Source organism: Amia ocellicauda, chromosome 14, assembly GCF_036373705.1.
Source record: "Amia ocellicauda isolate fAmiCal2 chromosome 14, fAmiCal2.hap1, whole genome shotgun sequence".
Lineage (NCBI taxonomy): Eukaryota > Metazoa > Chordata > Actinopteri > Amiiformes > Amiidae > Amia > Amia ocellicauda.
This window is the reverse complement of record NC_089863.1, coordinates 6,148,325-6,290,577: the sequence shown is the minus strand read 5'-3', so window position 1 is coordinate 6,290,577 and position 142,253 is coordinate 6,148,325. Positions and strand designations below refer to the sequence as shown.

Genomic DNA, 142,253 nt, shown 5'->3' with positions numbered 1-142,253 from the left:
ATCGCTCACCAGAGGCAGAAACAGTGTATTTCTCGCTTCCATCTCTACTTCTTATCACCTTTCTTGGTATTTGCTTATTTTTTTGTTAGAATCCGTCCCCTTTCTGGTCTATAGAAAGTAGCCTACTGTATAAGCATGCATCCCCAGTTCTCCTCGTCATTTCCAGATTTTAATACATTCCTCGTTTAATTGCAACTCATAGGCCTCACGCAGGACAGACGTGACGGGCAATTTAAGAGTTTGTATTTATTTATTTGCATATTCACCGCGTTAAAACGATGCAGTAAATTGTTCTTTTTTTGGTATACTTATTTTATTTATTTATTTTCTGAGAGCTCGAGGCGACGCTGAGTCACCGGCGTGACGAAAGTGGAGAAGTGGACAAGATTGGATTGAAGGTTGCAAATACAATTTATTGTTGTTGTTGTTGTTGTTATTATTATTATTATTATTATTATTATTATTATTATTATGGATGGGTTACCTTGTTGGAGTTTCATAGTAGGATTCGGTGCGGGATCTTTATTAATGTCCATCAATTAGGGCAATTGCCTGTATATTCCGACAATTACGCCTATACCGTGATTAATTCCAATCAGCATGTCAGTGGAACATATGGCGCGCCATTTATACATGACGGGTTTATACGTGTAATGAAACAAAACTGGAAGGTGTGTTTTAATTATATTAAAACGAAGGACAATCGTAGGAGATTGTCACGCTATAACGAGTCTACGTCACTATACACTATGCATACTTTAACGGGTCTACTTCTGTGTCAAATATACAAATGGCCCAACGGGTGTCTGTAGGATTGACTAACCTATTGTATTTAATAGGGTGCATTTATGAGTTTACTGTAACAGCCCTACTGAGAGAAAGAGAGAGAGAGAGAGAGAGAGAGAGAGAGAGAGAGAGAGAGAGAGAGAGAGAGAGAGAGAGAGAGAGAGAGAGAGAGACAGTTCTTTATAGGTCCAGCTTTCCTGTACATACTATTTAAACATGTAATATAGATAGGATTCATTTATATGGATAGACTACTGTTTCCGAGTGCGAGTGCGTTTGTTTGTGTATATGTGTGTGTGTTTGAGAGACAAAAAGACAGACGGACAGAGAAAGAGATTGGATACAGGTGTGTGTGTGTGTGTGTGTATGTGTGTGTGTCAGTCTATGTCTGTGAGAGCGCGTCCAATCTCAGACTGCCGCCTATGGGGGGAAATGACACGCAGGGAAGGTGGCTTATGTTATGTGGAGATACAGTGTCGTGGCGAGCGCCGTATCACACCGCAGTCTCATGACTCATCGTACAGCAGAGCACTTCAGAGCCGGGCCCAATAGGCATGACACACGCCGGGAGGCAATGGAAAACTAATGCGTTATTGTCCGTTTATTCAGGCCTACAATAATAATATACACATTTATCGTAGGACAAAGCTATGTCTACGTCAGTGCTATTATGAAAAGGAACTGAGTCTTGAAACATCAACGCTGAACAAATAGTATTGAAAAGTTTAATTGTTATTATTATTATCACTATCCAGAAACGTACATTTTACGCTCCATGCATCTAAGCATCTGTTTCATAGAATCGTGCATATTAATGCTATAATTGTAAGGCCTGGTGGTATGGTTCGTGTTTCTGCAACAATAAGACCTCGTCGCAGTTTCCTAGTAAGTTTTCGCGTGGGGGGCTGTCAGTCATATTTTGGTGCTGGGTGGTTGGCATGACAACGCGTGTTTGTGGTGGGGGGAGTCGGAAAGGAGCGATTAAAGTTGCAAATTAATCCTTGGCAACCAACCCGCATTGACTCATACACTGTTTTGCGCCGCGCTCTTCCGCCCTCCGCGTTCCCGAATGAGGTTAACGCTTAATTGAATGTGCCTTTAATTCCCCGCTAATGGGCCCGCACGCACCCGAGGCTCAGGGTGACTTCCTGCAATCAGCGGACCGGCCGCGCTCGGTGCAGCACCATTGCGCCGATCCCACGCTGAAACAGTTAAAGCTTTCATTTTTATTGTCTCCTCGTTAATTACAGGAGGAGCAGCGGAGAGGATGAGCCGGGGTGGGGGTCTTTACGTCTCAACTGCTAGCTCACTGGGGACATCTAGTGGCCGCCAGAGATGGAGAACTATATTCCCCACAATTGAGTTCACTTCGCGTTTTGCCGTGTGACAGAAAAGTTCCACAACTTGCGCATCGTCTGAGTGTCGATTCCAGACCGTCAGTCCTACGATGCGTCACAAACTCCTGCTACAGTCCCTACTCCCGTCGTTTTACTGACGTCACAGAGTGCTCACTGCAGCCAATGAGAGGTTAGGGTACAGGACGCAGCGGAAAGCGCTCAGTGGGACGCCGTACAACGGCCACTCCCGCGTTTGTGTACGCACTGGTCAGTGTACGCAGATAAGCTTTCGAGTTTATACCCATTGTCCCTGTTTTTCGGAAGAAACAATACATTTGAAATGTTTTGCTCACTATTATTATTATTATTATTATTATTATTATTATTATTATTATTATTATTATTTTCATTTATTAGCAGACGCCCTTATGCAGGGCGACTTACAAAAAATAAGCGCAAAACAAAGTGCAATATTATGTAATGAATTAATTAATTGAAAGTTATTTTTCTACCGTTTTATCCAGCATACACACATACTCACACATACACACAAACTTATACAAACTCACACATGCACACACATACTCACACTCTCTCATAAACGCCTATAAACACTCTTTCTCACATACATACTCACACACTCCCTCAAACACACAGCATACACATACACACACTCTCTCACATACACACAAACACATACACACTCACATTCACACGTGCTCTCTCTCTCTCTCTCTCTCTCACACACACACACACACACACACACACACACACACAATACTCGGAGAGACTGATGGAAATTAACCTTTAACCACATCAAACCAGAGGAGCTTTTCCAGATCAGCAGGGACACACGCACCCGGGGACACAAATGGAAATTGGGTTTCAAGGCATTCAAGACAGAAAACAGGAGACACTTCTTCACACAGAGAGGCGTCACAATCTGAACAAACTCCCCAGCGATGTGGCTGAAGCTGAAAATTTGGGAACATTTACAAACAGACTGGATAGGATCCTTGGATCACTTGGTTATTAATGGACCCCCAATGAGCACAATGGGTTGAATGGCCTCCTCTCGTTTGTAAACGTTTTGTTCTTATATTCACACCCATACATACATAATCATACACCCTCTTTCACACACAAATGTACCAATCTTGTTCCACAGTCCTACACAACAGATTATCTTTAAGATTTCCTTCAGTGTCAGTCCTAATCATACATTGATAACCAAGGATGTGTATTGTCGCACTCTCCTTAGCTTTAATAAACACTGGAAACCCGTTGAACAGACCAGGCTAGTGGACTCATCTCATCCATCTTCTGGCTTGTAGCTTCTTTCCCACAGTGAGAGAGCAGTTCAGCGCTTTATTTGCACTTCAGCTTCTGTTGCTGATGTCTTTGTATCCAAAACCCGATTTCAACACAAATATTTATCCTTTCTTGCTCGTATATGGAAACAATGCACTAGATCTTATCCAATCGTGGTTACTAAAATATTTGACCCTGTATTTGACCCCAGTTTGGAAAACAGATTTGCCAGAATCAGGAGCAATATTTTTAAAGCCTTTTCTACCATCTAAAGACTGATAAAATCACATTTGCAGGGTTACGTGATTTGGACAAGGGAGAGGAGAGGAGAGAGGAAATGAGGGAGAGGAGGAGAGAAGAAAGGATACAAGACAAGGCAGAGGAGAGGATACAAGGGAGAGGAGACAGGAGAGGAAACGAGAAGATACGAGACGAGGGAGAGGATACTAGATGAGGAAGGAGGAGAGGAGAGCAGATACTAGATGAGGGAGAGGAGAGAGGAATGGAGAGGAGTGGATACTAGGAGAGGAGAGGAAAGCAGATTCTAGATGAGGTGAGGAGAGAGGACCCTAGATGAGGGAGAGGAGGATAGAAGAAGACAAGGAATGGAAAGCCAAGGAGAGGAGAGAAAAGTAGAGGGTGAAACAGTAGAGGTGGGGAGGGGGTAGGAATGGGTAGATGAGAGGGAGGGTGGGAGGGAGGAGGGGGGTTGGACTGTTATCACCCCTCCAAAAAAGCCTGCCTCCATTCAGTCCCCGCCGTGCGTCATCGTGTGCGGACGCGGTGCCAGGACGCGGCTGGCAGTGCATGTCAATGGGCTCTGATTCATCGCTGCTGCAATTGTAGTTCTCTTTAACTGCGCTGCGGTCGCCTATTAAACCACTTTGCGCGACGAGCCTGCTGAGTTAGTGGCTTATCTCACTTTGCCGAGCCTCTCGAGCCTCTTTTTCTGTGTGTGTGTGTATATATATATATGTTTGTGAATATATATATATATATATATATATGAAATCCAGAAACTATTATTCTTATGACTCACAGCAGCTATGCTCTAACCCAACTGTGCCTGCCTATCTGCTGCCATCAGGGGGTGAATTGGTGCCTTGCAGCGGCCAGCACAGGGGGACCAACTGTCACAGAACACTTTTGTGTTCAAGTTTAAAATAATAATATAAGAAAAAACAATAATAAAGTAACAAGTACGTAGGTACATCAATACATCAATAAAACATTTAGTGGGAAGTGCAATTGAGACCACAATCTCACCTTCCTCTGTGGAGCCGCCTTCTGTTGATGTGATGCCCACATACACGCTTGCTCAGCCTGTTGTGTGCTTTACTGCGGTCTATGTGGGTGTGTGCAGAGAGAGAGAGAGAGAGACACACACACGGATAGACAGGTTTTACAATCCCTTTTATTTCAGTCATTCGCAAGTGTAAACCGTATACATTCCACGCATAGCATATGACATTGCATGTGTACCACTCAATCCCAGCAACACTGAACTCCCGCATACCTTTGGTACAAAACAATCGGGTCAGCAGGTCAACAGGAAGTCACCTACATCCCTGATCTGAAGTACACACCACAGACAATCACACTCAGTAAAGCTGTCTAACTACACCACTTCTCTGCTGCAATACCAGCCCTAACCACATGGTGTTCCCAGTTCCTTACACAACTCCTCCTCAGGCATTGAGCATGTTCGCAAATGCGTAGATCGATGTCAACTGATTATAACTTTGTTACCGCCTGGTCTCAGTTGTTCAGCTTGTTGTTAAATTGTTTAGGTTGGTGGAAATACGAAATGGATTCCCACTTCCCAATCAATGTGATAATTGGTTACCAAGTTTAATTGATTAAATTAGAGCTGACACTGCAGGTTATAAAAGTGTGGGGGATCTATCTAAGTTTTTTCCCACTCTTTTGTCTTCCTGCTGTAACTCTAAAGGACAAACACACGGACACTTTAAGTTTAAAACTGAATGTATTGTCTTCATTGAAACAGTGGCTAAAGTTGTAGCTTTAAGAGTCAGTATGTAACCTTCAGAATTTGTTTTTTGGAATATGTATTTGTGCTTTTCCTATGTTTCTCAATCCATTTTGGTTTGAAACAGGATTTTTTTGTTTTGGTGAAATACAAGTGTGATTTGAATGGCCTTTTCCCTTTTATTGGATCATATTTCCATGGATTTTAGATTCATGAGGAACAATACTGTCCACTTCCACCTCACCACTCACAAACTGTAGTAAAAATGAGCAGAAGAGTGATGGATCGATAGATGAGATGTAGAGATAGATGGAGCCTTCAAAGTTTCCCTGTAGCTGTGCCCTAGTGTGACAGTGGTGTCTTACTGCCCTGACCCATAACCTGATACCCCAGGATCTGTGTGTCTGGGGCCTGTTGACTGTGGCAGCCCAGGGTTTATTTATGGCACACTGGAGCTCGGCACAGGGAAGGTGCTAAAATTCATAGGGTAGGGAGTCCTGTATTTTCGAGGGTTCAAACAGAAACTCCTGCTGGCTCTGCACTCTCTCCCCTTCTCTGTAAATCTCTGAAGTGTTGCTTCCTCTCTGCCCCATGCCCCAGCCCTCATGACCCAGGTAAATAGCTAGGTGGTGTATCGTGGTTCAGCTTGGTCTGTCTGGCTGTCGAGGGAAAGCACATGTGACAGTCTCCCGCATGTAAAACAATGTGAACACAATGATCTCTGCACCTGGGTAGATTAAGCATGAACTTGTCTTGGTCTGCACGGCAACCGCTGATGAACTGTTAACGAGCGAAACCTAGGTCACGGAGTTTTCTCACGCCGTGTTTCATTTGCATTTTTGATTTCTCTCTTCCTTTCCCTTCTCTGACGCACATACGCGCAAGGAGACGTGTGCAACTGTAACGGGGGGTATATTTTAACTCTGATTGTCAAATCTGCTGTTGGTTTGCTTCTTTGCACACAATTCAATGTTTTTATATATATCTATCTATCTATATATATATAAAATCTTCTTGGAAAATAATTAGGAATATATCAGTTTATTATTAATACAAATATTTAATCATAATATGGCAACACACTTCTTTACTATATATATATATATATTAAAATCCTGTCTGCAACTCCATCACTTATAAACCAATAATGTCAAACGCCAGTCCTGGGGGGCCGCAGTATCTGATTATTTTTATTCCAACAAGAGATCCCAATTAAGTAATGTAATTATTTATTCAAGTAGGCGTATCTAAAACGTTAATATTTAATTTATATAGCCGATCTCTCACAATTGGTGGACTCAAAACACTGAACCCACAGAACATGTCAGTCTGACAAGAAATTCATCCAGTTCATTGTTTAATTATAGCAATTCAGGAGCCAGGAGTTGGGCTGGAACAAAACCCAACAGACACTGGTGTTAAAGACAAAGTACATATACATTCCTTTAAATGAACCCATTTCCATATTTGTCGGTTCAGTCCCAAGATTACGAGTTCTATTAACAGAAGAAAAATAAGAATATAATTGGACATGTATTCAGCTCACACCCATGAGCGCACGATCCCATTGACTTACTTCAATACATTATCACCTGACATTTCAGTGATCTTTACCCAGCTATGTGTGGCGTCGTGGCCGATCCGTTTTGTAACGCAAATGAAATCTGCAGGTTATGCGGTGACATTTCGCTGCAAGTAATAAGAAATACAAAACTAATCAGTGTAATAATAATAAAAAGTAAAAGAAACAAATGCATATGTCTGAGAACTCTGCGCCTTTTAAATCCGACTCGCTCCGTTCCCGCAGACAGTGACGTCAGCAGCAACACAGCGACACAAGATAATATCTTGTCTGATTTTAAACGCCAGGTGAAATCACCGACGGAGATGGAGTTCGTTACCAAAATGATTGAGACGGGAGTAGATTAAATTAGCAGGGGTGCTGTGCTTGTGTATAAAGTGACGTCTTTGTTTTGTTGAGAGGTTAACTCATTCAGATATCTATTTTTAAATACACCGTTGCATTTTGTGATTTCTCATCTGCCAAATTCCCCTCTTTTTATGGGATGGGGTTATATGGATTTAAAGGCATTTTAAAATATGTTAGTCTGTAACCTATATATTTACTGTATATCTTCAACCCTTATTGTAGAATGTAGCCTCATCTTATTTCCACTTTAAAAATAAATATGTAAACAATCACATATTTTAAATAGACAAAAGGGTTTTGACACCATCCCCCAGAATCCACAAACAAACCAACACAAAACAAAACAAACACTTCACTGAGACAGTTTTCTGTTTTTGTTTCCTGAAGGGTTTCCATGACACCTTTTAACATCCTGCCCTAAAATAGCCCAGTTCTGGGAAGACAGTTTGCGAGAGACAGAAGCAAGTGTTGAGTGGGAGGACGCCGAGAGCCAGGAAGGATGCTGGTTGCGGTTCAGAGTACCAACCGACATGTGATGTCACCATCTCTGAGGTGGGCACTCGATGTAGGCAGAGCGAGGGGCTTCGAATTTTTTTCATCTGAGAAGTTTTTCCGTCAGTCTGTCACACAGGTAGACTCTCGGGCTATGGCCACAGTGCAGTGCAATGTATGGTGCTATACTGCGAGCTGTAGCCAGAGTATACTGTACTGGACTGAGATCTAAAGTATACTAAACCATACTGAGAGTGATTCCACAGTGGATTGTACTGGGACATATTGCCACAGTAAGCTGTACTGTTCTGGAAGCTATGGGCAGAGTATACTGTACACAATACTATATGGTATACTTTATACCACAGTATTCTAGTGTACTGTACTGGAATGTACTGGGAGCTGCCGTGGCTGATTTGAGACGTCAAATATTTTCGTCTCAGATTGCCACTGGGTGTAGGCCCCAGGGTCATCTACTAGGGGGCAGCTGCGCAGGAAGTCGGTCTTCTGCTGCTCGGTTAGTCCTTCTCCCAGCAGGTAGTAGACTTTCCGGCAGGGCTTGGGCATGGTGGGCTGGGTTGTGTGTGAGAGAGGCGAGGGGGCTGAGAGCAAGAGTTCCTGCTCCTTCTCACAATTTCCCTTCTCCGACTGCCCGTGTTGATAGTCTGCATTGACCATGATGTAATATATGGAGTTGGTACTGTCCTGGGACAGCTGGGCTTCGAGGGGCTGGTGTGGCATCTCCTCTGGGTCCTGTGGAGAGAGACGGAAAAGAAGAACTTGAAATGGCCGGGCCCTGTACTGCAGTCCACACATCTCCGGCTCCAGTCCGGGCCCTGTACTATAGTCAACACAGCACCGGCTCCAGTCCGGGCCCTGTACTATAGTCCACACAGCGCCGGCTCCAGTCCGGGCCCTGTGTGCCAGTGTTTCCTTGTTTATTTGTTTTACACAATAGCACCCCCCTGTGGCAAACCAGGTGACTGTAAACTCTGCACTGCACACAATGTAAACTTGACACTCGTTGCATTAAGAATTAATGGTGATGGCTTTTTGTGTCCTTGCAAAACTTCAGGTAAAATTCTCACTCATCCTAGTCGCAAAATAGATCTAAGATGACTACTACTACTAATAATAATAATTATTATTGGTAGTAGTGGCCTTTTGCTTAATGGAGAAAGTATAAGAAAATAAAGTGTGTGCTGCAGAGAGTAGTAGTGCGTCAGTGCCAGTAAGCCAAGTTCATTTTTTTTCTCAGCCAAGCGCTGTGGTTTACACCCTCCCTCTCCCTGTCCTTTGATCTTTATTAAACATGCTGATCATGTCTGACAAACAAGACAAAGAGATGTATGCACTTTCTCAGATGGTGACTGCTGGGTTTGCTGCTCTCGGCAGTTTTAGCTGACAGCGCTGACCCCCGCGCAGCTTCATCTACAGCCGCAGAACAATAACAGGAAGACCAACGAGTTTCCATACACTTGAGCAACTTATCTCAATATCTGTGGCTGTAATAGCATTTTTTGTTCACAGATTCATGAACTCAAGATCTGATCAGATGTCCGCTGGTGTTTTAAAGCCACCGGAACGCAATCTACAGAAGTGTTGGGCAGATCTCGCAGATTGTGCCAGGGAGGGCCGCGAGGTTTGAACAGACAGAAGCTGCCCTAAACAGACCGCGGCACTGCAGCCTCGCACACACAGCAGAGCACAAGTGTGGGCCCACATTCCACAACAAAAGAGCAGGTGTTGCTTGTTCTGTGCTGGGTTGTATTGCTTTGCTTTCCATTGCATTGTCTTGGGCTGCTCTGTGTTTATATGGATCAGGGGTTATGTCAGTGCTCTCTTACCTCGGTCTCTGTGAGATACGTCTGCTGGACATCAAAGACTCGTCTCCTGCAAAATAACAATAACTTCACAGTATGAATGGCTGTAATTCTGCATTCATTGTATACGGTACTGCCCTGCAGCGTATTATAATGAAATCTACGGCTACAGTATATTGTACTGTACTGGGATGTATGGCCACAGTATTCTGAATTGTACTGGGAGTTAAGGTCACAATTTACTGTACTGGACTATACTTTATTGGTAACTATGGTCACATTATACTGTACTGCTCTGGGAGCTTTGGCCAGAGTATTCTGGATTGTACTGCACTGAGATATGGTCACTGTACTGGGAGCCTTGGCCAGAATGTAGTGTAGTGTACTTTACTGTACTGGGAGCTCTGGGTAGAGTATACTAGACTGTAGTTTACTGGTATATAGCCACAATACACTGCACGGTATTGTATTGGGAGCTGTGGGCAGTGTGCTGTACTGTACTGGGCAGTGCCGTGGCATTATACCTGGAGAGTCTCCGGCAGATGTTGACTGAGACCAGTAGCAGGGCCACCAGAGGAATTGAAGCCACACCTCCGATTATTAGCCACCGGTCTATCTTGCTCTCACCCTCCTGAGCCTCTACTGGGAACACAAAGCACAGACGCCATCAATCATTTAATTGATCTTTTAAAAATCATTACCGGAGACACTGCTGGACTGGACTGGACTGTGTCTCTGAAGGACCAGGGCTGAGACCTTGCTGGGCTGTGTCTCACCTGAGGGGTTGTCTCTGTCCAGGCAGCGCTGCAGACTCCCCGAGGGGAAGGTGATGAAAGTGCAGCAGTAGGTGTCGTTGTAGTCCAGCTGTGGTACCCCCTTCAGCACGAGCTTGGCGCTGTGCGGGGAGGAGACGGTCACCTGCAGGCTGTCACTGTGCTCGGGGGGGATGTGGATGCCGTGCTGCGGGTGGTACACCGCCAGCTGGCTGCGGTTGCCACCCACCACCCGATCCCAATTGATCTGGGACACCTGGTCGTCGCCTGAGAAGTTGCAGGTCAGCAGCAGCTCCTTCACGGGCCTCCGCTGCAGCCACACCGTGATCCGGGCGTTGGAGGTGCCTGTCGGGGAGGAGAGGAGGAACGTGGCAGGATGTCAAGACGCAGCCATTTGTGCGGACGGCAGCTTGAGCGCCTCAGTCCCGCCCCCTCCCAATCAAGAACCCAGGGAGATGCATTGCTTCTCCATGGCTTGAGAGGGGGCATGTCAGGGGTGAGGGGAGGTGTGGTAGAGCAGTGGTTCCCAACCCTGACCTTGGAGGACCCCTGACCCAACTGGTTTGTGTTCCAACCAAGCTCTCTAATACATAATTGAACATAATAATTTCCTAAATTGGAGCCTTTTCATTATTTAAAACTGTAGAGGCTTTAAGTTAAGTATAGAATTGTATAAAGAACATATTAAAAAAACAACTCTTTTATTACACAGTTTAAAAATAAAAATCTAAGCAGTTTGTTCAATTAAGGTTCAGTCAAGAAATTGAGAGCTTGGTTGGAACAAAAACCAGCAGGGTAGGGGCTCCACCAGGGCCAGGATTGGGAACCACTGTGGTAGTGTCTGTAACCCCTCTTGCACTAGAATCCTCCACCCAGGTTGACCCTCACCGTTTGGGACACTGTGTCGGGGATGCACTCTCACACTTCTGTACGGGCCAGAGAGTTGGGTAAATAATTCACTCATTTTGGGAATACTCTCGTTTGGAATACCGCAGATCGTATTCTGGACAATCATCTGCTTTGGCTTGAACTGTCCCTGAACAGAATCCTACGCTGTGTTTTGTACTTCATCCAAGTTAATTTTCCTTCAGCCTGAGACTAAAGGAGATGTGATCTTCTTGCTTTTAGTAATATATGAGCAGACTCCTCCATCAGGGTGGGGCACTGGATCCTGCACTCTCACTCACTCTCTCTGTGTCCAAAAGAATCCCCACCCACCCACACACACACACCTTTGCTTCTTACAGGTATTTATTTTTAACTTTTTTCCATCCCCAAATTTTGCTCTTTCCATTCTCCCCTTCACTGGCCTCTCTGACACACTTGGCCCTCCCCACCATCCTTCTTCCTCCACCTCTCTGCCTACATCAGTGAACATGTGTTGCTCTGGCCCCGTGGTGTGAGGTTGTAGTGAAGTCGTGTGTCGGTTCTGACAGATCCTTTTCTGCGGTGTTCTTCTCCCATCGTATGACCCCTGAGCAGCAGTCATAATAATAATGCTGATGATAACGTGAGGATTGGGGCTGGTACATGATGCAGCTCAACTGACCACGCGCATTTCAGTTTTTGCTACATAAGGGAACTTGGAAAGGGGAACAGTGTGTACTGTCTTCTGCAGGTTGGGAAATGAGTTGTGATGGATGGGGGGGCAGGGAGGGTTTGTAAGCCTTAAGTCTTAAATGTGGTTTTAAAATGTACTTTTCAAATTAGACAGATCAGTACATTGGCGGGGGAATGTGTGTGTGCGTGTGTGTGTGTGTGTGTGTGTGTGTGTGTGTGTGTGTGTGTGTGTTTTCATTCTCTAGGACAGAATCAGTGTTAGACAAACCCCCCAGAAAGATCTCGCTAAAGTGTTAGATTTCAATGATCAACAGGAGTCAAACTCAGCGAATCAAACAAATGACAGTATAAAATAAAGTGGAAGGATTATTTTGACTACAACTGTATTCATATATTAAATATATATATATATATATATATATATATATATATATATATATATATATATATATATATATATATATGTATACACAAATAGATACATTTCCACCACTGCGAAAAAAAAAATATGAGATGGTTCTGCAATTTGCATTTGCATTTTCTGCGGACTGATTTCACAACAAGAGGATCTGTCTCACACAGAGAGCAAACATTACACTTTTTTAAGCATTTGAAGTTCAGTGTTAAACAGCTTTTGACCACATGTTCACACACACACACACACACACACACACACACACACACACACACACACACACACACACACACACATACACACACATACCCCACTCCTGAGGGATGTTACTGTATCACGCTGCCTAAATTTCAAGTTTGTGATCATTTAATTTGTGTCAGGCAGAACAATAGTGGGCCCCTTCAGGACTGTGGGTAAGATACAGAACAAAATGTCACCCAAGTAATATGCCCTGGTGCCAGTTCATGTAAATACCATGGTACCAGGATGAACTGGCACAAGTGATGTTTGTATTGTACCTATTGATGGGGGGTGTTCAAGGCATCTATAAGGGATTAGAAATATTAAAAAACATAGTGCAGTAAATAGCACCTCACAAAATGCAATCGATACAGTAGTTATGGGAAAATTAAACTATTTAACACATAATTGGATCTATTAGGAGTTTAATACAGTTGGTCATTGAGCTATTATTATTATTATTATTATTATTATTATTATTATTATTATTATCCCATGCAAATGAGTGGGACTTTAACCCCAAACACATCCTCTCAAACAAACAACAGCCATCATGGTGAAACTTTTATTCTTATTTATTTTTTACTTGCAAAACACAAAGCATGCATAGGGAACAAAACTGCTCTCCGGAGATGGGAAGATGCTTGGCTGCAGCAGATGTCACCTGCAACCTGAAAAGATTGTCCAATTCCTGCCCTGCCATGCAGCTGGTGGCCAGGTGTGCAAGACTCCTTATGGATGGACTGACTTATAAACCTCAGATTCCCCCTGAACTCATCGCGTTAAACTTTGTCGAGCTTCTCTTGGCTGCACCCTTACAACCCAAAATTTAAACCTGTAACGTCTCGCACACCCCCCGGCGGAAGGTAATCAGTTCTTACCCGTGTGCAGGAAGGCCAGGACCAGCAGCAGCCCGGTGAACTGAGTCCTCATCTCTCCCCACATTGCGTTTCTGAGGTGGCAACGATAGTCCTGACTCTGCAGACAATGTGCAGCTTATTTCCCGGTGTTTCTTCTGGCCCCGCTCATCTTCTGTCTCTGCCTCTTCCTCTCCTTCTCTCTCACATGCGCTCTCTCTCTCTCTCTCTCTCTCTCTCTCTCTCTCTAGCATGCTTTCATGTTTTCATGTTCGTTTTCACTTTCCCTCCCTCTCTCTATTTTTAATTCTCCCTCACTCTCTCTAAAGCTGTTTTCTGCAGCGCTGGCCCCTGTGTTTGTCTGTCTGTCTACCTTCAATGTGCGTGTCTCTGTGGTGGTCTCTGTCTTGCTTTCATTGGCTGTCAGTGTGTGTGTGTGTGTGTGTGTGTGTGTGTGTGTGTGTGTGTGTGTGCGTGTGACCTGTATATATGTATGCATGTGTAATTTGCATATAGATATGAACATAGATACAGAGACCTATAAGATGTATGAACATAAAGAACAAAACCCCACTGTAAGTGCATAACATACAATTACATTAAATAAGTTGATCTGCCATATAAATCTTTGCATCGGTTTATAGTCGCTTTTTGAGATCATGAAAGAACACATTTTAACTGTGTCAGACACGGACAGAATCCAGCTCAGGACTGTGCAGGAGCTCAACAAAAATATGATGCACCATGCATGTTGCCCTGATGCCAGAGCACCCTGGTCCACTTCCCATAGGATTTGAGGTCCTTTATTGCTGTTTCTCTGTGGCCGTGCCCTAGTGTGACAGTGGAGTCCTCTGGGCGCAGCATGACCCATGACCTGATACTCTTGGATCTGATTCTTATTGCCTTCAAAACTCCTGTAGAATTACAAGCCAGCATTGTGACTTTTAAAAGTCAAATGTCTCTCTCTCTCTATGTCAGTTGTGACACAGGAAGGAAGTGAACCAAGCCTTAGATGTAAGGTTACAGTTGCGGTCGACTCAAGCGAGAATGTTAGTTTCCACTGTGATCACAGCCTACCCAGCAAAATGAGTACTCTGCATGGCTCTGATCCCGTTGTGGTAGGTTGAAAAATGACATTGAAGCAGAAGAACTCAAATTAGATCCTAGTAACGAAACAGAATCTTTGTGGGTCAAACTTTTGAACAAGAGATCCGGAGGATTAGTGGTAGGAGTGTGTTACAGGCCACCCAACTCAGATATTCAGAAAGATGCTGCATTGTACAGCGTAATCAGGAATGCATGTAGCAAGGATGTGGCTGTTATAATGGGGGATTTCAATTTCCCAAACTTAGACTGGGAAAGCCCGGTTGGGACTACAGAAGCAAAATAGAAATGGTTGAGATGGTAAATGACTGCTTTCTAACTCAATGTGTCAGGGAACCAACCAGAGAGAGAACATGTATTGACTTGATATTTTCAAATGACTTATATACAGTCAGAGGGACACTAGTTATAGAACCATTGGCAAACTGTGATCACAATATGGTTAGCTTTGAGGCATTATTTCAAAAAACAAGAAGCAAGTCTAAAACAATGATCTACAATTTTAGAAAAGCAAGCCTTGAAGGTATGAGGCACTTGGAAGAGTTAGACTGGAGCACACTGGATACAGAGTCAGTCGAAAATGGATGGTTATATTTTAAGAATATACTACTTGAGGCTCAGGAGCAATTTGTACCAAAACTTAGCAAATTGAGGACCAACAAACATCGGCCAAAATGGTTTAATAGAAGTATGCAAAAAATATCAATAGAAAGAAAATGTTGTATAGTGCATACAAAAGGCATGGAGACAAAACAGAATACATAGAATATGTTGAGCTACAAAGAGATCTTAAGAAAGGGATCAGGAAAGCAAAGAGGGAAATAGAAAGAAACATAGCTCTTGGAGCTAAAACTAATGCAAAGAGCTTTTTCAATATTACAACAGCAAGAGGACAATATGGGAGGAAGTGAAACAGATAAAGGGCAAAAACTGAAGTATCTTGGAAAATTAACAAGATGTGCCAATTGTTCTAAATGAGTATTTCATGGAGGATTTTACAAAAGAAAAAATGGATAACATGCCAGAGGTTAACAACCAGTCCAGTCAAATCCTAAGAGAGATCAGGATAAATGAGGAGGAGGTACTAAAGGGACTAGCAGAATTAAAAACAAACTAATCACCTGGGCCAGATGGGATATTTCCAACAGTATATTTATAGGTTGCTAAGTCAAATATTCCAAATGACACTTAGAACAGGGGATGAGCCAACTGACTGGAAGACAGCAAATGTCATACCAATCCACAAGAAAGAGGACAAAACTGAGCCAGGAAATTACAGACCAATCAGTCTCACCTGCATCACTTGTAAAATGTTGGGAAAAATTATTAGACAGAAAATAGAGGAGCATCTTAATGAAAACCATATTCTTGGAGATAGTCAACATGGGTTTAGACGAGGCAGATCATGTCTTACTAATTTATTAGAATTTTTTGAACATGCAACTGCAGCTGTAGATCACGTGAAAGCATATGATATGATATACTTAGATTTTCAAAAAGCTTTTGATAAGGTTCCACACCAAAGACTGATCCTCAAATTGGAAGCTGTAGGCATTCAGGGTAATGTAAGTAGATGGATTATGAACTGGTTGATGTCTAGGAAACAGAGGGTGTCGATTAGAGGAGTCGCTTCTAACTGGAGTGAGGTTGTCAGTGGAGTTCCACAGGGATCAGTACTAGGGCCTTTGCTTTTTCTAATCTATATTTATCTATTTATCTATACCATTTTCCTGAGCAACATACGCCAGATCTGTCCCTTCCTCACCGACTACTCGACTCAGCTGCTCGTCCAGTCACTGGTCCTCTCCTGCCTGGACTACTGCAACTCCCTCCTGGCCGGCCTGTCTGCATCCACTACCCGCCGCTCCAGCTCATTCAGAACTCTGCGGCTCGTCTGGTTTTCTCTCTGCCACGATTCACACGCTACTCCACTGCTCCGCTCCCTCCACTGGCTCCCGATACCGGCACGCATTCAGTTCAGGACTTTGACGCTCACCTACCGCTGTCTGGACCACACTGCACCAAGATACCTTTAGACCCTCGTCTCTCCATACATCCCCTCCAGACCACTGCGCTCCTCCAGTGCCAGAAGACTAACTCTGCCTCCTCTCCACTCTCCTTCCTCCAGAGCCGCTCCTTCTCATCCCTGAACCCTAAGTGGTGGAACGACCTGCCCACCAAAGTCAAAACAGCAGAGTCCTTGACCTCATTCCGGCACTTACTCAAGACGCATCTCTTCCGACAGCACTTGTAATATTAGTCCTCTATCCCTGCTAGATAGCACTTCAGCTTATTATGCTCCTCGCGTTCTTGATTGTTTTCCTCCTTGCTCCCTTTCCCGTAGCCCTTGTCTGTAACCCTACATCTTGACAGCACTTAGCTTTCACTGTCCAGGATGTAGGACCTCACTTACTGTACTTGTGTAAATTGGAATTTGTAAAATGTATTATTTTGAATTGCTAGGTTTTAGCTATGTTGAATTTGTAATAATTGATGCCTTGTGCAGGAAGGCCAGGACCAGCAGCAGCCCGGTGAACTGAGTCCTCATCTCTCCCCACATTGCGTTTCTGAGGTGGCAACGATAGTCCTGACTCTGCAGACAATGTGCAGCTTATTTCCCGGTGTTTCTTCTGGCCCCGCTCATCTTCTGTCTCTGCCTCTTCCTCTCCTTCTCTCTCACATGCGCGCTCTCTCACTCTCTCTCTCTCTCTCTAGCATGCTTTCATGTGCTCTGACCCTCTGTTTCGTTTTCACTTTCCCTCCCTCTCTCTGTTTTTAATTCTCCCTCACTCTCTCTAAAGCTGTTTTCTGCAGCGCTGGCCCCTGTGTTTGTCTGTCTGTCTACCTTCAATGTGCGTGTCTCTGTGGTGGTCTCTGTCTTGCTTTCATTGGCATGATTACACTATGGGAGGAATAGAACTAGATGAAGTAACGCATGAGAAAGACCTAGGAGTCTATGTGGACTCCTCACTTTCTCCATCCACACAATGTGGGGAAGCAATAAAAAAGGCAAAAAGAGTGTTAGGGTATATTGTCAAAATATAAGTGAATTGAGAACAAGGGCAGTGATGTTCAGACTGTACAATGCACTAGTTAGAGCTCATCTGGATACTGTGGACAGTTCTGGGCTCCACACTTCAAGAAAGATATCGCTGCTCTAGAGGCAGTTCAGAGGAGAGCAACCAGACTTATTCCAGGTCTGAAGGGAATGTCCTACTGAGAGACTGAGGAACTGAACCTTTTCACCCTGGAACAGAGGAGACTACGTGGGGACTTGATCTAAGTCTTCAAAGTCATGAAAGGCATCGACCACATCAAACCAGAGGAGCTTTTCCAGATCAGCAGGCACACACGCACCCAGGGACACAAATTGGGCTTCAAGGCATTCAAGATGGAAAACAGGAGACACTTCTTCACACAGAGAGGCATCACAATCTGGAACAAACTCCCCAGCAATGTGGTTGAAGCTGATAATTTGGGAACATTTAAAATAGGATCCTTGGTTCAGTTATTAATGGACACCAAACGAGCACGATGGGGCGAATGGCCTCCTCTCATTTGTAAACTTTCTTATGTTTCTTATGAGTGAATTGCCACCGAAACCTGTGAACACTGAGCATGCGCTGTCAGTAACATTCTCTGACTGTGTGCAGTGACACTGTTTGCGCATCTACACGCCTCTGTGGAGCTTCGATACATATCAAATGCAATTGTATAATCTTGCAGGACATTTTGTACCTTTTATTTTATTTTTTTGACTGAAATGTCTTGCTTACTTCTATATTTTGTTATATTTCTCAGGAATGTAGTTCTATTCATGTAATTTGATAACGTTATTGTACAGTGCTTGGACAACACCCACTGCAGTCTACAAAAAGATGTTGCCACAGCTTTGCATTGTCCTAAGTTTCCTTTATTGCAACATTACAGTTTGGTTAGTTGTGAATGATGGCCATTAATTAACACGTCTATAGGCCCTCTCACACCAGCATCCTCCCGCCCCAGTGTCCAGCGGGCCAGGGGGGCGCTCTCGCACTACAACAGTGGGTCAGATCGCTGGTCAGTGCAGGACGGACACAGCTTGTGGGGGGGTGGGGCTCTTGTCTCAATCGGGCCGGGTCAGCACTGGCTGGCTGGCAAAGTTGTCCACCCTTTTGAGGCGGGTTGCTCTTGATCACTCTCCTTTCCCTCGTGTGTGTGTGTGTGTGTGTGTGTGTGTGTCTTTCTTACTGACACCAATCAGAACCCGGGAAATTAAAAAGTGGGTCAGAACCCGGGTTGGCGCCAGTGTGGAAGGGACAGATGCGCATTCACACCCGATTCCTGTATGGGGCACTCATGTCTCTGACCCAGGTGGTTAAATCGGTCACCCTGATTTCTCAAGACCAGGCACACATTTTGGGTGTTGATCCATTCTGCCAGTCCAGTCTAGTCTATTAAATGAGAGGGGATCTCAGGTCCAGGATTGGCTGAACGGGAATCGGATGTTTGTTCTCAATTAACTCTGATTGGCCGACTGTAGCAAAACTCTCCCTGCTGAATTGAGGTGACCGAATGGCTTCCCAGTCTCCAGACAGTGATGAATGAGCCTGTATTACCTCATCTGCTCCCTCAGTGCGTTACACAGGATGATATGGACAGATTACTGGCAATTTATTGTCGCTGTAGCTTCTAATTAGGTGATTTACAATCTCTCTTCTGCCCCATCCCTCCCTCTCTCTCGCTCTCACACACACACATTAGGGAAAGGACTTTATTATAATGGAGTCTTTTATTTATGTATTTTTATGTATGCATGTATTTATTTTGCTTTTATGACATTAAAAACATGCACATTTGAATGCATTACCAGATAATGCCACAAGAGGGCACTGAAGCACAACTTCAATTGTAATGAGTGCATCGATTTATTTATTTATTTATTTATTTATTTTTATTTTTAACATGCTGTCAAGTTATTTTGCTTCCCGCTCTTTCCCGTGAGCTCTGTGCTCCTTTAACGCGGTTTCCCTGTGGCTGTGCCATAGTGTGACAGTGGTGCCCTCTGAGCTCAGCATGCCTTCACTGTGAGTTACTGCCCTGACCCATAGTCCCAGTGTGACAGGGTTGGCATCCTTAAGGGTCATACCGTATCTCCAAAGATAAGGGCATATTATGCATTAATACAGACCCTATACATTATCTCGCTCTCCCCTTCCCTCCCCTCCTCTCCTCTGTCACACTCTCACCCTCTCTCTCTCTCTCTCTCTCTCCCTCCTCTCCATCATGCTCTCACCCTCCCTCTCTCTCCCTCTCTCTCTCCCCCTCCCTCCTCCCTCCTCCCTCCTCCCCTCTGTCACGCTCTCACCCCCCTCTGTCTCTCAGCCCACCCCCCCTATTTCCTCACTCTTTTTTTATCCCCCCCCCCCTCTTCCTCTCACCTCTCCTGGCCCTTTCTCCCTCACACTCCTCCCTCTCTCTCTCTCACACACACACACATAACCCCCCCTGTCTCCCTTCCTCCCCTCCCCACCCTTTTCTCTTCCTCTCCATCTGTCTGTCTTTCTATCTAGAGCTACACCCCTCGCACCCCCCCCTCCTCTCAGCTGATCAATTCTGTCAATAATCTGTCCAGTGTCCAGTGGGACTGGGGAGGGGGACTGGGACTCTGGAGACCCATTCTGTCCCAGAATATCGAACGGTCGGCGCCGACAGGGAGAGATGCTCACATTAGCAAGCCTGCTAAAGTGATATGGCCAAAGTGATACGGTTCATTTCTACTTAGTACTAGAAAACTTTAAGACTGTGCGTTTGTGTCTCTGTCTTCTCCATCTCTCTCGTGAGTAGGAATGTGTATGACTGAGTGTTATGGTGTACAGTAAGTGTGTGTGTCTGTGAGTGAGTCAGTGTCTGTGAAGGTGTTCAAGTGTATGTGTGTGTATGTGTGTTTGTGGGAGTGCTGCAGTGTGTGTGTGTGTGTCTGTGAAGGGGTGTGTGTGTGTATGTGTGTCTGTGAAGGCGTTCAATGTGTGTTTGTATGTGTGTGCGCGAGTGCTGCAGTGTGTGTGTGTGTAGGCATTCGTGTGTGTGCATGTGTGTGTGTGTGTGTGTGTGTGTGTCTGTGATGGTGTTTGTGTGTTTATATGCGTGTGAGTGGGTGTCTGTGAAGGCATTCATGTGTGTTTATATATATGTGTGTGTGTGTGTGCACGAGTGCTGCAGTGTGTGTGTGTCTGTGTGTGTGCCAGGGCATGTCTCGGGCATGTGAGAGAGTGTGAAGGGAGCTGCTCAGAGCAGAAGTTATGTAACCCGCCTGCTGTCAGATGCCCCTGTTCCTCCTCCGAGGGCTGCTGATGCGCTGGCATGGTGTTGGCTGCGATTCTCCGAACGGATGCCAGCTGTTTGCCCGGTGCCAGCCGCTCAGCCTGCCAAGCACTCGAGATTACTGGTGGATGACCCACAGACAGGCCGCTGCAGACTCTAGATTTAGTGCTCTGTATGTAAACACTAGACAGTTAGTTTACAATAGTCACGCTTTATTGCATTTAGGATCTAATCTGTCAGCCAGTGCCAGTGCCTGTGTGTACATGTTTTCATCAATGCATCTCTAGCAGGGTCTCCAGCCCTGGTCCTGCAGAGACACAGTCCAGTCGAGCAATGCATATAGCGATTGCGTTGTGTGTGGCACCTTGATAGAAAAGTGTCGTTGTGTGTGTGTGTGTGTGTGTGTGTGTGTGTGTGTGTGTGAGTGTATGTATGTGTGTGTACCTTCATCCCTGCGCAGGTGCACGTCTGTGTGTGTGACTGAGGTTGCTGTGTGATTTTCCCAGCCTCCCTCATCAGCAGGTCAGTTGTTCTGGCTGCAGGTCCCCTTTTTAAGCTGTTTTAGAGATTTGGCAGGAAGATTAATAACTTGCCATTGAGAATTAACCTCACAGAGCCTCCGTTTCAGAAGAGAGGCCACGCAATGGATTTTTCAAGCCCCCCCCATCCGCCCACCCTGCCTTATTATGCTGTTACACAACTGAGCCGCACAATCGTGTATGGACTCAAATTCAAATGCATGGGCTGGAAATAGTGTGTGGTAGGGAGAGGGGGGGCTGGGACTAATTACCCAGCCAGGCTATTAGAGCAGATGCTGTGAGATCCTATGAGGAAAAGCCAAGAGAGATATGAAGCCCCTGGACTGTCAAATTTCCACCTGTCCTCACCAGGGGGCCAGTTCCACGTGGAGTGTGTGGCACATTTAACGTGGAAGTACTGTATTGATCCAATTCTGTCCGTAAATCATAGATGGCCCCTAAGTATCTTGTAATTGTCAGACGGTCCCCAACACGGTGAACAGGAAGCTAACTGACAATTATAAAGCACAGTGTGGGTATGTGGAGAAAAAAACATCTAGGGCACGACCACAGTAAAACCTTGTTCAAAGTGCCCTGATCTGATGGTGAACTGGCATGAGGATGATGCACTCTGGTTCGGTCTCCTGGTGTCTGGACATACATCTGAGCATCTTCTACGTACAGGACTGACCCCCACCTCCCTCTACATGGTAAATCCAGAGCCCTGTGGCAACACACTCCACTCGCTCTGAGTGAGACCTTCCCACATTGAGTCTTAAGTGTACCATACTGTAGTCCAGTGTGGTGTAGTGTGCTGTACCATGTTGTTTATGTGCTGCAGTATAGTGCAATGCAGTCTCATCTGAATGCTGTCATACCATCTTGGTCTTCCCATGCAGTGCACCCCGCCATTCCCCTGTCCTTCAATGCGCTACAGTGCGGATGAGTGTCTCTCAGCATTTATCTGCATTTACCGGACGGCTTTCTCTGGCTGCTCTGTTCAACTGACGCGATTTACAGAACAACTTCCTACAGGCAAGAGTCTCTATACCTCAAGCCAATATGAGAACAAAATGACGCCCAGTCCCCTCCCCTTAAAATGGACTGCAACATCTCTATTGTCTACTACACTATAAGGGCTATCCCTTCTGGATCTTTACAGATTTTCCTTGTGCTTTTTGTACCTTGTGTTGGCTCGCCAGGTAACCCTCATGTTAGTTCACCCTGGCCCATGGGAACACCCTGATACCCCAGGATCTGTGTGTCTAAGGCCTGTTGACTGTGGCAGCCCAGGGTTTATTCATGGCAGAGGGGAATCCAGCACAGGGAAGGGTTTAAACCTGAGGAGAGCACTGGTACATTGGGGTACAGCCATAGCATTGCCATCTTCAATATCCCATTAGTCCCATGGGAAATTGACTTGCATAAGGGATGTACTCAAAGTCCTTGCGTATTGATTGAAACCTGCACTTTGAAAGATCTCCCTTGTTCCCTTAACTACTGTATCAGATGTCCTTCAGTGTCTGGAAATCCCATTGAGACACAAGGGGACAGTAGAGGCTGCTGTGTCCTGCTTTTGCCCTCCCTAGACCTTGGATCTTGACTGTTTTACTGATCTTTACTGGACTCTTGTGGTAGGGGACAGTAAGCTTTTCAGAGGCAAGCTAGTCAGATAAAGAAGACTGGTCTCCTCCAGTCACCCCTGAGCTGATTTCTCCCTCCAGTGTTCTAGGTGGGCAACCCAAGCCTCTGTATAGTGCCTTTCACACTGGCATCCTCTACCCATCTTCTGGGATGGGTGTTTCTAACCCTTTCTACCCATGTCTGTTGGTTTTGCCCCCGAATGCCCATTGGAACCCCAGGTGGCTAGAAAGCAGGTCAGCACCCTGGTCAGGTTGCCAGTGTGAAAGGGGCATCCATGTTCATGTGGACTCTGTGGACACCTGGCAAGTGATCCCATGGCATGCCACTGAACACATCGAGACGGCTTCGTGAAATGCACACACCAACCTATTCTGCCTGTCTGACTGGTTTATGGTCTACCCCTTAACCTTTCAACTCTCCCATTATCCTTCCCTGTTGCCTTAGCTGCTGGATAGTTTATCAGAAGAACAGAGGAGATAGATAGATAGCATGATCTAAAGACATATATAAAGAGAGAGAGAGAGAGAGCAACAGATACATGGAAGAAAGAGAGAGAGAGAGAGAGAGAGAGAGATAATGGATATACAGACAGATACTATAAATCCCTCTACCAAACCATATTCACTATTCTTTTGCGTATCCAATCAAAACGAAGACACAGGTATAGATTAACAGATAGACAGAGAGATACATAGGTAGGTAGATAGATAGGGAAGTAGCTAGGAGTAAAGGCACGATACACACACGCACACACACACACAGAGATAGTTATACGGTGTGAAGGGAAACTCATACTTCAAAAAGGCATACTTCAGATGGACAGACAGTCAGACACCGGGGGAGGACTGGATAGACAGACCGGACTCAGAGCTCCTGTATCTTTCCTGAGCAGCCCTGTGTGTCAGTAACAGACCCCAGAAACAGCCGGGATCTCTCCCAGCACTGGACACCAAAGGAATTATTATTTTCTGTTTTCTTTTTTTTTTGTCTATTTTTTTCAGGTGGTATTTTGTCTTTTTTTTCTTTTCTTTTTTTTTCGCCGTTTATTTTGGAGGTGTGGTACAAGACAAATCGTACACAGAATCACTATTATACTTAATTGAATCTACAACACAAGAACAACCCCCTTTGCTGGGCAGTTTGTCTCTCTTTCTCTCTATATATTTATATAAATTAATGTATATTTAGACCTATGTATATATATATATATACACAAACACACACACACACACACACACACACTACTCGCCCTGGCACCACTATACAGCTGACTCCTGACTGAGAGCAATCAGAGCAGAACTACTCTCTTGCAGTACACCCTGGGTGGAAACAGTCTCCATAGCGTGTGTGGCTCGATAAATAATTTGCCGGGCGGAGCGGTGATGTTACTATTTTAAAGCTAGGGGGCGCACTATACACATCTACTTTTGAGCTACAGCAACATTGGGTTTTTAAATGGCACCAAAATCAGGACTGTCCACAAATGCTTGGCTTCCATCCCCCTCCTCCCCATGCGACTCATGTTATCGTAATGGGATTAGTCAGTCGATCCCAACCTTGCAGCTTTTCAAAACATTGGTCAATCGGAACTGTGCTCATTCCCTGCGAGTCTGGTTGGTCAATACCAACTCTGTTGGACTTTATGCAACCAATCCCCACTGTGATGTGAGCCACTTCGCTTTGAGTCTTATCAGCCAATCAGCATCCAGTTCGACGATTGTGCTTGTCACCAGTTCAGCCTATCAGCACTCAGCTTATTCATATTAATGATCCTCTTTAACCAATCAGCACTGTGGCATGAATTACTGGCTCCTTTCAGACCAGCACAAGCTTCAACAGTAAGCAGGTCTAACTGCGTGACAGGGAAATATAAGCAGTCTTATACCATCACATATTGACTGTATTTTATTGGGGCTACAATACTAAATCTGACACTAACATTGTGGTTTGGCTCTGGGCATATTTAATGCAATTACCTTGGCCCATCCATAAGAACAATGGAGAGTTTGTCAGGACAGGTAAACTGGGGGGTGGCGAGTGATAAGAGAGCCACAGAAGGTGAAATACATCCCTCTATAGCAACACTGTTCTCCAGCTTGTCTACAAGAACTGGATTCTACCGCAGACACAATGCGGTCCATTCAGTGACTGGCTATGGCAGTGGGGTCATCTTACATAGGCTCCGGTCAACTGGTGTGAGTCTGTGGTTTGGCTTTGAAAGCCCCGGGCAGTGGCAGGCCCTCTTAAGATTCAAATCAGTTGCTCCATCCCCCGCCCCACTGCCTGCGTGACTATGAAAGTAAAGCACCTGAAATTTCCTCCCCGGGAGCTATTCTCCCCCTGCTCAGACTCTCACAAAACACACCTCTTAGCCCCAGCTCAATATAAACTAGCAACCCGACCCCTATGGAGCACATCAAAGTGCAATCAAAGCACCCAGAATCCATGGTTTAGCCACGCATGGATCGGTGGCATCCAGAGAGAGACTGGTTGCCACAATCGTTCAGCCCTGGTGCGATTTGTATGCTTCCTAACCCTAACCCCACAAAGACAGTGTACATGTGGGGCACTGCCACACTGGATCTCTCCAGTTTGGAGGATCTTTTCACCATCATACATTTAAATCCTTTTATTTGTGTGGGGGAAGGGGGGAATTCTGTGATTACTTGGTTGTGTTTTTTTAAGGACCCATAGGCTGCGCGGTCACTGTTTTCAGAGACTTGAAGTGCAAGCACTTTCCTATTCGGCTGTGGTTTGCTGCTCCAGGTCATCAAAGCCCAGACGCGACAGCCAAGAACAATAAGGGCAACCAAATCAGTTTTCTATGCCTCAGTTACTCATACTGCTGCCTACTAGCAGCCTAGTATCTAACTACTTCAAGCTTTAGATTGGTAAGGACTGAGGTCTGGTCAGATGTCTAATAAGAAGGGTTCAGGCCAGGATGAAGGTGGGGTATGGGGTATTGGCGTTAGTGTAGGGGTAAGGTTTGAATAGGGGTTGCCATAAAGGTAGGGATAGGCTTATAATGGGGAGGTGGTGGAGGGTTAAGGCCAATCAGGTTGTGCTTTCAAGTCATGTTTTAAAGTTTAATTTTGGAGACTGTTAAAGGGCAGGGCAGGGATATGACCTTGTGTCTCCCAGGCTTCAAGTTTGGAGATCAGTAGTTTCCACCCCTGGTCTGGGGGGGATCCCACTGTCCTGCTGGATTTTGTTTCAGCTAAGCTCTTAATAACTTAATGACTTAATTGAACCCTTAACTGTACTCATTAACTGCTCCTTAATGGAGCTACAAGTTCCTTGTAGCATTTGATATGTCCCCTGAATGGTTCAAAACACTTTAAGGCTCCCATTGGCCTAACTATGACTTAAGGGTTTGACTAAGTCATGAAGAACTGAGCTGAAACAAGAGGAAGCAGGGACGTGGGGGCCCCCAGGGACCAGGGTTGAGCACTGTAACTGGAGACGCAGCCCTCCCAATGTTATCCTAATGGATAACAGTTAGGATTTTGTCTTAATTTAATTTATTTTAATTTAGGGCTGGAGTTAGGGTGAGGGTTAGGGTGGAATGGAGATATAGATATAGGTCTGGGGTTAGGGTGGGATTACGGTGAACCATTCGTTGTAGAGTTAAGGATCATGACTGCGGTTACAGATGCTCTGACAGACTTCATATTCATTATACTTGGGGGTTGGTGGTATATCAAAACGTGCCGATTCTCTAAAAGAGGTACGTCCCTCTACCTTTCACACTTCCACTCCGAGTAACTCAGGATTTTCCCAGCGGTGCCATTGAAAAACCAACACTGGCCTAGCTGACTGCCTGCTTAAAAAAAAAAAAACTCTGCAGGAATATCAGAAACTCTTTGGATCTCCAGTCAGATTTCCACCAAATCTTTAGATTCTCATGGTTCAAGGTTTGCCAAATAGGGAGTGAAGGGGAGGGTGGTGTGCAGGGGAACACTACCTTGTCCTGCAGGTTTCAAGAGTCACGCGACAGAGAGAGACATACTCCTGGAGAGTTTCATAAGCAGGCAACTGAAAACGAATGACATTACCCCCTGGTGTTGCTGTAGCGCTTGTCCTAAGACACAAAGACTGCCACCCCACGTTTATTTCTTTTTTTTCTTTTTCTTTTTTCTCGTTTTACGGCGCTAACACAGGCAATCTCTACTTTGGATCCATCTAACAAACTGCATGCATTTTAAGACAACTACAAAGGTTTTTAAAAAAACAAAAAACAAACAAAACTAAACCAAACAAAACAAAAACACAAAGAAAATCGTCAAATCAAAATTCTTATCTTGAAAAATAAAGAGACCCTGAAACAAGATGGTGTGAGTCCGTAGTTCTGTGTGGCTGACAGGAAACCAATTCATTTTTTTTTTTGTTCGTAGTTTTGTTTGTTTTTTAGTTTTTCTCCTAGCTCTGTCACTACAGAAGACACACTACCACTTTTGATTCAGGGTTGACCTTCAAACACTATAACAACAATTACACTATTGTTCACAAGTTCTACTTTACACACTGTTGCGGGTGCTTTTTTTTTTGTCTGCTTTCACAATGTAACAGCGTCCACTTTTGCAAAACAATCCGACTGCTATCTACCTCTAGACGTGTATATATATAGAGAGATTCACACTAGGCTACTGTCTGTTTGCTATATAAAGAGAGGCTCTCCTTTAAAAGGATACAAGTACATGTTATTACAATGTTTTTAGAACGCAAGCAAAAATAAAAAATAAAAAGGGGAAACGAAGCATACTTATTACTAACACGACTATCTGCATTTGCACAACCATCAAGTTATTATATTATACAGAGTTTTAAAAAAATCTTCATTTTATGGCTAGGTTTACAACGAAATTCTTTATTATTGTTATTACTCGTGTTAACCTTTTCTCCCTCATCTCACCCTACATTTAATTTAATCTCTAGTCCCCAGTTTAAGTGTAGTATCCCTCTCTCCTTTCCTCCGATACAGCGCCTGACAATACAAGTCAACTAGCAAACTATCTTGTGTTCTATTTATTTTTTAATATATAATCTATTTATGTATTTATTTGTCACAAGGCTCGTTGTAAACCTAGCCACACGTTTCCCGCCATCCCATGACCCCCGACGTTCACACACACTTATTGCGTCACAATGAAAAAAGAAAGCATCCCATAGACCTCTCGTGTTTTGTTGTTTTTTAAAAAATTCTTTGTATTTAAAATAGTTCTGCATCTTTAACATTAGAAATAAAATAAGCAAATAAAAAAAATGGGGGCACTGACGGCGCTTGAAAATAAGCGCTATCAGTTTGGGGTTTCTTTGCCCCATGATTGTAAACAAACATGAAAAACTAAAAACACACAGAGAAAAGATTTGAACACACACACAAGATCGTTTTTTTTTCTTCCTGTATGCAATAACTTTCCACCGACCTCAGTCCCACAACTGTCTCGGTTATTCAATGAAAACGTCTCCCAAAACACTATTTGTGTTTAAACAAGAGATCAGCTAAACTAAAGCTTTCCCGGTATCCGATTCACCCATACAAAATGGCGGCGACCTGTGCAGACCTCATGCAGGACGTTCAGGAGAAAGTGGTGTATATCCCCTATGAGGAATTCGTGTCACTCGAGTATTCTACTGTAGCAGGAAATGACGGTGCTGGGAAGTAGCCTATACAGGTGAATTAACTACATTTTATTACAGTAATACATTTTTAAATTATAAATACAGCACTTCTGACAAAATATATAATACGGTCAATTGTAAAGATGCGTTTTATAAAAAAAAGGACGCCTATTTCTCATGACGATAGTAGTTTCTACAATATATATAGCGACAGAAACGTTATTTGCGTTAAAAATATTAATAAATAACTGATTAATCACTATTTTTTTGGGGGAAAGTAATAAAATCCCGGTCTTTAGATGTGTTCGTTAATTAACGCTGGTGGTATTTTTCAATAATAAGTCGTTCGTGCTTTTGAATGCCTGAGACAGTGCGAGACTGAGGGCGCTGACAGCAACAGGAATGGCTTCAGGGGGGAAATGGCGGTGTGCACAATGAGAGCCATTTCCCACGGGCGAGTAAGTCCTTTCACTGCTACTTTATTCAAGGCGAGAGTTAAAGATTACAGGGGCTCCTCCTCGTGTTTCATTAACTTACTGGGGTGAGGAACCATCGAATGCAACAGGAGCAAATGACCCAATATTGATTTTCAATTTCACTGGGCTTTTTAAGTAACACATTCTTTGTGTACATCAGCAGAAGATACTTTTAAATGTGTTGTTGTTGTTAATAAATCATATTATGTGTGTGGGTTGTACTGGGGTACTTACTGGTTTCCCAGGGGTTCACCCGAAGTGGGGAGCAGGTGTCTTTTGAGAGTTGGGCGGTTATTCATAAATAGACACTCTTTCAAACTCCCTGTTTCATGAAGCCATTCCTATGATATTCCAACAACAGCTGGGTCTTATATATTAAAAAAAAAAAAAAAAAGTAAAAAAATACAATTTACCAGTCCTAGTCCAAGAGAGAGACAAACCAGCTCAGGACAGTTTTACCCCCCCAGGATACAAATAAAATAAGATCTGATTTATGACATACTATAATAATCCCCACATTTAATCCAATCCAAGATGATGAGAATTTGTTCTCTCTCTATTAGTTTGTGTCTCATGCAATGCTGAGATTATAGTATCGCTGGGCCAGACTGTTTGTGGGTCCCAGGACTGGACTGGAGATCAGAGACATTTCCACCTGTCTAGGCTCGGGGTTCTGGGCTCTGCTGGGCAGTCTGTACGGGGCAATGGGGAGATCCTAGAATTCTGTTCTGTGGTCGGCAGATCGGGCTGCAACTCCTGAATGCTAGAATGCATTCAGTTGAAAGCCATAGTTCTTTATATACAGATGCTCCTTGTGTGTATTGTAATATCTGTGGCATTGTTATAAATGAGTATATTTATGCCACTGAAGCCTGGGGATGTGAAACAAATATATTTTTATTGCATTAGGATCCTATGTTTATGTTTTGTCTGGGGATCACATTGATATCAGTATTCAGAGTTTGGTGACTACTTAGAAAACTCTCTTACACAAGAGAAGGCCCTCTTTATAGACTGCCCAGCCATCAACCCACCCCTTTTTCTCTGTGTTCAAACAAACTAACAAAAGTGCTTAAAACAGAAACAAACAAACAAACAAACAAACAAACAAACAGACAGACCAACCAACCAACCAAAAAGAATAATCTTCACAGTTCGTGGTTTACATTGGCTTTGCACGGGTTGTGTGATTTTCTACCTTGGAAAGGACAGGAATGAGATGAGGAAAGGACAAGACGCTGTGAGTGCGCTTGCTCGGTTATTACAGTAATACTGCAATCCTTCACCCCCCCTCCTCACCCCACCATTGTGCTCTGAGATACAGATACTTCGCCTGCACAGTCATACACAAGTGAGGCCGCTAGACTCTGTGCAGGATGAGGTCTGCGGATGCACAGCTACACAGGCGGGCATGTGCGCAGGGGGAGGTGATGCCTAGAGCAGACAGGGGGCGGCTGAAGGGGGGTGAAGATGAAGCACAGGCATCAGAGGGCAGAAAGAGAAGGAGTAGGGTTGGACTTAATGGCTTTTCCTTTGTCAGGGTGTTCTGGAGCTCTCATGGAAGGGAGGAGAGGAGAGGGCAGTGCTTGTAGAATGGATTGTCTAGCCATGATTTGAGAGAGGGAGAGGCAGAGGCAGAGGGAGAGGCAGAGGAAGATTCAGGGCAAGGGAGGAGCATGTGCATCCCCACTGTGATCCAGTACAGTCTTCAGTGTGAGAGGGCAGTGTTGGATCTAAACTACAGCCATTCATGTTGTAATATGAAATTTCCCCAGCCACCTGCAGTGAAGTTATTGAGTGGGGGGGAAGTGCATTTATTGTCATGGATTATGGATGTTGTTATAATGAACTGAAGACCATTCATAAACTAGAGCAGGGCCTGTATTTGTTATACTCAAAAAGGAACAATTTTCTATCTATCTGTTATTTCTGTCCCCTACCCCATTCTTCTCTTCTTTTGTTTCGGAGAAATTGTGAACAGAATCCTTAGAAAAATATATATAAACCACATCTATATATCTATATATAGACGAAAAAACATCCCACCCTGAGTATCAAATAAGAGGGAGGGGTAAAAAGTGAAAGTGATTCAGATTCTATTTTTTTTTAAATTCTTGTCTTGTTAAGTTAAAAACAAATCTCCCTGAATTGGGGAGTTTTGAGTCTCTGTGCAGAGACTAATCAATACATTGAGGCTTAATAGATTAAGCTGTATCTCTTTTGTAAAAAAGAGATACAAAATTATACAAAAATAGGACTCTTCTATTTATAATGGCGTTGGCTTATTACAAAACTGCTACATTGCCTTAGCAATCCTGGGCAGTCTAATTCTAGGGGGCGCTACAGTATGCCCCTGGCCCCCCAAAACAAATACCCTGTCACTGATGGGTCCAGTCTAATCGGGTAATTGTCTGGGTCGTTGAGTTCGTTTGCTGAATTCCTGGGATGGTTCTTGCTAAATGAAGGGGTAATGGGGAACCCTGACATCTCTCACTATCCAAGCGGCTCGATTTCAGTTATGGATGCATAGTCATCAATCTTTCCATTACTGTACCCTTCCCCTCCGAACATAATACGATGTGCACGGGACACAAAATGCTTGATTGCCTTCTTGGTGGCAACTCATCTGCCCTCGAAGCGCTGCCAGCAGATCGATACGGGTCAGGCTGTGTTGCAAACCCATTGACCCCCAGGCTCATCGACTCTCTCTGACTCGAGGAGCTCACAGCTGGTTTCAGGGGACACTGTTTCAGCAACCTGATACTTGGCACCATGCTGACAGGCAGTCACTGAGCTGTGGTAGGAGATGGGTTTCGAAACTTACACTCCACCAGAGCCTGTTGCTGGGAATCTTAAGCTAGTTTAGCATCTCTAGTGTGTGTGTGTGTGTGTGTGTGTGTGTGTGTCCAAATGTCCAAATCTGTGCAATATTCTAATCTAAACAGTGAGGGTTGGAGACCCCTCCACCTTCTATGTTATAAATCGCTGCACGTCGCAACTCCCCATAGGGGATCAGACAGTTTAATTTAAAGGACCCGCAGGCCACCAAACTATTGGGCCAAATCATGCCAAAACTCTGGAACAAACAATGCCCTTTCTCCGAGTAGGAGGTCAAGCTTTGTGCCTACTGTGGAAAGCACCTAAAGGAACCTAGAGTTACATCGTAGAGTTGTCAGATGTTGGATGTTTGGAAAGCGCACTCCGAACTGATGGAGGAGGTCACCTCAACACCTTGGGCATGGAGGTCACTGTCACTGCTGAAAGCACTTGGTGGGTGGGGGGCGCAATCTGTAGAGAGACTGTAGCCCCACTACCCTAGCTAAGAACATGCCACCCTTTCAACCACAGGATCCCCACGTGTCGATGAACCTGCCGCTGTCGTTCACTGCGGATTCTGCTGGGATTCTTTTAATTAAAGAACAACATGTTTGCTGGTCAGCGGGCGCCCCCGTGACAGGGCTTGTCGCCTTATTAGTGCTGGAATTAGTGCGGTTCTGCCTGGGCTTATGCCAGTCTAATTCAGGAGTGGGGGGTGGCGGTCCTCGTGGGAGGACTGAAATTGCAGGTGTTGGATGTTGATTGTGTGTTTTGCTGATGCATGCGGATTGCGGGGCTTGATTTTTAATCAGGATATTTTTTGGGGGGGTTTCTATGAAGAATTCAGCTGAACAAGGAGCTCTCTGACACCGGCGAAAGCAGGCCATTCCCCTTGTTTCCTCCCCTACTCCTGCCCCCACCACCCAGAAACCGTCTCCGTAATGAACCCCGTAACCTGAGCAGCAAGAGCTACACCGACGATCGGGTTTCGGATCTTTGTTTCCTTTCCTCGAAAGGATAGTGGAAATCCACCACCCACTCACACCAAAGGCTCGCTTTACATACACTGAGCACTTGATGCCCCCACTGTCCAACGCACCTGTTTTGTTAGCCTTTTAACCTTCCTGTCAGCAGCTTTACTCAAGACTGGACAGCCCCTATCAAGCTGGACAGCTGGGCTTCCCCAGGCTGCGATTTCCAGCCCTGGACAGACCAGGCTGCGCCACTTTAACCTCAGCTACTTTTGTTTGTTTATTTGTGTGCGTGACACATTTTTAAGCAACTGTGGGGGTGAGGGCGCTGTCCGGCTTATGAAATGAGAGGCAGCCAGATCAGCCAGGCCTCCCTGTCCGGACCCATCTGCGACACAATCACGACCTCAACCGTAAAAGAAACCCACTTGTGTCGAAGAAGAGCGTTTCAGAGAAGAGCATAGCCTAGCTTTGCCTTTCCTATTTGGGTGGGGACTTCAGATGACCTTTGAACTGTGAAAGGACATGATCTTGCATGACTAACCAGCCTCTATAACTGGATCCCCCCTTTCTTTAATTAATTTTTTTAAATGTCAGCAGTCGGCGGTAAAAGAGATTCAACCAAATGTTATCCAGCACATTTAACTCAGAAATGAGGGATAGCATGAGTGTGATGGTGGGGGGGGGAGGGGGGGTAGATGTTTATATAGGGGTGTGTCAGAAAAGAAACAAAGCATCCATAGAAGGTATCATGTAGGGATGAAACCCACAGAGAAGGTGGTAAAAACTCAGCATTGATCTTATTAACAATAACCCCCCTGGGTAGTCTGTTCTCCTGGTTCTTATGTTGTGCAGATGCAACTGAGTCACTGTGGAGATGCAGCTGCATCTGCACGGGTGCTCTGCCAGTGACCGTTTAACTTTTTTTTTAATTTTAACTGTTTTCAACGCTCCCCCCCAAAAAAACTAAGGGTGAATTAGTCTGCCGCCTTAGGGGTGTAACAATACAAAGGTTTCCACTCAAAACATTAGTCCCCATTCTGTTAATAATAGATGGGCAGGGGGGTGAATCTGGTATTGAGTAGGTAGTATAAAAATCCTAAAAACTTAAAGGAATTCACAATCCTGTAGGGATCAGCCGGAATTATCAGGACGAGAACGGCCAGAATTACGGAATCAATCCTTCTTTGCACAAAGGATTCGATTCTGGGCCCGTTTTAGGCTTTTAAGACGGCTGCCGAAAATGTTGGGCATCATAGTTGATACTGGGGGGGAGTTTGGTTAACCCTTTGTCCATCAGTAGCAGAAGTGGACTCCTCGACAGATCAGGAGTGCTCAACTGACATACATCACATCTGAGTACACTGTGACTGGTATTTCAGAATTACCACCTTCTGATATCTATCAATAAATCTTCTCAAAGTATCCCATTCAATCCGAAGATCCTCTCCCACCCCCCGAAAGAAAGTGCCTTGGTAGTCCGGCTGCTGACGTGAGACAAAGGGTTAGAATAAACCAGTGGGCTGCCAAATCCTTCATGGTGCCTGACAGACCATGCTCTGGTATAGGTGGATAAAGTTTGAGCACATCTACAACATTTTAAATATATCTACATTTCCTCTCTACATTTTGCACCCTGTGCCCTCGCTGTCATTGCGCACTCTCTCTCTCTATAGCTCCTGTAACTGTGCTGGACTTAAAAAATGCTGTGATTTGCTAGGCATCAACTGTAGTCAATTATAGCACTGACGTAATCTTATGCAGAAAAGCAGTGCAATTAAACCTAGTAAAAATATATATACAGAAAGAACACAGTGACAGCAAGGTGCATGAGTCTAAAACATAGAGCAAACGTAGGGCTCAAGTGGAAAAACTCACAGTGACCATTTACCATGGTACAATTTCCAGAACGTCACACCCCAAAGCCAATTATAATTATGAGCATTGGCTTTTTTTTTTTTTGGAATGATCTGGGCAAGAAGCTACAATGCCTCCCTGTTTCCATATGGGTCTCTCACCCAACTGTCTGGAACCAAGTTTGCAGAAAATATATGTAAATTGAACTGATCGCCGTGGGGAAGGTGAATGAATATTCATAAGATGGACACACACACTCTCTTTCACACACACACACACACACACACAGCGCGCATGGAAAAGTACAGATATCCTTTTACAGTGCTTCAGTTTTTTCCGAGCGCAGTGTGTGAATGTGTGGTTGGGAGAAGCGCAATTTGAAAACCATCAAAGCCACTTACAGAGAACTTGAAAAGAGTTACAGTGAGGGAAAAAAGTATTTGATCCCCTGCTGATTTTGTACGTTTGCCCACTGACAAAGAAATGATCTATAATTTTAATGGTAGGTGTATTTTAACAGTGAGAGACAGAATAACAACAGAAAAATCCAGAAAAACACATTTCAAAAAAGTTATAAATTGATTTGCATGTTAATGAGGGAAATAAGTATTTGATCCCCTATCAATCAGCAAGATTTCTGGCTCCCAGGTGTCTTTTATACAGGTAACGAGCTGAGATTAGGAGCACTCTCTTAAAGGGAGTGCTCCTAATCTCAGCTCTTTACCTGTATAAAAGACACCTGTCCACAGAAGCAATCAATCAATCAGATTCCAAACTCTCCACCATGGCCAAGACCAAAGAGCTGTCCAAGGATGTCAGAGACAAGATTGTAGACCTACACAAGGCTGGAATGGGCTACAAGACCATCGCCAAGCAGCTTGGTGAGAAGGTGACAACAGTTGGAAGAAACACAAAATAACTGTCAGTCTCCCTCGGTCTGGGGCTCCATGCAAGATCTCACCTCGTGGAGTTTCAATGATCATGAGAACGGTGAGGAATCAGCCCAGAACTACACGGGAGGATCTTGTTAATGATCTGAAGGCAGCTGGGACCATAGTCACCAAGAAAACAATTGGTAACACACTACGCCGTGAAGGACTGAAATCCTGCAGCGCCCGCAAGGTCCCCCTGCTCAAGAAAGCACATGTACAGGCCCGTCTGAAGTTTGCCAATGAACATCTGAATGATTCGGAGGAGAACTGGGTGAAAGTGTTGTGGTCAGATGAGACCATAATTGAGCTCTTTGTCATCAACTCAACTCGCCATGTTTGGAGGAGGAGGAATGACCCCAAGAACACCATCCCCACCGTCAAACATGGAGGTGGAAACATTATGCTTTGGGGGTGTTTTTCTGCTAAGGGGACAGGACAACTGCACCGCATCAAAGGGACGATGGACGGGGCCATGTACCATCAAATCTTGGGTGAGAACCTCCTTCCCTCAGCCAGGGCATTGAAAATGGGTCATTGATGGGTATTCCAGCATGACAATGACCCAAAACACACAGCCAAGGCAACAAAGGAGTGGCTCAAGAAGAAGCATATTAAGGTCCTGGAGTGGCCTAGCCAGTCTCCAGACCTTAATCCCATATAAAATCTGCGGAGGGAGCCGAAGGTTCGAGTTGCCAAACGTCAGCCTCGAAACCTTAATGACTTGGAGAGGATCTGCAAAGAGGAGTGGGACAAAATCCTTCCTGAGATGTGTGCAAACCTGGTGGCCAACTACAAGAAACGTCTGATCTCTGTGATTGTCAAAGGGGTCAAATACTTATTTCCCTCATTAACATGCAAATCAATTCATAACGTTTTTGAAATGCGTTTTTCATTATTTTTTTGTTGTTATTCTGTCTCTCACTGTTAAAATAGAAGCTGAGGGCAGGGGGGGAGAATACTTCTATAAAACAAATTACTGCGTACAATCACCAGTATATTTATTTTAAGAGGAATGCATTTCTGCACTGGACACTTTTATATCTAGCTTATCTATGTGATTTCCTCACAGAGTAGGGCTCAGTAGAGAAGGTATGAGCTCTGTCTGTAAGATTTGGCACTGGTGGTGGCATCCGACACCAAGACGAGACATGACCTGACCTTGGCTTTGATAGTTTTTGTCCCCTTGGACTTTCTCCCAAAAGTGTGGTGACCCCAATTCAAAACCTTGGAGAGGCAAAAAAGCAGGATGCCAAATCAAACCCCTGAACCCACCCCCTCACAGATAAACAAACCCGGGAACTCCAAACACAGATGTTCAGATATGTATATCAGATGCCAGACTCTCAAAGAAAACCCAACGAACAAACCAGTCCACTGAAGAGCGGCGATTCAATGCCCCTCCCCTCCTGTTGATTGCGCCGTTGTGTGTGGGGGGGTAGAAGGGGGGAGGTCCTGTTTCCAGGGACCAGAGAGTGTCAGTCTGTGGTCCTCAGCTCAACACAGTATAGTGTCCCGAAAAGATTTGCAAGATCAGGGATGAGGTGGGAGGGGATGTGTTTTTGGTGGGGGGGAGTGAGAGAGGGGCTCCCTTATAATATGGGAACTCATACTCACATTCTGTTTGACTCCTATTACCAGATTTTTCCTATACCTGAACTACAAGGTTGTATCAGTGGGGCAGCAGTGGGGACCAGACTGAAATGACATACTATGTGTTTGTCGGAATCTGTTTTTGATTAGAACATTGGGGGGGGGCAACTTGACACCCCCTTGCACAGTTGATCGTGGTCGGCCAAGGTCCCCGTGTCCTGATAGGTTCCACCGTCAAAATCAACCCCCCACTTGGATCTTGGCTGAAATAGGATCCCCCTAGAGTGGGTGGAGTTGGCCACAGTACAGTGGGGCTGATGCTGCCAGAAGAGGGGGTGGTTTTTGTATCCCATATTAGGTCTCAATTGCTGGGATGGGGGTAGATTTTTGCAAGGAAGCATTCTTAGACAATCTAGGTAACACACAGCAATCGGGGCAAGGTCGTGGGTTGACTGCTTGTCAGGGACAGTTGACTAAGAGGAATGGGATCGGCTCTGAGCCAGTGGGCTTGGGGAAAGTACCACCTTGGGTTACCGTGGTCAATTGGGGTGATTGTTTCAAAAGGTATATCTGGTTCAAGCAAGATCCACTTGTTTGTGCTGGGAGAAGCTGAGCCCATTTTGATTTGTCTGACCCACTGGAGGGGAAGGGATTTTGACGTGGAACCTACTGCTGGAACCTCATAGCCTGGCCACAGGGACTGCTCATCAGCATGCTGCCCACATAACAGGATTGGTGTTGAAGAGGGAGGGCTACTGCACACAGGGATCCAGTGAGCATTGGAGTAGCTGGTGTGCACTGGGTGCAGTGTTGCACGCACACCTCTACAGACCCACAGGCTGCGAATGTGATTGTGCACTATAAAAGCTGGTGGTGAGGTGTCTAACTGGGTCCCAGTTGCCAGGGGGAGGGTGATGAAACTGCTCAGAAACTGTACTGCTTCAGAGTGGATAAAATGATCCCTGTACAACCCTGATTTTTAAATCATATGGGTTCTTACTTGGTGCTGAGAGAAATGCCTACTCTCCTACAGAGGAGGGCAGAGCATAGGTGCTACCTAAAGAGACCCTAGCAGAGATTAACAGAGTCTTTTATACAAAAGACACTGGAAACTGGTCGGCAAAGGGCAGCCGGGCACTTGGAAGCTTTGAGGCTCAACTGCCTTGATCTCTTAACTTGAGAGAGGATCTTAGGCATCCACACCTTTTATTGAACTGATGGGGAAGAATTAACGGGGGGGGCTTGCTGTAAGAATCTAGCAACGAGCATCCGCTAAGCTCATGGCGACAATGAAGCTCCATCTCTCTCCCCCTGGCGCGTAGGAATGGGATGCAAGAGACTGCAGTCTCAGTGACCAGGCCAGAACCCTCTGTATCACAGCACGCCCATGGCAATCAATTCTCGTGGACATGTGCACACGCAGGACTGTGATGGAGAGACTGCATTGGGGCCTGGTGGTGGTTGGGGTCAAAATAGAGACTTGGGGGAGAATAGGGGGTTTAGTAGTAGTTTTGATTAATCGAGATATACTGGGATTGGCAGTCATTGGGAGCCCAGGAGGGTCCATGCTGTCAGATTCACCTATTGGGTGTAGTTCAGCCCACCCAGTGCCAGTCCCAAACTACAGTGCAAGGGCAGATGGGGCTCATTACAGTAATGACAGAAATAGACACTTCCTCCATGTGGAGGCTACAGCCATGGAGCCAGAGCCCAGGCAGCTCCAGCATCACAGTGAAACTTGGGGCCCCTAGTGACAATTTGTGAGACCATTTCACCTTTACACACATACTGATTATTTGACTTAAGTAGTTATGGATTGGATTTTGTTTTGTGGACTCTACAGTCGCATTCCAGGGCAGTGATGTGTGGGGAGATGGCTCCCCATGCTTTGGATTTGTAGTGGGGTGGGATTGGGTTTTTTGGAAGGGGGGGTGGGGGGGCAATGATTGAGGGTAAATGGGCATGGTTAAAAATGCCCCCAGATATCCAGATAGCCAGGGTGTTTCCTTGCATCACTCTTTTACAACAGCTGGTGGCTCTCTTGGCAGCAGTGAACCGGTCACTGCCTGCCGCCTTCTCTCAAAGTTGTAAATGGAGCCATCTATGTCAGTCGGAGCCCCCATCCACCTCTCGCCCCGTGAGAATGAGTGGGCGGAGACTGGTTAAGGATAGAGGGGTGGAGGGGCATGTCTCCATCTTCAGCCAGTGGGGCTGTGGGGGTGGGGCTGTTTCCTCTGAAGAGGGTGTGGCTTTATAAATACCTTTCTCCCGGGAGAAAGCGTGGAGCACAGTCGTTCAGCAGGGTCATCTCACTTAGACTGAAGTGCAGCTCTGGGTCCACGGATGCTATGAAAGGTGCTGCACAAACACCAGCCGTTCACTCAGCAGAAGTCTGCCGAGTTGGTGGAGTTGGAACAGAAAGTAAAATAAAATCATTGTTGCCTTCTCTTTAAGGTTGAAAGGAGTGGTCTGTAGGGTCCTGTAGTTTCCAGAATGTATGCATCACCAGTCTTCAGAGGGAGAGGAGAAGGCAGCTGTTTTGTTTCTCACTTCCTGTAGCCTCGTCAGAAAATGGAATGCATTCAGTCCAGACAGACGCTCAAACAAAAGGTGACAACTAGCAGATATACTGGGTCTCTGCATTTTATTTATCACTGTAAAAGAATTTAAGATAGAAATGCTGAATTTTCTCCTCTGTACTCTCTCTCCTTTTTTTCCCTTGGTTTTGCTCCATTCTACATTGTCCTCTGTAGTCAGTGTGCACAGTCTTCCTCTGATGACTGGGAACTTGAAGGACAGGATGTTCATTGGGTCCTGCTATAGGCTGCAGACAGATACTATAGTCTGTTATTTCTTGGCATAGTAAAAACACTAGAAACGGCTTGTTTTTTGTTAAAATCGATGATGATCGAGGTCGATGCTAAAAATAAAAGATATCAGGGTGGGGGAGGATAATGTGCTTATTCCGATTCGGTCCATCACTACAACGCCCCTCCCCCCACCACCCCATCACTTGCCCTAGGTGTGACATTTTAAACGTTCCCTTCCTGTGAGGAAACAAAAGTCCAAAGTGCTGGGTTACACTGATACCCGGTGTAGTAACACTTGTTAGACGAATGAGAAAGTCAAGAGATTTTGGTTTCTTAACTGGTAGGGCAGTGCTAACTTCTGGAAAAGAGAGAGAACTCCTTGGGAGAGTCTAATCTATTTTAGATTCAAGGCTGGCTCATTTTCAGAAAGTGTCCCCTTTGTGAATATAAAATTAAGGTTCAAAGAATATACAACCATCGTACCTTTTTCTTCCATCTTCATCTGAGCAGCATCTGTATGTTCAATATCAAAACGAAGAATTTTTTCTCTCTGTCCGTGTCAGCATAATTATTACATTATGACAGCTTTGTACACACGCGCTCACACAAAAAAGGGCAAATCTGTACGACATCACATATAAAGATGTACAGTTACTATAATACATATTGCACATTCGCAAATGCCTTTTCCCGACGCTGGTGTGTGTTCGCTCATCTCTGCGTGACGTGCACGCTTCCCTAGCCACGCTGCTTCGGGCGTCATGTGCTTTTCTAGGAGGTCTTTGCGAAAACTGGCTTCTGCCTTTTTCAGCCCACTTGCCATGCCTGCCCGAATCTCCCTTGCTGACAAAGAAAATGAGAGGATTCGGCGGTCAGGAAACGATACGTGATAAGGGCTGAAATGGTTTTGTCATAATACCGCTGTCTAACGCCTGACCGTTTTGCTCCACGTGCGTCCCGCTTTCTGTCAGTGCATCGGTTTCCCTCGGCCAGGCAGTCAAAGCCCCGCGTAGGTGCAAAAATCACTTTTCTCCTTCCGGTATACCGTACCAATTCTAAATGCAGAGAGAAGAAGCCTCTAAGCAGGATCGCGGGGAGTTCAGAGTCTAGTAATGACAGGATGTCCACCATTAATAATATCTGTGTATATATATATATATTTATTTATTTATCTACCTATTTACATGCTATAGTGTCACATAATGACTAGTGGTTAGACCGTCTGGGTTTATTTGAAATGGTGTTGGCTGACCCTTCTCCTTCTCTCCTTTCCCCTACCGAATCCAATCTCTGTGGTCCCTAACCATGGTAAAAATGCAAGATGCATTAAAACAAAGAAAAGAGCCGTGCACTAGGGCTATTAAATGGGAATCGCACTGTAAATAAATAAGAAAATAGATAGGAAAAAAAAAAGTATAAAAACATATTAAACAAATTAAATAAATATAGCTAGACTCCAGTGTGGATGACAAGGAGATGGGACAAGTCATATTGTAAAAATCACACATCCGTACATATTCAACATATCTCAATAAATAAATATACTCTTGTGAAACCAGTTGATAAATTAAACTGATTGTTATAGAGCTCCAGGAAAAGTGTCGAGGTCACAACTGAGGGACAAAGAGACAGACGGCTCGTTTTGAGAAAATAAAAAGGGGGGAGGTGACAGAGGAAAAAGATTTTGCGGTTAGAAGCTGGACTGTTCAGGAACTATCCCGTGTCTAACTCGCACTACGATCTGGAGGACTACATACAGACACAGCCCACCTCCACACACGTCACTGTGCATGTCCGGCTTCCCACAAGGACAATATTGCCACACCATTTCCCATCCCTGGTTAAAACTGGCGCAAACACCATTTCAAATAAAGAATTATATGGGTACTTCTGTGGGTACTTATTATGATTATTATTATGATCTCAATTCCTCTGGTACGTGACCCTATATCCAAATAAAGTGTGTGTGTGTGTGTGTTGGGGGGGGGGGCAGGGGGGCGTTACAACTTGTGCTGCAAAGACGCTTTTTGCCCATAGGAAAGGTTGGTGTCTTTTCTAAGGTTGTCAAGAGAATAGTCTGACCACTGCTTGTTTCACAGGAAACTGGTATTAATCCAATTCAGGAGATGTTAGTAGTTTTGCCGCAGACTTTCTTAGTTTCAGCATAAGACAGAATCCAACTTGTTATGACAGGTGAGACTGTTTTTTTTCTCTTGTCTATGCCCAAACTCTGAGGATCTCTTGGGATGAATATCTCCTGCAAAATCACTGGATTGCTACCTTCCATTTCTCAATAGTCACAATCCATGAAAGGCAAATTAGCACGCTTTGGTCTACATCAAATTGCAAGCTTTGGCCTATCTGCGAATTCCAAACCACAAAATGTATATTGTATGTTTATTGTAAATTCAAAGCCAGCTTTCTGCTTCTTGTAAATCAAAGCGCAACTGGGTCCAACTTTGTAATTTGGGATGCAGAGGTAGGGCAAAGTTTACATATGGTCAAGGCCCTTCTCTGAATGCTTTCCTTGAAACTTATTTTTTTTATCGTTTTTTGTTGGGTCACGTACACAGAAACTTAACTGCACCCCCCCCCCCCACCCAATTTTAAAATTGGTTCATGTATTTATTTATTTTTAATTCCTCCGAATTCCCCCTTATAAAGAATCGCTGTAGGATCACTGTATTTTTTTTTAACTGCAGTGTGGTACAGTGTTTTAAATAACTGCTAATGCAGTCACACTCGATAAACATCCCGGGCAAGGTCCGAAATATTGGGTTGCTGTCCTGTGATTTTGAATAAACACAAGTGACTTATTCAAGAGATTAACATAGTGGAGTGTGTTTAAGAGTATACATTGCCCCCAGACACCCTCGAACTGGGAAATATTTCAAGCTTTGCTTTTAATTTGCTTTCTTTACTGTCTCTTGAATTATAATATTTTATTTTGGATATCCCAGTTTTGGGTGTCGGTAGTGTATGTGGTGGTGTGGAGGTTCCTAAGACAAAGCCAAACTCCACATTTGCATAACTCAAGAACTTCCCAACCTTTGATTGGATTGGATCAGATTGGATTATAAAGCGTTTCATAACTGTATTTCCAACATCCCCTTTTGTTATGGTTGATGGATATCTTTTGTTTATTTTCTTGATCCGTCTCGTTTCCGGGGGGATTTGCGCCTTTCTCTTCTTGTGTAGAAAAGAAAAATGCAGGTTGGGGGTTCGAGAGGAGCGGGAGAATTCGTTAGTCATTCAAATAGTTTTTGGTTTCCTTTCTTCTAATACTGAATAAAGACTTTTATTCTTATTTTTCTATTTATTTTTGTCTTGCTTGTTTTTTTTGTTTTTTTGTTTTTTAAATCTGCATCTCCGTTTTCGGTTTCAGAGCTGGAGGAATTTCAGTCTTGCTGTATTTCTTGTTTTATCGTTTTGGGGGCTTTTAGATTTATTTTTTGGGGTGTGGGGGCGGGGGGAGTGTGAAGCCTTGCTGGCTCTCTAGGCCAGGTCGGACTCCACCACGCACTGCTCAGTGTATTCCTTCACCAGCTCCACTCCCAGAGTGCCCCGGCAGAAGTCGGCCAGCGGCTGCCACAGTGGTGGGTCAAGGAACATCTGGCACATCACGTGACCACGCAGGGTGTCTGTGTGGCGGTGCAGGTGGGCGATAAACTGGCGTCGGGCCTTCGTCAGGTCCTTGCCGAACATGTCGATGTTGAGGTAGTACCAGTTGTCTCCAATGGGCACGCGGAAGGGGAAGGTGCACAGGCTGGCCACGCTGGGGGACTGGGCGTCGTCCACCATCCAGTCGATGTCCTTCTTCATTAGGATGGCCATGTTACTGGGCAGAGGCTTGAAGGGCTGCCAGTCCTGGACGATGGTGGCATTGGGCAGGACGTCGCGAGCCAGTCCCGCGCTCAGGAAGAGGTGGTGGGCCACCCCCGGGTCCAGCCGCACGGGATCCTGGGACACGCTGTCCTGGCAGCCTCCCTGCAGCCCCAGCTCCTGTAGGCGCAGCTTCATGTCCTCCGAGCGGAAACGCACCAGGAGGATCGCCTGGAGGGAGGGAGAGAGAGAAAGAAACGAAAGTGGGGGAGGGGGTAAGGTTTGAGCGACACAGGGTGAGGGCAGAATACAGTAGTATCAGTATGTCACCTGCTTGGTGATGAGCCGGTACTTCTGGAAGTCTTTGGGCCCCAGCCGGTCATCTCGGGTCAGCCGGGTGACCTTGACATCGGGGTGTTTGGCCTTCACCAGCTGGGAGCAGAACTTGAGCAGCACCCCGGCCACGCCCTTGCCCCGCTCAGAGGGGGCGACGCGCAGCCCCTCCACCAGCACGGTCTCCCCATCGTCGATCACACACACGGACTCCAGCGCGATCTGGGCAGAGGAGAGCAAAACCGAGTCAAAACTTGAGTCAAACAGCCTCATGACAGAGATTGAGATTGAGATTGCACTGAGAGAGAGAGAGACTAGACACAGTAATAAGACTGAGCCATCTTCGCCCATCATCCATCACTCGCACTGACTACAGGGATGACCGAGAAGGACAAGAGGGAGTGAGAGAGATGGAGAGAGAGAATCCAAAGGAGCTTTTAATATGCATACATTGGACACGGCAGTATATTCAAGCTGCCCTTCCCCTTGACACAAGGCCCACTGCAATGATCCATCACTCAGCACAGTCTGAGGTGCAACAATGGCGCTGTGGCGCTCTCCGGAGCCACTTATTCTGCCCAGTGAGCACAGACAATGCCCAGTTTTATGGTCGGTGCCCTAGTGTGGCACCAACTTGGCATCCTCCAGTGCCCATGCATGCCAGGGAGTTTTGGCATAGGTTATGTGTTGGGGGGAGATAAACCCTAGTACATGGAAGCAGAGAAACAGCACTATTTCTCCCCGCTGTCACCAGGATACAGGTACGGGCCCCAATGAGGGTCACTGTGTATCCATTTGCAGTGTGTCCGTGCACTGCTCACATGCTCGTTGCATAACCACTACCGGTTCCGAGGGGGAGGTGAGCTCTGTGCACGAGTGTTGGGGGGAGAGGGATCAGAAAAGAACCGACACACTTGTCAGCTGATCTCCCATCATCAATTCTCAGAAAGTGTGTGATTATTCTGTCTCCCAGCTCCTGGTTTAATTCCAATCCAGGGTGTCTCCCTGTGGCTGTGCGGGTTTTCTCCAGGTGCTCTGATTTTCTATTTGGGATAAAAATTCCAGACATGGGCAGCAGAATTGTGAGGATAATATTGCCGTGCAGTGTGGTGGAAGAACACACCCGAGTAAATCATTCTGGGGCAGCATAATGACTCGGCACCATTCTGTGATTGGTATGCAATGTTTCTGTGCTGAATTTTTGACTGTCAAACTCACCAGAAAAACAAAAAACATAGGCTGGATATAATTTGTCAGCGGAGTAACTTAAACGGTTGTCCTGACAGGTATGTGTAACAATTTCTCCAATCCCACTTCCCATTTGCCACTGACCATTGCCTAGTATCTTGTACCCAATGGCCAGTCCCCAATAGCCAGAAACCTCTACACAGTCCCTAATATCCATCCCCAAGTAGCCATTTCCCACTATACAGTCTCCAGTAACCCTTACCCACTAAGCAATCCTTTGTTTCTAGTCCCCTCAACATAGTCTGCTTGTCACCTACTGAGCAGTACCCACCACCCACTGTAGTCTCCAGTCCCCTAGCCCCCCCATTCCCTACTACCTACTCCCCACCATCGACTACATAGTCCAGTCTCTAGCCCCTGTGTCCAGCCACCAATCCCCAGTCTACAGTGCCCAGTTGTCTAGCCCCCAGTCCCTCAGTTCCCCACTGCCCCCCACCAACTACACAACTTCCCGCCCCCTGGCCCCCCGATCTCCACCCCCCCCCCCGATGCCGTACCACTTTGCCCTGCTTGCGTGCCAGGACAACAATGCGGTTCGGCTCCTGCAGCCAGGCCTGGTAGCGCGTGGGCAGGTAGTCCAGGCCGCCATAGATGTCCTGACTCATGGCCATGATTTCCTCAAAGTCATCCTCTATGGCCACCGAGAACTGCAGGCCGGCCTGGGACTCCATCTCGGGGTTGGGGGGGCATTGCAGGCCTGTCTCGATCTTCATCCTGGAACTGAGGGACAGTGACACAGAGTCCGATAAGACCGGAGAGTACCTCTACAGCCCCCCACACCTCCCAACCCCCATTTACAATACATCCTCTTCAAGCCAACAGATCATGGTGGAAGAAAACGCAAACCAAAACATGTCTAAACCATTTCAATGAAAGTCAGGCCAGATTTAAGTGGGCATCTTCTCCATGGATTGTATGAAGATATATACACTGTATTAAGATGTTTAGGTAATGCATAGATCGATGGATATATAGATGAGATCAGAGTTCCTTTACACTTAACATCCCATCATCCCACTTTTTCCATTGCCCAACAGTGTACATATTTTCCATCCAGTTGAATAAGACACCCTGCCTACAGATTATTTTACAGCATAAGCATAAAGTGTCAGACTCATAGAAAATAAATCAGATTTGGGCTCCTAGCTTCTACTGAAAGGCAGATCTAAAACTTTATATGGAATATTACATTCCCTTGCTAAGGTTTGTAAAATGTTGCATTCTGCAGGCTACTGGACAAAAATGGTAACACATACACTTTCACTCTCTCACACTCCCTCACACACAGATCCTCTCATACCAATATAGTCACATGGGCACTCACACACTCTCTTACCCTCCTTCTTTCACACACACACACACACCCCACCCACCAGACTCTCTCCGGGATTATGCGATTATGAGTTTGCATTAAAAAAAAATGCATCGTTTTGATCCCTGAGCATAAACCACACAAAAAAGAAAACAAAATCCATTTTAAATCGCTCTGTTGTGTGGCTGCAGTTTCCTCCATTGACATTTCATTCAAGTCACATTTCCCTCCAGGACAGAAACAGGAACTGAATGAATGAGGAGATATGATATAGCCATCGATTCTAAGACAATTAGAAGATGCTTTTATGTCAACCAACTTGAGGACAACAGGCGTAGGCTTGTGCCTCTGATAACTATTGTTGCAGAGTTATAGGATGAATAGGGTCTGGCTTTTATATCTCTGCTGAAGGACAAAAAAGGGTTCAGTAAGCTGCTTGGGGGGTCCAGCATCGAGTGAGCGAGCGAGTGAGTGAGTGGCACAGCCAGGGTTTGAATCAGGAACTTCCTGAAACATGATACCTTCATCATAAATTGGTAGAGCAATCAGGTATGCCTAAAGGGAACCAATTGTCACGTTTAATTTTCCCGATTAAATACACAGATGGAGAGAGGAAATGCAGACATCAATAGGGATACATTAATGGAAGGAGGAGAGGTAGATGGATAAATAGAGGGAGATAAACCCAGATGGAGGAAAAGGGCAGAGAGAGAGATGGATAGGTAGATAAAGAGATTAAGTCCATGTTTAATGCAACAAATTCATTTTGATGAGCTGTTTGTCCATGCTGAACCTATTCATTCTTTGTTCTGTTTGGCATCACTATAAGGAAGATAAACACTTATTTATTTTATTAATATTCAGCCCTGTCAACCCCTGCATGTAGTGAGGGAGCCGCCACTGTGGTCCGAAAGGGAATAAGCACTGCTCTGTCTGTATGGGTGTCTGTGTTCATATGTGTCTACCTGGTTGCCACATACAGAACCAGGGTCAGCTTTCGGGTGCCCGTTGATGATGTCACCATGCCACTGGGATTAACCTGGCATTATTGCCCCACCTGTTTTGTAGACCGTTTTGGATCCTGTTCAACAGATGTGTACAGAGTTTGGTCTTCATTACAGGAGACCCCAGTCAAACATGCGGCATCATGCTTTCTGGTACTGTGGCCCCCATACTGGATTAAGCAGGTACTCAAAAGGGACCAGAAGTCAACCTGGGGAGTTTTGTATGCTGGGAACTATCGTGTCCTATGCTGGCTTGGCACAGCCCAGTGCCTGGCAGACCCCCAGGTCCGGCCACTACCAGCCAGACCTAATCCCCAGGAATTCTGCCCCAGGGCTCCCAGGTCTGCTCCCACGCATAAACTGCATTCCTGGGGTGGGAAAGTGAGGGCAAAGGGTGGGGGAGGGAGAGGGGGTCTGGAGAGAGATGCACAGAGAGTAACAGGCAAAGGACACTTTGTCCAGTTTCAGATAATCTCAGAATCTCAGAGAGCCTCTGTGCACATGCCGTACCATAGCTCTGCAGGACCAGGGCTGGAGACCCTGCTGTACTGGACTAGACCGTGTCTCTGCAGGACCAGGGCTGTAGACCCTTCTGTACTGGACTGTGTCTCTCCAGGACCAAGGCACTCAGTAGCCCAGGTTAATGTGTGTCTGATTATTGTTTACCATTGTGTTGACAGTTTGCATTGCCTCTGTGGTTGATGACTGTGGCAGGCAACAAAAAACAGCACCCTGCTTTTAGACCACTCACCTGAATGCGCTGAGCTGCACTAAAGGCAATGATTAATAGACTAAAGGGTACAGAGGCTGGAAAATTGCAATTTTCACATCTAGGAGGGATGCCAATATTGATCTTTCTTTCCTTTTTTCTTTTTTTTTCTCCCCTTCTTCTAGAATGACTTGGCAGCTGAATCACAGATCACATGAATACATAGAACTCATGACTTAGAAACGGACCCAAATCAACAGACTAACAGGCAGGCACACGCATGTAGAAATACATACTTTGGGGTATACAGTCTCTCTCTCACACACACACAGACATTTAATTTTAATTTATTTTTGTTTTGTTTAAACTGATTTTGACTTTGGTTTATTGGTAACAGTGAGGAATTGATAGGGAGGGGAGGCATATATATTAACAGAAAGGGTCATTTTCTGTTCCATAGCAGCACAGAGGCTTGTCAGTAATGAAAATACAATTTGGCTGATGAGCCCAGGCCTACAATCCCTGTGGTGGTCCATAATTGACCTCATCCCAAATACATTTCTTGTTATTTTTAGTTAAAACATGTAGAATTCCCATATTGTTCTCACTTCTTCCCCCTTAATTGAATGGCTCTACAGAACAACTCCAATCGCGCCGAGCCACTGCCTAATCTCCTGGAGCTAAAAATAGGCAGCGTTGTGTCAGATGGGGGCATCCAGACAACTTAATGACTGTGGATTGCAGCTTTGAAAAGCAGGGGAGATGAGGGAAGATGCATACAGAGCAAAGAAGGGATTTCCCACATACACCAATACACACTGACACACACACGCATGTGCACTCTCGGGCAGACTGTCCATTCCAATAAATCGAGAGCTGTAAGTCAACCTCCCGCTTAAATTTACTATCTGTCTCTCCGGCTGTTTGCATGTCATCAATCAGCCCATCGGAGGTTTGATTAAACCGGCGCAAATTAAACATCAGCAGTATGCACGGGAGAGAGGGGAGGGAAGGGGTGGACGGGGAAGGAACCGAAGCATCTCATTAGAAATCAACTACAGTCGGCTAGTCGTCTCAATGATGGAAAAAGACACTAGAGAATCGCATGTTTCTAGCCGCTATGTATCTGTTTGTGTATATACACTCACCTAAAGGATTATTAGGAACACCTGTTCAATTTGTCATTAATGCAATTATCTAACCAACCAATCACATGGCAGTTGCTTCAATGCATTTAGGGGTGTGGTCCTGGTCAAGACAATCTCCTGAACTCCAAACTGAATGTCTGAATGGGAAAGAAAGGTGATTTAAGCAATTTTGAGCATGGCATGGTTGTTGGTGCCAGACGGGTCGGTCTGAGTATTTCACAATCTGCTCAGTTACTGGGATTTTCACGCACAACCATTTCTAGGGTTTACAAAGAATGGTGTGAAAAGGGAAAAACATCCAGTATGCGGCAGTCCTGTGGGCGAAAATGCCTTGTTGAGGAGAATGAGCCGACTGATTCAAGCTGATAGAAGAGCAACTTTGACTGAAATAACCACTCGTTACAACCGAGGTATGCAGCAAAGCATTTGTGAAGCCACAACACGTACAACCTTGAGGCGGATGGGCTACAACAGCAGAAGACCCCACCGGGTACCACTCATCTCCACTACAAATAGGAAAAAGAGGCTACAATTTGCATAAGCTCACCAAAATTGGACAGTTGAAGACTGGAAAAATGTTGCCTGGTCTGATGAGTCTCGATTTCTGTTGAGACATTCAGATGGTAGAGTCAGAATTTGGCCTAAACAGAATGAGAACATGGATCCATCATGCCTTGTTACCACTGTGCAGGCTGGTGGTGGTGGTGTAATGGTGTGGGGGATGTTTTCTTGGCACACTTTAAGCCCCTTAGTGCCAATTGGGCATCGTTTAAATGCCACGGCCTACCTGAGCATTGTTTCTGACCATGTCCATCCCTTTATGACCACCATGTACCCATCCTCTGATGGCTACTTCCAGCAGGATAATGCACCATGTCACAAAGGTTGAATCATTTCAAATTGGTTTCTTGAACATGAAAATGAGTTCACTGTACTAAACTGGCCCCCACAGTCACCAGATCTCAACCCAATAGAGCATCTTTGGGATGTGGTGGAACGGGAGCTTCGTGCCCTGGATGTGCATCCCACAAATCTCCATCAACTGCAAGATGCTATCCTATCAATATGGGCCAACATTTCTAAAGAATGCTTTCAGCACCTTGTTGAATCAATGCCACGTAGAATTAAGGCAGTTCTGAAGGCGAAAGGGGGTCAAACACAGTATTAGTATGGTGTTCCTAATAATCCTTTAGGTGAGTGTATTATATTATATATATTATATTATATTATATATATATAAGGCAGCCAAGTTTATAATTTGATTTATACAACACAGTACCGGAGACTGTAACATAAGAACATGAGAAAGTTTACAAATGAGAGGAGGCAATTTGACCCATTGTGCTTATGTCCATTAATAACAAAGTTATCCAAGGATCCTATCCAGTCTGTTTTTGAATGTTATCAAATGTTCAGCTTCAACTACATGAGTGGGAGTGCGAGCATGGTGGGTTCTGGGGCAATGGCACTGAAAATATTCTGTGACAGAACACACCTGGGATGAACTTTGTTTAATGTAAATTTGACTCTTTGTATATTGTAAATTTGAATTTGTAATGTTTGATGCCTGTATTTTTGCACTTTGTATTGCACTTATGTTGTAAGTCGCCCTGGCTAAGGGTGTCTGCCAAGAAATAAATAAATACTACAACAACTACTACTACTACTAATAATAATAATATTAATAATAATAAATAACTTGAAGAAGAGATCAGAAAGAATCCCCATAGACAGGCTTCTCTTGTGCAAACACATGTGGCCCTGGCCCTGTTGTGTGACACCGAGTCTCCACTGTCCTTGCTTAGGTGCACTTCAGCATGTCCGTGCCATGCCTGTGTGGCACTCATTCCAACCAGATGTTAATAACTGCTTTCGCATCGATAGTGGCCGCCAGTATTGTGGTTACAATTTCAAACTTCAGTGACTATGCATTTGGCTACGTAAGGGAACGTAATACTACATCCACCAGACCATTTTGGGACTGAGCAGGTGTGATGTACAGAACAGTGTCTTCTGAAACTAGTTTGGACACAGGCGGAGGTGCACTTGAGCCACAGTGGAAATGCCTAGACTCAAACGGACCGGCCGCGGTGGACCTAAACGTGACCGGTGGAAATGAAGCATTATGTTGTAGTTGGGTCATGCGACGAGTTCTGACTAAATACCCCAGGAGAGAAACACTGCAGAAACGCATGACCCCCGATCCGACTGCATATCTCACAGCCCCCTCTCTGGGCATCATTCTAGTATTTTGCACGCAATACACACTTAACTCATAGTTCAATTTTCTGTCTCTTGTTACGCCTCGATATAGGTTCTGCAGAGAGCTGTTATGTAACTTTCATTGTATAAGGTTGTTGTGCAATGTTTTTGAAAGCATCCCCCAGAGTCTGCAAAAGACGTCATATTGTTCCGTTCTCACTTTTATGCAACGTTACCACGACATTACCCGATCAGCTGATGACTCTGCGTAATGACACAGGATCCCCCTAGCAGTCTATCAAAAGCACGGAAGCAGCCTTTATGGCCACAACTGCTGTGGTACAACTCCCGGTTAATTATATGGGAAAAGCTCACGTGTCTTTTGTGTTTGTTCAGTGCAATACAGGGCAGTAATATAGACAGGTCTGGGTGCAGACACGGAGTACAAACAATGGCATGTACACACACATTGATACTCAAATGGACACAAACAGATACTTTCACACACACACACTACATACACACATACCCACATAGTACTAGCTCTTCCATGAAGGGATTATTCAATGCAGGTTGTGGTTTTCATGCACAAAACCACACAGCAGCACAAACCCAGATTAATTGAAGATTAATTCAGGTATACAACTATTGATGATGATGATCTTTATTATTATCATCATCATCAGGTTTTGACTGTAGCTGGCCAGAGGTGACCGGTTACATGACTTTCAGGGAAATGGAGGCGAGAACAGGGAAATCTGCTTACATAATGGAAGGGCGTGGCGGCGTGCCAGATGTGGAAGTGCTTTGTACTGCTTTAAGGTATGATTTATGATTTGTCTCACTGATACAGTTCTGTTTCTAATGAAATATGCAGGTCTTGATTAGTTTTGAAATACACACTGCGGTCACTGGTGATTCGTTGATGTGAGAGTGTGTGGTTGGGGGTGTGTTTGTGTGATCAAACCTTTTACTCTCCTCCCTCAATTCAACATTCAACCCTCCTCATATCTTCATCTCTCCCTTTTGTACCCCCCCCTCTCTCTCTCTTAGTTTTCCACCCTTCCCTCTACTCAAATCCTTCTCTCTGACTCCATTCCCCCTCCCCCTCCCCCTCTCTTTCTGCTCCCTCCCTCCACTCTCTCTCTTTAATGTACACACAGCACGTGTGGGTAATGTGCACATCTGTGGAAGACCAAAAACAGCACAGTAATTATTATACCCCCTCCCTCTCTATCCTTACTGATTACTGTTCTTGCATAAGCAGCTCTTGCCCTCCCCCCCTCAATGGACCAGATTGGTACCTGAAGTTCTGGAAGTGTGTGTGTGTGTGTGTGTGTGTGTGGGAGAGAGAGAGAGAGAGAGAGAGAGAGAGAGCGTGAAGGGTGGTGGAGTTCTCAGTGTATGACATCCATTTTTTGACTACTTGGATTGTCTTTCTCTCTCCCTCTGTCTTTCCATCTCTTTCTTGCTGTTTATCTCTCTGTCTCCCACTCTATATCTCTGTCTTGCTGTTTGTCTTCCTCTTTCTCCATTCACCCCCCTCCAAGTCATCCCATCCTGCTGTTCACCCCCTCCAAGTCATCACCCCCCCACCACAGAGAAAGGGCCACTGCTTTTCTATTTACTCTTTCTCTGCCTCGTGGCGTGCGGGCCATCTGCCACACAGTTACTGTGGGAGGCGATCGGAGGTGACACGGGCCAGGTTAATAAATATCCCTGATCATTTACAACGCCTCTCTCTCTGCCTCGCTCTCTCCGTATCTCTCTATCTGGAAATGCATAATTCTACATAATTCCCTTTAAGTTTTTTTGATGTTTAATTCTATTCAGTTTATCTGTATTCAGTTATATGCAGCCTTTTCTGATCCTACATTGCACCTAATTGCACCTAAATGCAATTCTCTCTTTTTCGCTCCCCCAGCATTCCTTCTCATTCTTCCCTTCACTTTTCATATTATCTCTCTCTCTCTCTCCCCCAGCATGTTTCTGCTATACTATCTCTCTCTTGCTCTTTCTTCCTCTCCCTCCCCTTCCCCTATTAAAGTCCCATCTTTTCTCCATCTTTCATCCCTCTTTCCTTCCCTCCCTCCCTCATCCACCGCCCCGCCTTGCTCTCTTTAGGTTTAATTAAAATGGATAATCCAGTTTAACCCTCAATCAGATGATATTGCCAAGCTCCTAGCTTGAGACAAACAGCTATGTGGACTTAAAGCGCCGCCGATGGTCAGTGGGCCAGTAATGGCTCATCACGGGTGGCCAACGTCGTGTATGCCCTATACTCAACATGTATCATACTAGCCCTACAATTAACCCTGTAGTCTCAGAACTGAAGAAGTACGGTCAAAATAACTTCATTAAGGTTTAATTAAGTCATTAAGAACCCAGTTGGAACCAAACCCAGCAGGATAGTGGAGGCCATGGGACCAGGGTTAAGAACCAGTGCTTTAAAGGATGACATATAACACCTAATAGACTGAGGACACCAGTTTTACACAGGAAGACAGATTTTTTTTTGTTCTGGCATCTCCATTGTTTCCTTTCTCAACATCGCTGGGTTCTGGCAGCAGCAGCAGTGTGACAGTAGGCACACCTGTGCAGCTACAGAGAGCTCCTACCCCAAGCTCTTCCTGATTTAATTGGATCAGTCAGTGACTTCATTGACCTGTCTTGGCTACTGCTTATGGGTCCGTCTTTCACTGTTGGGGATTGCTGTCCTGCTGTACTGGACTGGACTGTGTCTCTGCAGGACCAGAGTACTTTTCTTTATTTTTCCCCCCCATTTTCATCATTCAACTTTAGACCCCCCACTTATTTCTCTGTCCCCTATCCCCCTCTCATCCCCATCTCTCTCTCTGTCTGCTAAGTCTCCACTACTCAGTACATCTCATTACCCACTCCATTGCCCTGAAATAACTCTCTCGGGTACAGTTCAAGGTAAGTATGCTTCCTGGGTGCAGGGAAGGGGGTGCAGGATGAAAGAGGCTGTTGTTGAAGGTAGCGGAGGGGGGGGCTGAGAGGACCGCGGTAACAGTCATTAATTAGAGAGAACAAGGGGCTGACGCGTTTACAATTGTGTGGCAGATAAGGTCCTGTGATTTATAGCTACACATCCAAATAGGAGTTCTCACACACACATATCCTCTCTCTCTCTCACACACACACACACTCAATGACACGCACACACATTCTCTCATACACACAAACACGCTCACTTTCAAAGAGACACACACACTATTTGTCTCTCATACACACACGCACACACACACACCCTCACTCTCAAAGACACGGACAGACATTCTCTCTCTCTCATACACACATCCTCAAAGACATTCTCTCATACACACAATCACCCTCTCTCTCAAACATGCATACTTAGCCTGTCAAACACACACACACTCTCTCTATCAGACACACATTCTTTCTCTCTCTCTCTCTCTCTCTCTCTCTCTCTCTCACTCACACACACACACACACACACACACTCACACACACACATTCACAAGGGCAATACAAATGCAAATACGCTGGAATAGGCTTGTGCTCAAACACAGTCGAAACAAAAACAATGTCAACAGCTTTATAGGAAAGAAAGAGACGGAATGATAAAGATAAACGCCATCAACATCAACAATAATCATCCTCATAATAATTACAATATCCGTCTCCGAGCAGGTGTTCTAGATGCGGGCTGCACAGTGTGTGTGTGTGCGGGAGGAAAGACGGGCAGATTTGGTTTCAGGAGAATGAAATAAAGAAGCTTGTGTATCTCTCTCTCTCTCTCGCTTTTCCTCTCGGTCTCTTTTTCTCTGCTCGCTGTCATTCCGAGAGAGAGAGAGAGAGTTCGCAGATACTCGGACGGCTGTCGCTTTAAATATTTGATGCGACTCAGGTTTGAATCGGCGATAGAAGCTCGTCTGATACGAGCCGGTGGCGGAGATGAAAATTTCCCAAATACCTCGGAGGGGAGGATCTGGTGGGGGGTGGGGGAACCGACCTACTTCACAGACATGCGCGCGCACTGCGGGGATTTTCTTTTCGCTTTCGGAGAGATTGTGCAGCGAAAATATGGGTCATCATGTGATTCGACCTGTGAAGCTAAAATTCATCACATTGATTTATATATTCAGAGATTTCCCCCAATGTATATTTAAAAAAAAGGCTAGAATCCGGCACGATTATGACGTCACCTAGAACACATCCTAACTAAAACAAGATAAATATGATATAGAATACTAATAATTAATGATAATCAACAATCTCCTCTAGGTCTTATGGGAATTCAACCACCTACAGGGTTTTAATTGAAATATAATTATAATATGGGTGTTCTTAAATAATATTAACCATCAAATGTCTCATCTCCATTTCGAATGGAAAATTATATTTTTTTTGTCTAATGAGTATTTTACGGGTTTGCTGTGTAACGTCGCAGGTTTTGCAGTTACTTGAATATCCAACTGCGTGACATAGGCTACTGAACGCATACCTTTCTTTTTTTTCTTTTGTAGATCATTTTCTCCGACTGTATTTGCATGCATTCCTAACGCAACACACACTTGTCCCTTTTGCGTAACGCTCCGAGTTCTCCGGTGTCGAAGTGGCACGGCGTTTGGAGCAGGTGTAGGAAGCTGTATGGTAAATGTGCGTTGTTCTTGATAGGAGATGCAATAGGGGAAATTGTGGTAGAAAGAGAGGGGGTGAATGAGAGGTGTTGGGCCGCAACGAGAATTCTGCTCGGCACTCGTTATTCATGGGGACAAAAAAGGGGGAATGTAGAGGGGGGTGCATTGTGTCATTCTTTCGTTTTGGAGTGACCTTGCGGTGCTGGTGGGGGAGTGAGAGAGAGAAAGACGGGGAGAGGAAGGGAAAGGGGGAGAAGGAGAAAGTGACAGGGGGTTGGGGGGGTGCGATTCATTAGCTGCCATTCATGAATTCGCCCGGACACACTTCAACGCGGTCAGCGACCCACGACCTCTGCTCCAGCACGGTTTACGGATTGCGGAATGGTGCGTGCGTGTGTCTGTGAGTGTTTGTGGTGGTTCGGAGGGTTGATTTCTCTGACGAAGTCATTCTGTGTGACCCCATCAAACGACTGAGTTTCCCCTTTATATATTATTTTTAATAACGTTGAAATCTCTCTCTCTCTCTCTCTCTCTCTCTCTCTCTCTCTCTCTCTCTCTCTCTCTCTCTCTCTCTCTCTCTCTCTCTCTCTCACCTTAATCCAAAGTACACATCTGTTAAAGACAAAATGACAAAACCAAGGAAACGATCATTTGTTTTCTCTTACATTTTGATGTGTGTGTGTGTGTGTGTGTGTGTGTGTGTGTGTGTGTGTGTGCGTGTGTATTAGCCTATACATATAATGGGTCACTTCTTATAAAAAAAATACTCTAGGCTGTGCGAATGCTTAACCTGCAGAAGATACAAGTCTTTCAGTTGGGACAGTAGAATGAAGATGTATCTCCCCCTTCCCTCTCGCCCAACCCCCCACCCCACACGACTCCAAAGACCATCTGTTTACCGCAGCGACTCGCCGTTTAAACCTGTCCCACCTAGTGGCGTTACTGTACGGCACGTATAGGCTGGGAAACCAACACACTTCACACGCTTTGGGCACTAGACTGCTAAAGACTGCATTGAAGGAAGTAGTCCTATACGGAGACGAGAGGTCGTGTGTGTGTGTGTGTGTGTGTGTGTGTGTGTGTGTGTGTGTGTGTGTGTGTGTGTGTGTGTGTGTGTGTGTGTGTGTGTGTGTGTGTGTGCGCGCGTGTTAGCTATAACTCGATTTGAACACGGCTCACCAAGTTCTACCGTAGCCTAATAAAGTGTGACAGCTGAAGAAGAAAGAGAGGTAGAGGGGGGTGGTGGTGAGAAAGAGATATGTAATTAAACAGATATGGAGATGGAGAGAAAGAGAGAGACGTTGGGAGGTGAGAGGAGGAAGAGTGATGTACGAGTTTTCCTGTATCTCTGTCTCCCTGTCTCTGTTTTTATTTATTTTTTCCTCGTCGCACTGGCCCCTCAATTCATTTAATCAGAGGTCAACGAGAGCTCGTCCCCTTCCGTTTCCAATGTGAAATTCCAATCTGACACTGGCAATTAAATCACAGCCCGGTCTACCACACACACACACACTGCCTGACCCACACGCTCATACACACACACACACACACACACACACACACACACACCGAGACCGAGGCATACACGTACGGAGAGAGATTGGTAACCAAATTGACACACGCATGCACAGCCTGACAAAAAGACTCCAGGAAACATACACAAACTGACTCACACAGAGACGAACAACACAGATACAAAGACAGACTGAATGAACCCCATCTCCCAACACACACACACACGCGTTTAGAATTGACAGAAACACAAGGCTATACACCACACAACCGCCAGTCCAGAACGGGGTCCCCAAGTCGCGTCACTCCACTACACCATGCAGCAATACATCAATGCTAAGACTTTTCCGTTTTGGGATGTTGTATTGGCTGGCGCTGGGGCCCAAAACACTCACAATGTGCCACCAGGCTACGTGTGTCCCCCAGTTCGTCTTGGTAATGGAATTGACAATGTGAAGTCAACCATCCCACTATATTAGCCGGGCTTTTTATAGCTCTTTATAGGACACAACTGTCGAAGGCAATTGGAAAAATCGCTGTAAGGGAAACAATGGGAACATTGAAATATGGATATTAACGCCCCGGCCCCAGACACACACACACACACACACACAAACGGGTCTATTATTTGTAGTGTGTGTGTACTTACTGGACGAGGAAACTATTTATTTGTTCAATTTTAACAGACTCCCCACAAGGTACAATCCTTTCTCCAGTGCGTTGTGCACAGCATCCAAGCAGTACTACACATACACGTCCGGCGACTCCAGATCGGCTACGTTGGGGGTCTCAAAGTACTTTCCACCCACGTACCACTTTCTGATGGGCATCTATCTCAATCCATGCTGCCCTTCTCGCCCTAGCCCGTTTCTGCGCAGATGTTCTCGGGTATCAGGTGCCGATCGACACTGTCGAAACCCTTTCCGTGCCGTCTTGACAACCTATTTGTGATGCACACCAGAAAATAACGGGGACACCAGTGCGCCCACGGCACAGTTATTTTAAGCCGGTGAATGTGTTCGCAAATGAAAGAGTATTCTACAAAATGCATGCATGTGCTTATTAAATTTGTGTGTTTTGAATGTGCACATTCTTGGAAGAATCTACGACAACGCGAGTTATAATGTGCTAGACACCCAACCCCCCCCCCCCCCCCCGTCTCTCCCCCTCACACACACACACACACACACACACACACACACACACACACACACACACACACACACACACACATTAACACTGCATGTGTTAATCAATAGAAACAGACATCTATCGACCGACCGACCTATAAGAGACAAACGATATGGAAATGTACAAATATATACACACATACATACATATTAATAATTAAAGCATATATTTTGTTAAAATTCGTGAACATTCAATACAATAGACAGTCCTTTTGGTAAATACTAAGATCTGATCTCGATATGATGTTGGATGGGGACACGCTGAGTGTTTGGAAATAACGGAACCGTTATGTTGGTTTTTCCCGAGCGGTGAGTTGGACTAATCACGTCCCAGACGAGACGGTACAGTTATCTCGTTGTCCCGGCGTTACAGCAAGAGGAACATTTGCTCATATAGCCGACATACAATGCTGGAGTAAAAAGACATCTTTCCATCGCTTTCTCGGGCGAATTCCTTATTTGGACCTGACAAAATGGCCGATACGGGTAACACACACACACACACACACACACACACACACACACACACACAAAGGGGGGGGGAGAAAAGGGAGGGAGAGGGGGAGGCGTGGGTTTCCCAAAATAATTAAATTAAATAAATATATAAAAACGGGGGAAAATACAAATTGAAACATGGATTCGACTACAGACAGACCACTCGATAATAGGCGAGCGACTGTGGTTGATACAGAACAAGAGCCCTTTCATCCCGAATTCCGCACAGCATCTCCACACCAGCGCAGTGCAACCATTACCCACAGTGAGATCTAGATCTATTATATACACATACACATGAGCCCTACACCGTCCGGCCGGACTAGCAGGTGTATTTACCGTGAAGCGGGCGGGCAGTCGGTCTCAGCGGCGGAGCGGTGCGGGCGTCTCGGTGCGGATGCGGGGATGCGATGGTAGGAGAGACGCCGGTCGTTCTGGCTTCTGGAGACTCGCTCTTTCCAATATAAGGCTTTATCGTGTGGCCCCTCCTCCCCCCCAGCTCTGCCCAGACCCCCCTTGCCACTTGGAGCCGAAACGACACCGGGCAACGAGCCGGAACAGCGGTGGACTGTACCAACTGCTTACTGCTGAGCTCACACACAACACACACTTATAGACTCACACATATACATATACACATACACATACATACACATACAGTGGGGGGAAAAAGTATTTGATCCCCTGCTGATTTTGTACGTTTGCCCACTGACAAAGAAATGATCAGTCTATAATTTTAATGGTAGGTGTATTTTAACAGTGAGAGACAGAATAACAACAAAAAAATCCAGAAAAACGCATTTCAAAAAAGTTATAAATTGATTTGCATGTTAATGAGGGAAATAAGTATTTGACTCCTTCGACTTAGTACTTGGTGGCAAAACCCTTGTTGGCAATCACAGAGGTCAGACGTTTCTTGTAGTTGGCCACCAGGTTTGCACACATCTCAGGAGGGATTTTGTCCCACTCCTCTTTGCAGATCCTCTCCAAGTCATTAAGGTTCCGAGGCTGACGTTTGGCAACTCGAACCTTCAGCTCCCTCCACAGATTTTCTATGGGATTAAGGTCTGGAGACTGGCTAGGCCACTCCAGGACCTTAATGTGCTTCTTCTTGAGCCACTCCTTTGTTGCCTTGGCTGTGTGTTTTGGGTCATTGTCATGCTGGAATACCCATCCACGACCCATTTTCAATGCCCTGGCTGAGGGAAGGAGGTTCTCACCCAAGATTTGATGGTACATGGCCCCATCCATCGTCCCTTTGATGCGGTGCAGTTGTCCTGTCCCCTTAGCAGAAAAACACCCCCAAAGCATAATGTTTCCACCTCCATGTTTGACGGTGGGGATGGTGTTCTTGGGGTCATTCCTCCTCCTCCAAACATGGCGATTTGAGTTGATGACAAAGAGCTCGATTTTGGTCTCATCTGACCAAAACGCTTTCACCCAGTTCTCTGAATCATTCAGATGTTCATTGGCAAACTTCAGACGGGCCTGTTCATGTGCTTTCTTGAGCAGGGGGACCTTGCGGGCGCTGCATGATTTCAGTCCTTCACGGCGTAGTGTGTTACCAATTGTTTTCTTGTTGACTATGGTCCCAGCTGCCTTGAGATCATTAACAAGATCCTCCCGTGTAGTTCTGGGCTGATTCCTCACCGTTCTCATGATCATTGAAACTCCACGAGGTGAGATCTTGCATGGAGCCCCAGATCGAGGGAGACTGACAGTTATTTTGTGTTTCTTCCAACTGTTGTCACCTTCTCACCAAGCTGCTTGGCGATGGTCTTGTAGCCCAAACGACACGTCCCTGCTGAATTTCCCCTTTCTTGTATCTCTCTCTCCCTTCCCTGGATTGGTGGCACTGCAGAGCCTGGTCCAGGGGCCAACACTGTGGAAGGGGGTTCCCGTGCTTGCCAAGCCTTATAGAGACCTTCACTTGCTACAACCTCGAATGGACATTGGTGGATAAGAGCCTCCCTTTGCGTATTTGCAACGTATTCCCGGACTTTCAGGAGGATGGAGAGGGGGGGCAAGACAGGCTTAGCTTTTACTACAGTTTTTATTGCCGGTCTTCATTTTTTGTCATGATTGCCAGTGCAATCGCAATACATTTTACAAATTCCAATTTAAATTATAGATTGTAAAAGCTGATAAGTGCAGACGAGACGAGCGCTTTGAGTTAAATGTGTAAACCATTAATTGGTTTATAGTGCACAAAATGCTGGGATAACATTGTGTAAAATAATATGAAAAATCTATATGAAGAACTGCTTAATTAGAGGATATTCCCACCCCATCCAAATAAGGCGACACATGCTTTTAAAGCGAAACCTTGTGTTTAATAATTATAAAACAACATCAATAACATTAACAGTAATGGTATTTGGTTTTTGGACTTTTGCTATTAGTATCGCTAGAATTACAATTTAAATTACATTTCAGCACTCGTATTATACATTCATTTTACATGACAATTAATACACGGCTGCAAAAACGTCCATGTAGGAAAGCACAGATCTAATAAAGCTAATAAAATAATTTTAAAGCAAACATCCACAGCCTTCCAAAGCCATGATATATTATCCAGTACATGTCCCTGAATACTCACAAAAGCTTAAGAAAACTGGTGTCGGGTCTCCGGTGTTGCAGATATTCCACCAGATTGTTCCCAGCCTTTAAAAGATTGTTAAAAAGTACTCATTTAAAATATGACATCCTGTAGTGTTTATTTTAAAAATATTATCTTATTATGACTTGAACCAAATAAACCCTTTGACCAACTCACTGATACCAAATTACAAACTTACAAAATCATGTTTTGATTCGTGAGAAGCATTCCTTCTATCCCAGAGTGCATTTGCCATGAATATAGGGTTTGTAACATGCGATTCATGGTTGGGTCAAAATATTGATTTGGTCCAGACCTATATCTGATGAAAAAATTATTACTTAAAGTTAATGAATAACACATGATAACATTAAAATTATTCTAGCCTAATATGACATTGGTTTATGCTATTTTCCGAATGTAGCACCGAGCCTAAGAAGGAATGACTGTTTCGGTGTTGAATAGAAAGCAAACAAAAAAAAGTAAAGGACTGCAGCGATGAAGCTAATTAAGGAGCAATGTTATGCTGAACAATTGGAAACTGCGAATGAAGAAACAAAAAGGAAACACTTGATAGATATTTCTATAGGGATACCCAGCTCTCGCTACCACATTCAAGAGGCACTTCACCCAGTCGAACTGTAACCTTTCACGAGGTCCTCACACAGGGCAGAAGAGACAGTGAGCCCTGCTCGTGTTTAGCCTGTGCCAGATGTTCCTTGACCCCGTTAGACGTTCCTGGGGAACAATCAGACCTATGAAATAGAAAAAGAGAAAACGTATTAACTTATTTTAGTGCCATGCTGCACTCTAAAAACTGAAAGTTCTTCAGCAGTTCTTTTTAGAAGCCTTGGGTTCTTCGTGAGTTAAAGGTTCGTTTAAGAACCTAGAGGTCTGTCCTAGACACAACGGATCATTTAAGAACCCTTTTTTTTATCATGATCTCGATTGATCGCGAACGATCCTTGTTTGCCAGGAATCTTGGTAAAATAGTCTAATAAGAGCCTTTAAGGGTTCATCCACAGTATCAACCCCGGGAACCCTAAAAACCCTAGAACCTTTACTTATTAGAGTGTGTGTCAGTCTGGTTGGCCACACAAAATGGTTGTATATGTCATGTTTTTGATTATTTGAAATTCAATTAATTATCCATATTGATATATATCATGTATTTCCCTTATTTGTATTTTATTTGTTGTAAACAAATAATTACACTTTGAACAGCACGTTTTTTGCTGCAGAAGGGCGTTTGTTGTAGTTTTTTTCCGAAACATCCCATAATGAAAACATATATATAATTGAAACTTCTCAACCACCTTGGCGGCTCTGTGGCGCAGTTTTACGGGACAGTGCTGTGACTTTGAGGCTGTGTAGCTGCCGCAGTGGCCCGGTGTTATGTCTCCAGGGGCCATTTCAGCGAGGTGCGCTGTGCCGAAGCACCCGTTTGTGGGGACAGAGGGAGTGCTGTTAGTGGATAGTATACTAATCGTCATAGTGAAGATCAATATACGACACCAAAAGCGTTGTAATTTGGCCGTTTGACTCGAACACCTACACATGTACATCCACGCCTTCCCGTACGATTTACCTGCGTAGAGCTCAGGTAGCGAGGTAAAGATAGTTTTATTTTCGATATTCAACAGACAATCGACTGCTGTCTCTAATAGATTCCGAAAAGCGAATTTTTTCGAAATTGATTGTGATTTGAAGGGGGACGTGAGTACTACATTTCACAAGCTGAATTTAATCATGTCCTCCAGATGTAAGTGTGCAGAACCGAGCTCCAAGTGCGCGGTACCGCGTCAGCACCGGCCACACGGGGTTTAAGACGATAGAGAGTTAGGGACCGGGGTGAAAGTGCCTATTGGTGAGTTTTTAAAGCTTAATAGCTTTTCCTCTTAGATAATAGGCACATAAAACCAACTTCTTTATGTACAGGAAGACACCACACAACTTTCACAGGTATTCATTTTCACCCTAGTTGAAAAAAAGGTACACAATTGCATTTCTTTCTTTCTTTTTCTAATACCTTTTTTGTCTTTGTAGGTAGGGACTTCATTAAGTACAGAATGGCCCTTTATAACTTTCACAACCATTTATTTTAACCCTTGTCGCTCAGAAAGGTTTTGTTTCTGAGCGACAAGGGTTAAAATAAATGGTTGTGAAAGTTATAAAGGGCCATTCTGCACTTAATGAAGTTGGTTTCAAGTCCCTACCTGCAAAGACAAAAAATGTATTAGAAAAAGAAAGAAAGAAATGCAATTTTGTACCTTTCTGAACGACAAGGGTATCTTTACCTCGCTATCACAGCGGGATAGTGAGGAAAAACCTGCGCGTCAGATTAGATGATTGATCGTATTTACTCTCTAATTTTCTCCTTCTCTCTCACCTTCTCTCTCTGTCTCCCTCTCTCCTTCCCTTTCCCTTCCTCTCTATCCTTCTCCCTTCCATTCTATCTTTCTCTCCTCTCTCCCTTCCACTTCCTCTCTCTCGCTCCCTCTGTCCTTGCCTCTCTCTCTTTTTTTTCTCTATGGCCCCTCTTCCCCTTTCTTCCATTCCCTCTCTCCCTTTTCCTCACAACACCCATCTATACAGTCGATGCAAGCGTATAGGTATCTCAGTCTCTGTGGCGCAATCCGGCTAGCGCGTTCGGCTGTTAACCGAAAGGTTGGTGGTTCGAGCCCACCCAGGGACGGAGCTGGGTTTTTAATTTCATGTAATAATAGCAATAAAAACATTTTTACAAATGAGAAAATCATAATCTAAAAAGAAACTCAACGTCACTCACACTGCGCTATTGGCACGTATTGTTCTAATTCTTCTTGACCGTCTTGTCTTTCCAGTGTTAAGAAAAATCGTGCAATGGATAAACCTCTGTATCAGGATTTTGTCGGCGTCTCTTTGTGTTGCGTTGATCACTGGAGCTCTGTCCATAGACCTCGGTGCTGAAAGTACCACTGTTCGCCACTAGCGTTCGGTGGCGCTGTTTTGCACTTTTAGAACTAATGTGTTAAATTTAACATTTAACGTTTGTTCCGAGGACAGCACACCTTTATACGATAATGTTACACAAGTCTGTGTGTGAAAAACACATTATTGTGTTAAAAATACACATTATTGTGTTTTAATGTTACATTTAACACATTAGTTCTAAAACTGATCTGAAAGCTACAATACGAAAATACGAGTACTATACTGTAGGGCTGTATTAGACCTCCTTGAAGTTGCCACTCCATGTGTTCAAAACATTAATACAACTATTTCCATTCGTTTGTACTGTGTTTTTGCCGCCAAAATAATGTCTACAGTTTTCTATAATTTATCTATAATTTGTGTCGGTACGCTTCTTGAGATATTAAACATAATATTTTATGAGCTGTGACGTCACTCTGCAACACAACTTACTCCCATTAAATTGTTTGTGCTGGTTGTGCTGTCAAAAGAGACATTTGTGCTATTTTATTTCTCAAGTTATTAAGCGATACTATTTTAATGAGTGACTCATTGTGCACCCCCCATTAACGTCCAATTCGCATCAAAATAGTCTCTTTTGTTTGTGCCGGTTTTGTTTGTGTCGTATTTGTTTTCATCTGTGTAGTGCAGTGCTCTAAAACTACAAATATACACAGGTAAAATCATACATAATCAAAAATTAATTGTTACATAAGTCTGACTACAACCACTACAATTGAATATTAATTAATTTAATAATGATAATAATTCATATTAATAGTTATGACATAAAATAAAAATAACTGTACTGTAAAATACTGTATTGGAAATGTATCTGGGTGAATTCGGATGAATCGGATGCCACAACCAAGGTGGCTGCAGCAGAAGGATGCAGGCACAAGCCAGAAACAGGTGCCAATTGGGGCAGCAGCAGCGTGACACAGGCTGTATTTGAAACCGCATACTACACGTATTACATACCAACATTGCAGTAGTATGTAGTATGCATATTGGAATCAGTATATGAATGTGTAGTATAGTAAAAGTACCCGGATGGTTTGCTGCATTCGCCAAAATATGCAGTATATAACCAGAGCTCACTACATTTACAACAGGGGATGTGCCAACTGATTGGAAGACGGGACATTTCATACCAATCTATAAGAAAGGGGACAAAACTGAGCCAGGAAATTACAGACCAATCAGTCTCACCTGCATCACCTGTAAAATGTTGGAAAAAATGATTAGACGGAAAATAGAGGAACATCTTAATGAAAACTATATTCTTGGAGATAGTTAACATAGGTTTAGACGAGGCAGATCATGTCTCACTAATTAGAATTTTTTGAACATGCAACTGCAGCTGTAGATCACGTGAAAGCATATGATATGATATACTTAGATTTTCAAAAAGCTTTTGATAAGGTTCCACACCAAAGACTGATCCTCAAATTGGAAGCTGTAGGCATTCAGGGTAATGTAAGTAGATGGATTATGAACTGGTTGATGTATAGGAAACAGAGGGTGTCGATTAGAGGAGTCGCTTCTAACTGGAGTGAGGTTGTTAGTGGAGTTCCACAGGGATCAGTACTAGGGCCTTTGCTTTTTCTAATCTATATTAATGATCTGGACTCTGGGATAGTTAGCAAACTTGTCAAATTTACAGATGATACTAAAATAGGTGGCTCAGCAGATACAATCTCAGCAGCACAGGCTATTCAGAGGGACTTAGATAATATTCAGTTGTGGGCCGACACCTGGCAGATGAAATTCAATGTGGACAAGTGCAAGGTAATACATGCAGGTAACAAAAATGTCCACTATAATTACACTATGGGAGGAAGAACTAGATGAAGTAAAGCATAAGAGAAACCTAGGAGCCTAAGTGGACTCCTCACTTTCTCCATCCAAACAGTGTGGGGAAGCAATAAAAAAGGCAAACACAATGTTAGGGTATATTGTCAAAAGTGTAGAATTGAGAACAAGGGCAGTGATGTTCAGACTGTACAATGCACTAGTTAGAGCTCATCTGGACACTGTGTGCAGTTCTGGGCTCCACACTTCAAGAAAGATATTGCTGCTCTAGAGGCAGTTCAGAGGAGAGCAACCAGACTTATTCCAGGTCTGAAGGGAATGTCCTACTGAGAGACTGAGGAACTGAACCTTTTTTTACCCTGGAACAGAGGAGACTACGTGGGGACTTTGTTAAGGTACAACGCTTCAGTTGAAGCAACCCTTCGGATCCCAGTGAATCAGGGACCCCAGTTAGCGCTTCCAGCAACAGTGGAGACTTTTCAGAAGGAGACAGGCCCGGGAAGAAAAGTCACGGACACAAATGCCTCGGTTCCACTGCGTCAGTGCCATGCCGTCCTCAGACGCGTCCCAGAGCTTTTTTTGCAAAACCAGGCCATTGTGAAGTCCGTCCCTCTTATGGGAGGAGCAGCGACTGTGGGTTTGGTTTGTGTTAAAAACAGAGACGGAAAACAACAGTACGAGTGTTACAGCCTGGCGTGGAGAGGATTTTTGTGTCTGTTCTATTCTTTCTGCTTTACATGATTGTAAACAGCGTAATAAATACACGTTTCTGTTCAGAGATATTAGGAAGAGCTAAACGTGTAGACAACATTATATTCAGACAAGCATGTTCCCATAAGAATACGTTTCCATGTGCAACAATAATACTAAATAGCAAGTATATATTGTTATTATTATCGTCATCATTTGTGCTAGTATATATGTATTTTAAACGGCACCGCGTGACTCCCTTAATTTATTACTCTTACTACAGATTTGTAACTGCAAACGATACTTTTTGCCATATTATTTATAATGTACTTATTAGACGTCCCTAACCCGGGCAAGTTACAGTTGAAACAAAATACACACGTTTCACGATTATTCATCCAGCTACAATATAGCAGGTTATAATTTAACTGAAGTGTGCGCATCTCAGTCATGGCGTTTATATTAAACCAGTCCTTAATGTTTTAGAGGGAAACACAGATCTGCTGTATTTATTTATTCATTCATTTAACTTGTAAATGGACACACGTTAACTTAATCGTAATCGCCTTCCTACTGATTGTCTCTGCGGATTGTCCTGCACACCATTCACAAAACACAGCCTGATACACCGGCCAGCTGTTCATACAATATTAATAAAATCGGCTGCTACGATCCGATTATTATCCTTCAGTTTATTTTTAACTAGTCACGGCATTGCAGCGGTGTCCTGTGTTAATACACTCGGATATTAACTGTAAGCAGTCATTGTTTCTGTACATGGATTTCACTCCATGCTGCTAATAAAACTGCAATTTCTTCGTGATCACACACAGCACTTGAGATTATATCTTCCGACACAATGTATCTGATCTCTTCCCTGTGTCTGCAAGTCCAGCGCACCTCCGCTCCTGAAAGCGAATCATGTCCTCAGTGGGACGGACGCTTACGGACGCGTCCAGCACCAGATATTTAACCTCCACAAAACACGGACGCGCCAGGACGCTTAGCCAGTGGAAACGCGACACAAGTCTGTTAGTTTATCTTCAGTTTATTGAAAGTTTCACACGGTCTTTTATACATCTACAAGCAGTATTTCAAAGGAGTTTCGAGGCTGTCCCGAACCTGGATGATATTTTCTTGGCACATGTCCCGGGGCAGTTCCGAGACACTGGAAGCAATAATTAATAAGGTATTCTTTATGATTAGTTCAAGAATGGAGGTGTTGATATCAAGAACACAGTACACAGGATGGGAAACAATAAGGGAAACAATAAGGTTTTCTTTGTAATTAGTCCAGACATGGAAGCGCTGGTACCAAGGACACAGTACACACTGTACTGATAAGAATGTGTTATAGATAATTTCGGTTCGTTACCCAAAGAACGGCCATGGCAGCAGAAATTGTTTCCATTTGCCACACAGATAAGTCTGAGAAATCATAATAAGAACAAGTTTTAACTAGTAACTTACTGGAAAGTTTCCTATATTTTCTAACAGTTGTAAAGTGGATATATACAATTCATAGGGGGAAATTTTACCCCAACAGACTTGATTCAGGTCGTCACAATCATGAAAGGCATCGACCACATCAAACCAGAGGAGCTTTTCCAGATCAGCACGATGGGGCGAATGGCCTCCTCTCGATTGTAAGTTTTCTTATGTTCTACACATCCTATCATGCAGTATGTAGTAGGCTAGTATGCGATTTCGCATACAGCCTTAGACACCTGTGACATTTAATCCATAATTACTGATATCACAAATAACATTGCTGATATCAGCAATTCATGATACATCCTTGAGATATTCTTAAGCGTATGTTAATTAGTATGCATTTTGTATATCAAGAATACAATTGCTGATAACAAGAATTAACTGCCAATTGTTGATATCAACAAATGTATTTTTGCCTGAGCCTGAGCTACAGGGTTGCGAAATCAGCCATTTCTCATAGTGTACAGGATTAATTTGCATATGCTCAAGTTTTAGTTTTTTACTCTGTCAGCTGATTATAATACGAAAGGCCACACCTTTTTCTTTCATTTTATATAAGCAAGATATAAAATGATAGTTTGTGCCATATGAAAGAAACTACTCACAAATAAATCAACAGGAAAATAACAGGAAAAATTACACTAGAGAATGGCAATACTGAGGTTGTAGGATGACTTTTTTCAGCAAAGAACAGGGCAATGTCAGAAAGTAACAATGAGAGGAATGTGCATTCTGAGTGCTCTGAATTATTAACATACTCCAAATAGCCGGACTTGCTGTAGCTCTTTGCCCTGCACATTCAAGTTCCAAAAATCGTTTGACAGCAGGGCATTTTCTATGTATTGCTTGAAAATAAAGAAACTAGATGTTAATTAGTATGCATTTTTTAGATCAACATAAGCACCAGATGTTAATTATTCTGATGGCAGGGGATGAAAGTGTGCTTTTTCCAACATATAGGAGCTCCCCCCCCAGCAAGCATGTTTTGATTTGCCTTGTACTTTTACATTTCATCGCACTCTTATACAGGCTGTCCATACATCCATTCACTACACTCCTGATTACCGATGGCCACATTCCATTGATTCCTTTGATGTATGTTATGTTAAATTTAGTCAATAAATGTATGTCCCGTGCCACAGGTGCGTCACCTAATCTAAAATGATGACAGGACAGGATGTTCTGGATCTTAGCACACCATCAGGACACCAGGTAGTAAAAGCACAAGTTTTTATTTTCTCCATAAATTAAACAAGACAGAGCAACAGGCTGCCAATATAAAACACGATACATTCAACAGAGGGACTTTGTTCATCCATAAACCTAACTTAAAATAGCCTGGCCGATAATAGTATAAAATCGCTACCCAAAATTAGAAAGGAAATATACAGTAAGGAAAATAATATAATACTATAAGGATCTGACTAGAAATATCTAATAAGTCCCCTCTTTTAAGCATGTTGCCATATTACGCTACGATCAAGATGTCTACTGGTTTTCCGTTGCCTTTCTCTTTCTCCTTCTCTTCCAGGTGTCCACCGTGACCTGTCGGGAAGGCAAAACACTGCAACATTTGTTCATCAAGCAGATTTTAGTTAGTGCCAACAGGTAAGTCCAATTGTCTTTGTTTTGCCCAGGAAATGCAGACAATATTAAAAGAAACCTGGGTCCCAGGGTTGATGCCGATGCATCTGCACTCAAACTGCCGAGTGATTGGTCTTCTCAAGCTACATTCGCCAAGTCCTCTTCTTTCACCAGGAATCTCTGCCATCCTCTGGAATAATATTTATAATCCCAATAAGACACTGTTCTTCACCGCCGGCACACACTGTTCCTCAACTCACGCCATGCTCTGTTTAATGATTGCTCCGTGCAGACTGTCTCCCTCTCATCCACCTCCATCTGTGGAGCACTCCCACTGCCAGTTGGGGAGGCGCTTTCCCGGTATGCAGGCGCAGAGGGCAGGGGTATGTGACTCTGAGGTCCACGACTTTCCCCCTGCCCATTCCTGGGCCACAGAGCGGACGGTCAAGGACTCCAGAGCCCTGGGGCTGCCCATCTTAGGGCAGTAGTGTGGAGTAGTGGTTAGGGCTCTGGACTCTGGATTCTGGGTTCAATCCCAGGTGGGGGCACTGTTGTTGTACCCTAGATTACTCCAGTAAATGCCCAGCTGTATAAATGGGTAAAATGTAAAAAAAAAAATGTGATCTCTTGTAACAATTGTCTGCTAGGAAATAGAGTAGTAATACAAATCTTCCACCCACACTGCCACAGGCACCCTTGGTCACGGAATGCACCTGCCTCATGCTCTCCTGTTCTTCCGCCCACTTACCGCTTTCTCTTTTTGTTGGATGTGATAATGGCATCTATTGTAGACGAGTTCATTTAAGTTCCGTCTGAGGAATTATTTGATCGTCTTACTAAGGAACAGCTCTTACAACTGGCTGAGCATTACGAATTTGAGATCAGTAATCAGTGTAAAATCTATTTTGTTAGCCAGTTTGATAGATGCTCGTATTATTGGGGAAGAAACCAAGTTGGTGCCCTATGCAAGATTTTAGCTGGTGCACCTTGCATCACAGCCAATTCCACTACCGATCATTGTGTTCATACACTCACACAGAAACTGCATAGCTTTATGTCTTCGAGATTTTCTTTATTTTAGATTTTTAAAAAACACAAAATAAAAACAGTATTAAGGAAACAAGTGACATAATATGAATTATAAATACGAGTATTGCACGAAAAAACTATATTACAGAAACTTTAGTGCAATATGCATAATGTAGCATTGTTCTACAGCCTTACTCGCCTTGCATTTCTTGCTGCAAACAAGTGACATAAAACGAATTATAAATAAGTGGATGATTTGTGCAGCACACTTGAAAGAAAAAGTGTATTTCTCAAAATTATGTTATGTGTTATTATTCCCCAAACACCTGAATAGTCTTTCCAACATTCTCTAATGAATTTAAGGTAAAAGTAACTGACATTAACTCTAGCTAGCTAGCTATTTAAATTAGCGAGCGTTACTAGTATCGTCCAAAGTAAGCTGGTGAGTAGTAACACTGCTCCAACAGTAACTATGCAATTAGATAAACTATTCATTCATCACATAACATTACCTCTGTCCTTATCCCGTTTGACCTCCTCTTTTCTTCTTTTTCTTCGTCAGTGGGCAAACGTACAAAATCAGCAGGGGATCAAATACTTTTTTCCCTCACTGTAGAGGGCTCAATAATGTGGCATCTAGAAATGCACTAGACGTTGGCACAAGACAAGATTTGTCTTTCATCAAGTCAACATTTTTTGTGGAAAATCTATTTTCCATTTCAACAATGGCCCTGTCAAGAATGGAAAGCAAGGATCTCTTCAGAGACTGACTGGGGAGTATTGTTAAATTATCATAGTCCGTGTGGCCCACTGTGGAATACACAACACTGTCATCTAGTGTATTCAGTGTTCTTCTTCTCTTGGAAGGGTGTAAATCACCACATGTCTGAAACTCATCTATGCGAATTGCCTTTAGGGACTCCAAGGATGCACTGACAACCTCACCAGCTTTACACGTCCACTGTCTGAGACTGGAGAATAGCATTAGCTGGTTTCAGGACACCAAGTACCCGGACTAGAAATTTCCCTTTTTCTAAAATTTTTGCCTTTTGAGTTGGATTAAAAGGCCTGCTGCCTCAGTGCTCAGATCAGTGGTGGCAAAAACATCCTCTGCAATGTTTGAGAGGGTGCTGAGAAGAATGTCTTCATTCTCAATATTGCACCTTGTCACATCATAATGGCTAGTCCACAGGCCCGGTTCTTGCCAGCTATGGAAGGGTGGGCTGTCAGATATCCTGGGTGGGCAATTGTGGGGATAAATTGAGATATATCACGATTCTCCCATTATTCTGAATAGACAACTAAACAAATCATGTCATTTACTAGAGTTTCTGACAAAATGTTAATTGCTGCAGTCTATTTAAAAATATTTCATTAATTTGAATTATTATTTTTTTAATCGGTTTGAATGAATGATTCAATGACTCTCTCATTAAGTCTTCAATGGTTTCGTTACTGGATAAATCAGTGTTTTAAACAAATCCATTGAATGAATAATTCAATGACAAATACATTTTTTAACAGTCACTTGTTACTGGTGTAACAATGTAATTGATACAATCGTTATTTGAATCGTCAAGAGGATATTTACTCTATTTTGATCACTACTGTAGACATCAGTGTTTATATCCGAACTATAAACTTTTATCCCTGGACTTCTGTGATAATTTGAATTATTGTAACACAGAAATAATGATACTGTGTGGTTGAAAAGACTATTTGTGAAAACTGTTTCACATGACAAGTGCTCTCTCTCTGGATTTGCGGAACCGCCAACGCAGATTTGAATGTTCACTGTGATCGGAATCGTACTTATAGATAGATTTTTTTAAATTTAATTTTTTTTTGTTTTTTGTTTTGTTTTCTCATTTTATAGATTATTATTTTTTTGCTGCTACAGAAGCATGCGTCCCGCATAACGCTGTATTCAAGCCGTGGACGCGAACAGTATCTTCCAGCATTAAATGACCGTGATATGGACCCAAATATACGTTTGGGCTAGCTATTTGATATTGGCTGCGACGGTGCATTTAAATTTAGGTCCAGTATTTCGCTGCCACCGTCATCGTGATTTTGGGGGGCTGAGGTGGAAGGAGACGGGTTTATTTCTGAAGCGGGAGCTGGAGAAGATGCAGTTTGTGAAACAACAGTGGCCAATAACAGACTTCCTTACAGGCACCAACAATCTCTCATTGCGCGCCAATACTCCTGCTTTTAATGTTATTGCTCGTGTCGTGTCTGTCAGAATCTGCTGCTCTGCTACTGAAGGCGAGTCGTGAGGGTGGAGCGCAGTTGCTTTCAGCCAATAAAAACAGAAAAATACTGCACTTTTCTGGTGTTATTTTTTGATACAGCCCTCCTTCAAACTTCTCAACACACAGCCTGCCTCAGATTGCTTTTAACCAATGCACAAATCGTAAAAAAATAAAAGATTAATGCTGTCTTTGCCTAAATTCTGATTGGGTGGGCAAGACAGACATTTGGGTGGGCTCAGCCCACCCCTGCCCATGCCTAGATCCGGCCCTGCCTCTAGAGCAGCGATATCTTTCTTGAAGTGTGGAGCCCAGAACTGTACACAGTATCCAGATGAGCTCTAACTAGTGCATTGTACAATCTGAACATCACTGCCCTTGTTCTCGATTCTACACTTTTGACAATATACCCTAGCATGCTGTTTGCCTTTTTTATTGCTTCCCCCACGCTGTTTGGATGGAGAAATTGAGGAGTCCACATAGACTCCTTGGTCTCTCATGCGATGCTTCATCTAGTTCTATTCCTCCCATAGTGTAATTATAGTGGACATTTTTGTTACCTGCGTGTATTACCTTGCACTTGTCCACATTGAATTTCATCTGCCAGGTGTTGGCCCACCGACAGGTGTCAGAGATTGTATCTGCTGAGCCAGCTATTTTAGAATCGTCTGCAAATTTGACAAGTTTGCTAACTATCCCAGAGTCCAGATCATTAATATAGATTAGAAAAAGCAAAGGCCCTAGTACTGATCCCTGTGGAACTCCACTGACAACCTCACTCCAGTTAGAAGCGACTCCTCTAATTGACACCCTCTGTTTCCTATACATCAACCAGTTCATAATCCATCTACTTACATTACCCTGAATGCCTACAGCTTCCAATTTGAGGATCAGTCTTTGGTGTGGAACCTTATCAAAAGCTTTTTGGAAATCTAAGTATATCATATCATATGCTTTCACTTGATCTACAGCTGCAGTTGCATGTTCAAAGAATTCTAATAAATTAGTAAGACATGATCTGCCTCGTCTAAACCCATGTTGATTATCTCCAAGAATATGGTTTTCATTAAGATGCTCCTCTATTTTCTGTCTAATCATTTCTTTCCCAACATTTTACAAGTGATGCAGATGAGACTGATTGGTCTGTAATTTCCTGGCTCAGTTTTGTCCTCTTTCTTGTGGATTGGTATGACATTTGCTGTCTTCCAGTCAGTTGGCACATCCCCTGTTCTAAGTGTCATTTGGAATATTTGTGTTAGCGGCCTATAAATAATTTCCCTAATTTCTTTAAGTACTGTTGGAAATATCCCATCTGGCCCAGGTGATTTGTTTGTTTTTAATTCTGCTAATCCCTTTAGTACTTCCTCCTCATTTATCCTGATCTCTCTTAGGGTTTGATAGGACTGATTGTTAACCTGTGGCATGTTATCTGTTTTTTCTTTTGTAAAAACCTCTGTGAAATACACATTTATAACATTTGCCACATCTTGTGTGTTTTCATAGATACTTCCATTTTGCCCTTTATGTTTCACTTCCTCCTTTATTGACCTCTTGCTTGAAAAAAAGCTATTTGCATTAGTTTTATTTAGCTCCAAGACCTATGTTTCTTTCTATTTCCCTCTTTGGTTTCCTGATCCCTTTCTTAAGATCTCTTTGCAGTTCAAGATATTCCTTTTGTATGTACTATACAACATTTTCTTTCTCTTGGTATTTTTTGCATACTTCTATTAGACCATTTTGGCCAGTGTTTTTTGGTCCTCAATTTGCTACGTTTTGGTACAACTTTCTCCTGAGCCTCAGGTAGTATATTCTTAAAATATACCCATCCATTTTCAGCTGAATCTGTATCCAGTGTGCTCCGGTCTACCTCTTCTAAGTGCCGCCTCATACCTTCAAGGTTTGCTTTTCTAAAATTGCAGACCATTGTTTTAGACTTTGTCCTTGTTTTTTGAAAGAATGTCTAACTTGTGTCCCTCTGACTCTGTCTTGGTCATTTGAAAAGATCAAATCAATGCATGCGCTTTCTCTGGTTGGTTCCCTGACAAATTGAGTTAGAAAGCAGTCATTTACCATCTCAACTATTTCTATTTGTGCTTCTGTAGTCCCCACTGGGCTTTCCCAGTCTATGTTTGGGAAATTGAAATCCCCCATTATAACAGCCACATCCTTGCTACATGCAGTCCTGATTACACTGTACAATACAGCATCTTTCTGAATATCGGAGTTGGGTGATCTGTAACACACTCTGAAAACTAATCCTCCGGATCTTTTGTTCAAAAGTTTAACCCACAAAGATTCTGTTTCATTACTAGGATCTAATTTGAGTTCTTCTGCCTCAGTCATTTTGGCATATAATGCTACCCCACCCCCTCTTCGATTTTTCCTGTACCTCCTAAACTGTGTGTATCCTTTCAACTTGTATTCATCCCCATCATATTCTGGTAGCCATGTTTCCATCTCTCCTACAACATCATAGCCACACGCCAGCACTGTGGCTTCTAGGTCTAACATCTTGTTCCTTATACTCCTGGTATTGAGGTACAAACATTTCAGGACTTTCCTACTAGCAGTTTCCCTTTGTTTTCTTTCCTTAGTGGAACATCTCCCATTGTCAGAGCTCCCTGCCCCCTAGTTTAAAAGATTCTCAATTACTTTGCACATACTCTCTCCCAATGCATTAGCCTCCCTTCTGTTTAGATGTATACCATCTGGTTTGTACAGGTCCCATGTATCCCAGAAGAAAGACCAATGCTCCATAAATCTAAAACCCTCTTCCCTACACCAAGATTTCAACCACGTGTTAAACTTTCTAATCTCTGCCTCTCCCTGGCCATGCACGTGGTACCGGAGGTATTTAGGAAAAAACTACCGTGGAGGTTCTGCTCTTTAGTTTCTTTCCTAACTCTTTAAATTTGTCTTGCAGAACCTCTGCCCTACCTTTTCCAATGTCATTGGATCCAATGTGGACCATGACCAGTGGATTCCCCCCGGCTTTGGCCAGTAGCCCGTCTACTAGTTTAGGGAGATCTGCAACCTGAGCACCAGGCAGGCAAGATACCATGCAGGTCTCCTTATCACTAGAACACACTGTGTGATCTACACCTCTAAGGATTGAATATCTTACTATAACTACCTCCCTGTGGGGGGAATGGGCACCATGGTGCTCTGGTGCTCAACTGCCCTCCCATCACCCTTAGAGCTGTCACTGTCCAATTCAGTGTCCAGCAGTTGGAACCTGTTGGGAATTTCTAGCTCTTGGGATGTCTCCAAAGGATGTGCGCACCCTTTTCTGTGGTTATGACCTACTGTAACCCAGCAGTTCTCTACACTGTCCTGCTCAACTCTCCTAGGATTTGGCGTGCACACCATCTCTCTCATGGGCTGATTGACTAATTCTTCTATATCACTAATACAGTGCAGATCAACAAGCTGAGCCTCAAGATCATGGACCTTGATCTCTAGGACTTCAACATGCCGACAACGACCACAGATCAAATTAAATGAGTTCATCCAGGAAGGCAATCATTCTGCAAACCTGACACTGTAATGGCCACATGCTTCTAAATGTTACAGTTTTTTAGTCTCTTGGTACCTATTCCCTAGTTAACTGCTTAACGTTTTGTGACCGAGAAACGGCTCAGTTCTTTCTTAACAGCTGCTTTAGGTAGCTTTTGTCTACCTGCCTCCAATTCACACCTAACTGGCTCCACCTGGCACAGAATCCCTGCTAGTCCTTGATTAAATCACCTTTCTACAACCTATTTACTTTCACCAACTCAGCAGCTGAACTGAATTGACTTCAATTAAAGCAAACTACAGACAAGATTAACATCAATTAAGGCAAAGTTAAACAAAATTAGGAATTCTAAGACTGGTCTGAAACTAGGAAAACAACAAGCTTGCTGCCTCTCACCTGTACTCATGGGCTTCTGAGTCCTTTATCTGGGAATCTGTGCTACATTTATCTTCAGAGACGCTGGCTGTTTCATTGCACAAAGTTGTGCTTATGTCAGATTTAGTGAAGGTGAGGTGGTAGTTGGCGTGCGGCCCTTGTTGCCCATTAAAAGTGTCAACGTCATCTTAGGGAATAACCTAGCTGGGGGGCACATATGGTCCAATGTATCTTCACCTCTGGGGGTGTCCCCTATTCCTTTACCCCTAAGGGCTTTCCGATGAGAGTATGCAGAGTAGGGTTGGCAGTGCTCCGGGTTTGCTGGCTCTGGCTTTGGAGTGGCTCCAGAGGTTCAGCTTCAGCTCCAGGCTGGCTCCAGCAGCCCCAGCTCCAGCTCCGGAGTGGCTCCAGTGCAGGTCCACACTGCTGCTCCAGTTCCGGCTGCTTTTAACCAGCTCCAGCTCCGGAGACACAAAAAACAGTGCAAACTAAGATGCAAACGTTATAAATAATGATTCAATTTTTTACTTATTTTATGTAAATAACTGTTTAACAAAAACAAAATATTAATAACAAACATCTGTTTAACCATTCAAACATGAAAAAGTAGAAAATTGTAAAGATGTCTGTGGCAATTAGGGTTGCCAGCTGGCCAGTATTTTAGCGGACTGTCCAGTATTTGTACACTACATGGCCAACAGTATGTGGACACCCCTTCTAATTAGTGTATATGGCATGTGGGAGACTCTGAGACCAAGTAGAGGAAGATCCTATGGTCTGATGAGACCAAAATAGGGCTTTCTGGCCTCAACACTAAGTGCTACATTTGGTGCAAGCCTAACACCGCACATCATCCTGAGAACACCATCCCTACCATGAAGCATGGTGGTGGCAGCATTACACAAAATGGATGGAGCAAAGTACAGCGAAATCCTGTAAAAAAAAAAAACCTGATGAAGTCTGCAAGAGACCTGGGACTTGGGAGAAGATTAATCTTCCAGCAGGACAATGACCCCAAACATACAGCCAAAGCCACACTGGAGTTGCTTAAAAATAAAAAGGTCAATGTCCTGGAGTGGCCCAGTCAAAACCCAGACCTCAATCCAATTGAGAATATGTGGAAAGAGTTGAACATTTCTGTTCACCAAAGGTCCCCATCCAACTTGATGGAGCTTGAGCAATTTTGCAATGACGAATGGGCAAACATTGCTGTGTCCAGATGTGCAAAGCTGGTAGAGACTTATCCACATAGACTCATGGCTGTAATTGCTGCCAAAGGTGCCTCTACCAAATATTGACTGAAGGGTTGGTTACTTATGCATTCAATTATTTTCTGTTTTGTATTTGTAATTAATTTAGAAAAAAATGCAGATCATATTTTTCACTTTGACATTATGGACATTTTTGGTGTTGATCAGTGGCAAGAACTCCTGATTAAATCCATTCTGATTTCTTGTTGTAACACAATGACATTACATTATTTGTCATTTAGCAGACACTCTTAGCCAGGGCAACTTACATTTGTACACATTTATACAGCATGGCATTTTACTGGAGCAATCTAAGTGAAGTACCTTGCTCAAGGGTACAACAGCACTGTCACACCTGGGATTTGATCCCACAACCTTCAAATCAAAACCCTAACCACTACTCCACAGTGCTGTCTACACTGATGTGGAAAAGGCCAAGAGAGGTAAATACTTTTGAGAGCCACTGTAAAATCAAGCCACACAGCAATATCCTTAGACAAGCATTGGCAGTAGAATAAACTTCACTGAGAGCTCAATGACTTTCAACGTGGCACCGTCATAGGACAATAGTCTTTTATTGGTTGCCACACTCACTTCTGAGTGCCAAACTGCCTCTGGAAGCAACATCAGCAGTAGATCTCTGGAGTGATGAATCGCACTTCACCATCTGGCAGTCCGACAGAGGAATCTTTGTTTGGCGGATGCCAGGAGAACACTACCTGCACGAATGCATAGACCAACTGTAAAGTTTGGAGGATGAATAATGGTCTTAGGACTCGGCCCCTTAGTCCCGCTGAAGGGAAATCTTAACGCTACAACCTAAAATGATATTGTAGATGATTTTGCACTTCCAAATTTGTAGCAACAGTTTGGGGAAGGCCCTTTCCTGTTTCAGCATGACAACCCGTGCACAAAGTGAGGTCCATACAGAAATAGTTTGTCGAGATTGGTGTAGAAGAACTTGACTGGCCTGCACAGAGCCCTGACCTCAAACCCATCCCACCTTTGGGATGAATGGAAAAGCCGACTGTGAGCCAGGGCTGATTGCCCAACATCAGTACCTGACCTCATTAATGCTCTTGTGGCTGAAATCCCCTCAACAATGTTCCAACATCTAGTGGAAAGCCTACCCAGAAGAGTGGAGGCTGTTATTGCTTCAAAGGGGGGACCAACTCCATATTAATGCCATGATTTTGGAATGAGATGTTTGATGAGCAGGTGTTCACATACTTTTGGCCATGTAGTGTATGTACTTTGACCCACTGTCCAGTATTTTTGGAAGATTATTTTAAATACTGTAATCTATTAAATATGTTGTTAAAAATGTTATCAGTGTACAATTTGCCCTCAGCCCCCCCCCCCTCATCGTCTATTTCCCAGCATCCCCTCTTGGTTGACATTTCACAAACCCCTCCACCAGGGGTCCAGTTTTTTCGTATCTCAAAAGTGGCAAAACAGGTGCAGGGGGCATGACTCCAGCATGTGACCTTAACTCCCTGACAACCAACTTTTGGACAAACTAGTCAGGATGTTTCAGATAACAGATGGCTATAAAATGAGGTTAATTTAGAATTGGAATAAAATAATTTGGAAATACTTAAAACTTTACAGTTAAAATGGACTTTACTTATTTTGCAAGTGGTTTATGAGAGATGCCCTGAGATTATAGAATCACTTCTAGAAAGTGAGAGGTGTGAGAAAGTGAAGGTGTGATATATTTACAATTAATACAAAATAATGTATTATGTACTAATAGCTGGAGTGAGAACTGATCTTATTTTATAACCCCCAACACACAACAATACCTATGAAGTTACATATTTTGTTAATTTAAGAAAACTGGACTTAATATCTTGGTGAGTTTAATGAAGGGTGGAAAGAGTGGAGCAGCTCCATGACCTCAGCTCCAGCTCCAGGCTCCGTGTCGCTCCGATGAGTTCCGCTCCGGCTCCGGAGCACAACTAGCAAAAACTGTTCAGCTCCGCTCCGGCTCTGGGTCCTGGAGCTGGCTCCAGGCTCCGGAGCTGGTGTACGGCCAACCCTAGTGCAGAGATTCCCAGAGGTGTTTTCAGCTTGTGCTGTGATTCGGGCTATGAGCCGTGCTGAGTCTATATCCTAACCTGTTGAGAAACTGGATATCACAGATATCACAACTTTGCTGAATGATTATACGTTGTCTGTCTCTTGTGGCGATTTGGTGAGGGAGCAGTGTGCTGACCTGTGCCCTGATAAACTGTGATATTGCTGAGCCGTTTATTTCTAGTTGGGCGTCGCCTTCCTAAATTGGTTAGTAATCCAGACAAAACATTTAGATTTTGTACTGATTACTGAAAGGTTAAAGCCATTACTAAACTTGATTCTTTACCCTTTCTGTGCATGGAAGATTGTATTGATCAGGTTGTTGTTGCACGATTTGTTAGCAAATTTGATCTGCTTAAGGGGTCCCTCTGTCCATGAGAGCAAGATCAATATCCACATTAACTACTCCGTAAGCCTCTATTGTTATAAGGTCATTTTTGGATTGGAGTTTTGAATTGCGTAACGCCCTGGCAGCTTTTCAAAATCTCATGAACCGTATTGTTGTTGCTGTTTTGGATGGCTTGGCTGTTTACAGTGATACATGGGAGACGCTCTTGGCTCATATGTGTACAATGCTGGACCGCTTAACTGAAGCATGCTTAACTGTGAATCTGGCAAAGTGCAAGTTTGCCAAATCGACTGTGACCTATAAAGCCAACAATTTTGGAACATTGAAAAATAGACTAGACGTGATCCATGGATCACTTAGTTATTAATTAGACACCAAACAAGCACTATGGGTCAAATGGCTTCACCCTGCGGCCTCTAACCCGATCAGAGAATTTAGTCACAATATGCCCATCTGGATACTGTGGACAGTTCTGGGCTCCACTCCACACAAGAAAGATATCGCTGCTCTAGAGGCAGTTCAGAGGAGAGCAACCAGACTTATTCCAGGTCTGAAGGGAATGTCCTACTGAGAGACTGAGGAACTGAACCTTTTCACCCTGGAACAGAGGAGACTACGTGGGGACTTGATCCAAGTCTTCAAAATCATGAAAGGCATCGACCACATCAAACCAGAGGAGCTTTTCCAGATCAGCAGGGACACACGCACCCGGGGACACATGGAAATTGGGCTTCAAGGCATTCAAGACAGAAAACAGGAGACACTTCTTTACACAGAGAGTCATCACAATCTGGAACAAACTCCCCAGTGATGTGATTGAAGCTGAACATTTGGGAACATTTAAAAATAGACTGGATAGGATCCTTGGATCACTCAGTTATTAATGGACACCAAACGAGCACGATGGGGTGAATGGCCTCCTCTCGTTTGTAAACTTTCTTATGTTCTTATGTCCATTATAAACAATCTATTAACATGTCATTATGTTATTAATTGTTCTATGATTTATTACAAATTATAAATATTAGACAATTTTATTTAAACTTTTTTTGCTTTAATATATTTAATAACATACTTAATAAAAGGTATTATAACTTGACTTGGTGGTGGTGGTGTAATGGTGTGGGGGATGTTTTCTTGGCACACTTTAGGCCCCTTAGTGCCAATTGGGCATCGTTTAAATGCCACAGCCAACCTGAGCATTGTTTCTGACCATGTCCATCCCTTTATGACCACCATGTACCCATCCTCTGATGGCTACTTCCAGCAGGATAATGCACCATGTCACAAAGGTCGAATCATTTCAAATTCAAATTGGTTTCTAGAACATGACAATGAGTTCAATGTACTAAACTGGCCCCCACAGTCACCAGATCTCAACCCAATAGAGCATCTTTGGGATGTGGTGGAACGGGAGCTTCGTGCCCTGGATGTGCATCCCACAAATCTCCATCAACTGCAAGATGCTATCCTATCAATATGGGCCAACATTTCTAAAGAATGCTTTCAGCACCTTGTTGAATCAATGCCACGTAGAATTAAGGCAGTTCTGAATGCGAAAGGGGGTCAAACAAAGTATTAGTATGGTGTTCCTAATAATCCTTTAGGTGAGTGTATATATATATATGCTGATAATTGTATTTACTTCTTTCAGTAACTAATGATTCTGTAACTATCTTTTAAAAGCCTGCCAATAGTACCAGTTTTGTACTGATTAACCAGTGAGTCCACTCTAATACATTTAAATAATTTAAAGAATTCTCTGTTTTGTTCCCTCAAAGATGGCTGATCTGATTTGGTGGGGGTTAAAAAAATTGCTGATAGCCTCGGTTAGCCAAATTGCCCCGGTATCTTCTGGATTTTCTCCTAAAAGTAAATGACAATTAATGCATCACTGACACAGCAATCAGCCCAATTAAATTTTAGCATGCATCATATTGCTAAATTATTATCATATTTCACACACACACACACACACAGTGTATAGATACAGTGCTGTGTAAAAGACTAACACGGCATTGCATTTCCATATAATAATACATTATATATCCCTTTGATCACAAAAGGGAAACATTTGCTTAAAACATTTAAATTTCTGTTGGTACCTTTCAGATGCAGCTCTGTAAAGTGTGTGTGTGTCACATATATACATATCAATCAATCAATCAATTTTTATTTGTATAGCGCCCTTCACAGGGTAGCTAGAGTGCTTTACAGACTGGTAAACATACAACAAACATACAGCAAAATAAAATACATAAATACAATAAAATCAAATATAGACCTGCAAACATTTTACATGATCTAGAATAAAGTGAGTGAACATTTAAGTAAATAAACCATTTAGGCATGGAGGAGAGAAAAACAAAAAACTTCTATGGATGGCATGTAGGAGAAAATGAATCTCTGGGGGTCCACGGCTTAGGGCCTAGGCCTAATGGTTGCCTCCCCTCCAGGCAGTATAGTTATTACAGCAGCAAGGAGATCAGAAAGTTCTTTATCGGTGCTGCTGGCTGTGGTCTTCCCTCTGGAGGAGGCCTCTCGCTGGCCATTGGGGGTGGAGGGTTTGGACCATCAACAGACTTTGGGTTGCGATGGCTCGTCAGACCTTGGGTGTGGATGCCCCGTTGACCCTCCGTGGTGAGGTGCCTCTGGGGTGGGTTGTGCCTCATCAGACTTCCATGGTGGGGGACGAGGTGCCTCGTTGGACCCTCTGAGGGGGCTGTTGCTGGAAGACAAGAGGGCAGTCGTGCTCAGATACTGGTCATGCAGTGCAGGACATAGACAGTTGTGCAATTGCATGTCCATGGCACACCGGCGGCACTATGGGCTAGAAAAACAGAGACTAAACAGATGAGTCTTCAGCTGTGATTTAGAGGCTAAGACAGAGGGGGCATCTATTACATTGGCTGGAAGATCGTTCCACAGCTTCGGGGCCCTATAACTGAATGCTCTACCACCTGCGGTTTTCTTGTGTATTTTAGGGAGCGCTAAGTAACCAGCTTCCTGTGATCTCAATGGCCGACCTGAATTCGATAAGGAGATCTTTTAGGTAGGGAGGTGCCAGTCCCTTTAGTGCTTTAAATGTTAATAAGAGCACTTTAAAGTCTATCCTGTAGCACATGGGCAGCCAGTGAAGAGAAGCCAATACTGGAGTTATGTGTTCATGTTTCTTTGTTTTTGTTAGGATTCTTGCAGCAGCATTTTGGACTAACTAAAGTGCAGAAATAGCTCTGTTTGTGCTGCCTGACAGAATGGCATTACAGTAATCGAATCTAGATGTAACAAATGCTTGTATCAATTTCTCAGTGTCCTGTAATGAGAGGAATTGTCTCAGTCTAGCAATGTTTCTAAGCTGGAGGAAGGAAGATCTCGACACATTCTGAATGTGTGATTCAAAAGATAGATTATGATCACAGATGACACCCAGGTTTCGTGCCATCTCCTTAGGGGAGAAATTAAAGTTATCGTTACTTAGTTTTGTCAGTGCATGATGAACAGTTAGATTTTTGTCTCCTAAAATTATGACTTCTGTTTTGTCAGAATTAAGCATAAGAAAATGTTTTGTCATCCATGTTTTAATCTCAGACAGACAGCACATTAGTTTTTCTAGGTCTATGGTGTTGTTAGGATTTACTGACAGATATAATTGTGTGTCGTGTGCGTAACTGTGAAAGTTAATATTATGTCGTCGAATTATATCACCTAAAGGGAGCATGTACAATGAAAAAAGTATAGGTCCGAGGACTGAGCCCTGTGGGACTCCGTACTTAACCTCAGTTAAATTTGATTGGTTCTCGTTAATCTGTACATATTGGAGTCTGTTTGACAGATATAATTTAAACCATGAAAGCACATTTCGAGATAGGCCAACAAGGTTTTCTAAGCGGTGTATCAAGTTTTTGAGGTCAATTGTGTCAAAAGCCACACTTAAGTCTAATAAAATAATAATATTGGCGTACCCTAAGTTGGAGGACTGAAACACGTCATTTAATACTTTTAACAGGGCCGTTTTTGTACTATGACCAGAACGGAATTTTTCATAAAGATGATTATCGGTTAAAAAAGCTTGCAGTTGGTTTGCAACTACTTTCTCTAGAACCTTAGAAAGGAAGGGAAGGTTTGAGAGGTCGATAGTGTTTAAGTTGGTTAGGGCCGGCACTGGGTTTCTTAAGAAGTGGTTTAATTACAGCTATTTTAAATGAATCAGGAACAGATCCTGAGGATAAAGAGACATTAATAATATTGTGTATTCTGTGAATAATTAATGGCAGAGATTGTTTTAGCAGTTTAGTAGGTATAGGGTCTAGTGCGCAGGTTGTTGTTTTCATTTTAGTAATTAAGAAGTCCAATTCCTGGTGATTTACTACGTTAAACGAGTCCAAGGTACGCAGGGAGCTGTGAAGGACTGCATGTGGCTATAGTATCTGTGTATGTTTCCTGTTCTATCTGTTTTCTAATGCTGTTAACTTTGCTATTGAAATGATCCATGAAGTCACTACAGGTGAAATTGGGGGATAACCTCTGAAGGCTTCACCTGCTGGTTAGTAAGTGTCGCTATTGTATTGAAAGAAAACGCGGGTTATTCTTATGCGTCTCTATTAAATTGGAGTAGTAGGCAGACCTAGCAGAGGACAGGGCTGCTTGTATCTTATTATACTGTCATTCCATGCCATGTGGAAGACCTCTAGTTTTGTTTCTCTCCATTTACGCTCACATTTACAGCATTCTGTTTTAAGTGAGCAAGTGTGTTCGTCAAACCATGGTGAGTGTTTTGTTGGTTTAATTTATCGTGTCCCTACTGCGGTTACTGTATCTAAAGCAGTGCTTAGTGAATTGTTGAAATTATTTAATAATTCATCTGCAGATCCTGTTTTGATAAAGCTAGCATTTGGCAACAGGGTAGTGAATTTATGAATAGCAGTGGGATTTAGGCAGCGAGTTTCTATATTCCTCTCCTGTGTGACTAATTCTTCTCCAGGCAGCTCAAATGTAATAAGGTAGTGGTCGGAAATCGTCTGGTTTTGGGGTGATATTATTAGGTTGTGAATCTGTACCCCACGGTTAATAACTAGATCTAGTGTGTGATTGTGACGATGTGTGGGTCCTGACGCATGCTGAGTGAAGCCTACAGACTCCAATAGGGACAAGAAACTAACAGTGAGGGGGTCGTCTTTAATGTCAATATGTATGTTAAAGTCCCTCAAAATAATGAGTTTATCATAGTGTATGGCTAAGCCTGTTGCACGGGCCTTCTGGCAATAAGAGTAGTCATTAGGGGAGGCTTCTACTAATGGAATAGTGTCGTCTGGTCTAAACCAGGTCTCAGTCAAGGTGATCACATCTATGTGTGTATCAGTTATGGTGTCATTTATTAAGGCTGCTTTGCTAGGTAGTGAGCGGATGTTTAAGACAGCAAGCTTATACAGTGAGGGAAAAAAGTATTTGATCCCCTGCTGATTTTGTACGTTTGCCCACTGACAAAGAAATGATCAGTCTATAATTTTAATGGTAGGTGTATTTTAACAGTGAGAGACAGAATAACAACAACAAAATACAGAAAAATGCATTTCAAAAAAGTTATAAATTCATTTGCATGTAAATGAGTGAAATAAGTATTTGATCCCCAATCAATCAGCAAGATTTCTGGCTCCCAGGTGTCTTTTATACAGGTAACGAGCTGGGATTAGGAGCACTCTCTTAAAGGGAGTGCTCCTAATCTCAGCTCGTTATCTGTATAAAAGACACCTGTCCACAGAAGCAATCAATCAATCAGATTCCAAACTGTCCACCATGGCCAAGACCAAAGAGCTGTCCAAGGATGTCAGGGACAAGATTGTAGACCTACACAAGGCTGGAATGGGCTACAAGACCATCGCCAAGCAGCTTGGTGAGAAGGTGACAACAGTTGGTGTGATTATTCGCAAATGGAAGAAACACAAAATAACTGTCAGTCTCCCTCGGTCTGGGTCTCAATGCAAGATCTCACCTCGTGGAGTTTCAATGATCATGAGAACGGTGAGGAATCAGCCCAGAACTACACGGGAGGATCTTGTTAATGATCTCAAGGCAGCTGGGACCATAGTCACCAAGAAAACAATTGGTAACACACTATGCCGTGAAGGACTGAAATCCTGCATCGCCCGCAAGGTCCCCCTGCTCAAGAAAGCACATGTACAGGCCCATCTGAAGTTTGCCAATGAACATCTGAATGATTCAGAGGAGAACTGGGTGAAAGTGTTGTGGTCAGATGAGACCAAAATTTAGCTCTTTGGCATCAACTCAACTTGCTGTGTTTGGAGGAGGAGGAATGACCCCAAGAACACCATCCCCACCGTCAAACATGGAGGTGGAAACATTATGCTTTGAGGGTGTTTTTCTGCTAAGGGGACAGGACAACTGCACCGCATCAAAGGGACGATGGATGGGGCCATGTACCATCAAATCTTGGGTGAGAACCTCCTTCCCTCAGCCAGGGCATTGAAAATGGGTCGTGGATGGGTATTCCAGCATGACAATGACCCAAAAGACACAGCCAAGGCAACAAAGGAGTGGCTCAAGAAGAAGCACATTAAGGTCCTGGAGTGGCCTAGCCAGTCTCCAGACCTTAATCCCATAGAAAATCTGTGGAGGGAGCTGAAGGTTCGAGTTGCCAAACGTCAGCCTCGAAACCTTAATGACTTGGAGAGGATCTGCAAGAGGAGTGGGACAAAATCCCTCCTGAGATGTGTGCAAACCTGGTGGCCAACTACAAGAAACGTCAGACCTCTGTGATTGCCAAAAGGGTTTTGCCACTAAGTACTAAGTTAAAGGGGTCAAATACTTATTTCACTCATTAACATGCAAATCAATTTATAACTTTTTTGAAATGCGTTTTTCTGGATTGTTTTGTTTTTATTCTGTCTCTCACTGTTAAAATACACCTACCATTAAAATTATAGACTGATCATTTCTTTGTCAGTGGGCAAACGTACAAAATCAGCAGGGGATCAAATACTTTTTTCCCTCACTGTATACGTCTGCTGTGTGTATGTAATTATATATGTGTATATATATATATATATATATATATATATCTTTGTTTTATTTATTAAGGGAAATTTTTCGCATTTGTTTACCATGTCACTCAAAATACACCCATGAAAAAAGTACCGACTGGAGATTTGTTTGAGAGGATATTGTGTTTGTTATCTGGGGTCTGTTTGATTGTTTTGACTGTCACAACGTCTATTCAACCTGAAAGCAAAGTATATTTCGACGTTGATGAGTCGTTGCCAAAACCAGGTTGAATAGTAGTTGTATTCTTGTTGATCCACGTCGCAACGATTTCAACCACGAAACAATGTTGAAATGACGTCGAGTGACTGGTGTGGTGGACGGTCACTACTGAGTTTAGGCAATACTATTCGTGCTATTTCAACTCGTTCACGTTGTCTGGCAGACCTGTTCACTACAAACCCAACGCATTGTACATCACACATCACACTCTTCACACACACAGAAAGTGAGACACACACACACACACACACACACAGAGCGAGCAAGCGAGACACAAAGTAAGAGACACACACACACACAGAGCGAGTGAGAGAGAGACACACATACAGAGCGAGAGAGAGAGAGACAGACAGAGAAAGTAAGAGAGACACAGAGAGAGAGACACACAGAGCAAGCGAGAGAGAGAGCGAGACAAAGTAAGAGAGGCACAGAGCGAGAGAGAGAGACAGACAGAGAGAAAGTAAGAGAGAGACACACACAGAGACACAGAGAGTCCGCCGACCGTGTTCCCTGTGAAGCCGTATATCAAGGTTCTGGGGATCACGATCGACGGGACCAACACGGGCACCCAGAGCTGGGAGGAGGCCATATCCAAGGTCCAAAGGAAGGTCCACGGCTGGAGCACAAGGACCTTGATGATGGTTGGTAAGGTGCTGGTCATAAACGCCCTCCTCTTCCTGATACTTCTCTATGTAGGAATGATCTTCCCCCCAGACAAGGTCATCGCAAAACTAGTGACCAGAATTATATTTCAGTTTGTCTGGGGGAGCAAAATGGAGAGGCTGAAAAGAGTGCAGATGGTGAAGGGTACCCTGGATGGAGGCAGGGGGACGTTGTGCGGCTTATAAAGGCGCAGGGGCTGGCATATGTGGTCAAGAACATCCAGGCCATTCGGCCTCTGCGCCATGGATAACACCAGGCCGCACTCGTGGGATCCCCCGCCGTTCTACAGGGCGCTCCGGGCCTTTGCGCTCAAAGTAGGCCTCCATAAAGTCGTGCTGGCCTCCTGGGATTATAAGACCATCTGTAGCCAGATGAGATCTACCCAGGAGACCAGCCGGATAGAAGATTTCCCTCCCGAAACCTGCCGGTTTATCTGGGCTAACGCTACGCACGTTTGCCTCACAAATACGCAGAAAGATGTCTCCTGGATGGCTGTGAGTCGGTGTCTCCCCACCTGAGTGTTCATGCACAGAAGGGGCCTAGCCCCTTATGGCACCTGCCCCTATAAGGGTTGCCTGGGGAAGGAGACGGAGGCTCATATCTTTAGGGATTGCCCCTCCGCCTGCAGGGTCTGGCTCCTGTTTTCTCCGTTCCTCCACAGGTTTGCCATTCCTGTGCGGGCGACCGCCCAGCAGATCCTCTATGGACCAGCCAGGGGAATTACATCGACAACCCTGAGGTGCTGGTGGCGTGTCGTCTGCGCAGTGAAACAGGCCCTGTGGGAGGGTCGGAACATATATCTATTCAACAAGCAGGAGCTGGACCCAATCGTCATCGCGCGGAGGGGCATGGTACTAGTCAGGGATTATGTCAATCTGGAGGTCCACCAGAGGGGCAAGGATGAAGCCTTTAAGAACTGGCAAATACAAGATCTGGGGGAGCTCAGGATCCTGCGATGGGACCCACCTCCGGGGACGGCCCTCTCCCCCTGCTGGAGCCCGAGTCCAAGATCTTTTAACCACTTTTAATGAATGATTGTTTTTAAAAAATGATTTGAAAAATGAATTTTAATTGTTTTTAAAGAATTAGTTGATTTTAAATGCACTTTTTTTTTTTTTTTTTTGGTTGTTCTGTTCTGTTATTTTGTCAAATACATTGGCCGTTTGTTTTTTAATTTTAAATGCATCAGATTGTTTTGTTTTTGTTTTTTATTTTATGGTTTTATTTGTTTTATGATTTATCTGATGCATTTTCAGTTAATTTCAATGTATTTGACCTTTTTTGTTGGTTTGGCAGTTCGCCTTTATCACAAGTTTATTGTTTTATTGATTTACACACAGGTTTATTTGAGTTCATGTATTTTGTTAAAATTAATCACTTTAAGATTTTAAAAAGTATTACATTTTTTTGAATGTTTTTATTTAATTGAAATGTAAAATACTAAAACCAATAAACAGTATTTACACCGATATAACCCCCTCACCTGTACAGAGAACGTAATGATCCAATAACAGGGACCTGATGGAATAACCCTGACTGTGTGCAGGTACTCACTCACCTCTCTCTCCCCACCACCCGTCTCCACAGGACCAACCTGCCGAAGGAAGTGATGATGTTCCCGGACTTCCCCTTAGACCCAGAGCTGCCCTCCTTCCTGTCCCACGAAGAGGTTCTGAGCTACCTGGAAAATTATTGCAACCACTACTGCGTCACCCCACACATCCGGGTACTGCCACTGTCACTCAATACACACACTGTCATACTGTTGTGGGGGGAAAATATTAACATCCTATCCTGCTGACTGCTGTTACTCTTTTTTACTATCTTGGTTATTAGCAGTTCACATTCCTTTATTGCAACGTATTATCTGCAAATTACCTTCCAATGCAACTATCAATTTAGAGGTTAATGATTATTATTCATGAGTAATGATTATAATATTGATGAGATGGGAAGGCTTAGTTTAGAATGCCAATGAAATCACTGCTGGTTATTGGAAATTACCATTCAGACACTGATTATAATATGTTAAGGCCGCCTGGGGGTATGTCCCAGAGGGGGTATAAAAGCTTTGTACTACTTCAAAGCTTCTAAAAATCATTTGAGTTCTGTGTTGCGCTGTTCCTCCCGTGTACGTAATAAATTCTGATTAGAACTCCCGAATCCAAAACTTTCTTCCACCACAAACAACACACACACTGTCCCCATACTGATATTATAGCACTTGCATGGTATACAGGGGTCCTCGAAAATCATCGGGATGCATTCTTGAAGATCGCGACAAGTTGCGAATCGACGAATTAAGGGCAATTGATTTACATAAGAAATAATGGGAATAGCCCTGTTCCAACACCCAAAATTAATAAAAATATACCCATCCAAGTGTCTTTCAAACACCATTCTTTTAATTCATTTCAACGATAATTTTACATAAGAAATAAACATAGAATATGTATATATACGTTTCTAAACACCAACACTTTTTACTCTCCAAGGCTTTAAATCACATTATTAAAAATAATTTGTACAGTTAGTAAGATGAGAGAAATTATTATTCATAAAATTGAGCTAGAATTTAAGAAAGAGAGGTTAAAAAAACTAAAACTTCACAATCTGCACAAGTTTACTGTTCACAGGCCGAGATCACACGACGTTTTGGGATGATGGGAGTGCGAGTCTAGCAACAGTTAAGATTTTAAAGATTGAGTGTACAATACTTATCTTTGTAGTGCAGACATCAAAAGCCGACAACGACTGTGCGACAATCGTTAAACGGCGATTAAGAATAAACGTCCTGTATTCATTAGCGACGACTCTGCTAAGCCTCGAACAACGGATTGACGAATTACGAGGACCCCCTGTATAGACATTGTATCAGGCCCGGCGGTAGGGTCAACTCGGAAAGGGGGCATCAGAATTGACTAAGGGGGCACAACTATTTTCACTCGATGATAACACAGGATGTATAATAATCGATAGTACAATTACACACAATGTATTTGCACAGCTTTCAAGTTTTCACTACACTGCTGCTTACCGATGAGCACATATCATTGATTCATTTGATGTTTGTTATATTCAGTTCAGTCAATAAATATATATCCACCTACATCTGTGGTGCGCTCCCACTGCCAGCTAGGGGAGGCGCTCTCCCGACTTGGGGTATACAGGTGCAGAGGGCAGGGCCATGGACTCTGAGGTCCACAACTTTCCCTCCCCGCCCATTCCCGGGCCACCGAGCGGACAGTCATGGACTCCTGAGCCCTGGGGCTGCCCATCTTCCACCCACGCTACCACAGGCCCCTGAATGTATCAAGCCCGGCGGCAGGATCAACTCGGAAAGGGGCCAAGCCAAATTACTAAGGGGGCACAACTATTTTCGCTTGATGATAACACAGGATGTATACTAATTGATAGTACAGTTACATACAATGTATTTGCATAGCTCTCAAGACTTTTTTTCACATTAAAAAATGCGGTGACAGATATCCCTCCTGCCGGCAAAAGCAGGAGCCTGAAGAGGGCTGCACACAGAAAATGTTGGGGCAAATGCATGAGATTTTACCTACAATGTGTGACAGCATGGGGAGCACACAACATTATCATGACGTCATTTTTTGGTTGTATTTGAGTCGCACCGTCGGACAACCAAAATGTGACCAACCCACAACATCATATTCCTAACGCCGAGGCGACGTTTGTTTTAGACATCTTTTAGTGGTTGTATTTGAGTCACGACATCTGGCAACCAAAATATAACCAACCTACAATGTCTTTTTGACGATGCCGATGCAACGTCTGTTTTAGATGTAATTTATTGGTTATATTTTAGTCAAGACTTTAGATTAAATAATCAATACATAATCTTGGAGGTGTCTGTGTTAAGGACACCAACGCACCCATCGCCCATTACTGTTGGACAGTACAGCTGTAAGCCTATTTTATTATTTCACAGTTTTACACCCTGTGTCATAATTATTTACCAATTGCTGTCTTTTCATGTTTTTATTGGCTAATTTTCCAGTTATAAACTCCCAATTTAGCCAGTCAGAGCTCGGCGGTTTCAAGTAAATTTAGCCATGGCTGCTGTAAACTCGTGGCGGTCGAACTAGTCACAGAAGGCAAAAAGAAAATAAGGTCAGTAAACACTTGATCAATACGTACAAGAGTGCAAAATAAAAAAAACTGGAATATTAAAATTAGTGACAGGAATTTGATTCTTGACATTTACGTTGTATCGTTTGTTATTAACATGAAAAGTGTGTGGTTAGGGGGGAGTATCACAAAAAACGAATAAGACGAGTAACATATAAATAGTAAATATAGAAGCAATGTAGAGTTCACACGGGTGACATTTAATAATGTTGAATATTAAAAGTCTGTGATTTTAGATTGTACTGCCTGTTTGTGTTACATACTGTGTGAACTTGAATTAGTATGGGTTGTGTGAGTGAGGGTTACTGGTTTATCTGGTGCTCCTCCCCCGGGTCTCACACACACCGCAGGTGCAGAGTTCAGTTCAATACAGGCAGCTCCGTTAACGTCAGTCTAACTTTCATATACAACCATTATATGACCAAAATCTGACGTCGGATTCTGACTTCTGTATAATGTTGTATAGATGCAACGTTATTCCAACTAACTGTGCCAGCTGGGGTTCTAACATGTCAAGCACAGAGAAGGATCGATTCATCGTGGATGCCAAAGCCAAAAGAGGAAGCCAGGCAAATTTAATAACAAACTTTCTTAACCAGGATATGAAAGATACACAGAACAATCTTTCATTATTATTATTATTATTATTATTATTATTATTATTATTATTATTGGGCAGCACTTTGGTGAAGTGGTTAGCGCAGATGCCTATCTGTGTGTAGTTTACATGTTATTCTTGTTTTCGCATGCTATTAAGTTATACACACTTTGTATATAGGGTAATATATATAGGCACATTTTTCCCCATCCATGTCGAGCAGCATCGTGATGCCGAATCCTGACCGGAAGTGAGATGTGTGCCCCTGAAAACTTAGGTTTGATGTTATTCTATTCCACTACACACCACAATCATCAATATAAAAAATTGTGTGGGCATGACTGGGGGGGGGGGGGGAACTGTAGGACAGAATAGGGATACAATACTGAGGGGGCACAATATTCCAACTGAGGGGGCATTGCCCCCTTTTGCCCCCTTGGGATGCCGGGCCTGCACTGTATTACTGTACATGATAAAACTGACACTATATATAGACACAGGTTGTAATACTGTACACGATAGAATATGATATTACTGACACACTGTGCCACTGTGTATCACTCTGTATTCACAGACTTTGACCCTCTTGAAATGACAGTACACACACTGTAGACACACTATAAAACAGTGTATAGTAACAGCGATACTATATATGCACTCTGCTGAATTTAAATGACGACATTTTGTACTTTATGGCTTTAAGCTGTTCTGTGATTCTCTGCAGTTCTGTTGTGTTTTTATTGTGGGATTGCCGCCGTTCTGAAATCAGTGGGAGCTATTTTTAATGCACTTGTCACGGGCAGAGTGTTTAATTTTAGGCTGCTCGGCAAAGAGGGAGAGAGGGAGACAGGGATGGATGGATGGAGGGAGGGAAGTGGGGGGGTGTGCTGAATGTTTAAAAATATCTTGTTGGAGTGGCGCATAGCTGCTCGTCGAGTTCAATGGGTCTTATATATATATATATATATATATATACAGATACCTATCCTGCGCCCTGGGCTGTGCAGTTATTCATAGTTGACCTTGAGGACAGGAGAGGACAGGAAAGGAGCGGAGAGGGGAAGCGGAGGGGAAGAGGTAAAAAGAGAGGATAGGAGAAGAGAGAGATGAGGAGAGGAGGGGAGAAGAGAAGAGAAGAGAGGAGAAGTTAAACCAGGGACTCCCTGGGACCTGGACTGGAGAGTTCAGCCATATGTAGTAAAGTCAAAGGTTGCAAAAAGGTTATGTAGTAAAGTCTCTCCCCATTGATTGACAGTTCCGCACCCAGGTGGTGGAAGTGAAGCCCGTCGCCTCGGATACGGAAGGGTGGGGGGGCATGATCTGGGAGGTCACTTCCTGTGACGCAGAGAAACAACGTCACACTGAGACATTCCACTCTGTGTTCGTCTGCAACGGGTGAGAGAGGGATGGGGACGGGGAGGGTGGGTGGTTGGGAGGGGGGTAGAGTAGAAAAGGGGGAGGAGAGAAGGAGATCGAGGGGGAGAGAGAGAGAGAAAGGAAGGTGTGGTGGGAGAGATGGAGGTAGGGAGATGGACAGGAGCGAGAGAGGAGGAGACAGTTCACTAACCGCTTGTCTGTGCCCTCTCCTGTAGACATTACTCAGAGCCCTTTATACCCCCCATCCCCGGGCTGGAGAACTTCAAAGGTGAGTTGTCAGCCTGTCTGTCCCTGCCTCCATCTGTCGGTGTCTGTCTGTCTGTCTGTTCCATAAAAGAGATCATTTAAAAGCCAACACTCCCCTGGATTGCAGAATACACCTACATGTTCCCTAATGCCAGTTTACTCCAGGTACATTTCCTTCAGGACTATTGGCACATTAAGCATGCCTGTGCCGTGGCTGTGCCCCAGTGTCCCAGTGCTCTCCTGTGGTTTAACCCCTTCCCTGTGCTGGACTCCACTTTGCCATGAATAAACCCTGTGCTGCCACAGTCCACAGGCCTCAGACACACAGATCCTGGGGTTTCAGGTCATGGGTCAGGGCAGTAGCGCGCAGTAAAGGCATGCTGAGCCCAGAGGACGCCACTGTCACACTAGGGCACGGCCACAGGGAAACAGCGTTAAAGGCGTGCAGTGTCAATGGCAAACAGACCAGGGGAGAAGCTGTAAATGGGTTATGCTTTGTGGAAAACAGTTTGGGTATCATTAAGTCACATAGAATCTGTCACTGTGACCCCCCACCCCCCCCATCTCTCTCGCTCTCTTTCCTCCCTAAAGTGTAATGATCTAGATTTTCTCTCACCACTCTCTCTCAGGGACAATAAACTATTTTCTCTCTCTCTCTCTCTCTCTCTCTCTCTCAGGTAAAATGTTGCAGTCTTTTAGTCCTCTCTCTCTCCTCTCTCTGACCTCTCTTTCTCAAAGGTATAGTGACTCTCTCTCTCACCATTCTGTTCAGTTGAGTGGATAAATGCATTTCTTTCTCTCACCCCATTTTCCCTTACCCTCCCCTTCTCTCCCTCCCTTTCCCTCCCCTCTCTTCCCATTCTCCCCCTCCCTTCCTTCTCCTTTCTCTCCCTCTCCCTTCTCCTTCTCCCTTCCCCATCTCTCTCCCTCTCTCCATTCCTTCTCCTCTCTCTCTCCCTCTCTCTTCTCCTCCCCTCCTCTCTCTCAGGCACTGTGCTGCACAGTCACTCGTACCGCAGGCCAGAGCCCTACACTGGTCAGTCAGTGGTGATACTGGGAGCCAGGTACTCCGGGGTGGACATCGCAATGGAGCTGTCCACTGTCAATGCCTGGGTAAGTCCAGCTCAAGGTCGAAGGTCAAACCCCCGACCAAGGCATGATGTTGTGATGCAATCGTTGTGAGGTCATAATTTGGTCCATCGAAGTGTGGCACATATTGCACCCCCTCTAACCCCCAGCGCAGGGGTCTCAATATAAAGTGCATGATTGTCTCTCTCTGTTTACCACACTTGTCATAATGATTGGCGTCATACCCTGCCAATGAGACCGCGGCAGGCAAGGCGAACAGAGGATTACCTATTCAACAGGAAGATAAAATCATGTGCCCTGTGTCTAGGGGCCCTTTTCAGTCATTATCCTTTCCCCCCCACCCAGGTGACCCTGAGCCACTGGCAGCCCCCCCTGAGCTTCCCCCTGCCTGCTGGGGTGTCCCAAGCACCCGCCTTGGAAAGGGTGCTGGAGGACGGGGCGGTGCAGTACCAGGGTGGGGAGCAGGCCCGGCCCGAGGTGCTCATCCTGTGCACCGGCTATAGGTTCACCTTCCCCTTCCTGGAGGAGACGGAGCTGGGGCTCAGGGTGCAGGACCACCTGATCTCCCCCCTGTACAAGTACCTGCTGCCCCCGGCCTTCCCCTCCCTCTTCTTCGTCGGGATGTGCCATGCCATCTGCCCCTTCCCCCACTTCCACTGCCAGGTCAGAGCTGGGAGAACCGTCTGTCACTCTTACTGTAATTTTTTATCACTTTACTGCACTGGAGACAGTCAGTCAGATCTCTCTCTCTCTCTCTCTCTCTCTCTCTCTCTCTCTCAGGTGCAGTTTGCCCTGGCGGTACTAGAGGGCACCGTCCCCCTGCTCTCCCGTGCCCAGATGGAGGAGGAGGTGGCAAGGGAGCAGGATGGGCGGCTGGCGGCGGGGGTGGCGGAGAGACACCTGTTACGGCTGAGCAGTGCACAGTGGGACTACGCCCGAGAGTTGGCCTGGATGGGGGGCTTCCCCACCCTGCCCCCTGTCATACAGAGCCTGTACGAGGAGGTGGGGTGGCAGCGGAGTCGGGACCACTGGTGCTACAGGGAGAGACAGTACCGCCTCGTCAGTGACACCCAGTGGGAGCTCGTGGAATGACAGCATGTTATATTGTACTGGGGACCGTAGCTTAGACAGGTTCCCCTTAAATTCACTGCATTTTTCAATTTAATTCACAGAGAAAAACATAAGAATTTCACAGAGTGTCACGGCAGCATTTATTTCTACACTGCACACTGACACAGTTGGGGTGAGGTGATGGTATTGACTGATATTTCAAATGAACAATTATCAGGATGGCATCAGTTTGCATGAAGAGTGTTTGCTATTTAGCTTCTACAGGAAAGGTTTATTATTATTTTATTATATATTTCTTAGCAGCCGCCATGATCCAGGGCAACTTACAAAACATAGGAGCATTATAAAAGTGCAATACAGTCTAAAATTGCAGATCAAGACATAGTACAAATTACAAGTTCAAAATTACATATGTGCAAAAGAAAATATACAGTTAATACAGGTCCTACTTCCTAGATTTTTGAATTGCAGACAATGCTAGGGTATATTGTCAAAAGTGTAGAATTTAAAACAAGGGCAGTAATGTTAAGACTGTACGATGCACTAGTTAGAGCTCATCTGGATACTGTGGACAGTTCTGGGCTCCACACTTCAAGAAAGATATCGCTGCTCTAGAGGCAGTTCAGAGGAGAGCAACCAGACTTATTCCAGGTCTGAAGGGAAAGTCCTACTGAGAGACTGAGGAACTGAACCTTTTCACCCTGGAACAGAGGAGACTACGTGGGGACTTGATCCAAGTCTTCAAAATCATGAAAGGCATCAACTACATCAAACTAGAGGAGCTTTTCCAGAGTAGCAGGGACACGCGCACCTGGGGACACAAATGGAAATTGGGAAACACGCTATGAAGGGTGAGAGCTCCTCACCAGAGTGAAGGTACGGCATGTACTGGATAAGGAGTACAACATTATAATATAACTGGTCTCCCGAGGCACTAAACCATGTGTTCCTTGCTGTCGTCTGTACTTCTTATCGCTGTTCTTGGTATGTGTCTTGATTTGATCTATAAAAAGCTGTGGATAATCCCGAAGGCCCAGATGAGAGCTCTGGGGCTGGCACGTTTTTAGTTTTTACTGAATTTCTCGTTGTCTAATCTTGTTCCCCCCTACAGCAGTTCAGTATAATGTGGCTGTAGCTGAACGTATGACTCAGTATGCTGTTCTAGGGCCCATAGTGCACAGCGTATAAAGGCGTCTGTTAAGAAATAAATGATAATCATAATAAATAGGGCCCATAGCCCACAGTGTAGTATAGTGCAGTGTAGTGTAATACAGTACACTGTGGCCCATAGCGTAAAGCAGTGTAGTATATAGTAAAGCACAATACAGTAAAGTACAGTGTGTTGCAGGCTGTAACTGACTGTATAAAGCAGGCCACTGTTGTAGGAACTGGAGCTCAGAGTGCAGTACAGTATATTCTTATTGATTTGTTTGTTTATGTATGTATTCATTTCTTAGCAGGTGCCCCTTACCCAGGGTGATTTACAGGTTTCCACAATAATCGTTTTCAAAACAGTACGAAGTACAGTAATTGCCACTGGTGCACAATACAAACATTTCAAAGCAGTAAATGCAATCCGTTCAAAATACCCATTGGAGGATCAGAGCTCCCAGTACAGTCCAGTCCTGCACACTGGTAACCGAACCTACAGCCGGGCTTGTGCAAATTGTACACTTGTTTTTGCCTTTAAAGTCCCTTTCCCTTTCGCACATGAACATTTTTTCTTTAACGGACCGGTCTTTTGTGAGAGACCCGATTCTAAATGCTGTAACTCTTCAACAATCGTGATTATAAAACCAAGACTACCTAAAGAAAAAGACAGTCGTCCCTGGGTGGGCTCGAACCACCAACCTTTCGGTTAACAGCCGAACGCGCTAGCCAGATTGCGCCACAGAGACGGGAATGCAGACCGAGTTTCCAAAAAGCGCATTTTAATGTATTCAAAAAACAATTATAGAAGTTGTAAGTAGTAATAATACTGATACTAATATTTTAAATGTTTGGTGAAGTCTGACCAGGAAGTAGCAGAGCCGTCATCCTAGAGCAGGGACACAAAACGATGCTCAGTGCATCCGAGGTCAGGTCGTGCGTTTGGTTTCCCTCATTGCCTCTACTTTTCCCTCCCTGTCCTGTGCTCCCGCTCTCCGGCCACAGGTCGCTATCAGAACAGCATCACCAAACGCAGCACTGTGGCGGCGCCGTGGCTTAGTTGGTTAAAGCGCCTGTCTAGTAAACAGGAGATCCTGGGTTCGAATCCCAGCGGTGCCTTTTGGCGATAATCGTTCTACGCCTCGACGTCACCATCTCCAACGTTCGTATCGATCTTTTTACTGTATCGATTTTTCGACGCAATTACACAATGTACAATCCAAGACTGTATGTTTATAAATCCAGTCATTTATTTAACTATTTTTTAATCTCATTGTGTTTTCGATTATACGATTATTTTTCGCTGATATTAAACCAAAAAATCGATTATCGATGTATGTTGTCGACGATTATGTATTTTACACGTAAAGGCTCTCTCTATATCATCCTGTAGATACCACTGATTAAAATAATCATTCGGCTTCGTCCATTTGATCTCTCTTCCTAGTGGCGTTGGGACATGTGCCACCAGAGGGCGACGTCTGCTTAGAAATCGGTGACCAGATACTGTTGGGCAAATATCTCTGCGTCCTGCCGTTTCTAATTCAGTGTAGTGGGAACATGCGTATGATCACCAGTGCATTAGAGGGAAGTATACATAAGTGTCCTCAATTATTATACAGCAAGGAGAATGATTTCCACCAAAAGTTTTGCATGATCGCCATATTACAAGTTGAGTCATAACTGGTAGAGATCTCGGTGAAAAACAGTGTTGGTAGACCTAGCCAATGTGAGGTAGCGTGGCCGAGCGGTCTAAGGCGCTGGATTAAGGCTCCAGTCTCTTCGGGGGCGTGGGTTCGAATCCCACCGCTGCCAATATCTTTTACCTTCTTCTCATAAAACCGCAATATTACACAGTCAGAAATGTTTTTTAATACCAAGCTACCGATAAGCAGGTCGTTGCCCGCTGTGAGTCGGCATATTGCCCATTTATGTCTGGTAGAAAGGCGGCTGCGGTGGGCTGTTCACTGTTCCGCCTCCATACAGTGTGCGTCTGCGCTCTGTCTGAGCTTCGCCGGCTTCCGTAGCTCAGTCTGTTCCTCCTGTGTGACATGTCGTAGGAGCAACGAAGTTTGGCGAGAGGTAAGGAAAGGCGTGCATACGGTTTCTCTAAATCGCCGCGACTTTTTAAACCACTGTCGTAAATAACCCCAGATACGTGAATTATAATATGCTGTGCTTTCGTTTGTTGTTTTCAATAAGCTGGAGGCATACTTCTGCAATTCCGCTAGTTATAGTTTTATTATCATGATTCTTGTGCATCATCCCTTCGCACTTTCTTAAACCGAAAACAGGCAAAGATGGACTATAAAGCGTGCACAATGAATTGCCTCAGAGTCCCTATGCATGGCCGTAGTGCACAGACGGACATTTAGTTATGGCTTGAGTTTTATGTGCGCCTTTTCTTGCATCAGTGGATGACCTCGATAGGAACGATAGCGCCGACTGTGAAATACTGATCTTATTCTTGTGTCTCCCTCTGTCTTGTGTCTATACCTGCTTCTTAACAGCCTGGATATGTTTGTGCAGCTGTAGTAAAAGACAGGTCTCCAACCCTGGTCCAGGAGAGACCCTATCCAGCTGATTTTTGTGGTCACTCTTCTATCACCAATTTATAAAAACATGGACGTATTTTATTCGGAAGAATTAAGCAGGCGGTGTGGTAAACTCATCTGAATACCTTCAGCCTGTCTAGGCATGAATACTCTTAGATGAGTTGCTTAATTGATTAATATCTCCCATGTGTTCTCAGTGTTTAGAAATTGGTGATTTAAGGTGATCTATAATATGAAATGGATTGGGGCTCTCCAGGACCAGGGTTGGAGACCACTGTACTGGACACTGAACTGTTATTATATGGATGCAGGCGTGGCCCAGCTGTGATTGATCGCCTCCCCTCGGGCTGGTTGTGATGAAGCCCCCCTCTCGCAAGCGCGTGGCCCCTGTGCGCTACGGGGCGTCCGGGGAAAGCTTGGAACCCGTGCGGCCAGGCTGGACGGCCTGGACCCGGGCCGAGAAACGCCGGCTGCTGGCCGCCCTCCGCCAGCAGCGCTTCTTCCCACAGGTCGACCTGCAGGGGCTGCAGGAGAAAGTGCGCGGTCACAGCCAGAGCGAGGTAGGGCCCACGTGGAGCCAGCACCGAGATCATGGTGGCTTAGAAGGGTCATATGAATGTGCAGATATAATCTGAAGTGGTTTAACAGGCTTGTCTCCTCTCTCGCTGACTCTTCCCCCCCCCTCCTTCCTCTCTCTCCCCGTCTCTCCTTCCCTCCCTGTCTCAGATCTCGGAGTACCTGGAGTTCCTGAAGGGTCGTGTCGGCTACAGGGTGGCCCAGCATCTGTCCAGGCAGCGGCTCGAGGAGAAGAGGAGGCGGGTGCCCGTGCAGCGCTGGGCAGAGCTGGCGCAGGACATGGCTGGGACGGTGGAGGTGCCCATCGCTGCTGCATTCTCCCAGGTGTCTGTCTCTCTCTCTCTCTAGTCCTCTTTCTTCTCCCATTCTCTATATCTCCTATTTCTTTCTCTTTCCTGTTTAAAAACAAACTCTTTCCATCCCTATTCATCAAACTGGCCCTCTCCCTCAACTCTCTTGCACTGTCTCTGTCCGTCTCCCTCTTTCACTTTTTCTTTCCCTCTCATTGTTTCTGTGTATCTGTGTCTCTCCCTTCACTCACTTTCACTCTCCTTTCCCTCTCTCTCCCTCGCCCTTTACTCTATTGCTCTCCTCCACTTTTTCTTTCTCCCTCCCAGTGTATCTGTGTTTCTGCCCCTCCTCATCACCTTCTCCCTCTGTCTCTCTCTATATATTATTTTTTATACCCCCAGATGTTGGTGATCGCTGCCACAGAGCCCTGTAGTCTCATGCACTCTCTGCCACCTCAGCCTCTCAAGCTGGAGGACAAAACATTCCCGCCTCTGGGACGGCCACACCTGTCTGCTCCAATGAGAGTGAGCCAGCAAGTACCGACCCTGCTTTCCAGGACCACCTCCACCAACCACAGCCCAGCAGCTCACGGAAACCCAGTAATGCCATCCACTGTCCCACAGTCCTCCAGTCAAAACTCTGCAAGGCCCGCCCACCTGCTGACCTCCTCCAATCCAGTATCGCCACCTGTGAGTTCATCCAATCCCAGCCCACAATTACCCCTTGCCTCCAATCCCACTCCTGCCCCACCTACCAGTCATCCTGCAGGTCACTCAACACACTCCGATCTGAATCAAGCCCAGTCGCCTGGCCCGTCCAATAGGAGCCAACCCCACACGGACGCGCAGCCGGCCTCGTCCAGTCAGGTTTCGGGAAGCGCAAGGCCGACATCCCAGCATGCCGCAGGGAGTGGGGCGCTGAGGGTAGATTTCGAGAAGCTGTACCGCTACCTGAACGCCATGGCCAAGCAGACCAGTGAGCCCCCGCTGACAGCACTGGGTGAGCACGGTCTCCCTGTTCAAACACACACACACACAACTCCACTATACTATACCATATCCTGCTGCACTGCCATGAGAAGCCAATATACTGTACTGAGCCAATTGCATTCTCTCTCCCTCTTACTCTCCATCCCCCCAGAGAGTGCCGTGCTGCTGGACCTGCTGATGTCTCTGCCGGAAGAGCTCCACCTGCTGGAGGGCCGGGAGCTGCAGCACCACCTGCGCCAGGTCCACAGCCGCCTGTCTGCCCCTGCCGAGCCCCGTACCCCGGGCCGTCGCCACTCCTCCCCCGCCAAACCGGAGACAACGGCACAGACTGCAGCCGATCAGGAGGCAGGCAGCCTTCCTCCGCCTCCTGCCGACAGCGGTGTGGAGAACGGAGGGCGGGGCCAGACCGTGCCTGCCAATCACGAGCAGGAGAGCAGCAGTCATGAGATGGGCGATGGAGACAGGCCAGCCAGTTGGAGTGCAGCTGGGATTGAACCCACCAATGAGAGCGGGGCCGCCGCAGTGTCCACCAATGAGACTAAAAGCGCCATGACGCCAGCCAATCCAGAGACAGAGCCTTCGTCGGCCATCAGTGAGCAGGGAGGAGTGGAGCAGCCTGCAGCGATGCCATTGGCCACAGAGACTGCCAGTCCAACCCCCGGCCACTCACATCCCTCCGAGACACCCACACCTCAGCAGGACGCGGGGAAGGACAAATCTGATTGGCCGAAAGCAGGACTGTGCCCTTTGAACCCCTTCATGATCCCTCTGAAGCTCCTGGCACAGAAGGGGTCTGGAGAGACGGCGGGGTGATGTCATAGCTAGAACAGATCATTTAGATGTCTGTGTGATGTCATACTGCCCCGCCCCCCAACAATTCTGTAGAACTGTACATAATTCATACTTTTTTCTAATTTATATTTATAATTATTGTTTTTGTGTTTTAGGCACTTAATTGATTATTTGTGTTAAAATAAGTGTGACGAGCAGTACGGATGTATGTATGAAAGGCAAGAAAAAGTAAAAGACAAACGACTTGATTAAGTAAAAACAAATATTTGTATTTAGCAAAACCTCATGCATACAATTCTACATGTAGCCACATCTGAAAATGTTCATAAGTTATATACAAATAAAACCAATAATAAAATATACAATTTATATTAATAATCTGATTTTTTTTTAGCAATGAGTAACTTTAAAAACCACTTTAACCTCATTCAAGCAGCAATGTTTCCTTGTAGATTAAGAAAATTGTACATTCTTCAGTTCGGTGCACAGCAGTTTTTAAAGACAACACAAAAGCCCCCTTAAAGTGACCCTTACACAATTTCCAGCAGAAAGCTAGCTTGTTTTTTTGGCCTGTTTGTTCTATTGTTGTTTCCTAGGGAGCTTAAGTAGGGATTGTTTCCAGATCTTAGTTATATTTTTGTGCCTGTCTGAGGCAATGTAACATAAATAAATACAAATCTTTCTCTTATCTCTCTCTCTCTCCATATATAAATATGTATACGTTTGTCTTGGTACTTTGAAGCACATTCCTTTGTGTCCCCAAATCAGAAGTCATTTAAACTTGACTATTTATTTATTCAATTCAATTCTTTACACCCTGTGTGCCCAGTTCAGTAACAGTGGAGAAACACTGAAATGGATCGATCCTTAGCTCAGCCCCTAAATCATTTCCAGATTTACTTATTTTTATTTGTTTATTAAATGTAATCATTAACTTATTAACCTATGTATTTAGTTTGAGCGTTTTCTTAAATGCGGTATTGCACGTATCATTTCTGCAATGTAAAAGCTTTGGCATCAAGACAAAAAAGCAGAAGGTGATGTCAGTAAAGCTCCTTTGAATGTGAAATCGAACATGAATGTGAATCTGAGAGAAAGCTGAACTCCAGTGAGCGGTTCGGGATGGTGTGTTTTTGCGTCGGTTTGCACAGCTGCTGCCCCTCCACTCCTCCGTCTTCTCTCTGTCTCTTGCTTGCAGATGGGGTATGCTAAGAGGGAGGGAGCGGGGGAATTAGATCTCGAAGGATGTCCTGGGCTGGGGCTGGAGAGACAGACAGACAGAGCGAGAGACGGACAAACAGTGAGACAAGTTGAGTGAGTACACCAGGTCCCGTTCAATCCAGTTAAGCAGGTTAAGGCCAGTACTGTGTGGACTACAGTACTGGAGCCGGTGCCATGTGGACTATAGTACAGGGCCCAGACTGGAGCTGTGTGGACTGTAGTACAGGGCCCGGACTGGAGCTGTGTGGACTATTATACAGGGTCCAGACTTGAGCCGGCGCTGGGTGGACTATAGCACAGGGCCCGGACTGGAGCTGTGTAGACTATAGTACAGGCCCCGGACTGGAGCTGTGTGGACTATAGTACAGGGCCCGGACTGGAGCTGTGTGGACTATAGTACAGGGCCCAGACTGGAGCCGGCATAGTGTGGACTGTTGTATGAGGTCCCTTCTTACCAGAACATGGGAGTCGAGTGTGAAGACACGCCGCTGGGGCTGACTGGGGTTCGAGCCGCCGGGGCCCAGCTGGTAAGGGGAGCCCAGAGGCCCAGGACTGGGTCTGGGAGCACTGCCCTCTTGGTGGAATGCAAATCTGTCTGATCCTTTGAGTCCTGCTAAACCGTTGTGGGGGAAAACTATTAACATCCCATCCTGCCTTTGTCCTTGGTGTGCTGTTACTCCTAAGCTGGTTATCAGCAGCTCACATTCCTTTCTGGTAATGTAGATGTTAATGATTATTATTCATGAGTAATGATTATAATATTGATGAGATGGGAATGCTTAGTTTAGAATGCCAATGAAATTACTGCTAGTTATTAGAAATGACCATTCAGAAACTGATTATAATGTTAAAGCCCCATGAGGGTATGTCCCAGAGGGGGTATAAAAGCTTTGTTCTATTTTAAACCTTTTGGGGAACAGTGTCATGCTGGCCTAAAATCCTTTTGAGTTCTGTGTTGCACTGTGAAGGAAAAAACACTGTCAGGCTGGGGTTGGAAGTTTCTTCTTTTCTATTGAGTTTTCAATGTGTAGGATACAGAATTGATAGTTTAATATTTAATACTTGTGTCTGCAACTCTGATCCTTATATTTCTGCATATCCCCAAGTATATAGCCGTATTGTTATCTGTGTGTTCTCGAAATATATGCCGCTGCTGAGAACCATCTTAAACCTGGCACAGACTTGGGCTCAGACCAAAATCTTGGCAATTGCAAAGTAATCTGGGTTTTATTAATTGTCTTGAGCCATCTTTTCTATTGCTTATTATCAATTGATTTGCGATGGGGTTACAAATGTAGAAGTTGTGATGCAGGGGGTAGGGCAATGTTTATATTCAGGCCTTCGAGATCAAAGGCACAACAAAATGGGTAGTGAGTGCATGCTGGGATTTGGAGAGGGAGTGATTTGATTTGATTGGTTCTCACCGAGCGGGTTCCTCCACCCCCTCTGAGTGAAGCTGCTCTTGTAGGGGTCAGGCCACTGGAAGTCTTCGTCCAGCCACTCGTTGACCAGCTCGTCCTTTTTGTCCCAGCGTCTCAGAGAGGGGGATATTGCTCTTTGGGGAAGGAGAGGGAGAGAGAAATATTGAAAAGAGACCGACACAGACATAGAGAGAAACACAGAGACACAGATACAGAAACAAACACATAGAGACAGCCCCAGAGAAACAGACACAGAAAGACAGGAATAAAAATACACAGACACAGATCTATACACACAGAAACAGACGCACACATACACACGGACACACATCTAGACAAACAGAAACAAACTACAGACACATACAGAAACAAATACACACATCTATACATATTCTGAAAACAGAGACCCTTGCACACAGAAATAGACACACATACACATAAACAAAGACAAACTTCTATACAAAGTCCGAAACGGAGACAAACACACAGACAGAAACAAAACTTAAGAGACATGCAAACACAGACACGCACCTCTCCCTTTGCTTCTTCCACAGCAGGTAGGTAGTCAGCCCCACCACAGTGACCAGCAGGGCGGCGCCCAGCACCCCCAGGCCCGCAAACAACCCGGCCTTACTGACACTGCCAGTGCAGTCGCTGCCCATGTACCAGATGCTGTCAGAGTGCTGGCAACTGCGAGGGACAGAAGTGGGTCACAGTTAACAGCGTGAAAAAAAAACAGACATCATGTAAATAAATTCTACAATTACAATTAGCTGTCGGCTCAGAGAGGCATTTTGCTCTGGGGCCGGTGTTCGCGATCAAGGGCCCAGTAAAGGTTGGCTTGTCATTAAGGATAGGCTGAGTTTTCTTTCTACCGACCCAACTCCATCGTGCATAGATTGTTGTGGGTCGAAATCTGAGGCTTCTGTCAAGGTTAGGGTTGTGTTGCTACAGAGGCAACTGAATTGGGTGCAGATTTGTGGGGACCTAGCTGGGGGTTTTGGTGTTGGCTGCAATTGGGGACCAGGCTGCTGTTTTGCTGTGAAATGGTGCAGGTAAACTAGTGATGCAATTCGAAGGGTTCACATGAACAATCCCTCCTTTCTGAACAGCACTGAAGACTTAAAATATAATTTTAAGTTGGTGAATGAATGGGCTTAACTGCATTAGCTGGAGACTTGGATGTTTAAGAAAAGTGTCCAGATAAAAAATAAAATAAAATAAGGAAAATCCCAAATATAGTGTTTGGGAACCATCAGGTCACCATCATCTCACTTATTTCAGATTTTCCCTATTTTCCATTCCGTTCTGTTCAGGATTTGCTCATGACATTGGACGACTCACACAGAACATTCTGGAGTCTGGAGAGGAGAGAGTTCAGTCCAGCCAGTTCATTATTGGACCAGTTAAGGAGCAGAAAGCTTGGATGGACCAAAAACCCAGAAGACACTACTGCTTGCCTACCCCCCGAAAAAAATTAAAACCCAGGAACGGGCATGGACAGCCATGCTATAAGAGGTGAGATGGTGAGAATTAAATATCTTCCAGCCTATTGAAGGCTCATAAAGAGTGACTTACTAGCAATTGGGTCCGGCCCTGCTGACCTGGCAACTGCCCTGGTGGCAGTTCTTGCTTTCCGGGTGTCGGGTGTCACAGCGGGAGATGCAGGTGATCACAGAATTGTGCTCGTAGGGAATGTAGTACTGCCTGTAGTCCGGGGGCACCTGGCTGTTACACACGGCTGTGGGCACGAGCAGGGACAGTGTAATGTCAGGGTGGGGTGTCAAACGCTATCTCTGTCTCTCCCTCTCTCCCTCTGCTTCCCCAGTGCCTCCAAGCCTCTCCACCCCTGGATACGCACCTTCTTTGTCAAAAACTTCCTTGTTGACCTGGATGTTGACCACAGGGAAGCTGGGACAATTTCCTGTATCTGAGACACAGAGGGACAGAATAGAGGCTAGTGAGAAAGATTAATTGACCAGAACCAGGACGAGTTCACTGCAGTACAGAAATGTTACAGATGCATTAACTACTGTCAGTCCAGCCTTATTTAATAGCCAATTATTACTGTACCCTTGTAATATTACACTGCAGTCCTATATTATATTGCTTATGTCAGTACAGTGCAATATGGTCCATTAATAAGAGCGTCAGCTCCAGTCTGTCTGTGGCGCAGGATCTAACAGGAGGTGTCACCTGTGCTTTTGACAGAGCAGTTCATGGCCCAATTCAGTAGATCTGTGATGTTCGCGACAGTCTCGTCATACACCAGGAGAGCGTTCTGCTGGTTCTTGATTCTCAGTATGACTTCATGGTCCACTACAATACTGCCAGGTCTATGGGTACAGATACAAACACAGACACAGGGCATTGAGTGGGTGGGTGTCTTTTAGCGGTGGTGCCACCCATTCGGGAGGGTGGTTGGGAGGACGAGGTAGGAAGGGAAAGGGAGGGAAGGAGGGAGGGAGGGATATGCATTTTCACACAGTTGCCGAGGAGGTGGAGTCTGTGTTGTGGCTGTGCTCAGTGTCGGGGAGGGAACACGGGGAGATACTGTACCTGAGTTGCAACACCTTCAACCCAACGTAAATTGGGATTTTCATGTACACTTTCTCCATCTGAAAGAGACACATTTATATTAATGTTGCTTTGATTAATATACAGACCTAGCAGATGATATTGACTAAGACACAATCAGCAAGATCTTCAATAGATCAACATGGGATGCCTTTACTAGGCATTTGGTACAGTTCCACTCTCCAGCTGCTGTGACTGGGGAGACAACAGGAAACTGATTGATTTAGTCTGATTCATTCCCCTCTCCTGGAGTGTCAAGAGCGGAGACAGTGTAGTTTTGATAGCACAGTGACAGGACATCTGTGTAGTGCACTGTGGGAAAGAGAGAGCAAGGCCCCTGGATCACAGTCTCCCACTAAGAGAGCAGGGCCCTGGATCACAGTCTTCCACCAAGAGAGCAAGGGCCCTGGATCAAAGTATTTCACTAAGAGAGCAAGGCCCCTGGATCACAGTCTCCCACCAAGAGAGTGGGGTCCCTGGATCACAGTCTCCCAATAATAGAGCAGGGACACTGGATCACAATCTCCACCAGTGACAGACCCCAACACCACTGTACCTGCTCTTATATACTGAGTGGATCTTTGATAATTTGGTTATGTTCTGATATTTTCTTGAATTGATCCCACCAACTTCACTTGAAGCCCTGATTCCATACCTGCGTGCTAAATTCAGCAATGAATTTTCTGTATGCCTCCGAGGTGTCATTCTTCAGGTTTTCTGTCCAAAGCTCATCGATTGTCAGGTTCACCTTGGCAGTCCGGTTGTAGATGGCTGAGGGGAGAGACAGGTCAGAGAACACACATTTCTGTGCTGGTGTAGAATGAATCAGACAGCAGTTAAATTGTGTCTCACACTGCTAGTCTCTGACTATCATTAGCACTGACAGTGTCTGCTGTGTGTGGCATTTAACCCACACCCCTGTGGACTGGTCACTGTATGCTTTACAGAATACAATCCAAACACATATCTCCTAGACAAGGTTGCTTGCTTCAGAGTTTATAGTTTTGCAATAACCAAGCAGCGGTCACATGTATTCTTCAATACATAAAACCGCAGTAGCATCTGCAAGGCTGACCTCTATCCTAGGTGTAATTGTGATGGAACTATATGGAGATCCTGAAGAGAAAGCAGAGGGTATGAGAGTCTGGAGGGTGATAGTCACTAGGACATCCCTCCAGGACGAGCAGAAGGACACCTTACCAACTGGTCGTGATCCCATGTAAAAATTGCAGTCCTTCCCTTCGAAGAACTCAGGACAGGGTTCATATCCACTTGTAGTCCCAACAGTAGTGCTTATTGATCCAGCAATGGTCGTGGTTCTTTGAACAGTAGTAGTAGCTGAAGGGGTAGAAGTGGTAATTGATCCAACACTACTAGTAGTACTAGTCAATAAACCAGAAGTAGTAGAAAAAGAAGTGGATGTTTTTGCTGGGTTACTAGTAGCTGTTGGGCCGTCAGTAGTAGTTGGTCTTGTAGTAGTAGTATGGGCCTCAGCAGTGGTAGGTGCTGCAGTAGTTGTTGGGTTGCCAGTATTACTTGCAGCTGCAGTAGTTGTGTGGATCTCAGCAGTAGATGTTGCCACAGTAGTTGTTGGGCCAACAATGGAAGTAGTACTTAGAGCTGCAGTAGTTGCTGGAATGCCAGTAGAAGTTGGTGCTGCTGTAATTGTTTGGCCATCAGTAGTTGTTGGTGCAGCAGAAGTTGTTTGGCCATTAGCAGTAGTTGGTGCTACAGTAGAAGATTGGCCGGCACTGGATGTTGGTGATGCAGTTGATGATGGGGAATGAGTAGTAGTTGATGCTGCTGCAGTCGTTGGTGCTGCAGACGATGTTGGGCCATCAGTAGTAGTTTGTTCTGCAGTAGAAGTTTGGCCATCAGTGGTCGTTGGTGCCACAGCAGTTGGTGGGATGTCTGTAGTAGTGGATACCGCTATTGTCGTTAGTGTTGCAGACGTTGTTGGGCCATTAGTAGTAGTTGGTGCTGCAGTAGGAGATTGGTCATCACTAGTAGTTGGTATTGCAGTCATTGTTGGGCCGTCAGTGGTAGTTGGTGCCGCAATAGTTGATTGGATCTCAGCAGTGGAAGGTGTCACAGTAGTTGATTGGCCGCCAGTAGTAGTTGGTGCTGCAGTAGAATATTGACCATCAGTGGTTGTTGGGATATCTGTAGTAGTGAATACTGCTGTTGTTGTTGGTGCTGCAGACATTGTTGGGCCATTAGTAGTAGTTGGTGCTGCAGCAGATGTTTGGCCTTCATTAGTAGTTGTTGCTGGAGTAGAAGTTTGGCCATCAGTGGTCGTTGGTGCTGCAGTAGAAGTTTGGGCATCAGTGGTTGTTAGTGCCACAGTAGTAGTTGGTGCTGCTGTTGTCGTTGCTGCTTCAGAAGAAGTTTGGCCGTTAGTGGTAGTTAGTGCTGCAGTAGAAGATTGGCCATCAGTGGTAGTTGGTGCTGCAGTAGAGGTTTGGCCATCAGTGGTTGTTTGTGCCACTGTCGTTGTTGGGGCGTCTGTAGTAGTTGGTGCTGGTGTTGTCGTTGCTGCTGCAGTAGAAGTTTGGCCATCAGTAGTAGTTGGTGCTAGAGTAGAAGTTTGGCCATCAGTGGTCGTTGGAGCTGCAGTAGAAGTCTGGGCATCAGTAGAAGTTGGTACTGCAGTCGATGTTTGGCCAGCAGTGGTTGTTGCTGCCACAGTAGTAGTTGGTGCTGCAGTAGATGTTTGGCCATCAGTGGTAGTTGGTGCTGCAGTAGAAGTCTGGGCATCAGTAGTAGTTGCTGGAATGCCAGAAGAAGTTGGTGCTGCTGTAATTGTTTGGCCATCAGTAGTTGTTGGTGCAGCAGAAGTTGTTTGGCCATTAGCAGTAGTTGGTGCTACAGTAGAAGATTGGCTGGCACTGGATGTTGGTGATGCAGTTGATGATGGGGAATGAGTAGTAGTTGATGCTGCTGCAGTCGTTGGTGCTGCAGACGATGTTGGGCCATCAGTAGTAGTTTGTTCTGCAGTAGAGGTTTGGCCATCAGTGGTCGTTGGTGCCACAGCAGTTGGTGGGATGTCTGTAGTAGTGGATACCGCTATTGTCGCTAGTGTTGCAGACGTTGTTGGGCCATTAGTAGTAGTTGGTGCTGCAGTAGGAGATTGGTCATCACTAGTAGTTGGTATTGCAGTCATTGTTGGGCCATCAGTGGTAGTTGGTGCCGCAATAGTTGATTGGATCTCAGCAGTGGAAGGTGTCACAGTAGTTGATTGGCCGCCAGTAGTAGTTGGTGCTGCAGCAGATGTTTGGCCTTCATTAGTAGTTGTTGCTGCTGTATTTGTAAGACCATCACTAGTTGTTGGTGCAGAAGAAGTTGTTGGGGCGTCTGTAGTAGAAGTTTGGTCATCATTAGTAGTTGGTGCTGCAGTAGAAGATTGGCCATCAGTGGTTGTTGGGATATCTGTAGTAGTGGATACTGCTGCTGTTGTTGGTGCTACAGTAGAAGTTTGGCCATCAGCGGAAGTTGGTCCTACAGTAGACGTTTGGCCAGCAGTGGTTGTTGGTGCCACAGTGGTAGTTGGTGCTGCTGTTGTCATTGCTGCTGCAGTAGAAGTTTGGCCATCAGTAGTACTTGGTGCTAGAGTAGAAGTTTGGCCATCAGTGGTCATTGGTGCTGCAGTAGAAGTCTGGGCATCAGTAGTAGTTGCTGGAATGCCAGTAGAAGTTGGTGCTGCTGTTATTGTTTGGCCATCAGTAGTTGTTGGTGCAGGAGAAGTTGTTTGGCCATTAGCAGTAGTTGGTGCTACAGTAGAAGATTGGCCGGCACTGGATGTTGGTGATGCAGTTGATGATGGGGAATGAGTATTAGTTGATGCTGCTGCAGTCGTTGGTGCTGCAGATGATGTTGGGCCATCAGTAGTAGTTTGTTCTGCAGTAGAAGTTTGGCCATCAGTGGTAGTTGGTGCCGCAATAGTTGATTGGATCTCAGCAGTGGAAAGTGTCACAGTAGCTGATTGGCCGCCAGTAGTAGTTGGTGCTGCAGTAGAATATTGACCATCAGTGGTTGTTGGGATATCGGTAGTAGTGGATACTGCTGTTGTTGTTGGCGCTGCAGACATTGTTGGGCCATTAGTAGTAGTTGGTGCTGCAGTAGAAGTTTGGTCATCACTAGTAGTAGGTGCTGCAGTCATTGTTGGGCTGCCAGAAGTAGTTGGTGCCGCAATAGTTGATTGGATCTCAGCAGTGGAAGGTGCCACAGTAGTTGATTTGCCAGCAGTAGTAGTTGGTGCTGCAGCAGATGTTTGGCCTTCATTAGTAGTTGTTGCTGCTGTATTTGTAAGACCATCACTAGTTGTTGGTGCAGCAGAAGTTGTTGGGGCGTCTGTAGTAGAAGTTTGGTCATCATTAGTAGTTGGTGCTGCAGTAGAAGATTGGCTATCAGTGGTTTTTGGGATATCTGTAGTAGTGGATACTGCTGTTGTTGTTGGTGCTACAGTAGAAGTTTGGCCATCAGCGGAAGTTGGTCCTATAGTAGACGTTTTGCATGCAGTGGTTGTTGGTGCCACAGTGGTAGTTGGTGCTGCTGTTGTCGTTGCTGCTGCAGTAGAAGATTGGCCATCAGTGGTTGTTTGTGCTGCAGTAGAAGTTTGGTCATCACTAGTAGTAGGTTCTGCAGTCATTATTGGGCTGTCAGAAGTAGTTGGTGCCGCAATAGTTGATTGGATCTCAGCAGTAGAAGGTGCCACAGTAGTTGATTGGCCAGCAGTAGTAGTTGGTGCTGCAGCAGATGTTTGGCCTTCATTAGTAGTTGTTGCTGCTGTATTTGTAAGACCATCACTTGTTGTTGGTGCAGCAGAAGTTGTTGGGGCGTCTGTAGTAGAAGTTTGGGCATCAGTAGTAGTTGGTGCTAGAGTAGAAGTTTGTCCATCAGTGGTCGTTGGTGCCACTGTCGTTGTTGGGGTGTCTGTAGTAGTTGGTGCTGGTGTTGTCGTTGCTGCTGCAGTAGAAGTTTGGCCATCAGTAGTAGTTGGTGCTACAGTAGTAGATGGTGATGCTGTTGTCGTTGGTGTTGCAGTAGAAGTTTGGGCATCAGTGGTTGTTAGTGCCACTGTCGTTGTTGGGGCGTCTGTAGTAGTTGGTGCTGGTGTTGTCGTTGCTGCTGCAGTAGAAGTTTGGCCATCAGTGGTAGTTGGTGCTGCAGTAGAAGATTGGCCATCAGTGGTAGTTGGTGCTGCAGTAGAGGTTTGGCCATCAGTGGTTGTTTGTGCCACTGTCGTTGTTGGGGCGTCTGTAGTAGTTGGTGCTGGTGTTGTCGTTGCTGGTGCAGTAGAAGTTTGGCCATCAGTAGTAGTTGGTGCTAGAGTAGAAGTTTGGCCATCAGTGGTCGTTGGTGCTGCAGTTGAAGTCTGGGCATCAGTAGAAGTTGGTACTGCAGTCGATGTTTGGCCAGCAGTGGTTGTTGGTGCCACAGTAGTAGTTGGTACTGCAGTCGAAGCTTGGCCAGCAGTGGTTGATGCTGCCACTGTCGTTGTTGGGGCGTCTGTAGTAGTTGGTGCTGGTGTTGTCGTTGCTGGTGCAGTAGAAGTTTGGCCATCAGTAGTAGTTGGTGCTAGAGTAGAAGTTTGGCCATCAGTGGTCGTTGGTGCTGCAGTAGTAGATGGTGATGCTGTTGTCGTTGCTGCTGCAGTAGAAGTTTGGCCATCAGTAGCAGTTGGTGCTACAGTAGTAGATGGTGATGCTGTTGTCGTTGCTTCTGCAGTAGAAGTTTGGCCATCAGTGGTAGTTGGTGCTGGAGTAGAAGTTTGGCCATCAGTGGTTGTTGGTGTTGCAGTAGAAGTTTGGGCATCAGTGGTTGTTAGTGCCACTGTCGTTGTTGGGGTGTCTGTAGTAGTTGGTGCTGGTGTTGTCGTTGCTGCTGCAGTAGAAGTTTGGCCATCAGTAGTAGTTGGTGCTACAGTAGTAGATGGTGATGCTGTTGTCGTTGCTGCTGCAGTAGAAGTTTGGCCATCAGTGGTAGTTGGTGCTGGAGTAGAAGTTTGGCCATCAGTGGTCGTTGGTGTTGCAGTAGAAGTTTGGGCATCAGTGGTTGTTAGTGCCACTGTCGTTGTTGGGGCGTCTGTAGTAGTTGGTGCTGGTGTTGTCGTTGCTGCTGCAGTAGAAGTTTGGCCATCAGTGGTAGTTGGTGCTGCAGTAGAAGATTGGCCATCAGTGGTAGTTGGTGCTGCAGTAGAGGTTTGGCCATCAGTGGTTGTTTGTGCCACTGTCGTTGTTGGGGCGTCTGTAGTAGTTGGTGCTGGTGTTGTCGTTGCTGCTGCAGTAGAAGTTTGGGCATCAGTGGTTGTTAGTGCCACAGTAGTAGTTGGTGCTGCTGTTGTCGTTGCTGCTTCAGAAGAAGTTTGGCCGTTAGTGGTAGTTGGTGCTGGAGTAGAAGTTTGGCCATCAGTGGTCGTTGGTGTTGCAGTAGAAGTTTGGGCATCAGTAGTAGTTGGTGCTAGAGTAGAAGTTTGGCCATCAGTGGTAGTTGGTGCCACTGTCGTTGTTGGGGTGTCTGTAGTAGTTGGTGCTGGTGTTGTCGTTGCTGCTGCAGTAGAAGTTTGGCCATCAGTAGTAGTTGGTGCTACAGTAGTAGATGGTGATGCTGTTGTCGTTGGTGCTGCAGTAGAAGTTTGGCCATCAGTGGTAGTTGGTGCTGCAGTAGAGGTTTGGCCATCAGTGGTCGTTGGTGCTGCAGTAGTAGATGGTGATGCTGTTGTCGTTGCTGCTGCAGTAGAAGATTGGCCATCAGTGGTTGTTTGTGCTGCAGTAGAAGTTTGGCCATCAGTGGTCGTTGGTGTTGCAGTAGAAGTTTGGGCATCAGTTGATTGGCCAGCAGTAGTAGTTGGTGCTGCAGCAGATGTTTGGCCTTCATTAGTAGTTGTTGCTGCTGTATTTGTAAGACCATCACTTGTTGTTTGTGCCACTGTCGTTGTTGGGGCGTCTGTAGTAGTTGGTGCTGGTGTTGTCGTTGCCGGTGCAGTAGATGTTCGGCCATCAGTAGTAGTTGGTGCTAGAGTAGAAGTTTGGCCATCAGTGGTCGTTGGTGCTGCAGTTGAAGTCTGGGCATCAGTAGAAGTTGGTACTGCAGTCGATGTTTGGCCAGCAGTGGTTGTTGGTGCCACAGTAGTAGTTGGTACTGCAGTCGAAGCTTGGCCAGCAGTGGTTGATGCTGTCACTGTCGTTGTTGGGGCGTCTGTAGTAGTTGGTGCTGGTGTTGTCGTTGCTGGTGCAGTAGAAGTTTGGCCATCAGTAGTAGTTGGTGCTAGAGTAGAAGTTTGGCCATCAGTGGTCGTTGGTGATGCTGTTGTCGTTGCTGCTGCAGTAGAAGTTTGGCCATCAGTAGCAGTTGGTGCTACAGTAGTAGATGGTGATGCTGTTGTCGTTGCTGCTGCAGTAGAAGTTTGGCCATCAGTGGTAGTTGGTGCTGGAGTAGAAGTTTGGCCATCAGTGGTCGTTGGTGCTGCAGTAGTAGATGGTGATGCTGTTGTCGTTGCTGCTGCAGTAGAAGTTTGGCCATCAGTGGTAGTTGGTGCTGGAGTAGTAGTTTGGCCATCAGTGGTCGTTGGTGTTGCAGTCGAAGCTTGGCCAGCAGTGGTTGATGCTGCCACTGTCGTTGTTGGGGCGTCTGTAGTAGTTGGTGCTGGTGTTGTCGTTGCTGGTGCAGTAGAAGTTTGGCCATCAGTAGTAGTTGGTGCTAGAGTAGAAGTTTGGCCATCAGTGGTCGTTGGTGCTGCAGTAGTAGATGGTGATGCTGTTGTCGTTGCTGCTGCAGTAGAAGTTTGGCCATCAGTAGCAGTTGGTGCTACAGTAGTAGATGGTGATGCTGTTGTCGTTGCTTCTGCAGTAGAAGTTTGGCCATCAGTGGTAGTTGGTGCTGGAGTAGAAGTTTGGCCATCAGTGGTCGTTGGTGCTGAAGTAGTAGATGGTGATGCTGTTGTCGTTGCTGCTGCAGTAGAAGTTTGGCCATCAGTAGCAGTTGGTGCTACAGTAGTAGATGGTGATGTTGTTGTCGTTGCTGCTGCAGTAGAAGTTTGGCCATCAGTGGTAGTTGGTGCTGGAGTAGAAGTCTGGCCATCAGTGGTTGTTGGTGTTGCAGTAGAAGTTTGGGCATCAGTGGTTGTTAATGCCACTGTCGTTGTTGGGGTGTCTGTAGTGGTTGGTGCTGGTGTTGTCGTTGCTGCTGCAGTAGAAGTTTGGCCATCAGTAGTAGTTGGTGCTACAGTAGTAGATGGTGATACTGTTGTCGTTGCTGCTGCAGTAGAAGTTTGGCCATCAGTAGCAGTTGGTGCTACAGTAGTAGATGGTGATGCTGTTGTCGTTGCTTCTGCAGTAGAAGTTTGGCCATCAGTGGTAGTTGGTGCTGGAGTAGAAGTTTGGCCATCAGTGGTCGTTGGTGCTGAAGTAGTAGATGGTGATGCTGTTGTCGTTGCTGCTGCAGTAGAAGTTTGGCCATCAGTAGCAGTTGGTGCTACAGTAGTAGATGGTGATGTTGTTGTCGTTGCTGCTGCAGTAGAAGTTTGGCCATCAGTGGTAGTTGGTGCTGGAGTAGAAGTTTGGCCATCAGTGGTTGTTGGTGTTGCAGTAGAAGTTTGGGCATCAGTGGTTGTTAATGCCACTGTCGTTGTTGGGGTGTCTGTAGTAGTTGGTGCTGGTGTTGTCGTTGCTGCTGCAGTAGAAGTTTGGCCATCAGTAGTAGTTGGTGCTACAGTAGTAGATGGTGATGCTGTTGTCGTTGGTGCTGCAGTAGAAGTTTGGCCATCAGTGGTAGTTGGTGCTGGAGTAGAAGTTTGGCCATCAGTGGTCGTTGGTGTTGCAGTAGAAGTTTGGGCATCAGTGGTTGTTAGTGCCACTGTCGTTGTTGGGGCGTCTGTAGTAGTTGGTGCTGGTGTTGTCGTTGCTGCTGCAGTAGAAGTTTGGGCATCAGTGGTTGTTAGTGCCACAGTAGTAGTTGGTGCTGCTGTTGTCGTTGCTGCTTCAGAAGAAGTTTGGCCGTTAGTGGTAGTTGGTGCTGGAGTAGAAGTTTGGCCATCAGTGGTCGTTGGTGTTGCAGTAGAAGTTTGGGCATCAGTAGTAGTTGGTGCTAGAGTAGAAGTTTGGCCATCAGTGGTCGTTGGTGCCACTGTCGTTGTTGGGGTGTCTGTAGTAGTTGGTGCTGGTGTTGTCGTTGCTGCTGCAGTAGAAGTTTGGCCATCAGTAGTAGTTGGTGCTACAGTAGTAGATGGTGATGCTGTTGTCGTTGGTGCTGCAGTAGAAGTTTGGCCATCAGTGGTAGTTGGTGCTGCAGTAGAGGTTTGGCCATCAGTGGTCGTTGGTGCTGCAGTAGTAGATGGTGATGCTGTTGTCGTTGCTGCTGCAGTAGAAGATTGGCCATCAGTGGTTGTTTGTGCTGCAGTAGAAGTTTGGCCATCAGTGGTCGTTGGTGTTGCAGTAGAAGTTTGGGCATCAGTTGATTGGCCAGCAGTAGTAGTTGGTGCTGCAGCAGATGTTTGGCCTTCATTAGTAGTTGTTGCTGCTGTATTTGTAAGACCATTACTTGTTGTTTGTGCCACTGTCGTTGTTGGGGCGTCTGTAGTAGTTGGTGCTGGTGTTGTCGTTGCTGGTGCAGTAGAAGTTTGGCCATCAGTGGTCGTTGGTGCTGCAGTTGAAGTCTGGGCATCAGTAGAAGTTGGTACTGCAGTCGATGTTTGGCCAGCAGTGGTTGTTGGTGCCACAGTAGTAGTTGGTACTGCAGTCGAAGCTTGGCCAGCAGTGGTTGATGCTGTCACTGTCGTTGTTGGGGCGTCTGTAGTAGTTGGTGCTGGTGTTGTCGTTGCTGGTGCAGTAGAAGTTTGGCCATCAGTAGTAGTTGGTGCTAGAGTAGAAGTTTGGCCATCAGTGGTCGTTGGTGCTGCAGTAGTAGATGGTGATGCTGTTGTCGTTGCTGCTGCAGTAGAAGTTTGGCCATCAGTAGCAGTTGGTGCTACAGTAGTAGATGGTGATGCTGTTGTCGTTGCTGCTGCAGTAGAAGTTTGGCCATCAGTGGTAGTTGGTGCTGGAGTAGAAGTTTGGCCATCAGTGGTCGTTGGTGCTGCAGTAGTAGATGGTGATGCTGTTGTCGTGGCTGCTGCAGTAGAAGTTTGGCCATCAGTGGTAGTTGGTGCTGGAGTAGAAGTTTGGCCATCAGTGGTCGTTGGTGCTGCAGTAGTAGATGGTGATGCTGTTGTCGTGGCTGCTGCAGTAGAAGTTTGGCCATCAGTAGCAGTTGGTGCTACAGTAGTGGATGGTGATGCTGTTGTCGTTGCTGCTGCAGTAGAAGTTTGGCCATCAGTGGTAGTTGGTGCTGGAGTAGAAGTTTGGCCATCAGTGGTCGTTGGTGTTGCAGTAGAAGTTTGGGCATCAGTGGTTGTTAGTGCCACTGTCGTTGTTGGGGTGTCTGTAGTAGTTGGTGCTGGTGTTTTTGTTGCTGCTGCAGTAGAAGTTTGGCCATCAGTAGTAGTTGGTGCTACAGTAGTAGATGGTGATGCTGTTGTCGTTGGTGCTGCAGTAGAAGTTTGGCCATCAGTGGTAGTTGGTGCTGGAGTAGAAGTTTGGCCATCAGTGGTCGTTGGTGTTGCAGTAGAAGTTTGGGCATCAGTGGTTGTTAGTGCCACTGTCGTTGTTGGGGCGTCTGTAGTAGTTGGTGCTGGTGTTGTCGTTGCTGCTGCAGTAGAAGTTTGGCCATCAGTGGTAGTTGGTGCTGCAGTAGAAGATTGGCCATCAGTGGTAGTTGGTGCTGGAGTAGAAGTTTGGCCATCAGTGGTCGTTGGTGTTGCAGTAGAAGTTTGGGCATCAGTGGTTGTTAGTGCCACTGTCGTTGTTGGGGCGTCTGTAGTAGTTGGTGCTGGTGTTGTCGTTGCTGCTGCAGTAGAAGTTTGGCCATCAGTGGTAGTTGGTGCTGCAGTAGAAGAATGGCCATCAGTGGTAGTTGGTGCTGTAGTAGAGGTTTGGCCATCAGTGGTTGTTTGTGCCACTGTCGTTGTTGGGGCGTCTGTAGTAGTTGGTGCTGGTGTTGTCGTTGCTGCTGCAGTAGAAGTTTGGCCATCAGTGGTAGTTGGTGCTGCAGTAGAAGATTGGCCATCAGTGGTAGTTGGTGCTGCAGTAGAGGTTTGGCCATCAGTGGTTGTTTGTGCCACTGTCGTTGTTGGGGCGTCTGTAGTAGTTGGTGCTGGTGTTGTCGTTGCTGCTTCAGAAGAAGTTTGGGCATCAGTGGTTGTTAGTGCCACAGTAGTAGTTGGTGCTGCTGTTGTCGTTGCTGCTTCAGAAGAAGTTTGGCCGTTAGTGGTAGTTGGTGCTGGAGTAGAAGTTTGGCCATCAGTGGTCGTTGGTGTTGCAGTAGAAGTTTGGGCATCAGTAGTAGTTGGTGCTAGAGTAGAAGTTTGGCCATCAGTGGTCGTTGGTGCCACTGTCGTTGTTGGGGTGTCTGTAGTAGTTGGTGCTGGTGTTGTCGTTGCTGCTGCAGTAGAAGTTTGGCCATCAGTAGTAGTTGGTGCTACAGTAGTAGATGGTGATGCTGTTGTCGTTGGTGCTGCAGTAGAAGTTTGGCCATCAGTGGTAGTTGGTGCTGCAGTAGAGGTTTGGCCATCAGTGGTCGTTGGTGCTGCAGTAGTAGATGGTGATGCTGTTGTCGTTGCTGCTGCAGTAGAAGATTGGCCATCAGTGGTTGTTTGTGCTGCAGTAGAAGTTTGGCCATCAGTGGTCGTTGGTGTTGCAGTAGAAGTTTGGGCATCAGTTGATTGGCCAGCAGTAGTAGTTGGTGCTGCAGCAGATGTTTGGCCTTCATTAGTAGTTGTTGCTGCTGTATTTGTAAGACCATTACTTGTTGTTTGTGCCACTGTCGTTGTTGGGGCGTCTGTAGCAGTTGGTGCTGGTGTTGTCGTTGCTGGTGCAGTAGAAGTTTGGCCATCAGTGGTCGTTGGTGCTGCAGTTGAAGTCTGGGCATCAGTAGAAGTTGGTACTGCAGTCGATGTTTGGCCAGCAGTGGTTGTTGGTGCCACAGTAGTAGTTGGTACTGCAGTCGAAGCTTGGCCAGCAGTGGTTGATGCTGTCACTGTCGTTGTTGGGGCGTCTGTAGTAGTTGGTGCTGGTGTTGTCGTTGCTGGTGCAGTAGAAGTTTGGCCATCAGTAGTAGTTGGTGCTAGAGTAGAAGTTTGGCCATCAGTGGTCGTTGGTGCTGCAGTAGTAGATGGTGATGCTGTTGTCGTTGCTGCTGCAGTAGAAGTTTGGCCATCAGTAGCAGTTGGTGCTACAGTAGTAGATGGTGATGCTGTTGTCGTTGCTGCTGCAGTAGAAGTTTGGCCATCAGTGGTAGTTGGTGCTGGAGTAGAAGTTTGGCCATCAGTGGTCGTTGGTGCTGCAGTAGTAGATGGTGATGCTGTTGTCGTTGCTGCTGCAGTAGAAGTTTGGCCATCAGTAGCAGTTGGTGCTACAGTAGTGGATGGTGATGCTGTTGTCGTTGCTGCTGCAGTAGAAGTTTGGCCATCAGTGGTAGTTGGTGCTGGAGTAGAAGTTTGGCCATCAGTGGTCGTTGGTGTTGCAGTAGAAGTTTGGGCATCAGTGGTTGTTAGTGCCACTGTCGTTGTTGGGGTGTCTGTAGTAGTTGGTGCTGGTGTTTTTGTTGCTGCTGCAGTAGAAGTTTGGCCATCAGTAGTAGTTGGTGCTACAGTAGTAGATGGTGATGCTGTTGTCGTTGGTGCTGCAGTAGAAGTTTGGCCATCAGTGGTAGTTGGTGCTGGAGTAGAAGTTTGGCCATCAGTGGTCGTTGGTGTTGCAGTAGAAGTTTGGGCATCAGTGGTTGTTAGTGCCACTGTCGTTGTTGGGGCGTCTGTAGTAGTTGGTGCTGGTGTTGTCGTTGCTGCTGCAGTAGAAGTTTGGCCATCAGTGGTAGTTGGTGCTGCAGTAGAAGATTGGCCATCAGTGGTAGTTGGTGCTGTAGTAGAGGTTTGGCCATCAGTGGTTGTTTGTGCCACTGTCGTTGTTGGGGCGTCTGTAGTAGTTGGTGCTGGTGTTGTCGTTGCTGCTGCAGTAGAAGTTTGGCCATCAGTAGTAGTTGGTGCTAGAGTAGAAGTTTGGCCATCAGTGGTCGTTGGTGCTGCAGTAGTAGATGGTGATGCTGTTGTCGTTGCTGCTGCAGTAGAAGATTGGCCATCAGTGGTTGTTTGTGCTGCAGTAGAAGTTTGGCCATCAGTGGTCGTTGGTGTTGCAGTAGAAGTTTGGGCATCAGTTGATTGGCCAGCAGTAGTAGTTGGTGCTGCAGCAGATGTTTGGCCTTCATTAGTAGTTGTTGCTGCTGTATTTGTAAGACCATTACTTGTTGTTTGTGCCACTGTCGTTGTTGGGGCGTCTGTAGTAGTTGGTGCTGGTGTTGTCGTTGCTGGTGCAGTAGAAGTTTGGCCATCAGTAGTAGTTGGTGCTAGAGTAGAAGTTTGGCCATCAGTGGTCGTTGGTGCTGCAGTTGAAGTCTGGGCATCAGTAGAAGTTGGTACTGCAGTCGATGTTTGGCCAGCAGTGGTTGTTGGTGCCACAGTAGTAGTTGGTACTGCAGTCGAAGCTTGGCCAGCAGTGGTTGATGCTGTCACTGTCGTTGTTGGGGCGTCTGTAGTAGTTGGTGCTGGTGTTGTCGTTGCTGGTGCAGTAGAAGTTTGGCCATCAGTAGTAGTTGGTGCTAGAGTAGAAGTTTGGCCATCAGTGGTCGTTGGTGCTGCAGTAGTAGATGGTGATGCTGTTGTCGTTGCTGCTGCAGTAGAAGTTTGGCCATCAGTAGCAGTTGGTGCTACAGTAGTAGATGGTGATGCTGTTGTCGTTGCTGCTGCAGTAGAAGTTTGGCCATCAGTGGTAGTTGGTGCTGGAGTAGAAGTTTGGCCATCAGTGGTCGTTGGTGCTGCAGTAGTAGATGGTGATGCTGTTGTCGTGGCTGCTGCAGTAGAAGTTTGGCCATCAGTAGCAGTTGGTGCTACAGTAGTGGATGGTGATGCTGTTGTCGTTGCTGCTGCAGTAGAAGTTTGGCCATCAGTGGTAGTTGGTGCTGGAGTAGAAGTTTGGCCATCAGTGGTCGTTGGTGTTGCAGTAGAAGTTTGGGCATCAGTGGTTGTTAGTGCCACTGTCGTTGTTGCGGTGTCTGTAGTAGTTGGTGCTGGTGTTTTTGTTGCTGCTGCAGTAGAAGTTTGGCCATCAGTAGTAGTTGGTGCTACAGTAGTAGATGGTGATGCTGTTGTCGTTGGTGCTGCAGTAGAAGTTTGGCCATCAGTGGTAGTTGGTGCTGGAGTAGAAGTTTGGCCATCAGTGGTCGTTGGTGTTGCAGTAGAAGTTTGGGCATCAGTGGTTGTTAGTGCCACTGTCGTTGGTGGGGCGTCTGTAGTAGTTGGTGCTGGTGTTGTCGTTGCTGCTGCAGTAGAAGTTTGGCCATCAGTGGTAGTTGGTGCTGCAGTAGAAGATTGGCCATCAGTGGTAGTTGGTGCTAGAGTAGAAGTTTGTCCATCAGTGGTCGTTGGTGTTGCAGTAGAAGTTTGGGCATCAGTAGTAGTTGGTGCTAGAGTAGAAGTTTGTCCATCAGTGGTCGTTGGTGCCACTGTCGTTGTTGGGGTGTCTGTAGTAGTTGGTGCTGGTGTTGTCGTTGCTGCTGCAGTAGAAGTTTGGCCATCAGTAGCAGTTGGTGCTACAGTAGTGGATGGTGATGCTGTTGTCGTTGCTGCTGCAGTAGAAGTTTGGCCATCAGTGGTAGTTGGTGCTGGAGTAGAAGTTTGGCCATCAGTGGTCGTTGGTGTTGCAGTAGAAGTTTGGGCATCAGTGGTTGTTAGTGCCACTGTCGTTGGTGGGGCGTCTGTAGTAGTTGGTGCTGGTGTTGTCGTTGCTGCTGCAGTAGAAGTTTGGCCATCAGTGGTAGTTGGTGCTGCAGTAGAAGATTGGCCATCAGTGGTAGTTGGTGCTAGAGTAGAAGTTTGTCCATCAGTGGTAGTTGGTGCTGCAGTAGAAGATTGGCCATCAGTGGTTGTTGGTGCTGCAGTAGAGGTTTGGCCATCAGTGGTTGTTTGTGCCACTGTCGTTGTTGGGGCGTCTGTAGTAGTTGGTGCTGGTGTTGTCGTTGCTGGTGCAGTAGAAGTTTGGCCATCAGTAGTAGTTGGTGCTAGAGTAGAAGTTTGGCCATCAGTGGTCGTTGGTGCTGCAGTTGAAGTCTGGGCATCAGTAGAAGTTGGTACTGCAGTCGATGTTTGGCCAGCAGTGGTTGTTGGTGCCACAGTAGTAGTTGGTACTGCAGTCGAAGCTTGGCCAGCAGTGGTTGATGCTGTCACTGTCGTTGTTGTGGCGTCTGTAGTAGTTGGTGCTGGTGTTGTCGTTGCTGGTGCAGTAGAAGTTTGGCCATCAGTAGTAGTTGGTGCTGGAGTAGAAGTTTGGCCATCAGTGGTCGTTGGTGCTGCAGTAGTAGATGGTGATGCTGTTGTCGTTGCTGCTGCAGTAGAAGTTTGGCCATCCGTAGTAGTTGGTGCTACAGTAGTAGATGGTGATGCTGTTGTCGTTGGTGCTGCAGTAGAAGTTTGGCCATCAGTGGTAGTTGGTGCTGGAGTAGAAGTTTGGCCATCAGTGGTCGTTGGTGTTGCAGTAGAAGTTTGGGCATCAGTGGTTGTTAGTGCCACTGTCGTTGTTGGGGCGTCTGTAGTAGTTGGTGCTGGTGTTGTCGTTGCTGCTGCAGTAGAAGTTTGGCCATCAGTGGTAGTTGGTGCTGCAGTAGAAGATTGGCCATCAGTGGTAGTTGGTGCTGTAGTAGAGGTTTGGCCATCAGTGGTTGTTTGTGCCACTGTCGTTGTTGGGGCGTCTGTAGTAGTTGGTGCTGGTGTTGTCGTTGCTGCTGCAGTAGAAGTTTGGGCATCAGTGGTTGTTAGTGCCACAGTAGTAGCTGGTGCTGCTGTTGTCGTTGCTGCTTCAGAAGAAGTTTGGCCGTTAGTGGAAGTTGGTGCTGGAGTAGAAGTTTGGCCATCAGTGGTCGTTGGTGTTGCAGTAGAAGTTTGGGCATCAGTAGTAGTTGGTGCTAGAGTAGAAGTTTGGCCATCAGTGGTCGTTGGTGCCACTGTCGTTGTTGGGGTGTCTGTAGTAGATGGTGATGCTGTTGTCGTTGGTGCTGCAGTAGAAGTTTGGCCATCAGTGGTCGTTGGTGTTGCAGTAGAAGTTTGGGCATCAGTGGTTGTTAGTGCCACTGTCGTTGTTGGGGCGTCTGTAGTAGTTGGTGCTGGTGTTGTCGTTGCTGCTGCAGTAGAAGTTTGGCCATCAGTGGTAGTTGGTGCTGCAGTAGAAGATTGGCCATCAGTGGTAGTTGGTGCTGCAGTAGAGGTTTGGCCATCAGTGGTTGTTTGTGCCACTGTCGTTTTTGGGGCGTCTGTAGTAGTTGGTGCTGGTGTTGTCGTTGCTGGTGCAGTAGAAGTTTGGCCATTAGTAGTAGTTGGTGCTAGAGTAGAAGTTTGTCCATCAGTGGTCGTTGGTGCTGCAGTTGAAGTCTGGGCATCAGTAGAAGTTGGTACTGCAGTCGATGTTTGGCCAGCAGTGGTTGTTGGTGCCACAGTACTAGTTGGTACTGCAGTCGAAGCTTGGCCAGCAGTGGTTGATGCTGCCACTGTCGTTGTTGGGGCGTCTGTAGTAGTTGGTGCTGGTGTTGTCGTTGCTGGTGCAGTAGAAGTTTGGCCATCAGTAGTAGTTGGTGCTATAGTAGAAGTTTGGCCATCAGTGGTAGTTGGTGCTGCAGTAGAAGATTGGCCATCCGTGGTTGTTTGTGCCACTGTCGTTGTTGGGGCGTCTGTAGTAGTTGGTGCTGGTGTTGTCGTTGCTGCTGCAGTAGAAGTTTGGGCATCAGTGGTTGTTACTGCCACAGTAGTAGTTGGTGCTGCTGTTGTCGTTGCTGCTTCAGAAGAAGTTTGGCCGTTATTGGAAGTTGGTGCTGGAGTAGAAGTTTGGCCATCAGTGGTCGTTGGTGTTGCAGTAGAAGTTTGGGCATCAGTAGTAGTTGGTGCTAGAGTAGAAGTTTGGCCATCAGTGGTCGTTGGTGCCACTGTCGTTGTTGGGGTGTCTGTAGTAGATGGTGATGCTGTTGTCGTTGATGCTGCAGTAGAAGTTTGGCCATCAGTGGTAGTTGGTGCTGGAGTAGAAGTTTGGCCATCAGTGGTCGTTGGTGTTGCAGTAGAAGTTTGGGCATCAGTGGTTGTTAGTGCCACTGTCGTTGTTGGGGCGTCTGTAGTAGTTGGTGCTGGTGTTGTCGTTGCTGCTGCAGTAGAAGTTTGGCCATCAGTGGTAGTTGGTGCTGCAGTAGAAGATTGGCCATCAGTGGTAGTTGGTGCTGCAGTAGAGGTTTGGCCATCAGTGGTTGTTTGTGCCACTGTCGTTGTTGGGGCGTCTGTAGTAGTTTGTGCTGGTGTTGTCGTTGCTGGTGCAGTAGAAGTTTGGCCATCAGTAGTAGTTGGTGCTAGAGTAGAAGTTTGGCCATCAGTGGTCGTTGGTGCTGCAGTTGAAGTCTGGGCATCAGTAGAAGTTGGTACTGCAGTCGATGTTTGGCCAGCAGTGGTTGTTGGTGCCACAGTAGTAGTTGGTACTGCAGTCGAAGCTTGGCCAGCAGTGGTTGATGCTGCCACTGTCGTTGTTGGGGCGTCTGTAGTAGTTGGTGCTGGTGTTGTCGTTGCTGGTGCAGTAGAAGTTTGGCCATCAGTAGTAGTTGGTGCTAGAGTAGAAGTTTGGCCATCAGTGGTCGTTGGTGCTGCAGTAGAAGTCTGGGCATCAGTAGTAGTTGGTACTGTAGTCGAAGTTTGGCCAGCAGTGGTTGTTGGGATATTTGTAGTAGTGGATACTGCTGTTGTTGTTGGTGCTGCAGTAGATGTTTGGCCATCAGTGGTAGTTGGTGCTGCAGTAGAAGTTTGGTCATAACTAGTAGTAGGTGCTGCAGTCAATGTTGGGCTGTCAGAAGTAGTTGGTGCCGCAATAGTTGATTGGATCTCAGCAGTGGAAGGTACCACAGTAGTTGATTGGCCGGCAGTAGTACTTGGTGCTGCAGCAGATGTTTGGCCTTCATTAGTAGTTGTTGCTGGAGTAGAAGTTTGGCCATCAGTGGTCGTTGGTGCTGCAGTAGCAGTTTGGGCATCAGTGGTTGTTAGTGCCACAGTAGTAGTTGGTGCTGCTGTTGTCGTTGCTGCTTCAGAAGAAGTTTGGCCGTTAGTGGTAGTTAGTGCTGCAGTAGAAGATTGGCCATCAGTGGTAGTTGGTGCTGCAGTAGAGGTTTGGCCATCAGTGGTTGTTTGTGCCACTGTCATTGTTGGGGCGTCTGTAGTAGTTGGTGCTGGTGTTGTCGTTGCTGCTGCAGTAGAAGTTTGGCCATCAGTGGTAGTTGGTGTTGCAGTAGAAGATTGGCCATCAGTGGTAGTTGGTGCTGCAGTAGAGGTTTGGCCATCAGTGGTTGTTTGTGCCACTGTCGTTGTTGGGGCGTCTGTAGTTGTTGGTGCTGGTGTTGTCGTTGCTGCTGCAGTAGAAGTTTGGCCATCAGTGGTCGTTGGTGCTGCAGTAGAAGTCTGGGAATCAGTAGAAGTGTGTACTGCAGTCGATGTTTGGCCAGCAGTGGTTGTTGGTGCCACAGTAGTAGTTGGTACTGCAGTCGAAGCTTGGCCAGCAGTGGTTGTTGCTGCCACTGCCGTTGTTGTGGCGTCTGTAGTAGTTGGTGCTGGGGTTGTCGTTGCTGCTGCAGTAGAAGTTTGGCCATCAGTAGTAGTTGGTGCTACAGTAGTAGATGGTGATGCTGTTGTCGTTGCTACTGCAGTAGAAGTTTGGCCATCAGTGGTAGTTGGTGCTGGAGTAGAAGTTTGGCCATCAGTGGTCGTTGGTGCTGTAGTAGAAGTTTGGGCATCAGTGGTTGTTAGTTCCACAGTAGTAGTTGGTGCTGCTGTTGTCGTTGCTGCTTCAGAAGATGTTTGGCCGTTAGTGGTAGTTGGTGCTACAGTAGTAGATGGTGATGCTGCTGTCGTTGCTGCTGCAGTAGAAGTTTGGCCTTCAGTAGTAGTTGGTGCTACAGTAGTAGATGGTGATGCTGTTGTCGTTGCTGCTGCAGTCGAAGTTTGGCCATCAGTGGTAGTTGGTGCTGGAGTAGAAGTTTGGCCATCAGTGGTCGTTGGTGTTGCAGTAGAAGTTTGGGCATCAGTGGTTGTCAGTGCCACAGTAGTAGTTGGTGCTGCTGTTGTCGTTGCTGCTTCAGAAGAAGTTTGGCCATTAGTGGTAGTTAGTGCTGCAGTAGAAGATTGGCCATCAGTGGTAGTTGGTGCTGCAGTAGAGGTTTGGCCATCAGTGGTTGTTTGTGCCACTGTCGTTGTTGGGGAGTCTGTAGTAGTTGGTGCTGGTGTTGTCGTTGCTGCTGCAGTAGAAGTTTGGCCATCAGTAGTAGTTGGTGCTACAGTAGTAGATGGTGCTGGTGTTGTCGTTGCTCCTGCAGTAGAAGTTTGGCCATCAGTGGTAGTTGGTGCTGTAGTAGAAGCTTGGCCATCAGTGGTCGTTGGTGCTGCAGTAGAAGTTTGGGCATCAGTGGTTGTTAGTGCCACAGTAGTAGTTGGTGCTGCTGTTGTCGTTGCTGCTTCAGAAGAAGTTTGGCCATCAGTAGTAGTTGGTGCTAGAGTAGAAGTTTGGCCATCAGTGGTCGTTGGTGCCACTGTCGTTGTTGGGGTGTCTGTAGTAGTTGGTGCTGGTGTTGTCGTTGCTGCTGTAGTAGAAGTTTGGCCATCAGTAGTAGTTGGTGCTAGAGTAGACGTTTGGCCATCAGTGGTCGTTGGTGCTGCAGTAGAAGTCTGGGCATCAGTAGAAGTTGGTACTGCAGTCGATGTTTGGCCAGCAGTGGTTGTCGGTGCCACAGTAGTAGTTGGTACTGCAGTCGAAGTTTGGCCAGCAGTGGTTGTTGGGATATTTGTAGTAGTGGATACTGCTGTTGTTGTTGGTGCTGCAGTAGATGTTTGGCCATCAGTGGTAGTTGGTGCTGCAGTAGAAGTTTGGTCATCACTAGTAGTAGGTGCTGCAGTCATTGTTGGGCTGTCAGATGTAGTTGGTGCCGCAATAGTTGATTGGATCTCAGCAGTGGAAGGTACCACAGTAGTTGATTGGCCGGCAGTAGTAGTTGGTGCTGCAGCAGATGTTTGGCCTTCATTAGTAGTTGTTGCTGGAGTAGAAGTTTGGCCATCAGTGGTCGTTGGTGCTGCAGTAGAAGTTTGGGCATCAGTGGTTGTTAGTGTCACAGTAGTTGTTGGTGCTGCTGTTGTCGTTGCTGCTTCAGAAGAAGTTTGGCCGTTATTGGTAGTTAGTGCTGCAGTAGAAGATTGGCCATCAGTGGTAGTTGGTGCTGCAGTAGAGGTTTGGCCATCAGTGGTTGTTTGTGCCACTGTCGTTGTTGGGGTGTCTGTAGTAGTTGGTGCTAGAGTAGAAGTTTGGCCATCAGTAGTAGTTGGTGCTACAGTAGTAGATGGTGATGCTGTTGTCGTTGCTGCTGCAGTAGAAGTTTGGCCATCAGTGGTAGTTGGTGCTGCAGTAGAAGATTGGCCATCAGTGGTAGTTGGTGCTGCAGTAGAGGTTTGGCCATCAGTGGTTGTTTGTGCCACTGTCGTTGTTGGGGCGTCTGTAGTAGTTGGTGCTGGGGTTGTCGTTGCTGCTGCAGTAGAAGTTTTTCCATCAGTAGTAGTTGGTGCTAGAGTAGAAGTTTGGCCATCAGTGGTCGTTGGTGCTGCAGTAGAAGTCTGGGCATCAGTAGAAGTTGGTACTGCAGTCGATGTTTGGCCAGCAGTGGTTGTCGGTGCCACAGTAGTAGTTGGTACTGCAGTCGAAGTTTGGCCAGCAGTGGTTGTTTGTGCCACTGTCGTTGTTGGGGTGTCTGTTGTAGTTGGTGCTGGTGTTGTCGTTGCTGCTGCAGTAGAAGTTTGGCCATCAGTTGTAGTTGGTGCTAGAGTAGAAGTTTGGCCATCAGTGGTCGTTGGTGCTGCAGTAGACGTCTGGGCATCAGTAGAAGTTGGTACTGCAGTCGATGTTTGGCCAGCAGTGGTTGATGGTGCCACAGTAGTAGTTGGTACTGCAGTCGAAGTTTGGCCAGCAGTGGTTGTTGGTGCTGCAGTAGACGTCTGGGCATCAGTAGTAGTTGCTGGAATGCCAGTAGAAGTTGGTGCTGCTGTAATTGTTTGGCCATCAGTAGTTGTTGGTGCAGCAGAAGTTGTTTGGCCATGAGCAGTAGTTGGTGCTACAGTAGAAGATTGGCCGGCAGTGGATGTTGGTGTTGCAGTTGATGATGGGGAATGAGTAGTAGTTGATGCTGCTGCAGTCGTTGGTGCTGCAGACGATGTTGGGCCATCAGCAGTAGTTTGTTCTGCAGTAGAAGTTTGGCCATCAGTGGTCGTTGGTGCCACAGCAGTTGGTGGGATGTCTGTAGTAGTGGATACCGCTATTGTCGTTAGTGTTGCAGACGTTGTTGGGCCATTAGTAGTAGTTGGTGCTGCAGTAGGAGATTGGTCATCACTAGTAGTTGGTATTGCAGTCATTGTTGGGCCGCCAGTGGTAGTTGGTGCCGCAATAGTTGATTGGATCTCAGCAGTGGAAGGTGTCACAGTAGTTGATTGGCCGCCAGTAGTAGTTGGTGCTGCAGTAGAATATTGACCATCAGTGGTTGTTGGGATATCTGTAGTAGTGGATACTGCTGTTGTTGTTGGTGCTGCAGACATTGTTGGGCCATTAGTAGTAGTTGGTGCTGCAGTAGAAGTTTGGTCATCACTAGTAGTAGGTGCTGCAGTCATTATTGGGCTGTCAGAAGTAGTTGGTGCCGCAATAGTTGATTGTATCTCAGCAGTGGAAGGTGCCACAGTAGTTGATTGGCCGGCAGTAGTAGTTGGTGCTGCAGCAGATGTTTGGCCTTCATTAGTAGTTGTTGCTGCTGTATTTGTAAGACCATCACTAGTTGTTGGTGCAGCAGAAGTTGTTCGGGCGTCTTTAGTAGAAGTTTGGTCATCATTAGTAGTTGGTGCTGCAGTAGAAGATTGGCCATCAGTGGAAGTTGGTCCTACAGTAGACGTTTGGCCAGCAGTGGTTGTTGGTGCCACAGTGGTAGTTGGTGCTGCTGTTGTCATTGGAGCTGCAGTAGATGTTTGGCCAGCTGTGGTTGTTGGTGCCACAGTAGTAGTTGGTGCTGCTGTTGTCGTTGGAGCTGCAGTAGATGTTTGGCCACCAGTGGTAGTTGGAGCTGCAGTAGACGTTTGGCCATCAGTAGTATTAGGTCCTGCAGTCGAAGTTTGGCCAGCAGTGGTTATTGGTGCCACAGTAGTAGTTTGTTCTGCTGTTGTCGTTGGTGTTGCAGTAGACGTTTGGGCAGCAGTGGTTGTTGATGCTGCAATAGAAGTTTGGCCATCAGTAGTAGTTGGTGCTGGAGTAGAAGTTTGGCCAGCAGTGGTTGTTGGTGCAACAGTAGTCGTTGGTGCTGCAGTAGACGTTTGGGCAGCAGTGGTTGTTGGTGCAACAGTAGTATTTGGTGTTGCTCTTGTCGTTGGTGCTGCAGTAGAAGTTTGGCCGTCTGTGGTCGTCTGTGCCACGGTCGTTGTTGGGGCGTCTGTAGTTGTTGGTGCTGATGTTGTCGTTGCTGTTGCAGTCGATGTTTGGCCATCAGTAGTACTTGGTGCTGGTGTAGACATTTGGGAATCAGTAGTCGTTGGTGCTGCAGTAGACGTTTGGCCAGCAATGGTTGTTGGTGCTACAGTAGTAGTTGGTGCTGCAGTTGTGGTTGGTGCTGCAGTAGACATTTGGCCAGCTGTGGTTGTTGGTGTCACGGTAGTTATGGGTACTGCAGTCGAAGTTTGGCCAGCTGTGGTTGTTGGTGCCACAGTAGTAGTTGGTGCTGCTGTTGTCGTTGGTGTTGCAGTAGACGTTTGGGCAGCAGTGGTTGTTGATGCTACAGTAGTAGTTTGGCCACCAGTGGTCGTTGGTGCTGCAGTAGAAGTCTGGGTATCAGTAGTAGTTTGAGCTGCAGTAGACGTTTGGCCATCAGTAGTATTTGGTACTGCAGTCGAAGTTTGGCCAGCAGTGGTTATTGGTGCCACAGTAGTAGTTTGTGCTGCTGTTGTCGTTGGTGTTGCAGTAGACGTTTGGTCAGCAGTGGTTGTTGATGCTACAGTAGTAGTTTGGCCGTCTGTGGTCGTCTGTGCCACGGTCGTTGTTGGGGCATCTGTAGTAGTTGGTGCTGCTGTAGAAGTTTGGGCATTAGTAGTTGTTGGTGCATGAGTAGAAGTTTGGCCATCAGTGGTCATTGGGGCTGAAGTAGAAGTTTGGCCATCAGTGGTTGTTTGTGCTACAGTACTAGTTGGTGCTGCTGTTGTTGTTGCTGCTACAGAAGAAGTTTGGCCATTAGTGGTAGTTATTGCTGCAGTAGAAGATTGGCCATCAGTGGTATTTGGTGCTGCAGTAGAAGTTTGGCCGTCTGTGGTCGTCTGTGCCACGTTCGTTGTTGGGGCGTCTGTAGTAGTTGGTGCTGATGTTGTCGTTGCTGTTGCAGTCGAACTTTGGCCATCAGTCGTACTTGGTGCTGGAGTAGAAGTTTGGACATCAGTGGTAGTTGGTACTGCAGTAGAAGTTTGGCCATCAGTCGTACTTGGTGCTGGAGTAGAAGTTTGGACATCAGTGGTAGTTGGTACTGCAGTAGAAGTTTGGCCATCAGTGGTCGTTTGTACTGCAGTAGACGTTTGGCCAGCAATGGTTGTTGGTGCCACAGTAGTAGTTGGTGCTGCAGTTGTGGTTGGTGCTGCAGTAGACGTTTGGCCAGCAGTGGTTGTTGGTGCCACAGTAGTAGATGGTGCTGCTGTTGTCGTTGGTGCTGGAGGAGAAGTTTGGCCATCAGTGGTAGTTGGTACAGCAGTCGACGTTTGGCCATCAGTGGTAGTTGGTGCTGGAGTAGAAGTTTGGCCATCAGTGGTCGTTGGTGCTGCAGTTGAAGTCTGGGCATCAGTAGAAGTTGGTTCTGCAGTTGATGTTTGGCCAGCAGTGGTTGTTTGTGCCACTGTCGTTGTTGGGGGGTCTGTAGTAGTTGGTGCTGGTGTTGTCGTTGCTGCTGCAGTAGAAGTTTGGCCATCAGTGGTAGTTGGTGATGCAGTAGAAGTTTGGGCATCAGTAGTCGTTGGTGCTGCAGTAGACGTTTGGCCAGCAGTGGTTGTTGGTGTCACAGTAGTTATTGGTACTGCTGTCGAAGTTTGGCCACCAGTGGTAGTTGGTGCTGCAGTAGAAGTCTGGGCATCAGTAGTAGTTGGAGCTGCAGTAGAAGTTTGGCCATCAGTGGTCGTTGGTGCTGCAGTAGACGTTTGGCCAGCAATGGTTGTTGGTGCTGCAGTAGAAGTTTGGCCTGCAGTGGTTGTTGGTGCCACAGTAGTAGTTGGTGCTGCTGTTGTCGTTGGAGCTGCAGTAGATGTTTGGCCACCAGTGGTAGTTGGTGCTGCAGTAGACGTCTGGGTATCAGTAGTAGTTGGAGCTGCAGTAGACGTTTGGCCATCAGTAGTATTTGGTACTGCAGTCGAAGTTTGGCCAGCAGTGGTTATTGGTGCCACAGTAGTAGTTTGTGCTGCTGTTGTCGTTGGTGTTGCAGTAGACGTTTGGGTAGCAGTGGTTGTTGGTGCTACAGTAGTAGTTGGTGCTGCAGTTGTGTTTGGTGCTGCAGTGGACATTTGGCCAGCTGTGGTTGTTGGTGTCACGGTAGTTATGGGTACTGCAGTCGAAGTTTGGCCAGCAGTGGTTATTGGTGCCACAGTAGTAGTTTGTGCTGCTGTTGTCGTTGGTGTTGCAGTAGACGTTTGGGCAGCAGTGGTTGTTGATGCTACAGTAGTAGTTGGTGTTGTTGTTGTCGTTGGTGCTGCAGTAGAAGTTTGGCCGTCTGTGGTCGTCTGTGCCACGGTCGTTGTTGGGGCATCTGTAGTAGTTGGTGCTGCTGTAGAAGTTTGGGCATCAGTAGTTGTTGGTGCATGAGTAGAAGTTTGGACATCAGTGGTAGTTGGTACTGCAGTAGAAGTTTGGCCATCAGTGGTCGTTTGTGCTACAGTACTAGTTGGTGCTGCTGTTGTTGTTGCTGCTACAGAAGAAGTTTGGCCATTAGTGGTAGTTATTGCTGCAGTAGATGATTGGCCATCAGTGGTAGTTGGTGCTGCAGTAGAAGTTTGGCTGTCTGTGGTCGTCTGTGCCACGTTCGTTGTTGGGGCATCTGTAGTAGTTGGTGCTGATGTTGTCGTTGCTGTTGCAGTCGAAGTTTGGCCATCAGTCGTACTTGGTGCTGGAGTAGAAGTTTGGACATCAGTGGTAGTTGGTACTGCAGTAGAAGTTTGGCCATCAGTGGTCGTTTGTACTGCAGTAGACGTTTGGCCAGCAATGGTTGTTGGTGTCACAATAGTTATTGGTACTGCAGTCAAAGTTTGGCCAACAGTGGTTGTTGGTGCCACAGTAGTAGTTGGTGCTGCTGTTGTCGTTGGTGCTGCAGGAGATGTTTGGCCACCAGTGGTAGTTGGTGCTGCAGTTGAAGTCTGGGCATCAGTAGTAATTGGAGCTGCAATAGAAGTTTGGCCATCAGTAGTAGTTGGTGCTGGAGTTGACGTTTGGCCATCAGTGGTCGTTGGTGCTGCAGTAGATGTTTGGCCAGCAATCGTTGTTGATGCCACAGTAGTAGTTGGTGCTGCTGTTGTCGTTGGTGCTGGAGTAGAAGTTTGGCCATCAGTGGTAGTTGGTACAGCAGTCGACGTTTGGCCATCAGTGGTAGTTGGTACAGCAGTCGACGTTTGGCCATCAGTGGTAGTTGGTGCTGCTGTAGAAGTTTGGCCATCAGTAGTAGTTGATGCTAGAGTAGAAGTTTGGCCATCAGTGGTCGTTGGTGCTGCAGTAGAAGTCTGGGCATCAGTAGAAGTTGGTTCTGCAGTTGATGTTTTGCCAGCAGTGGTTGTTGTTGCCACAGTAGTAGTTGGTGCTGCTGTTATCGTTGGTGCTGCAGTAGACGTTCGGGCAGCAGTGGTTGTTGATGCTACAGTAGTATTTGGTGTTGCTGTTGTCGTTGGTGCTGCAGTAGAAGTTTGGCCGTCTGTGGTCATCTGTGCCACGGTCGTTGTTTGGTCATCTCTAGTAGTTTGTGCTGGTGTTGTCATTGCTTTTGCAGTCAAAGTTTGGCCATCAGTAATACTTGGTGCTGGAGTAGACGTTTGGACATCAGTGGACGTTGGTGCTGCAGTTGAAGTTTGGCCAGCAGTGGTTGTTGGTGCCACAGTTGTAGTTGGTGCTGCTGTTCTCGTTGGTGCTGCAGTAGACGTTTGGCCAGCAGTTATTGTTGGTGCTTTAGTAGTAGTTGGTGCTGTTGTAGGTGTTTGGCCGTCAGTAGGAGTTGGTGCTGCAGTAGAAGTTTGCCCAGCAATGGTTGTTGGGATATCTTTTGTAGTGGATACTGCTATTGTTGTTGGTGCTGCAGTAGAAGTTCGGCCATCAGTAGTAATTGGTGCTGCAGTAGAAGTTCGGTGGTCAGTAGTAGTTGGTGCTTCAGTAGAAGATTGGGCGTCAGTGGTAGTTAGTGCTACAGAAGTTGTTGGGCTGACAGTAATCATTTGTTCTGCTGTTGTTGTAGTTGGAGCTGCAGTAGTAGGTGCTGTAGTAGTTATTTGGACCTCAGCAGTGGATGTTGTAGCAGATGTTGTTGGGCCAGCAATGAAAATGTGTGCTGTAGCAGTTGTTGGGCCATTAGTAGTTGTTGATACTGAATTAGTTTTTGGGCCTTTAGTAGTTGTTGATACTGCAGTAGTTGTTCGGCTTATAGTAGTAGTTGGTATTGCAGTAGTTGTCGTGACATCAGTTGTCGTTGGTGCTGCTTTTGTTGTCGGTCCTTCAGTAGTAGTTGTTGCTGCCGTAGTTGATAAGGCTTCAGGGGATGCTGTCAGAAAGCAGTAAATAGAATTAATAGGAATATTCATGGTGACTTTTTTTAGATCAATGAGATCTGGCATGGCTGCACATTTGAGACAACCCAGTCTAACATCCACATGGGTGAACGATGTCCAGTCACAAGAGACCTGGAAGTGTAAATTCATTCAGATATATTTCTTATTCCTGGGCCTGTGCTCTTTTGGGGTTTGTGCAAGTGTATTCTTCCTCCTGTGACTTGACTTCTCACCCATGGCAGAATACAGACCTTACTACCTGACTCACTGTGACAGTTATTACTTGTTCCACCATGGTTACCAGAGTGACACCCCTGCTCTGTAATCAGACGTCAGCTGCCCCACTTCCCCTGTGTCCTCTCTAAGTGAAGCTTGCCCTGGTCAAAGCCCCCAGTTTCTGAAGAAAGGAGGGGCAGAGATTGTTTCATTATTTCTTTGTTTATTTTTTCCTGGTCTTTAAACATGAGGAGAGTCTGTCATTCAGAGGGACAGAGAACCTACGAGGAATGTGGTGGAAGAGAATAAGCAGAGTATGAATTAAGTTAGTGTATTACTTTTTTTGTTGTAATTTAATCTAGAGATGCTGCCCCTCCTTCTGGGCTACTCCCAGGAAAATAAACAGATTAGATATGCATGCTAATATTTAAAAAAATTGGGGTATTTACTAGTTGCATCTCTTATTAAATGCCTTGTCTATTAAAGGTGGTTTTAAGCATTTCATAGAAAAATGTATTGTTGTTATTGATGTATCCAGGTTATCTTAAAATGCACATTATTGCTGCTGCCTTTTTTTGGTTTATTTTGTATCACTTCCCTGCCTGTGAGAAAAAACATTTAAATAAGGGTTATTAAACTGACCTGTCCATTGTGGTGTCCAGGGAATCAAAACAATGGCAGGGAGTCGGGTGTGAGAGGTCCTTTTCTCTTTAAGGGACAAAAAACTAGATGGCACAGTCGCTGTGCTGTGGCAACCATTCCACCAGGGTGCCTCTGTAACTTTTTTTATGACCCCATTCCATGGAGTCGTCAAATTAATTTCACCACAAAATTATCTTATTGTTGTGTTAACTTTATGGCAAGGCTGACACCTCCCTCATTCACTGAGCTGCATCACTAGTTTCCACTGGTGATGAAACAAACTAACCTTAACATTAGCAACGAGTGTGGTTACAATTTCTTTTGCTGTACCATGTTTGCGTATGTGTAGTTCTAGCCCCCAGAGGCACTTCCCATGAACTCACAGGCGTTTGATATTTTATTAGCTGCTTTCCCATATAGATAAACCCAGTCAGTTTTGATCCTGCCCTTCATTGTAAAAGCCAAGAAATGGCACGTCATCATTATAAATGCAAGTGACTTCTAGCTTACAGATTAAATCGAATGAGAATTTCAGAGTATTTGATTAAGCGGCAACCATTTGTACTTATCTGGAGTGATTTTTCAAAAACTTTGTTTATGGCTACACCTACAATTCTGGAGAAGTGGGGAGGGTCCAGATCATTGCTGATGTATTTATTGTCTGTGCTGTAATTGCAACATTGTAAAAGTGGTTTAAAGTTCAGTGTACAGCCCTTTTACATCGGATGTGAACTTGTTTGTCTTGGATAGACTGATAGCTGACTTGCTGACAGACGATGATTGACTGACTTACAGATGGGTGGCCTGACAGACTGACAGGTGCTGGGGGAGGGGGAGAGAGGGGGCAGGAAACTTTGATTTTTGTAGTTGATGTCTGCTGAAATGTCAGGTCCCCTCTTTACCAGCTACATTTTTAACCCTGGGTTTTTGTACATGTGATTACGGTTTATATTTGGATCAGTGGGCAATTTCTACATCCAAGTAGTACTTCATAGTTGCTTGAAATCGAACTCAGTGTATTGACACAGTGCAGTTACACATAGTTATGTTTATAGTATTTACACAATTACACACTACCTACACTGCAATGCACTGTAAATACACTTTAAGTAGGAAGCGAATTAGTCACACCTCAAAATTGCCCCCTTGATGGACAGCGATACCAGTGTTATCACAACAAGCCTATCTAAAAAAATCAGTAAGTAGTCGTTTTAATTACGACTGCCTTATTCAATTTAGACATTTAGAAATTCAGTTGCTTGTTGAACTGACGGCAGTTTGCACATTCACTGGCCAAGGCCTATACCAAATCAAAACTTTCTGAAGGTGAAAATAAATCACAGTTTTTGGTTTTCTGTAGCAATCACAACAACAAAATACCTCATCATCATTATCATCATGATCCTTGACCTCCTTCTGGTGCTTATTCAAGACACATCTTTTCAGACAGTACTTGTAATTTTAGTCCTTTACTCTCCTGTAAGATAGCACTTTATAACATGTTATCATGCTTCATGCATTACTAATACTTGTATTATTGATTGATTTCCTTATTATTCCTTTCCCATAGCCCTAGACTGTGAGCTTACAGCTTGACTACACTTAGCTCTTACCTTCCAAGATGTAAGACCTCATTTATTGTATTTACTTGTGTGAATTTGAACTTGTACAATGTATACAAAGCTTTGAATTGCTTTGTATAATGTAAATTAGAATTTGTAACGTTTGATGCCTTGTACTGAACTGTATTCTTGCACTTTGTTTTGCGCTTATATTTTGTAAGTCACCCTGGGTAAGGGCGTCTGCCAATACTTAAAAAAAAATAATAATCATCATCATCATCATTTGCGCCTGAGATTGTAGCTAGAACTCCTTAGATGTTTTTTTATTTCCTGGGTGTGGTTAGAAGAATGACATGCAAATTGGTGCAGTACTGAATTCCATCTCCGAGAATAGAACACTTGCCGAGAAATGAAAACTCGTCATCAGGCGCAGAATTAGTCACACCATCAACCTATTTCGTTTCGTTTCACCGTTAATTATGTTAAACTGGGGTTAGGACAGAAAGACACTGTGTCTTGCTTGGCTCATAATCACAGCATAATCCTGAGTCGTTAGACTTTGCAAAGAAATCTGAAGAGGTTACACTTATATCGTTGCAAAAACAAGACATGTTTTTCGGTTTTTGCTTATTCAGAGCACGAGTGTTTTATACATACTTTCTGGTAAACAAAATAAACATCTTTAAAAACACTATGTATGGCCTTTTTTAAACATGTACACATTATTTTCAGAGGGATACATTCATTATCTAAAGCTGACACACCTTACCCAGCTAACACACAACGTTGCCACAATTTAAATGACGTTGCTACAGCATTGCGGCAACATTGTGTGTTAGCAGGAATACTAGCCATGAAAAGTCAATCCTACAGTTTTAGCATTTACTGTTTCAAAACGGACTTTTTACTGTGACTACATTGTTTTACTATGTGTGCTGATCTTTATTGATTTATTTAATTCATTAATTATTTATTTTCTTTTGAAATCATTTTGAAAAAAGCAAACCCTTAGAGGATAATCAACAGTTTAAGGCATAATTACACTAATATTTTCGACCAAACAAGGACATAATTTGACCCCGTTCACACTTTTCGACCCGGGCTAATTCAGGTGTTCTGACAAACTGAGCTACTTTGTTTGAATGAGCTGCCTAGCGAAAGTACGCGTGCGCAGTGAACACGCCCATAAATGTGTTGGTAATAATTACGTACATTTAAAATGATTTTGGCCGTGTTATTTCATAGTGACCAATTTGCTATTTACGCATAAATGACAGGATGAGCTACATAGGGTTTGAAAGCTTCTAATACAGTAATAGTGTTGAAAAACAGAGGGAAGCCCATTCAGACAGGTCCTTTATGTCTGACAGGATGAGCTGCTTAATATTTTCATTCGCGGCAGCTCATTTCAACCGGTAGCCCATTGTTTTCAGATACCGGGCTGCTCATCCTGACAGGGAAGCGCAGTTTGTCAGAACGGCACAACGCGTGTTACACTAAGAAGCAACAACAATAACAACAACAGAAAGTCTATTATATTTATTTTAGTAAATAACATTGATTTCAATCGAATCATTCCTAATTCTGGAACGTCTAAATCAGCTTTCATTATCACATGTCTACGTGCTATGCTGACCACTGTTTTATTAGGGTACATGGCTCATCTTTTTATTAAATAAAGGAGACCGATTTTAATGCAATGCGATTGAAATAACGTAATGCGTGAATAGCAAACGATGATTTTTGAGGCACAAACCAGCACAAATGCAGCACAAACGAACTCATGTTTTTATTCATATTCTGAGCACATGGGGTGCCAACTTCACGGAGGTCAGGAACCGTCCAGCGCTGCTATCTATGAGGATAAATCTATAGACGCATCACAGAGGCTGCTTTCGATGCAGACGATTGCATACTAATGCATACGATTTCTTGTGATTTAATGCAGATGTCCCAATAAAGGTGCTTCGCTTTTTGTATAACAGCACTTTTAAACTTGCAGAACCGAAGATAGACATTTTAAAAGGGAAATATATGAATTCGATTCCCCATTGAATCAGCACATTTTTAATTATTTTATAAAGCTTCGGCTGCAAAGGGTTAAGATTACTTTCAAATAAAATATAGAACCGAACAATAGCCAATCGATATTAATAAGTTGTGATTATAAACACATCGCAGACACCTGTAAGCAGAGCTAATGTCCTGCGTCACCTTTTTGTTTGAGCAGGTGTGTTTATTCCCGGCATGCATTTCGTTTAGGCCGCCTTTTCGCCCGCATATGTGACGCACTGAGGCTCCTAAACCGCAAGTGTAAACGGGGTGTCTGAGAAAAGCCGGACTAAATCTGAGTCGCCCAGGGCCTGCCTAATAAGTGTGAAGGGGGTCTTGGTTCAAGTAAGCAATTGCATTATCACCGTGAAAAAACTGTGATCGACGTGTCAGGAGTAAGAATCGCTGTTTTAACATGAGTACCAAATGCCCCCTAACAGTTACATTTTTATAAATAGTAATGGAGAAAAATCGATATTCTAATCTCATAACTGCATTTTTGCTAATGTTTTTCTTAATATATTTAACAAATATGTTAATATGCGTTACCAGCATGAAGCATGTTCTCAAATAGTTCAGTTTGTACTCACTTAACAAAAAACATCAAATCAACACAATCATGTTAGTATTTTGGTTAGTTGATGCAGAACACGCAAGTCTAGTCTGTATTCAGTAGAATCTGCATTTCTTGATGCCCTTCACACAGCAATTCAAGTTCAATATTTGTTGCAAGTAAATAAATTAAACAGTATTTTAATAGTATTGAAATCAAAAGTAAACGTTGAAAAAGTAGGAAACATCTTATGCTTAAACTGTCTACGTGGCGCGCTGGTAGATATAAAGAGCACTGGCTAAGTTTCGATTCAGCAGAATCGTGAAAAGGGCCAAGAGATATCAGGACAGCGATAACGTTGGGGAACGAGGCATGACAACAATATCACTTATCAGCGAGTTTCTCAAACAATGACATATCTTCACAGGTGGGGTAATTAAGACTTGGACACCCCCCCCGAAACAGTCAAAAATAAAAGTTTGGTGTGTTGAAACAC

General features: G+C 45.1%; 5 protein-coding genes and 4 non-coding genes across 10 annotated transcripts; 5 read left to right on the top strand and 4 right to left on the bottom strand.

Annotated features, from left to right (window-relative positions):
• Window positions 1–6,764: 6,764 nt before the first annotated feature.
• On the bottom strand, window positions 6,765–13,772 carry LOC136768461 (transmembrane protein PVRIG). 2 transcript variants are annotated; one of them, XM_066722687.1, is made up of 5 exons: window positions 13,539–13,772; window positions 10,446–10,787; window positions 10,194–10,311; window positions 9,694–9,739; window positions 6,765–8,599 (listed from the first exon to the last, which is right to left on the bottom strand). In XM_066722687.1, the coding sequence occupies exons 1-5, from the start codon at window positions 13,600–13,602 to the stop codon at window positions 8,219–8,221; spliced, it is 951 nt and encodes a 316-aa protein (XP_066578784.1). In that variant the 5' UTR covers window positions 13,603–13,772; the 3' UTR covers window positions 6,765–8,218. The 2 variants fall into 2 exon arrangements, with proteins under 2 accessions (XP_066578784.1, XP_066578785.1); XM_066722688.1 differs by having other exon boundaries at window positions 10,194–10,308.
• Window positions 13,773–42,799: 29,027 nt separating this feature from the next.
• nat16 (N-acetyltransferase 16) lies at window positions 42,800–60,181 on the bottom strand. Its single transcript, XM_066722686.1, has 4 exons — window positions 60,098–60,181; window positions 46,059–46,281; window positions 44,311–44,535; window positions 42,800–44,211 (listed from the first exon to the last, which is right to left on the bottom strand). Exons 2-4 carry the CDS (start codon window positions 46,272–46,274, stop codon window positions 43,654–43,656), a joined length of 999 nt encoding a protein of 332 aa, XP_066578783.1. The 5' UTR covers window positions 46,275–46,281; window positions 60,098–60,181; the 3' UTR covers window positions 42,800–43,653.
• A 4,799-nt stretch (window positions 60,182–64,980) lies between these two features.
• Window positions 64,981–65,055, top strand: trnan-guu (transfer RNA asparagine (anticodon GUU)). The gene has a single exon. It is a non-coding gene; the product is annotated as a tRNA-Asn (tRNA).
• Window positions 65,056–70,437: 5,382 nt separating this feature from the next.
• LOC136768086 (uncharacterized) lies at window positions 70,438–99,167 on the top strand. The gene is made up of 8 exons (XM_066722140.1): window positions 70,438–70,453; window positions 70,754–70,919; window positions 91,275–91,413; window positions 95,696–95,835; window positions 96,033–96,085; window positions 97,052–97,176; window positions 97,498–97,815; window positions 97,933–99,167. Exons 1-8 carry the CDS (start codon window positions 70,438–70,440, stop codon window positions 98,242–98,244), a joined length of 1,269 nt encoding a protein of 422 aa, XP_066578237.1. The 3' UTR covers window positions 98,245–99,167.
• Window positions 99,168–100,046: 879 nt separating this feature from the next.
• On the bottom strand, window positions 100,047–100,121 carry trnan-guu (transfer RNA asparagine (anticodon GUU)). The gene has a single exon. It is a non-coding gene; the product is annotated as a tRNA-Asn (tRNA).
• A 296-nt stretch (window positions 100,122–100,417) lies between these two features.
• Window positions 100,418–100,491, top strand: trnat-agu (transfer RNA threonine (anticodon AGU)). Its single transcript has one exon. It is a non-coding gene; the product is annotated as a tRNA-Thr (tRNA).
• Window positions 100,492–101,105: 614 nt separating this feature from the next.
• On the top strand, window positions 101,106–101,187 carry trnal-aag (transfer RNA leucine (anticodon AAG)). The gene has a single exon. It is a non-coding gene; the product is annotated as a tRNA-Leu (tRNA).
• Window positions 101,188–101,346: 159 nt separating this feature from the next.
• Window positions 101,347–105,263, top strand: snapc2 (small nuclear RNA activating complex, polypeptide 2). Its single transcript, XM_066722685.1, has 5 exons — window positions 101,347–101,454; window positions 102,239–102,487; window positions 102,654–102,827; window positions 103,196–103,793; window positions 103,935–105,263. The coding sequence occupies exons 2-5, from the start codon at window positions 102,284–102,286 to the stop codon at window positions 104,594–104,596; spliced, it is 1,638 nt and encodes a 545-aa protein (XP_066578782.1). The 5' UTR covers window positions 101,347–101,454; window positions 102,239–102,283; the 3' UTR covers window positions 104,597–105,263.
• Window positions 105,264–130,988: 25,725 nt separating this feature from the next.
• Window positions 130,989–134,070, bottom strand: LOC136768085 (salivary glue protein Sgs-3-like). Its single transcript, XM_066722139.1, has 5 exons — window positions 134,015–134,070; window positions 133,511–133,653; window positions 132,448–133,167; window positions 131,265–131,436; window positions 130,989–131,130 (listed from the first exon to the last, which is right to left on the bottom strand). The coding sequence occupies exons 1-5, from the start codon at window positions 134,068–134,070 to the stop codon at window positions 130,989–130,991; spliced, it is 1,233 nt and encodes a 410-aa protein (XP_066578236.1).
• Between the last annotated feature and the right edge of the window lie 8,183 nt (window positions 134,071–142,253).

Coding starts and splice junctions, on each gene's coding strand:
- nat16 (XM_066722686.1), bottom strand. CDS start 46,274: ATGAAGATCGAGACAGGCCTGCAATGCCCCCCCAACCCCGAGATGGAG. Junction 44,536..46,058: donor CACGCAAGCAGGGCAAAGTG/GTACGGCATCGG, acceptor TCCTCTGCCCAG/ATCGCGCTGGAGTCCGTGTG. Junction 44,212..44,310: donor ACCGGCTCATCACCAAGCAG/GTGACATACTGA, acceptor CCCTCCCTCCAG/GCGATCCTCCTGGTGCGTTT.
- LOC136768086 (XM_066722140.1), top strand. Junction 70,920..91,274: donor ATTTTAGTTAGTGCCAACAG/GTAAGTCCAATT, acceptor CCGTCTCCACAG/GACCAACCTGCCGAAGGAAG. Junction 91,414..95,695: donor GCGTCACCCCACACATCCGG/GTACTGCCACTG, acceptor ATTGATTGACAG/TTCCGCACCCAGGTGGTGGA.
- LOC136768461 (XM_066722687.1), bottom strand. CDS start 13,602: ATGTGGGGAGAGATGAGGACTCAGTTCACCGGGCTGCTGCTGGTCCTG. Junction 10,788..13,538: donor CCTGGCCTTCCTGCACACGG/GTAAGAACTGAT, acceptor CCTCCCCGACAG/GCACCTCCAACGCCCGGATC. Junction 10,312..10,445: donor GGACAGAGACAACCCCTCAG/GTGAGACACAGC, acceptor TTGTGTTCCCAG/TAGAGGCTCAGGAGGGTGAG.
- LOC136768085 (XM_066722139.1), bottom strand. CDS start 134,070: ATGCCCAGACTTCTACTGCAGCACCAACTACCACTGGTGGCCAAACTT. Junction 133,654..134,014: donor GTGGCCAAACTTCGACAGCA/GTACCAATAACT, acceptor CTTCTCCTCCAG/CACCAACGACAACAGCAGCA. Junction 133,168..133,510: donor CTGGCCAAACGTCTACTGCA/GTACAAACGACC, acceptor CTTCTTCTGTAG/CAGCAACAACAACAGCAGCA.
- snapc2 (XM_066722685.1), top strand. CDS start 102,284: ATGAAGCCCCCCTCTCGCAAGCGCGTGGCCCCTGTGCGCTACGGGGCG. Junction 102,828..103,195: donor TCGCTGCTGCATTCTCCCAG/GTGTCTGTCTCT, acceptor TTATACCCCCAG/ATGTTGGTGATCGCTGCCAC. Junction 103,794..103,934: donor GCCCCCGCTGACAGCACTGG/GTGAGCACGGTC, acceptor CCATCCCCCCAG/AGAGTGCCGTGCTGCTGGAC.